The 123,871-nt window shown below is 44.3% G+C and overlaps 2 protein-coding genes across 9 annotated transcripts; one reads left to right on the top strand and one right to left on the bottom strand.

The window, feature by feature from the left end:
• The first annotated feature begins 14,107 nt into the window (after positions 1–14,107).
• Positions 14,108–47,665, top strand: LOC308395154 (uncharacterized protein). 8 transcript variants are annotated; one of them, XM_080879860.1, is made up of 5 exons: positions 15,994–19,299; positions 21,050–21,141; positions 21,233–21,298; positions 21,580–21,685; positions 46,291–47,665. In XM_080879860.1, exons 4-5 carry the CDS (start codon positions 21,668–21,670, stop codon positions 47,266–47,268), a joined length of 996 nt encoding a protein of 331 aa, XP_080735986.1. In that variant the 5' UTR covers positions 15,994–19,299; positions 21,050–21,141; positions 21,233–21,298; positions 21,580–21,667; the 3' UTR covers positions 47,269–47,665. The 8 variants fall into 8 exon arrangements, with proteins under 8 accessions (XP_080735988.1, XP_080735989.1, XP_080735985.1 ...); XM_080879858.1 differs by having other exon boundaries at positions 21,233–21,685; XM_080879862.1 differs by lacking the exons at positions 15,994–19,299; positions 21,050–21,141; positions 21,233–21,298 and adding an exon at positions 14,108–14,196.
• A 55,770-nt stretch (positions 47,666–103,435) lies between these two features.
• Positions 103,436–123,417, bottom strand: LOC308402639 (stonustoxin subunit beta-like; the record flags this gene model as incomplete). The annotated part of the gene is made up of 6 exons (XM_080891628.1): positions 103,436–104,727; positions 104,876–104,922; positions 113,974–114,147; positions 121,616–121,789; positions 122,283–122,329; positions 123,412–123,417. The coding sequence occupies 6 exons, from the start codon at positions 123,415–123,417 to the stop codon at positions 104,189–104,191; spliced, it is 987 nt and encodes a 328-aa protein (XP_080747754.1). The 3' UTR covers positions 103,436–104,188.
• Positions 123,418–123,871: the final 454 nt, after the last annotated feature.

Raw genomic sequence — 123,871 nt, 5'->3', positions numbered from 1 at the left:
GCAGGGGCCCTTGACTCCAGCAGGGGCCCTTGACTCCAGGGATTTTTCACTGGAGGCGCAGGGGCCCTTGACTCCAGCAGGGGCCCTTGACTCCAGCAGGGGCCCTTGACTCCAGGGATTTTTCACTGGAGGCGCAGGGGCCCTTGACTCCAGCAGGGGCCCTTGACTCCAGCAGGCTCCCTTGACTCCAGCAGGGGCCCTTGACTAAAGCAGGGGCCCTTGACTCCAGCAGGGGCCCTTGACTCCAGGGATGCGTCACTCGAGGCGCAGGGGCCCTTGACTCCAGCAGGGGCCCTTGACTCCAGCAGGGGCCACATGACTCCAGGGATGCGTCACTGGAGGCGCAGGGGCCCTTGACTCCAGCAGGGGCCCTTGACTAAAGAAGGGGCCCTTGACTCAAGCAGGGTCCCTTGAATCCAGCAGGGGCCCATGACTCCAGGGATGCGTCACTGGAGGCGCAGGGGCCCTTGACTCCAGCAGGGGCCCTTGACTCCAGGGACACGTCACTGGAGGCGCAGGGGCCCTTGACTCCAGCAGGGGCCCTTGACTCCAGCAGGGGAGCTTGACTGCAGGGACGCGTCACTGGAGGCGCAGGGGCCTTTGACTCCAGCAGGGGCCCTTGACTCCAGCAGGGTCCCTTGAATCCAGCAGGGGCCCATGACTCCAGGGATGCGTCACTGGAGGCGCAGGGGCCCTTGACTCCAGCAGGGGCCCTTGACTCCAGGGACACGTCACTGGAGGCGCAGGGGCCCTTGACTCCAGCAGGGGCCCTTGACTCCAGCAGGGGCCCTTGACTCAAGCAGGGGCCCTAGTCTCCAGGGACGCGTCACTGGAGGCACAGGGGCCCTTGAGTTCAGCAGGGGCCCTTGACTCCAGCAGGGGCCCTTGACTAAAGAAGGGGCCCTTGACTAAAGAAGGGGCCCTTGACTCAAGCAGGGTCCCTTGAATCCAGCAGGGGCCCTTGACTCCAGGGATGCGTCACTGGAGGCGCAGGGGCCCTTGACTCCAGCAGGGGCCCTTGACTCCAGCAGGGGCCCTTGACTCGGGAAGGGGCCCTTGACTAAAGCAGGGGCCCTTGACTCCAGCGGGGGCCCATGACTCCAGCAGCGGCCCTTGACTCCAGCAGGGGCCCTTGACTCCAGCAGGGGCCCTTGACTCCAGGGACGCGTCATTGGAGGCGTCTCTATCAGTCTGTCATGAATCGCTGTGCGGCAGGCGGGAGTTGGACCCAAAATGCAGGACTCATAGACTCGAGGGAATGAACTCAAAACACAGCTTTATTTGCTGGTAAAACAAACATACAAACTAAACTAAACTGGGAAGCCACAAACTAAGAACTACAGCGAGACACAGGGAGATCCACACACAGCATGAGGGATGACGTCACACCGACTCAGAGAAACACAGGGTTTAAATACACTGGGGAGTAACGAGGGGAATGAGACACAGAAGGAGGGCACAGCTGGAAGAAATCAGGACTGACGAGACAAGCAAAGCAGGACACATTCACATAAGAAACGGACCTTCAAAGTAAAACAGGAAGTATCACACAGAGACGCGAACTTGACACAGTGGAGACAGCAACTAAGAAATACAGAGACATAAACCATAAGGCAGAGGTCTAAGAACCAAAATACACAGGGAAATACTCAGCTGGGAACACAAGAGACTAGACTAGAGAGAGTAACAAAAAACCAACCATGAGAACATAATGCACAATGCCGAGTGACAGAAAACAAGAAACTCAAACATGCAAAGACACAATTACACAGAACAGAGGGGACACAGAGAGACATGAAGGGCAAGGGATCAAAACTAGAAGCCATAGAATAAATCACACACAAGTACAATAATACGAAAATCACAAAGAACTAAAAACGCTGGGTCAGGAGACCCAGGACCGTGACACAGTCTTAGTTTCACTGGATCTCAGTGCAGCATTTGACACAGTTGACCACAACATATTACTCAAACGACTGGAGAACTGGGCAGGTTTTTCAGGAACTGTACTATACTCGTTAAAAAACATACTTGAAGACTCACCTGTTCTCAGCTGCATTTGAATAAAGCACCAAATCCACACTTTTAAGCTTAAATTTCAAAACTAACATTTTAACTACTGATTTTATCTATTTATGATTTTATTTGTTTTGATTTTATATACTGTTTTTGTTTGTTTGTTTGTTTGCTTGTTAATTAGTTAGTTACTTTGTTTGTTTGTTTAAATCAATTTTAAATCATGCCTTTTATTTGTTTTTATTTCTAATGTCTCTGTAAAGCACTTTGAATCACCTTGTTGTTGAATTGTCAGTGAAGGTTCTCAGTCATTCAGGTCATCGTAGTCAATGGAGCTTGCAAAGAAAAGCGTCTGGACTTCTTTAAGTTGCTTGAAGACGTTTCACTTCACAGCAGGGGCCCTTGACCCCAGGGACGCGTCATTTGAGGCGCAGGGGCCCTTGACTCCAGCAGGGGCCCTTGACTAAAGCAGGGGCCCTTGACTCAAGCGGGGGCCCTTGACTCCAGCAGGGGCCCTTGACCCCAGGGACGCGTCATTTGAGGCGCAGGGGCCCTTGACTCCAGCAGGGGCCCTTGACTCCAGCAGGGGCCCTTGACTCCAGGGATTTTTCACTGGAGGCGCAGGGGCCCTTGACTCCAGCAGGGGCCCTTGACTCCAGCAGGGGCCCTTGACTCCAGGGATTTTTCACTGGAGGCGCAGGGGCCCTTGACTCCAGCAGGGGCCCTTGACTCCAGCAGGCTCCCTTGACTCCAGCAGGGGCCCTTGACTCGGGAAGGGGCCCTTGACTAAAGCAGGGGCCCTTGACTCCAGCAGGGGCCCTTGAATCCAGGGATGCGTCACTCGAGGCGCAGGGGCCCTTGACTCCAGCAGGGGCCCTGCACCTCCAGCAGGGGCCACATGACTCCAGGGATGCGTCACTGGAGGCGCAGGGGCCCTTGACTCCAGCAGGGGCCCTTGACTAAAGAAGGGGCCCTTGACTCAAGCAGGGTCCCTTGAATCCAGCAGGGGCCCATGACTCCAGGGATGCGTCACTGGAGGCACAGGGGCCCTTGACTCCAGCAGGGGCCCTTGACTCCAGGGACACGTCACTGGAGGCGCAGGGGCCCTTGACTCCAGCAGGGGCCCTTGACTCCAGCAGGGGAGTTTGACTGCAGGGACGCGTCACTGGAGGCGCAGGGGCCTTTGACTCCAGCAGGGGCCCTTGACTCCAGCAGGGGCCCTTGACTCAAGCAGGGGCCCTAGACTCCAGGGACGCGTCACTGGAGGCACAGGGGCCCTTGAGTTCAGCAGGGGCCCTTGACTCCAGCAGGGGCCCTTGACTAAAGAAGGGGCCCTTGACTCAAGCAGGGGCCCTTGACTCCAGCAGGGGCCACATGACTCCAGGGATGCGTCACTGGAGGCGCAGGGGCCCTTGACTCCAGCAGGGGCCCTAGACTCCAGGGACGCGTCACTGGAGGCACAGGGGCCCTTGAGTTCAGCAGGGGCCCTTGACTCCAGCAGGGGCCCTTGACTAAAGAAGGGGCCCTTGACTCAAGCAGGGGCCCTTGACTCCAGCAGGGGCCACATGACTCCAGGGATGCGTCACTGGAGGCGCAGGGGCCCTTGACTCCAGCAGGGGCCCTTGACTCCAGGGACACGTCACTGGAGGCGTAGGGGCCCTTGACTCCAGCAGGGGCCCTTGACTCCAGGGACACGTCACTGGAGGCGCAGGGGCCCTTGACTCCAGCGGGGGCCCATGACTGCAGCAGCGGCCCTTGACTCCAGCAGGGGCCCTTGACTCCAGCAGGGGCCCTTGACCCCAGGGACGCGTCATTTGAGGCGCAGGGGCCCTTGACTCCAGCAGGGGCCCTTGTCTAAAGCAGGGGCCCTTGACTCCAGCAGGGGCCCTTGACTCCAGCAGGGGCCCTTGACTACAGGGAAACGTCACTGGAGGCGCAGGGGCCCTTGACTCCAGCAGGGGCCCTTGACTAAAGCAGGGCCTCATGACTCCAGCAGGGGCCCTTGACTCCAGCAGGGGCCCTTTACTTAAGCAGGGGACCTGACTCCACGAATGTGTCACTGGAGGCACAGGGGCCCTTGAAACCAGCAGGGCCCTTGACTCCAGCAGGGGCCCTTGACTTAAGCAGGGGCCCTTGACTCCAGCAGGGGCCCATGACTCACGAGTTGCGTCACTGGAGGCGCAGGGGCCCTTGACTCCAGCAGGGGCCCTTGACTCCAGCAGGGGCCCTTGACTCCAGGGACGCGTCACTGTAGGCGCCGGGGACCTTGACTCCAGCAGGGGCCATTGACTCAAGCAGGGGCCCTTGACTCAAGCAGGGGCCCTTGACTCAAGCAGGGGCCCTTGACTCCAGCAGGGGCCCTTGATTCCAGCAGGGGCCCTTGACTCGAGGGATGCGTCACTGGAGGCGCAGGGGCCTTTGACTCAAGCAGGGGCCCTTGACTCAAGCAGGGGCCTTTGAGGCGCAGGGGCCCTTGACTCCAGCAGGGGCCCTTCACTCCAGCAGGGACCCCATGACTCCAGGGACGTGTCACTGGAGGTGCCGGGGCCCTTGACTCCAGCAGGGGCCCTTGACTAAAGCAGGGGCCCTTAACTCACGCAGGGGCCCATGACTCCAGGGATGCGTCACTGGAGGCGCAGGGGCCCTTGACTCCGTCAGGGGCCCTTGACTCAAGCAGGGGCCCTTGACTCCAGCAGGGGCCCATGACTCCAGGGATGCGTCACTAAAGGCGCAGGGGCCCTTGACTCCAGCAGGGGCCCTTGACTCCAGCAGGGACCCTTGACTCCAGGGACACGTCACTGGAGGTGCAGGGGCCCTTGACTCCAGCAGGGGCCCTTGACTCCAGGGACGCGTCACTGGAAGCGCAGGGGCCCTTGACTCCAGCAGGGGCCCTTGACTCAAGCAGGGGCCCTTGACTCCAGCAGGGGCCCTTGACTCCAGGGATGCGTCACTGGAGGCGCAGGGGCCCTTGAGTCCAGCAGGGGCCCTTGACTCAAGCAGGGGCCCTTGACTCCATCAGGGGCCCTTGACTCCAGGGACGCGTCACTGGAGGCGCCGGGGACCTTGACTCCAGCAGGGGCCATTGACTCAAGCAGGGGCCTTTGAGGCACAGGGGCCCTTGACTCCAGGTAACTCTAATTTGTATTTACTTCAGTTTGTTCATCTTGGAGCTGTGTGCAGCTGAGGACAGTCTTATTATTACCAGGTGAGGATATGTAACAGCCACAGTCTGTAGAGATGATGTCACCATGGAGTGGTGATGTCACTGGAGCTGCCAATATGTGCTCCAGCCAAAGCTACACCAGAGGGTTGTGCTGTGTAACAGGTTGGTGCAGGTGGTGTTATCTACATTTGAACATTAGGCAACAGTCTCATGAAGACACTTTATATTGTTCACTAAAGACCAACAATAACAGAGACAAAGGAAGAGCAGCAGAACTAGTGCTAACAATTAGCACTGCTAGCCTGCCCACCAACACCAGCTAATGTTCTAAAAACGATGATCAATGATTTTGCTGTAACGGCTCCAGCTGTCTGTGTCAGGGACACGTTGGAGATGAAGTGAGTGATCCAGTGACAAAGGTTTGGAAACCTGCAGTCAGCTGAGACTAAAGGAGTCACCTGACCGAGAGACCAAATGTTTCACTGAGAACGTCCAGATGAACAGAATCAACCTTTGGGATAATCTGTTCCACACATCCATGTTTCACTTACTGCATTATATTTCCTCATTGCTGTGCACACAGGCCTGTGGCTTATAACCAACTCCAAGTTCAGACTCAGAGGCTGCTGAAGCTGTTTTCTGGAACAGAGACGTGTTGGATATAAAACCAACTCTTCTTTATGTGTCAGCACTGAGGAAAGGAGCAGCTTCGTTTCTAAGTGTATGAAGGACTGTAGCAGTGTGTGTGTGAGCTTTATTTCACAGACAGAACCATGTCAAAAACACAACTTCAGGTAAAAACAATACAAAATCAAAGAGTCTGATCAGAAGGATTAAACAGAGGAGTGTGGGACTGTTTTTAACAGACAGCAGGTTAAGCCAGGCTGGAGGAGTAAACTGAGCCTCGGTGTGAGCAGCAGTGTGTTTGACAGGAAGCTGAGATAAACAGTCTGGAGCCCATTTAGTGCTTCATATGAAAGTGTGAGGATTTGAAAGCAAATCTAAAATCAAGCAGGAGTCAGTGTGAGAATGATTTGTGCTTTTCCTCAGTCAGATGCTGGGAGTTTCAGTTCATCCATGTTCAGCGTGCTGTGCTTTGTGTAACAGGAGAATATGACAGTATAAATCAAGTCTTCATGTCACTGAAAGCCTCCACAGTCTGCTATGGAGGTGCATCAGTTTGGATTTACAAGAAGAACATTTCTTAAACCTGCCACAAGATGGCGCTCCAACAGAAGGGATGTCCACAGTGTAACACAGACACACACATACTGTGTGAATGTGTGAGTGAATGGGCTTTCAACACAAGGCTTCTGCTGCTACCTTTAATTACATAATTAGCTAACAAGAACAAACTGTTAATTACCACCAAAGAACGGCTCCAGATTTTAGCTGCTGACCATTTTGTGAAACGTTGATTACATCAGCTTATTGTTGATTTTTCAACCTTAATATCAGCTGCTTTAAAGGAGCCTCGTTCTCTCGCAGTAACAGTTTTCTTCACTAGATGCAGTGCAGGCACAGTCTGTGTTTCTAAACTACACACTAATGTTCATTGTTGTGCAGCTAAATCCTCCCTCTGGATGGGAAGAATCCCTGTCAGGCTTCAAACACCTGGCTTGGTGTTCTGGAGCTAATGTGTCACCTGTGAGGACTCTGAGATGAACACACAGCAGACACTTCAGTTCTCCGTCTGTGTGTCCTCAGTTTCCCAGCATGCCTTGGCTGTGGTGGTGGAGGTGAATGAGGGGGAACATGCTGCTCTGTCAGCACTCAGGTTTCATACCTGGTGATCTCAGAGGACAAAGCGGCGTTACAGCAGCGCACGTTGATGAGACCTGATGCTCTGAACAGTTCAGACTTCAGCCTCACTCTGAGAAAACAAACGACTGACTGTCAGCAGCAACTACACCTGCTCCATCAGTGACGGAGAGAAGAACTGAGACTGAGAGACATACAGCTGCAGGTCAAAGGTCAGAAACGCCCGCTCTTTGTACGGGTCAGGAGTTAGTACTGCAGAGGTCAGAGGTCAGCTTGCTGACAAACCATTTGAAACAGTTTGGAGCTAAAAGCACAACAGCAGAGGAAAGAAGAGACACTGCAGAGATGATGCAAAATATTGTGTTTTGTTCTCAGCTGTCAAAAAGTGTAACACACGTGTTCCAGCACAGCCTTTGTGTACTTTCACTTCTCCATACTGTCCATTGGAAATCCTGTTTGTTACTTTTTGATTTCAGTCCATGTGTCCAAAGCAAACTTCTGTCCCACACTTTCTCTGCTGACTCTTCACCGATGCTCAGATGATCTCAGATGATTTCACCAGAACTCATCAAAATTCGGGCTCCACAGAAACCCAGACGTCACTAAACAAGCGTAACAAGCAAAGTGAAAACTGGTCGTTCAGCTTTATTGACCAAAGATAAGCTCACATGTCACCTCATGACACAGACACTTATTTCCACAGCATGCACGAGGACTGACAATAAGTGTCTATAAAGCCACTTCTATCTGCCACACCTGTGCTTCTGTCATGGTTGCTCTCCTCTCACTCTGTCATTTATCCACAGTCTGCCTCCCTCTGCTCCGTCAGCTGACGTCCTCTCTACACCACCTGCTGTGTTTTATCCTGCAAAAACACATTTAAGAAGCGTTGCACCGAGTAACGGGAGGAACTGCTATAAAATCCATTTAAAGGAGGTGGTGCTGAGTGCTGTGACTGGGGTCCCACCACTGACATCACGGGTGGAGGACATGTTGGAAAACTGCTACAAAGTGCTGTGCAGCCAGCAGAGCTTACAGTCTGTCCTGTGTGTCATACAGGCTCTCACACTTAGTGTTTCTGTGACACATTGAAGAGAAGTTTGTGTTGTTCACAGTTGTGCTTGTACTGAGTGACAGCTGACATGACCTAACAGGAATAATGTGTCTGTGCTGAATGAGAAGTAACACACAATGAAGTCTTGATGCATCTCAATCATCCAGGAAAGTGAGTCTGTTGCTTCTGTTCATCTGGACGCAGCGTTTTGTGGGAGAAACGTGTCGTCATCATCAGGTGACGTCTTCAGTCTCAGCTGCAGGTTTCAGTCTTACAAACAGGACATTTGCATAAAGACTGAAAGCAGCTGCAGGAACGATGGGCTGGGAGCTCCGTTCCTTCATCTTAATTATGCAGATTCTCAGGACCATTGATCAACAACCACTGATCCATGTCCATGAGTCCCATTCACAGAGATGTGGGAATGGCTGCAGTCACAGCATGTAAGATGGAAATAAATGAGAAGTATTTAGCTGAAGTGGATTTGATTTATGTTAGTTCTTTTTTAACTTGTAGTTCTACATTGGAAGATTATTGTGATATTGAAATATAAAAATACATTTATATTCTATTATTTTCTCAAAATAAGCGTCACACTCGTGGAAGCCGGTGTAGCCGCCGAAACGCCTGCATTTATGGAGACTTTCAGCCCCAGGTAGGCCAGTTATGGATCTTCGGATCCACATTATGTCAGCAGCTGTTCTCCACCGTGAACTGTGTTCAAACAAACACGCTCACGCCTCACAGACGACAGCTTACAGTCTGTAGAGATAAAGTGACTTCGTACAGCCCCGTCTTCAGTCTTGTGGAGATGATCTCGACGCTTTGGTGGATGTTACTAGCTCCTGTGCAGTATTTTGTAAAGACATGATTATACCCCGTAAGCGCGTTAAAATTTACGCTAACAATAAGCCATGGCTCACTAAAAGTGTCAAATCCTGTTTAAGGAAAAAGAGACAGGCCTTTAAAGAGGGGCTGTTACCGATTTTCAGACAGCTACCAAGGAAATGAAAATCGAGATCTTGAAAGCAAAACAGACAAAAACCTTCTTGAAAGCAAATTTGCTGCAAAAACTTTTGGGTCTGCCTGGACTTGTATGAAAACCATAGCAGGGTTTCAAAATCCCCAGAGCAGCAGTCAGGTCATTTTAGATGTTTTAATTCAGACAGAGATTTTCAAATGCTTTAAACATGTTTTATGCTCGTTTTAGTTCTTCTGATTTCAGCGAGGATATTTGGGAAGTGAAACAGAAACTGAGAGATACTCAGCACTTTATCATTGAACTCAGCGATGTTAAAAAGGCCTTTCATACAGTCAATGTGAACAAGAGCCAGGGTCCTGATAATATTAGTGGCCGCCTAATTAAATCTTGTGCTGATGAACTCAGTCCTATATTTCAGGTTATTTTTAACAAATCCTTGCAAACACAACATGTGCCCTCTCTTTGCAAAGAAGCAGTCGTGGTTCCTGTCCCTAAATCTAAACGACTTCAGGCCTGTTGCCTCACTTCAGTTGTCATGAAAGTCTTTGAAAAAATCCTCAGAAATGTGATTATGAAGAGACTGAAGGTCAGCTGGATCCAATGCAGTTTGCATACAGGCCCAACAGAGGAGTGGAGGACGCACTTTTGACTTTAATAAATCTGATTCTTAAACATGTAGAGAGTAAAGGGACTTTTGCAAGACTTCTTTTCATTGATTTTTCTTCGGCTTTTAATACAACACAGCCCCATATTTTAATTAAGAGACTTTTAGAACAGTTTGAAATCAGGAAAAACCTGGTGGGCTGGATTTTAGATTTTCTAACTGACAGGTCACAAAGAGTGAGAATAAATGGGGTTCTGTCTGACCCAGTGTTCTCCTCCACAGGTTCTCCTCAAGGCTGCGTCCTATCGCCCTTATTATTCACTCTCTATACAAACATGTGTCAGGGCAGACATGAAAACAGGGTCATTATTAAATATGCAGATGACTCTGTTATTGTCAGCTTACTGAAAGAGGGTGAAACTAACCACGGCCCAGTCATTGATGACTTTGTTCAGTGGTGGGAGGAGTCTTAACTCCAGCTGAACATATCTAAAACAAAAGACATGGTTGTTGATTTTAGGAAACAACAAAATGGGCACGGAGTCACTTTAATTAAAGGTCAGAAAATAGAGCAAGTACAATCATATAAATATCTTGGGACCATAATCAATGAAAAACTGAACTTTGATCAAAATTGCAAATCAGTTTGTAAAAAGGGTCACCAGCACCTTTATTGCCTTAGGAAACTTGTTCATTTCCACATTGACCAAAAAATTTTAACTTTGTTTATCGTTCTTTTATTGAGTCTGTTTTATCCTTTTGTTTGGTGGCATGGTTCGGTCAGACCTCTGTCACAGAGAAAAACTCTCTGAATCAGATAGTGAGATGGTCCAGTCGTCTGATAGGTGAGCCACAGTCTTGTTTAGCCTCCCTGTACTCTGAGCAGGTACAGAGGATGGCTTTATCAATCCTTAAAAATGGTTCCCATCCTCTAAGGGGTGAATTTCAGCTTCTTCCCTCAGGACGGAGGTTTCTATTTCCGAGATGCAGGACAAAGCGTTATAAAAATAGCTTTGTCCCCATTGCTGTCACTGAATTAAATAAGAACTGTTTTTGATTCGAAATATTAAAGTATGTGTCACAGTGAGTTTTATATATTTACTAGGTATGTGTGTAAAATACATACTTGGGCAGAATTTTGCAAATATCTATTTTTCATTTTGTAGCAGCATAGAGCTTTTTTCCAATTATTTTTTAAAAGTCAGGTCAAGGCTCCAAAAGCCCAAAGGCGATATAACAGTTTGTGTTTGCTACATGGATCATTGTAGTTCAGCTTTCCTTTGTTATATTTCTTTAAGAGCTCAAAATGTGTTCATTACATAAATCAAATGTAATTTTCTCTGTAGCACTTCATGGATTTCATAAGCAACACACTGTAGTTGTTCACACAAAGCATAAAGGTAAAAACAATATACACAGTGTTATCTTCATTTTAGATGTCACAAAGTATTTGCGGCTCCCAGTGTTTTCCCGAACCCTGACCCTTTGCGTGGAAACCGGGTCCAAAAGGCTCTTTGGGTGTTAAAGGTTGCTGACCCCTGCACTAGGCCCAACTGACACATATATTTGATTCCAAATACAAAAAATAATGTGTAACCTGCTGGAAGAATGTAGGAGGTTGAGACAGGATCTCAACACTTGGTGTCTGCAACAAAAGACAACAATATGTGGGCCAATCGTGGCTCAAGAGTTGGCAGCTCGTCTTGTAATCGGAAGGTTGCCGGTTCGAGCCCCGGCTTGGACATGTTGTGTCCTTGGGCAAAAAAGCACTTTGGGGTCCTTAGGGACGAGTAAAGCGCTCTACAAATACAGGCCATGTAATGGCAGAAACATTCTCTAGTGTAAATCCTGACTAGTTCATTAACTACAGATCAGTTTCAGTGAACATTATTCACAGAGGGATCTGAGTTCCTTATACCAGACTCTACAGAAACTGTAACACTGTACAGCTCTGCGACTCAACAATATGACAACAATGTAACACACACTAGAATCATCAAATAAAGCCCCACTAACCACTAGAACTAGAACTAACTAACTAGCACTGGACACTTGCATATTAGAGATTTCTACCACCATAGGAGGCGAGATATCATCCTTGAACCAGAGCATCCAGCCCTCAATTTCGGACATAAAAAGCGACGTGGCCAGGCATGATAACACTTTGACTGAACTGCAGGACTGTGCCTCGAACCACTCTGACACCATCGCCACTCTCCAGGCCACTGTGGAGCGTTTGTCTGCGGAGGTAAAGAAGTTAGATGAGAGATGTGGAGCTCTTGAGGCACTCCAGGAGGAATAATTTAAGAACTGCAGGAATACCAGAAGGCACAGAGGGACCCAAGATGACTGAGTTGGTTCACACCTGTTGGCGGAGGCGCTATCTCTCGAGGAGAAGCCACTCATCGATCGAGCACATAGAGTGAATCGCCAGCGTCCCAAACAAAGTCATCTTCCTCATCATCTTGAGATTGCACTACTACCACATTGGTGAGGAAATTCTGCTGAAAGCTGCAGAGAACAAGAACCTGATGTATAAGGGTTTTTAAAATAAACATCCTCCCAGATTTCCCTCCCTCTGTTGGAAACGCAGAGCCGCATTTGCAAATATGAGAGGAAGACTACGTGGGATGACCGGCGTCAGGTACAGACTGCTATACCCTGCAAAGCTGTTAGTGACCCATGGTGATGTGAGGAAAAGCTTTACCGATCCCAAAGAGACCGTAGACTAAGCGGAGAAGCACCTCTCCCACCCACCTTCAAATGTATTAAAAGCAAGGATATATCTATATGTCTAACGCTGACACAGCACTGTGTTTCTTCTTTTCCCTTTATATTCCATGTAAAGGTGAATATGGAGCGTTTATGGAGCTCGTTTATTGACCAGCTGTCAGTTAGAAGGTAAGAGTTACTAGGTTAACAGAGGTTAGCAGTAACAGTACGGGGAAGTATATTGTGTTGTTCTTTTGTTGGTTTTTATTTTATCGTACTTTACTTTGTTATTTTGATTTTACCTGTTGTGAGTGCTTCCCGTAATTCTCCTTTTTCTTGCGCCGCTGCGGCCAGAGTTCACAACATTACATATTTTTGTATCTATAAACAGGAAGCTGACACTCTCCAGACTTTATCAAAGGTGTGAGCGTCACAGCAGAGGCCTTTGTGTCAACGTAGCTGAAGACAAAACACAGAAACACATGAAGGAGATTTTCCTGGCCTGGATTTTATACAAATATTCTGCAGTACATCAAAAATGAAAGAAAACCATTAGTCAACATATGAACATCACCTCTGAAGTTACAGAGCTTTGACTGGAGACACAGCTGAGCGTTTTGCATTTTGCATAATTAATTACACAATTAATTATGTAACCATAATTAAATGGTTACATCATCTTTAAAGTCCCCAGAGATCAGGAAAAGGGCCTGAGGGTGCTGTGTTTGGAGTCTGCTGTTTACAGTGTGCAGGACCTCACAGGCTGCTGCAGCGTTAGCAGAGGGCGGGACATACACAGCTATCATAATCACGTGTGTAAACTCTCGTGGTAGATAGTACGGTCTCATGCTAACCGCTAGCAGCTCAATGTCCTTACAGCATAGCGTCTCTTTGATAGAGAAATGCCCAGAGTTACACCATCTATCGTTCACAAACACAGCCAGACCCCCTCCTCCCTTCTTACCACTCTCCGCTGTTCTGTCATAAGAGGCTCAGCAGCTAAAGCAGCACACCTGGGTCTCCCAGCCTATTAAAAGCAGCCCTTTGCTTCACCTGCTTCACTAAACATTATTATTTTAAGCAGAGTGGTGTGATTTATGTAGGCATTGCTGTGTGACAGGATGACTTTTCTTGCACACCCACCAAATGAGGGCGCACATGCTTCCACGCCCACTGGTGACTGCACACATCCTTTCAAGGAAGCATTTCATTCATCCCTAACAAATGGAACAAAACACTGTGCAGCGTGTTCAGGTTTGAACGTGGCCCTGGCCTCTCTCTGCATCCACCTGGCACATGCAACAGACATCCACTCCCTGCTGAACTGCTTGTATTTGGTGTGTTGAAGTTTTGGTAAAGTTTGAATAAATTCCACTTTATTTATAGGAACATTTCATCTGTGGACTCCTGCTTCCCCTCTCCTTGAGCCAGTTTGTGACGGGAACATGACATAAGAAAACTAATTTATCCCTTTTTGATTCTGTGTATCTGGCGCTCATCCAGTGAGTTCACACTTGGCAGAAACAGACTGAATTTGTCTGGAGAACTTTGGCTTCAGCCAAGTTAGATAAACACACTGTGTCTCTGTCAAAACAGCAGTGTAGTTGTGGCACCCCTGTGAGGGAATGACCACATTAATATTATTTTGTGTAAAACACTCATGTAACGGGACATTTTTCATTGCTATATGTATTTATTTTCAGTTTCTTTAAGAGGATAGAAAATCCATGTAACAGGGATTCATTTTATGTTAGAAAGCAGTGAGGGCGGAACTTTGGTGCTTGCTCCGGGGTTTCGGGGAGCAGTAAGTGGAGCCCACCTTCCGCTGCTTCCTCAGACACGTTCTGGAGGAAAGCAGAGACGCATCGTGTCTTCCTTACTCTGCTCTTCACCTGCTTTTACAGGTCGGTACACGGTGCTCGCACCGAAAATGTTGTTTATTGTCACCATGGTTACCCACGTTAATGTGAATGGGAGAGTTAAGGCGGTCCGCCAAAGTTATTTATATGTAAACACGGGAGAAAACCAGAGGAGTGTCCCGCGCGACCGCACCGCGAGCCCGCTCGTTAGGTGGAGCGCTCGTGAAGCAGAGTCAGTGCGCTCCTATGCTCTGTGCAAACGTGTTGTAATGCTCCAATCAAATCAGTTCTGTGAGATGTGAATGTTAATAGTTCTGTTAAAGTGACTGAGTAGATTAGCTAGTGTAACACAAGCACTCTGAGCAACTCTGTGTAGCTAACAGAGGCATTCATGGGTTGATTAAACAAGCTGTGTTTCATGATGCACTAAATAGTGATTTTGCCAGTAAATTACTGGAGGGAACAAATGTAATGTATTTACCAATGCTGTTATTGAATAGAACTGTTTAGCCAGTAAGACACTGCAGAAGACAATGTGATGTGTTTATTGATATGATAAAAGGATGTAGCTGTTATGGAAAGAAGTGTGAACTTGAGAAACTGAACCAGTTAAAAAGAGTATATTTCACTGATGTTGTGAAATAAGTAAATGTAATTGATGTGAATGAGGAACCAGCTGAACAGTATATTGAAAGCTCATGTTTAGTGTTTTATAGCATTTATTTGTGTGAAATAAATCAGACTCAGACACGTTCTGGAGGAAAGCAGAGACGCATCGTGTCTTCCTTACTCTGCTCTTCACCTGCTTTTACAGGTAACATATTTGTCATCGAGGTCTTCATCCTTGGGACCCGTAACATAGTAACTTCTTCATTGTTATACTTCTATAGTTTTCCCATTTTGTGAGCTGTGGATGTGGAAAGTGTCTCAGTGACACATCCACATGAAAACGGCGTTACCTTCGTTCATTTGCACGTCAAATGAACGAGCTGTTTGGACTTTAACGTCACAGCTGATGCTTCGATACTCGAACTCAAGAGTTCAGCTTCCACTCAGAGGTACAAGTACACACAGCAAAGATAAACGTGTACACAAGGTGGAACCCACAAGTGCACAGCTCCAACCAGAGATGGGAAGTAATCCGATTACTTTTTTCAAGAAACGAGTAAAGTGAGGGATTACTATTGCAAAAAAGGTAATTAGATTACTGTTACTTTCCCGTAAGCACGCTGCGTTACTGCGTTACTAAAACCGCAGCTGTGTGCAGATGAACAATGGATAATCTATCGAGTGTGGAGAGAGTGTGAGCGTGCAGCGTTTAAAGCGTGGAAGCACTGACCTTACTTTGAGTTTGACTCTGTAAAAAGTGACAAAAACATTAGCGTCCGCTGTTCACTGCGTGGGAAGACAACATGCTCACTCACTATGTATTAATGGGCATGCTTATTTATAACTTTGATAAAATGTCATAAAAATAATTCCATGCCAGCTCACCATTGGTGATCAGGTAGTTTCTGTTCCAGTTCCAGTCCCATAAATCATGAAGCTTGCTGCCAGAAAAGCTTCAAATCTCCTTTGAAAGCTGTTTGTGGTCTTGATTGTGGGAGCTTCAGTTGTCTGACTCCAGCTGCCACACAGTGCTCACTGATATCATTTGCAAAAACCCCAGTGTGACAATATTTATCAGTGAAGCAGAAATCAGGAAGTGACGACTTTTCTTTGAACATTTGCTCAGGCTAAGCTGTGCTTTCTACCACAGTTGGGAATTTCCTGGTTTACAACAAATTATTGTGTCAACACCGCATAAGATTTCAAACTACAGGAAAATCACTGGAGTTATAAGAGGCAGACAACGACACACACACCACATGCATGCTGTTGCTATTTATTGTGGATTAACCTGTCAAGGGCAAGAACAAAATAATTCTGCCTCAAATACAGGAAATCATAGCTTTCCTGTATTTCCTCCATTGTTGGCATGCTGGTTAGTGCTGTTGCTCCACAGTAAGAAGGTCCTGGGCTAAATTATCCATGAATGTAAACGGCTGTGTGTTTCTATCTGATAGACTGGTGAGCTGTCCAGGGTGTACCCTGCCTGGTAACCTATCACTTCAGGGTTATTTCCCAGCCCTGCTGCAACCAGGATAGAGATAGGAGGATGGTAGTTGTTGTAGACCCATTCAATTTCAATTGAAGGATTAAAATGTTCCAGGAGCTCAACTTACTCCATCTGAACATGTTTCAATCGTGTTTTATGAACACAACATGCAGCTTTACTGAATATGAAAAGGTTGTGTTGATTTAACTCAGTTGTTTAAGTTTCTGCCAAAGCAAAACCTTTGTGTGCAACCAGTGTCCACTATTGAATCAAGTCAATCCAACATGTTTTTGTCAGTGCAAAAAGGAGTTACGGTGCCTGTATTCCTGCACAATATTGTCCCGGGAGGGAGAAAAACTTTCTGGTGAAGTTTTGGTTGATTTTTGGGTTTTGCTTGACACTAGGTTGATTTTATCAGTGAGGTTTGGATTGTTTTCTTTCTCTAAGAGAGAGAAAGATGGTTTTATCCTTGGACATGTTTGCAATGGGCCCCAGTATTTGTTACTTTATTAGTATTTTATTGGTTGCGTTTGTTTGTGCTTTTGTTACAGTGCACTGAGATAAGAACATCTGAGAGGTGTGATCCACCGGTGGTGATATTTTGGTATTTTGTGAGTTCCCGATTTAACAAATCAGCTCTTTAATCCAGACCTGAGAGATTGAACTTTAAAGCGCTATAAAATATTCTTACTGGAAACAGTGGCAAAGTGTTTTTCTCCATGATTATAATAGGCTTGGGAGAAATTCACTTATATGTGACATTGATCACATGAGAAGTCCTGAGCCTAAAAGGATTGCAGCGAGTCAATCCAGTCCAAAAACAAGGAGCTGTTTTCCTTTAAAATGATGACGTCATCTTGCTGGTGATGGAGGCTCGAATAGGCTGCGCGTGAGACTCCATTATCAGCAATATCTGGTATGAATGTGTGTGGATGTATGCATGTGACTGGACTGTGATGGACTGACGACTAAAAGTTTAACTGACTTGATACTGAGACAAAAACGGTGCCGACTTTAGGATTAGTGAATGTCCACAACAATTCACCCAGCCTGTAGAAGAAGGGTGGAGGTTTTGTCTTGCTTTGTTTGTGCAGGAGCAGAAGGATGACAGAGACTAAAGGGGGAGGCTGTAGCTTCACATGAGTGTGAGCTGCAGACTGAACCCTTTGGTTGCTAATGTTGAGTCACTGATGTTTGCATTAAGAAAATTGTGTTTTAATTAAGGTATCACATTATATTGTTGGGAATGTTAAATGCTAAAGTGAAGAAAAGCTTTGATTTCACTCATGACTGAACATGTTATTATTAACCATAGCAGGCCACTGTAAAGAGTCAATTAACTGTTATAGATGGAAAAAAAGGCCAAAAACTCTGTTAATACCTATGAATAACAGGGAATGATAGACTTGTCACATTCAAAATAGAGATATGTAATAACAAACACGGGTCCGTGTCATTTAGGTTCTCCATTGAAATAGTCAATCATTTAGAAAAGTAGAATATATATATATATATGTCTCAACGCTGTTTTTCAATAATATTAAAAACCTAAAAACTATTGTTGTGGAAGATAGAAGTCACTGTGACAGCCCTCTGACTGTGGAGGACGTTTGTAATCCTATTTCTGCACTTAAGGCCAACAAATCTCCCGGCACAGATGGTTTAACTGCAGAGTTTTATGAATCATTTTCTAATCTCCTGGCTCCGTTCTTACTGCAGCTTTTCATAGGAAGTGTAGAGAATAACATCCTCCCTCCTACTCTTACTCAGGGTCTCATAACACTTATTCCAAAGCCAAACAAAGACTTACTTCTTATTGATAATTGGAGACCCATCTGTCTGCTCAATGATGACTATGAGATTATGGCTTTAGTACTTGCTAACAGAATGAAAGAGTTCTTGGACACAATTATCGATGAGACACAATCAGGCTTTATGAGAAACAGACACCTTTCTAAGAACATGAGACTGGTTTTAGATCTACTTGATTACTCTGATTTGGTATCTGACTATAGCTTCATTCTCCTCCTGGATTTTTTAAAGGCTTTTGATACAATTGAACATCAATTTATTTTCCACTCTTTGGAAAAATTTGGCATTTTTCTGTAAAGCTATCAAAACCTTGTACACAAATGGCAATAGCTCAATTAAAATGATTAAGACTCCACCCCGAGATTTGACCTGTTATACAAGGAATCAGCACAGCTGATAAGGAGCTCATCATCAGCCAGCTAGCTGATGACACCACACTCTTCTTGAAGAATGCAAATCAAATCCGTCCAGCCCTTAGTGTTATTAGTGATTTCTCTGAGGCATGTTAATACTTTTAGCTATTTTATATCCATAAATGTAAGTTTATTAATAAAACACCATATTTCTGCCTTTTTATAAGGATATGAATTGTACATACAATCAATTTCAGACTCAACCAACAAAAAGCCTCTCAGAACAATATTTATATTGTAACAGTTGCTATTGTAATGCAGTGTATCACCACATGGCGGCGCCTCCTGTCTCACGACTGGTGTCACCCCCTTTGTGTTCTTCTTCGCACTCCTCCTGTAATGGATGCTCCCGTGTGTACGCGGACTAGTGTGCTCTTTAGTAATGTGTGGTAGAGGTAGCACTTTTATTTTTGATATTGTAAATAAATGAGTACTTTTTGGAAAGTCAGAAGCTGTTGCTCATTCGCTATCCACCTGCACACCTCCGCGGCTGGCTTCATCTCCACTGCACGTTACAATATGTTGATTTTTTTCGCCTACTCATATCATAATTTTTTTACTCCTGGTTCTGTATGTTCATGTTCTGTTCTTTTGTAAACTTCATCTGTTTGTATGTTGTATACTCATTGTGTTTCAATAAAGTTCGATTTAAAAAGAGGTACGTTCTAAACGAAGCTTCAGACGTCACTGATCACGTGACTCTGGCCAAACGAATCAAGCCTCGACACGGTGCTTCTGAAGCAGCGCGTTGATCTTTCTGACACACGCACCGGAGCGTCAGCTTCAAGCGGACCATCACTACGTCTCACATCTAAAGGTGTCAAGGTAACTTTGAACTGAGTTCAGTCAATCTGGAGTTTTCCCAAGTTTTCTGTTGCTCTCTGTGAGAGAAGAGCGTTAAAGGCGGGGCTCTCCAGAGTCCAGCAAAACCGAAAACCACAGCTGGGTGTGTGTAAGTGTGCAAACCAATAGAATGCATCGTGGTGGGGGGGCATCACGGGCATTGGCAAGAAAAAAAGAAAATAATCGGTCGTACCCATGCTTCCCCGACGTCATGCCAGCGCATATTGGGAAATTCGTAGGCACCGATCGGTTTTCTATCAGCCATTTGCTGGGAGTAAGGGCGCCCTCCGTTTGCGAGGTGCGCCTGCTGCTGGCGGCACAGGGAGGAGAGGGCGGGGCGGCGGGGAGTCTCTGGCTGGCTGGAGCGGCATCTAATAACCAACTCGCAAAAGAAAATAAAAACAACACAACAAACAGATATTATGATACAGACTTATAATCTGCACCGATGTTTTTTCTAAATTCTATAAAGTGAGCGTGAGAGCCCTCGGTGCGCCTGCGCGCTGCTGAAGTCAAAGTAAACTTTATTGTCATCTCCGCTACAGACAGTCCAGCATATAGAGAGACGAGACGACGAGGCTGCAGTTACAGTGGTGCAAGTAAACAAACAATAAATATAAGAAGAGTAAGAAAATAAATCTACACTTTAGGACTCGGGGTAAAGGATCAATAACAATTTAATTTATAATTTACAGTTTGATGATTTAAAGTCTCACACAACCCGTCAAAAGGGGCGGGGCCGGCTGCTTCCAAGTAGAGCACATTTCATTTATAATGATGTAAATCCAAGCCCATCATGGATTCACGATCTGAATCCTGGGTTGTGTGAAATCCCAGAAATCAACCTTAGACAAAGTGAATCTGTGAACTAAGGTGTAGGTCTGTTAGGTTAATTGTGCTGATCCTCGGGTTGGGGGATTTGTGTTTGTACTGGAGCGCAAAATTCAAACCAATGGAAGATGGACAACAAAAGTTCAAAGCCATCAGGTGCTCAGGTTAGAAAAAAGAGAAAAGATGCAGGTAAGCAGACGTGTGATTGGATAATGGCAGGTCATCCTGAACCAATCAGACTAAACTCCAAACAATACATTATGTTACAGATTTTAATATTAATTAGTCATTGTTACTTGTTGATTTGTCCTTTTCTCATTGTGTGACGAATTATGACGACTGTTTGGTAGCTGTTATTGTCTCTCTCTCTCTCTTCATGTGTGTTTCTCTGGTGAAACAATAGTTTTGTGTTAATGTTAGGGCTGCACGATTTTGCATAAAATGAGAATCACGATTTTTTGGCTTAGAATTGAGATCATGATTCTCTCATAACAATAAATAAACATAAAACAACAAATGTCTCACGTTTTGTTGTTGCAGCAAAATGTTGTCCTGCTTGAAATTCCGTCTCCACCGTTGCTCGACGCTGCGTGTACAGAGCAGGTAGTGCAACAATAGAAAAATAGTTGAGGGACGGCACTGTGTAGCGTTTGTCTAGGGTGTTGATCGTTTTCCTAAATCCCTCGTTTTGCACAGTGTTGATGGAGCCATATCTTTGGTCAGGTGATAAGTGATAGCCTCCGTGATGTCTTTGTGCCTGCGGGAGTTCGACGTGTATAGGGAAGCGCTGTATAAGGTTCCCGTTATTAATGTTTGGGTGGTTGACCGGGACGGATTTTCTCCTGTCACTTTCTCGTCATCCCTGACGTGCTCTCCGTTGTTGTTTCCCTGCTAATTTTAGCATCACACGGCACAGCTTCTGTATCACGTGGTATAAGGCTCCGCCCTTGTCATTTGTTGAGCAGGAAGAGTGAGCGCTTGGTTTCATGCAGAGTACGTCCCGGATCAAAATGTGAAGTTTTACAAATCACCACTTCTTTAGTTAATATCATTTCAGTCTCAGACAATCTCGTTTCTCTTACAGAGGTTGAATGCACCTTCTGCGGATGGCGGTACCACACAGTGTGCGTGGACTTCCCCTGCACAGAAGGCAACTACAAATGCTGTGAATGCTAAATAAACAGAAACAAATGATCCCTGTTGTCTTTGCTTGATGATTGGTTTGAGTCTTGACAATCCACATTGCTGGCGTTGCATCTTTCAATGCCAGCAATGGCAGGTATCAGTGCTCAAACCTTTTGTGTTTGTTTCCAACAAGTTGCCCACCTCGGGAAACAAAAATGTGTTCTTTTACTTGTCAGATGAACATATGAGACACTTTGACTCTTCAGTGCAGTGTGGAGCCTAACAAAGATCTGTTTTGTGTCCCAGCTGATCAGCAGGAGGAGGAGAGTCTGACGGAGCAGCAGAGGAACATTTTCAGCTACTTGGACTCAGCTCAGCCACTACAGAGGAAACAATGAGCTCAACACAGAAGGTGACAGACAGAGCAGGACCATATGACCAAAGATATTTATCACCATATACATTTGAACATTTGCCATAACGATGTAGCTGACGATAGAATTGACACCAGACAAAATACTTTACAGCTGCACAACTTTATTAAAAAGCCATCAATGTATTTTCACTGAAACAAGCAGCTGTTGTTTATGTGCATTAAAGTTATATAAAAATGTAACAGTGCAAATGCAAATTCCTCGCTGACAGTTTAACCAAAAGGCGTTTCCAGTGGAAACTGGCCGACACATCCTGAGCATAACCATGTATAATATCCACTAAACTTCAGAAGAGGTTATACAGTCGTGGCCAAAAGGTTTGAGAATTGCATAAATATTGGAACCTGGAGAAGTTGCTGCTTAAGTTTTTATAATAGCATTTTGCCTGCACTCCAGAATGTTATGAGGAGTGATCAGATGAACTGCATCGTCCTTCTTTGCCATGAAAACGAACTTAATCCCCAAAAAGCCTTACCACTGCATTTCATTGCTGTCATCAAAGGACCTGCTGAGACCATTTCAGTGATCATCTTTGATAGGTTTTAGAGTATAAACCTATTCGCTGGAACGTTGAAGACAATATAATTACACTGCAAAAGCAAGACACTTGTAGGCAAGCTTCTTCATGTTACTCGTGCACGGGAGAGAACTGGACAACCGCTTGACTCCAGTTGGTCTCGTCCGTCCTCCCATACCACTGTCCTTTTATTGAGGTTACATGAATATGCATAGGTTCATTAACATATGACGTCCACATACACACAAAGAGTACCTTGCCTGTGTGTGTGTGTGTGTGTGTGTGTGTGAGGTACTGCTGATCAAAGGGTCATAAAAGCACACAAGCAAACATCCTTGGTCAGGAAGAGGGTAGACTAGACCCCCCCCCCCCCCCCCCCCCCCCCGGTAAGGAAGTCCAGCAGTTCATCTAAACAGAAAAGCACTCAGACTAGAACAGATATAGCTACGTTAATCCCACCATAAATCAGCAAGGGAAGATACGATCTCTCCTCTCTTCATGCTACTGTAACACTGGTGGTGCAATACTAGACCTGTTAGTGCTACTTCTTGCCTTCTTTGCATGTAGTACGGCAGTATAGTTACCTTTAACCACAGTACAAGGACAGAAGGGAAATATGGACCAGATCAGACAGGTTCTAGATTCGTAGGAGCCAAGGGTGTATGACAACAGAGGACTTGTACACAGTAGGTGCAGAAAACACAATTGCATTTATTAACAATTATTAAAGTTGTGCACATTTAACAAAAGTAGAGCGCTCTTCTTGAAAACAAAATAAAATAAACCCCACAAATGGTCGACCTAAGGATATATTGTCTTTTGTGTCTTTTTTAAAGTCAATTTCAGTCTTTCAACGTTCAATAGTCACTCAGTGTGTGTGTAACCAGTCGGGTTACAATCTACCAGTTCATCCGGCTCTTTGGGCTGGGCTCGCCATCCAGTACTGGAAAAGGGATCCTCGATTCTTCTCAGGTCCTCAAAACCAATCCAATCCAAATAAGCAAAGGGAAAAACCTGACCTGGGGACCAGGCCAGAACACAGTAGTTCAACATTTAAGCTATCATGCCTGTAACTTATTATTACTACTGGTTGCTTGTAGTGTTTCTAAATTTCTTTCAAAATATTCTATGTTGTACAACAAATTATTCTCATTTCAAAGGGAAAAAGTACATAGGAAACACACATTTAAAACAATACAAAATAGCTCAGTAGTGCATTAGAAATACACATTGGCTTGAGACTTATCAAGTTTCAGCTAAGTAAAGTGCAGGTGAAGGCACTTAATTTCACATTGCTAATACTTAGTGTGCAGAACTATAATTAGCACCATGAGAGAAGGGAACATGTGCTAACATAACAACATCGCACAAAACCATACATTATACATCAATACCACAGTAATGTGACATAAACCTTTAAAGAACATCTCGTATAAAGTGCAGCAGACTCAGTGCTAATTGCTTTAGCCTCGGAAAAGGCACTTTCATTGCAAAATGGCTAACGGAAGTTAGCATCGGAGCTAGCGGCAAGTAGCATGCTATGCTAGCGCACGTGTGCTGCCTGGGACTTACCATGCGAAGCAACAAATGCTACACGGGGCTTCACAGTGCTCACGTTGGCTCACGGCCTCTGGAATACAGTATCACTCTTATTATTCTTGCCGAAAAAAGGACTTTCACTATCCAGCTAGCTTCTTCGCCACACGGGTAAACTGATCTTTCACCGTCTGTGTCTCTGGCGTATCTGACTGGCACACGAAGGCACACAGGTGTCTGAGCAGCGCACAGACTGGGGGAGGGTCAGACCAGCCAATGATTGGTCGCTGAGTGGATCTGACAAACACACTCTAAAGGACTAAGTCCTGCCCCCACACCATTTATACATTACATATACATATGTACATATTAATTAAACTTATGTTTACATGCTTTTTATCAGTATTTATTATAATTAACTTTGTTTTTATCAATATTTATTCCCATCGTGAGAGTATGAATATTTATACTTTTAATCCTGTTTTTAACACTGGGTTACACTATCCCCCCTTAGAATCATGCAAGTCCCTTTGCATGGGATAGCTAAACGGTAATGACAGGGGAACCAGCCTTCATGGGGATGACCACAGAATCTGGTTCTGTCAAGGCACTGGTAAAAGCCAGGCTTAGACCTTGAAACAGGGACTGGGCAATGGAAACGAGAGGATTTCCCAACTGACTATATTGCAGTCGTTCTGGTTGGGTTCTTGTTCTCTCTGAGCGCCTTATGGTCGCTGTGGCTTCACTCTCAGTATTTGACTGACTTGAGTTTGCTTGATTATCGTTTGAGTTGTCTTCTTCCACTGGCCCATCACAGGTAGATCCATCGGGTAAGTTGGCATCACTCTCGCTTTCATTGTCAGTGTTTGAGTGTTCCACCATGGTTTTACTCTCCTCTAGGCTTCCACATCCAAGTGGATTTCCACATTCAGGTAAGTTGTCACATCCGGTTAAATTGTCAGCTCCAAGCAAGTTGTCACATCCGGTTAAATTGTCAGCTCCAAGCAAGTTGTCATATCCGGTTAAATTGTCAGCTCCAAGCAAGTTGTCATGTTCATGTAAGTTGTCTCCTCCAGGCAAATGAGTTTCAGCATGATCGTGATCATTAGGGTGTGTCTTTGGCTGGGGAATCTCATAGACTCGAGTGACCTTTATGGGCTCTTGAAGAGGTTCCTCTCTGAACCAACAGACATCCTCATCTTCCAGTTCTGAATGATCACATTCCTCATGTTGTTTAGGTGATTGCCTTGTTTTTGGTTTGCGTACATGAGTTGGTTGGACAGGTTTCTCCTCAACAGGGGCAAGAAAACCACAAGGGAGCAAGAGATCGCGGTGGACTGTGCGGACTGGGCCCTCTTTTGTTAGGGGTTTTATACTGTAGACGGGCAAGTCACCTGCTTGGTTCACCACAACGTGAATATCAGTCTCCCACTTGTCAGCTAGCTTGTGCTTGCCTCTGAGACGGACTGCACGCACCAAAACTCTGTCACCTGGCTCTAGTTTTGAGGGTTTCACTCGCATATCAAATCTTGTTTTGTTTCTTTCTGCCATTTTGTTAGCATGGTCTGTTGCTAGTTTGTAGGTCTCTTGTAGAGTTGCCTTTAGTTTTGTTATGTACTGAGAATGAGACTTGAAACTTTTGTTGTTAAAGGGCAGCCCAAATGCTAGATCGACTGGCAATCTTGGCTGACGGCCAAACATTAACTCATATGGGGCAAAACCAGTTGTATCGTTTTTCGTACAATTGTACGCATGAACGAGCGGTTTGACATAGTTGTGCCACTGAGTTTTGTCCTTTTCCTCAAGAGTACCTAGCATACTTAGTAACGTTCTATTGAAACGTTCTACCGGGTTCCCTCTGGGGTGATAGGGTGTTGTCCGGATTTTACGAATGCCCATGATCTTGCAAAGCTCTTGGATAATGTGGGACTCGAAGTCGGGACCTTGATCGCTATGCAATCGTTCGGGTATCCCGTAGTGGACTATGAAGTTGTCCCAAAGGGCTTTTGCAACGGTCTGAGCTTTCTGATTGCTGGTAGGGATGGCTAATGAATATTTCGTGAAATGATCGGTTAATACAAGCACATCCTTTACATTACTTCGATCAGGCTCAATGGACAGGAAGTCCATGCAGACTAGTTCAAGGGGTCTGGTGGATTTGATATTCACTAGTGGAGCTGCTTTTTCTGGAGGAGTTTTACGTCTTACACAGCGGTTGCATGTTTTGATCTTATGTTCTATATATGCTGCCATGCGAGGCCAATAGAACCTTGTTCGGGCAAGATCTAAGGTACGTTCAGTGCCTAAGTGGCCCATGTCACAGTGGAGGCTTTGGAAGACTGAGTCACGGAGCTGTTCAGGTAAGACAAGCTGGTAAGTAACATCTCCTCCATCTTGGCGAGTTCGGTACAGGATGTTATTGTGCATCTCCAATCGATTGAGCTCTCGGAGTAGAAGGTTGATGTCAGGAAGTTCAGCTCGCACAGTTGGTGGGACCTTTTCTCCAGTTTCAATTTGTGCAATAACTTCCCTCAGACAAGGGTCTGTTCTTTGTTCGTTTGTGATCTGTTCAGAGGACATATGGGGCATAACAGGAAGACCACCACAGTCATTTTCATTGACAAAGTCACCTGGAATGGCAGCTGCAGAAATGGCTAGCGAGTGAACCAAAGGGATGGTGTCATTTTGAGAGCTGCATACAAGGTGTTTCTCATAAATAGCAGACACTACTTCAGGACTTAAACTGCTGTCAGGTAGGGACAGGTGAGTCTGTGTGAACTGCTGTATGCGGTCGAGCTCTTTTTGGGACACTGCGTCGTTAAGCAACTCGCCATGTGGCCGTCTAGAAAGGCCATCTGCATCTGAGTTAAGCTTGCCTGCTCTGTACTGGAGCTTAAAGCTAAACGTTGACAGGGCAGCTAGCCATCTGTAACTCATGGCATCCATCTTAGCAGTAGTTAATATGTACGTCAGAGGATTATTGTCTGTTACGACAGTAAACTGATTTCCATATAAGTAATCTGCAAACTTTTCCGTTACTGCCCACTTCAAGGCTAAGAACTCTAACTTATGGGCGGGATAACGAGATTCACTCCTAGACAACCCACGGCTTGCATAAGCTATCACCCTGGTCTGGCCATTCTGCTCTTGATAGAGCGCGGCGCCAAGCCCTGTAGTGCTGGCGTCGGTATGGAGCGTATATGGCAGTTTAGGGTCGGCAAAACCCAATACAGGCGCAGTACTGAGCTTTTCAATGATGGTTTTGAAAGCAAGATCACAAGAGGGAGTCCATCGCTCGCCGAAAGGTGTCTTGGGGTCATGGTACTGGTCAGACTTAGCTTTAGGCTTTGTGCTTTTGCGCAAAGGAGGGTAGCCTGATGTTAAGTCAGTGAGGGGCTTAACGATACTCGAATAGTTCTTAATGAACCGCCTGTAGTACCCTGAAAAGCCTAAGAATGAGCGGAGCTGTTTAAGATCACGGGGCACAGGCCAGGTACTTAAGGCTTCCACCTTTTCAGGGTCAGTCTCCACTCCCTTGCTGGACACAATATGCCCAAGATATCTGACAGAAGTTTGGAAAAATTTGCATTTTTCGGGTGAGAGTTTGAGCCCATATTCTTTCAGGCGATCAAGAACTTTCATCAAGCGAGCCTCATGTTCTTCAAGTGTCTTGGAGAATACAATGATGTCATCGAGAAACACGATCACTTCGCGCAGGTTCATGTCGCCCATACATTTCTCCATGAGCCGCTGGAATGTGCTGGGGGCGTTTGTAATGCCTTGGGGCATTCTATTAAATTCCCAAAAGCCGACGGGACATACGAACGCCGTCTTTGGTTTGTCCAGCTCCTCCATCTCAATTTGGTAGTACCCAGATTTTAAATCCAGGACAGAGAACCATTGTGACCCGATCAAGGTGGAAAACGTTTCCTCCAAATTGGGGAGAGCGTAAGCATCTTTTATAGTCTGCGCGTTAAGCTTTCTGTAGTCGATACAGAGGCGGACTTCACCATTTTTCTTCCGCACGACTACAATGGGTGAAGAGAAAGGGGAGGTAGATTCCCTGATCACGCCAGCTTCTTGCAGTTCTTTGAGGTGCTTACGGACTGCTTCCAGGTCGTTCGGATGTATGGGACGCGCTCTATGCTTGAACGGTGTTTCATCTGACAATCTGATTGTGTGTTTCACTTGATCCGTCTTTCCAAAGTCAAGATCATTCTGTGCAAACACTTCGGGCATTTGGCTTAGCTTTTCAGTTATGCGCTCCTTCCATTCAGCGCTAATAGGGGAAGAGTCAAAGTTATATGTTACATTTGACTTCTGTTCAGTTTGGAATCTTGGAGTTCTCACTGAGTGTTCGTGAGATAGAACTCTTTGATATGCACTGACTTCTCCGATGACACAATTTAGAGGGATTGTCACATCATGTTCGGATTCATTGGTAAGTATAACTGGAACAAGGTAAGGTGCTCGTTCAGGTAGGTCTATGAGACAAGGTTTCACAAGGATGTCACCAGGTAAGGCTGACATTCGTGGATACTCTAACAAGACAGACTTTTCACCGTTACCGGCTGACACAGCTACAGCACCATCTAGAACAACAGTTTGGCCTGCTGGAATCAACTGTGGCTCTTTGTTGTGCATCGTCACTAAACCAAGACTACTGTCTTTGGACTGTTTGTGTCGTGACTCAAGAACTTTTAGAACTGCCCTATAGCCATATGGCAGGTTCAGCTGCAGTTCATGGCATGTGTTAGAGTACAGCTCATAAAGTACATCTAATGTGTTTGTCCCAATTAGCACTAAGGACTGAGAAGCTGTGCGCACATCGGGGACAACTAAGGCAAGTGTCGGGACTTCAGCTTCAATGCCAAGGAAGTCCTTTGGGAAAGTGACATGCAGTTCAATGTAGCCTAAGTAAGGCACAGACTGACCGTTGGCACCCTCAACTTCTAAAAGTTCAAACAATGGCTTAATCTCATGAGAGGACAAATGCTGACGATAGTAGGACTCGGGGACTGTAGTCACCTGGGAACCAGTATCTAGCAAACAACTCACTGTGTGACCATTAACTTTCACTTGTGCAGTACTCTTTGTACCAATTAGACCTTTAGGAAAGTCGAAGGAATCTGATCTTGTGTGTGACTTTAGGCTGGCACGCTTTTTAGGTGAAGCTTTTTGTTTAACCTGGGTGGGACGGGTTAATAAAGCATCAGCCTCCATTTGTCCCGCAACGGAGGCAGAATTTAGTTTAAAGAAAGCTCGTCATTCTGCCTGTCCCATATCTGCCTTCTCACTCTTAATTCCCTTCGTTTTGCAACTACAAGGGCAGGATTGGGCTCTGACTCACAAGTGGCTACTATATGTCCATCTTCCCCACAGCGGAAGCAATACCAGGGCTTGGGCCTAGTACTGGGGCGGCTGGGTGGAGGTGAGTTTTCAGGTTTGGCATGGTCAGGTTTTTTATTTTCAGGTTTCCTTGTTCGAACTGTCTTCAGTGTTGCTTGTTTCTTTGGCTTCACAACGGCAGCTAATTGGCTTTTTAGATCGGCAACTTGTTTTTTCAGCTCTTCTAGACTATCTGACTGTGCTTGACAAACATCTGCATTTGTTTCAGTGACCGTCTGTTCATGAGACACTGCTTTCGGTTTCGTGGCGCTAAAGTGTTTCTTCATTCGCGTGTTTTTAACTTCTTGTCGGTTTTCTGCAGTACGCAGGAGAAGCAATAGCTCTGCATAAGTGGGTGGCTCCTTATGCTTTAGCTCCAATTGCAACTCCGTTAGCAAGTTATCATCCCAGCAGCCTCTGTAAAACTGTTTAAGAAGCTGCTTATTTACTTCATGTGGTTCAAGCCCACCTCTGCGCACGGTGTGATTGACTGCCACCTGCAAACGAAGCAGATAAGCAGAGGGCTTTTCACCATGATCTTGGAGGGTGTTCATGAAGCGTACAAACAGTTCCTCACCATCTTCGACGGTGCCAAAAGCTGAATCCAGAAGGTTAAGATAGTCTGCAGGAGTGGCTTCTGGCCCAAGAGGGTGGATGACATCAGAAGCGGGAGCAAGGAGACTTTCAAGAATCTTGCGAGTTTTTTCCAACTCGGACAAAGAAGCATCTTCCATCAACAAGTCAACATGAGAACGCCATGTTTCATAGTCAGCTTCGCTGTAAGGTCTGGGCATCTTACCAGAGAAAGCTCTGAGTCTTAATGTAGAGTGAGCATGTGATGTCTTTTCAACACTCTTGACAACATGCTCGACTACTACTTTCTGAACCTCTGGTGGGTTGAGGTCAGTTGGACTCAACATTTGAGGTGTCAAGTTTGGTCTCATGGGGCGTTGGAATGCGCCCTGAATGGGTTCAGGAGGGTGAGGCAGTTCAGTTAAGACTGAAGGTGAGGCTCCAAGTTGTGTGGATCCTACCACAGGGCAAGTCTGATCAGCAGCATCATTTTCAGGGTTTATCTCAGCTGTCTCAGCAGCTTCGATGGTCTTCCCTATTGTGGATAGGGCCTCCCGCAACACTTCTTCGAAATCCTTCCCACTTAACTTGGCTAAACCCTTCAGGTTGCTAATGTAAGCCTCAGTAACACTGCCCCCTACGGTCTTAGTATAGACGTCAGTTAAGGCTCGAATGCGGTAACTGACATCTGGATTGTCAGTGGACTGTAAGAGGTAAGGCAGCTTAGGTGCTAATATTTCCACGGCTGCACCGGACTCGAACTCTACAATCTGACTTTTGTGGAATGCAGAAGAGTCATCATCGACAGCGAGTACTCTACGAATAGTACCATGTTGCTCCAGAAACTCAAATACCTCTTTGTCTTTATCTCTATCTGTAACACCGCTAACAATAATGGCATTTGGTACTTTAACGGCATACTTCTCGACAAAATCCATTTTCATAGTATGTGAGCGTCTGATCAAGGGTCAAAGAGGATTCCAATGTTGTCACACAACACTCTAGGCTCCTGGCTGGCTCGCCACTTTTTTACTTATGTAACACTGGTGGTGCAATACTAGACCTGTTAGTGCTACTTCTTGCCTTCTTTGCATGTAGTACGGCAGTATAGTTACCTTTAACCACAGTACAAGGACAGAAGGGAAATATGGACCAGATCAGACAGGTTCTAGATTCGTAGGAGCCAAGGGTGTATGACAACAGAGGACTTGTACACAGTAGGTGCAGAAAACACAATTGCATTTATTAACAATTATTAAAGTTGTGCACATTTAACAAAAGTAGAGCGCTCTTCTTGAAAACAAAATAAAATAAACCCCACAAATGGTCGACCTAAGGATATATTGTCTTTTGTGTCTTTTTTAAAGTCAATTTCAGTCTTTCAATGTTCAATAGTCACTCAGTGTGTGTGTAACCAGTCGGGTTACAATCTACCAGTTCATCCGGCTCTTTGGGCTGGGCTCGCCATCCAGTACTGGAAAAGGGATCCTCGATTCTTCTCAGGTCCTCAAAACCAATCCAATCCAAATAAGCAAAGGGAAAAACCTGACCTGGGGACCAGGCCAGAACACAGTAGTTCAACATTTAAGCTATCATGCCTGTAACTTATTATTACTACTGGTTGCTTGTAGTGTTTCTAAATTTCTTTCAAAATATTCTATGTTGTACAACAAATTATTCTCATTTCAAAGGGAAAAAGTACATAGGAAACACACATTTAAAACAATACAAAATAGCTCAGTAGTGCATTAGAAATACACATTGGCTTGAGACTTATCAAGTTTCAGCTAAGTAAAGTGCAGGTGAAGGCACTTAATTTCACATTGCTAATACTTAGTGTGCAGAACTATAATTAGCACCATGAGAGAAGGGAACATGTGCTAACATAACAACATCGCACAAAACCATACATTATACATCAATACCACAGTAATGTGACATAAACCTTTAAAGAACATCTCGTATAAAGTGCAGCAGACTCAGTGCTAATTGCTTTAGCCTCGGAAAAGGCACTTTCATTGCAAAATGGCTAACGGAAGTTAGCATCGGAGCTAGCGGCAAGTAGCATGCTATGCTAGCGCACGTGTGCTGCCTGGGACTTACCATGCGAAGCAACAAATGCTACACGGGGCTTCACAGTGCTCACGTTGGCTCACGGCCTCTGGAATACAGTATCACTCTTATTATTCTTGCCGAAAAAAGGACTTTCACTATCCAGCTAGCTTCTTCGCCACACGGGTAAACTGATCTTTCACCGTCTGTGTCTCTGGCGTATCTGACTGGCACACGAAGGCACACAGGTGTCTGAGCAGCGCACAGACTGGGGGAGGGTCAGACCAGCCAATGATTGGTCGCTGAGTGGATCTGACAAACACACTCTAAAGGACTAAGTCCTGCCCCCACACCATTTATACATTACATATACATATGTACATATTAATTAAACTTATGTTTACATGCTTTTTATCAGTATTTATTATAATTAACTTTGTTTTTATCAATATTTATTCCCATCGTGAGAGTATGAATATTTATACTTTTAATCCTGTTTTTAACACTGGGTTACACTACACAGAGTTGTTACAGACCTCTTAGGATGACACATTCTTTAAATCTACAAATGATTATATACTTCTAAGCATATATGAGTAAATGTTTCTAAGCATAAATGACAATCAACAATACAAACTCTAACATTCCCCCGTTTTTTGGCCTTTATGCTAGAAAAGTTCCCAGTCATGTCTGACAGTTTCAATGCAAACATTTTCATACTCAGCATATGTCAAATCACCCTAAAGTACTGTAAAGATACACAGGTTAACAAATGTATTAGCAGTTATCCTATTCATTGAGCTCATCTCATGGCAAACTGCATCCTACAAGCAAACAAAGAAATTGTTGATTTAATAGTGAAAACAAGAAAGTAACATTTTCAAACACATCTCAGCTTCGTGATGCTTCCTCCAGGTGTGCAAATCACATGTCTCTCTGCAGAGTGGTTTGAGTTCTGCAGGGCGTCATAAATGTCTCTTCCAGTTGTTTCCATCATTGTCCATAGGACCAGAGTCCAAATGTATGTAGAATAAACGTTCAAACATACCAGTTGGTTTTGTTGTTTGTCAACATGGGTCTCAGCTATTTCCAAAGCTGCAGACCTCTCAGCACTCTAGTTTTATGGCCTCCACCAACCCCCATCACCTCGTTCAAGCCTTCGTCCTGTGAGGGGGATATTTATGACTCCTTCATTGTCCACGCTCTGCAGAAAACACCTCCGTGGAAAGGGTGCAGGGTTGTCTTACTGCTGTTATGATCCCAGCAGTTCATAGGAAACTGCTATCATCACCACCATAGCTTCTGGTTCCTGTGCTTTCACAGAATCACGATGTCATCCTCGAACTCCTTCTGTGCTGTCGATGGAGCTTGGCACGCTCCCCTCATTCATCGAGTTTTCATATTCCAACGCTGCTGAAGGTTTAAGGCAGAGCACGTCGTACACCTTAGTTGTCTTCCTCAGCGTCAATATTGAATCTTTCATTTTATTTAAAATCTCCTGGAAGCTCAGTAGCACAGCTCTCTGTGTCATATCTGCTGTGCTGAAGATGATCTCTGATCCTCCTGAAGTCTCTCTCCTGGTCTCAGCTCCCATCCTGTGGATCCTCTCCTCTATTTTGAAGGCAGTTTCATGGTCCTTGCTGTGACTCCAAGGTCTGATTTCATGATGGGCCCCAACCAGCTTGATCTTTGACGTCAACCACTGCCTGGGCTATACCTGGAATGTTTCTGCTTCTCACTGCTGCACCTATATTTCAGAAAGACTTCTATTTGGAGAGCATGTCAACAACCATCAAACCACATTCTTTAGTTCAGTGAACTTCACTTATAGGCCATCAAAGCCTCATCTGAACATGGGTGCACCACTTGCATAGATTTAATACTTGTAAATAAACGGCTAATCACACAAATCACTGCAACACTAATAGTAAACATTGTTTAATGTTACTTCTGGACCCCACCTCTTGACGCATGGACTCTCTCATGCGTCAACTCACCAACCCTGGATCCCTGTCTTAAAAACTGGCTCCACCAGGAGCCTGCATACACACCATCATGGCCTGGAAAACAAGATCTGGAAAAAAAAGCAAACTTCACATGTACAAACAATTATATCAAAAGAGTAATAAGCATTCAGCACGGGCAAGACAAGTGTCATGTGCAGGTTTCCTCAAATCAGGAAACTACAATTATTTCCCTAATTTGCCTCAGACATGGATCATCCCATGTGCTCAGTTAACATTAATGTAATCGGTGACTTCTCTTAAGCAAAGTCACTCCACTCATATATTATTATTATTATTATTATTATTATGGGTTCAAAGTGGCCAGCTAAGAGCCCATATTCAACTTGTCCATAAACACCGTAATCTCTTATTTGTTTCACTCATGTCACTTGTCCGTTTCAGCTGAATCCTCCACATGCAGTCCCAGAAAAAACAAACATAAGCAATACGCATTGACTGTGGTCAGACGGAGGTCAGACACAGGTCAACAGGTTCCAGAGGTGCCATAAAACACCATAAAAATCCATTGCTGTGGAAAATATATTCATATCATCAAAGTAACCGTCACATTTTCCCAAAACACAATGTAACAGCATCACCACTCATAACCTGTAAACACAGTTTTCCTCACACATAAACCCAAAAATCCTGTAGTAGGAAAAACATCAACCAGTTGTCCTGGTATAAATCATGTGATCAAACCACATGAAGAACTGTAATGCTGTAGAAAAGAAAATGCAAATGTTAGCGCTGCGCAGGTGTGTACACCTTTTCACAGTAATTTCTGTGAGCAACACAAGCCCATGAATAACACACCTCTGATAGATTCACAAACATAAAAATGGCATTTAAAAGGTTAAACCATCACGCAACCCCAGATGTTGCTGTCATCTTTCTGCTCCTGTAACAGAGACACACACAGAGATACATCCACCCCTTTGTCAGGTGGGGGTTGACTTCACACAATGGTGTTAAGTCAGTCAGTCTTGTCAGCTTTTACCAGTCAGTCAGTCAGTTTTTATTTCCATTCATTCATTCTTTCTTTCTTTCTTTGCTGATAGTGGAACCTGTCGTCGCATTTAGTTTCCACTCTCAGCAAAATGACGTCATTTCAAAAAGAAAAAGAACTTTAGATAGGATTACATCGCCGAATCCTTTTTTTAGGCCGGGACACTTATAATAAGCAGCCTTCTCCAAAGCCCATTTTAATGTGGAGAAAACTCACTTGACACAATTTTCTCGACGACGTGTAGCACTTTCAATTCCCGACGTGCAGATCTGCTTAAAGAAAAGAAATAGACAAACAAAATCAGTGCCTGTTCAAAAGATAAAAATGAAAAATATCAAACCAAACTCTCAGTGCACTGTGAAAGTATCAAAATAAAAAGGCCTTGTTAAGTCATGACACAAACTCCTCATCTCAGGAGGGTAAATCATACCATTAGCATGGTTCATCATACCATCATACTAATCGGCAGGCTCGACTTCACAACAGAAGAAAAATCATCAGCTAGATTCACTCCAAATCAACCATCAGCTGCACAACACACACATAAGCCTAATGTGTCTTATTAGCTATGAGTTTAATCACCAGGTCTGTGCTCTTCACTCATCTAAATCACAGATCTACTTTATTCAATTTTCCTTTTTCCCTTCATCATAAAACATGTGACATGCTGTCATGCACTTCACAAAAGACGTTTGTTCTGGCGTATTCAGAGTTGTGTATCTAGATACAGAATTCACTCGCACATCAAAGCAGGAAACTCAGTGTTTTAGAGTTTCCACTCAACACACAACACACTCCAACACATCTCATTCACTCGTACTAGAATTCAGTCACCTTTCATTAATCTAAAACCGATCAACTAATTTGCATATCAGCTATTAACCCACTAAGTTGACAGGACGACAGAAAAGCATGTTCAAAATAGTATCACAAAAGACAATTCCCCTCATACAGTAAATCACTTATGCTGCATTAATCAAGCAGGAAGCTTCTCCCAATTTACTATATTAACAACTAAATTTATTGTCTGATCACTGATTGGTCAAACCAGGATTTTTTTTTTTTTTTTCAAAAGTTAAATTGCTGTCCTGCAACCTAGAGAGTCAATTTTTTGCATTGTATAAATTCAGTATTTGATAACAAGTGTCTGCTAAATTGACACTATTTTAACACTGATGAAAGATAACAAGCTAATTTTCATTGCATGTCTGTGGAGCTGCATATCCAGCAGAGCATGTAATGTGCTATGAGTTTCACTGGTCTTTGCATCACACGAGGTGACTTGGACAAGATGATAAACAGACTCATACACTTAAAATGTTGTCTAATCTTCATGAGCTCTCTTGTGTTTGGAGTGTTAGTATGGTTAATGCATGTTCTGCTTTTGTGTGTGATTTTGTATATGCTTCTATTTTCGCAGTGTTTAAAACTCCGTCTCAATTTCCCACTTAAGCAGTCAGTTTTCTTTTCCCCAGGTTTGCTAACCCAAATTTTGATTTCCCACATTTAATAACAGCATTCCTCTGTGTTTCCACTTACTCTCACTCTGTTGTCATCTCACTCTGTTGTCCTCTCCCACTTTCAACAGTCCACAGCCGGCAGTTCTCCTTCAGCTTTGTCCTGTGTTCAACTGTCTCTTCTTGCCATCTTACTCCACAGGTGGCAAATGTCAAACTCCAACAGTCTCCTCAGTTCTCCTCAAAAGTTTTCTTCACATGCACAGTGAAGTTGCAGCTTGTTGTAAACACAGTGCCATTCATCCGATCAGTCAGGATGATGGGTTTGCTCTTCTTCTTCTCTGATGCTGTTTGTCCACATTGCTGCCGCTCGCTGAGACGAGACTTTTTGCTCAGGACTTGCTGCTGTCTCTTTATCTGCCATGTTATTGCTTTGGAGCTGCATTCTTCAGGGAGGAGTGAGCTTGCTTGTGAGTTTGAGAGACACATACACATTGCGCTGTAAATAAGTCAGCCAGAACTTGGCCTGCATGTTTCCAATGATGTTTAACTATAAATTTCTTCCGTCCGACCGCTGCATGTGGAAAATTGATACAGGTCTGCTTTTCACCTGAAAGTGACAAACTAAGACATGTTCATTATCATCATCACTGCTTAATCAACACACATCTCTCTCCCTCTCTCTCTCTGTTTTTGTGAACAATCCTTTCTTAAAAGCAGAAAACGACATTGTAGTTGTTTTTCGGCTGATCAACACAAAACCTTTTTCCTATGATTATTTTTCTTCGTCTACAATGTAACTTGTCTCTTTTTCACTCTTTTTTTAAATTTTATTTTATTTCTTTACAATAGCTTGTGAGCCGCAAAATCACCGCTCTCACTCACAATCAAAGGCAATTACTTTTGCACAGTGCACAAAAACACTGTGATGTCAGACACATTCACACTCACTTTTTCATCTGCATAAATAAACCATATGGCTGGAGATATGTGCCATGGTGATCCATAGGCATGATCACACGTTTATTTAAGTATTTTCAACCCAACAAAACAAATAAACAAAAACATGATGTTGATGCTACACACACGAGTCAAGGTGCAGAAAAACTGCTCATGGAGACGCTGAACACTCCAGTTATCACAGTTATCATAACTCTGTTTCCCTCTCTTTGAGCAGCTCTCAGACAGCTCTCGATCTGATAATGTGTAGCCTGCTCATCAGCTCAGAAAAAAACTGCAACGCAACATCACACAGTAGTTGCATGCTCTGCCCACAGCGGCAAAGTCTTACACTTTCATATTCAATACAGCTTCTCCATCATGTACTTCAGCATATTAGTTGTTTTCACAGATGTGCTGCATATCTCAACAATGGCTCATAATAAGACGACAGTCTTTCACACAGGTCAAGTGCCTCTATGCACTTCATTAGTTTAAATATTTACCTATATCACGTCACCTCACATGTCATTGTACTGAATTTAAGCAACCACAAGCTTAATGTAGATTACTTTTAACAACTATCCACCTCAATTACGTCCATGGTCTGGCACACAAGCTAAAGAGTTAACACTTTGTGTCAGCAAAGGGGGTGGGGGAAAACCCACCCACCAGAGCACAGCTGCTGATGTGGGCTGGCCTTCTCCACACACTCCTGGCTGCTTAGGAAACCCATGATAACAACAACAGCTGCTGACGTCACACACCACGCGGTCTGCTCCGCACACACAACAACAACGAGGACGAAAATAACAATAACACAAAATAGGCCTACTGTCCAGCATAATCTGGACCCCGCGGAACTTCTCAACGCCTCACAAAGTGGCGGAGAACTCACCTCTCTCTCCACAAAGCAGCGAGGAACCTCTTACCCCACAAAGCGGTAAGGAACCTCTTGCTGCACACAGCAGCAAGGAACCCGGGTTTCGCTCCACAAAGCAGCGAACTTCTCAACGCCTCACAAAATGGCGGGGACTGCACAACGACACGGTTATAGAGTCGGCCTCTTCAAACTTACTTGGCGTTGCTTAGCGTGTAATATCACCCTCGAATCCCGCCGATCGACATTCATCGAGGAGAAAGATGGACCGCGAATCCACAGGAACTTCCTGGCTGACGTCAGTCTTTCGGCGTGTCCCTCCCCCCCTCGGTGAATGCGATCCCAGGGAACCGGCATAGAAGGACCAATTAATGATAGGTTTTAGAGTATAAACCTATTCGCTGGAACGTTGAAGACAATATAATTACACTGCAAAAGCAAGACACTTGTAGGCAAGCTTCTTCATGTTACTCGTGCACGGGAGAGAACTGGACAACCGCTTGACTCCAGTTGGTCTCGTCCGTCCTCCCATACCACTGTCCTTTTATTGAGGTTACATGAATATGCATAGGTTCATTAACATATGACGTCCACATACACACAAAGAGTACCTTGCCTGTGTATGTGGGTGTGTGTGTGTGTGTGTGTGTGAGGTACTGCTGATCAAAGGGTCATAAAAGCACACAAGCAAACATCCTTGGTCAGGAAGAGGGTAGACTAGACCCCCCCCCCCCCCCCGGTAAGGAAGTCCAGCAGTTCATCTAAACAGAAAAGCACTCAGACTAGAACAGACATAGCTACGTTAATCCCACCATAAATCAGCAAGGGAAGATACGATCTCTCCTCTCTTCATGCTACACAGAGTTGTTACAGACCTCTTAGGATGAGACATTCTTTAAATCTACAAATGATTATATACTTCTAAGCATATGTGAGTAAATGTTTCTAAGCATAAATGACAATCAACAATACAACTCTAACAGTCTTCTTAACTCAGGTGAGAATGTTGGCGAGCACGAGGCTGGAGATCATCATGGCTGTATCCCGATTCAGGTTCTGCAGCTTTAAAGTCCTCAAGGGCCGTGTACTCAAAGACCGCTAAGGCCGAAGTGCGAGGCTCGTAGGCTCGTGAAATGGGACGTCTAGCCTCCGTCGCGCTGCCCAGGTTGCCTAGCAACCATGATACTAACAGCTGGAAACGTTTCATACAGCTTTGTTTGACAGAAATGAAGGAGAACATATTTAGTTCATTTGTTTCTACATGAGCTCTGTGTGATTTGATGAGTATCTGAGGCTGAGACCACAGGACTGTGAAACATGATTGTTGGGCTTCATTTCTGTGCTGAACAGTCGTTTAAGATTAGCTGTAAATAACAATTAGCTGATGTTGTTCATGAGACTAAAGTCATCTCACTGTGGTAATGTAAATATAATATGACCAATATTATAGTTATTATATTAATCACTTCACTCACAGACAAGTATCTGTGACAGCGTGTATATAGATGTATCATATATAAGAGACAAATATTGTTCATTTAATATGTTGGTACTAAATTTGGCTCAGTGCTTACATATATGTGTAAAAAGCAAATGTAGGAGCTGTGATAACTGTGTCTGATAGAATGAAGAGTAGACTGATATATGAAATATTCCTTTATTGGGTGAGAAAATCAGACCATGTCATAACTGCTTTAAGTCACACAGAATAGATATCAGAGCCTTAAACAGGCTGACTTCTGCTAAATGGGTCAAACTGGGCAGAAAGTCTACAAACACATAACATCCTTGTAGAATACGATGTAACACTATAGATCAACTTAGCTCAGAATATATAAAGCATATAAACAGTTACAGCAATACGTTGGCGATTCTGTTCTCAGACATGTGAAGCTAGAGACACCGGCAACCATAGTCAATTGTCTTCCAGGGGCCAGAGCAGGCGACATTGAAGGAAATTTAAAACTGCTGGCTAAGGGTAAACGTAAATTCAGTAAAATCATAATTCACGTCGGCAGTAATGACACCCGGTTACGCCAATCGGAGGTCACTAAAATCAATATTGAATCGGTGTGCAACTTTGCCAAAACAATGTCGGACTCTGTAGTTTTCTCTGGTCCCCTCCCCAATCAGACCAGGAGTGACATGTTTAGCCGCATGTTCTCCTTAAATTGCTGGCTGTCTGAGTGGTGTCCCAGAAACGATGTGGGCTTCATAGATAATTGGCAAACCTTCTGGAGGAAACCTGGTCTTGTTACGAGAGACGGCATCCATCCCACTTTGGATGGAGCAGCTCTCATTTCTAGAAATATGGACAAATTTATTAAACCCCCCAAAATATGACTATCCAGAGTTGGGACCAGGAAGCAGAGTTGCAGTCTTACACGCCTCTCTGCAGCTTCTCTCCTCCTGCTACCCCCCCCCCCCCCCAAAAAAACCCATCTCCATAGAGACTGTGTCAGCTTCCAAAAAGACAAAAAACAAACTAAAAACCAGCAACAAACAACTTAAACATAAACAATTACAAAGAAAGAACAATACAGTATCCACATCTGAACCAAAGAGTAAAACAGTGAAATGTGGATTATTAAATATTAGGTTTCTCTCCTCCAAGTCTCTGTTAGTACATGACTTAATAATTGATCAACAAATTGATTTACTCTGCCTTACAGAAACCTGGTTGCAGCAGGATGATTATGTTAGTTTAAATGAATCAACACCCCCGAGTCATTCTAACTACCAGAAATCTCGAAGCACAGGCCGAGGGGGCGGTGTGGCAGCAATTTTTCACACCAGCCTATTAATTAATGAAAGACCAAAACTAGGGATAGGTATTGATAAGATTTTAACGATTCCGATTAGAGCAGGGCGATATGGCCAAAAATATTTATCACGATATATATTTGAAAATTTGCGATAACGATATAACTGACGATATAATTGATGCGAGACAAAATACAACTCCACAACATTACTAGCGCAAAAAGACAACCTTCCATTTATTTTCACTTAAACAAGAAGCTGGTTTTTATGTACATTAAGCTTTATAAAAATGTAACAGTGCAAATGCAAATTCCTTGCTGAAAGTTTAACCAAAAGGCATTTCCAGTAGAAATGGGCTGACATATCCTGAGCATAACCATGTATAATATCGACTGAAGTTAAAAAGAGGTGCTTTGCAACATTAAACTGCAGTGTGCAGTACGTATTTTTCGGACCATAAGGTGCACGTGATTATAAGGCACATTAAGCGAAACAAAGCAGTCAGATAAATCAAACTTTATTAAACTCATTCTTCTTGCTTCCTCCACTTCTGTACCATTGATTCATTAATGTTGAATTCTCTGGCAGCTGTTCTATTCCCATGTTGTTGCAGTATATTAATGACTAACCTTGTATTGTGGATGGATTATCTCAGTTGTTCTCCTGACTGCAGTTTGGTCCGTTTACAGCATCCTGCCATGCGATTGCATTTGTCTCTAACTATCAGGCACGTTAACTTTTCTAAGTGGAAAAGTGTTGGTGTTCGTCCTCCAGCTTCACTGTTTATGTTATGCTAACATAGCTGTGTTGCTAGCGATCACGTAGCATATCGTTATATACCAGTTAGCCCACCTTCAGTAACCCTACAAACGTCACTGCTGTTTAGTTTCCTGTCTTCATTTATGTTGGAAGTGATAGCAGAGCTGTACGTTTGAATTTTTCCAGAAATCTCTGTCAGAACATGGTATATCATGCTTGGGTAACTAGCGAAACTAGCGAGCTAACTTCCGCTAGCTTCCTGCTAACTTCTAACTCCGTTAAATGTAATAACTTTTGTTTTCATGGATGCCTGGAAGCTAAACTTCATAGTTACACCTGGTAAAGCAGCAATGCTGATCGTTTTATTAAAGATGAAAGAATTTAGACAGTTTTTAAGTCTAGGTGATGCTGCAGTGTTCGTTTGACCTATAGCATACGGAGTTTAGGACCCAGATTACTCCCAGATTTAAGAGCATCTTAGTCCGACAAATACGACAATAACGATGGCCGCTTGCATGTTCTGCAAAAAATGTGCTTTGTGTATCTGACGGACAAACACCAAACCAGTTCCACATCACTGAAGTTGCACCATTTTTACAAACCAATTCTGGTTCATTTGTTTCACTCAACAATCGGCCATGTGCGTATGAAAACAAAGGCACTGCGCATGCGCGTTTTACTCATATTCTATCGCGATATTTCATCTTCCTATCGTTGCCTAACTTTATACCGGTATTACCGTGAACGGTATAATATGGCCCAGCCCTAATTCCGATTCCATTTTCGATTCTTTATCGATTCTCTTATCGATTCTTATTTTTTAAAAAGGAGAACACTGAGGTCGATTAGCTTAGAACTTTATTTTTTATCTTCTCTTTGAACAAGATAGAAATTTAGGAGTAACATGGCCTTACAAACCCAACAGTGAGATCTTAAGAGATCCAGCCTGCGGCTCTTCAATGGGGTGTCACAGGGTCCCCAGGAAAAAAATGTAAATGTAAAATAATAAAATAAATATTCTCCTGTAGCAATAACAAAGTGTAACATAAATTATTCTGTAGCAATTACACAAGAATATCCAGTAATGTCCCTGCCTACAATTAAACACATTCACTTACCAAAGTGAAATCGGGGGCATCTGCTGTGGCAAACGGGTGCAAGCCTTTGACCACAAACTCAGTCACTGCTCGGTGACATTCGTCTATCCTGGCCTGAAAGGAGACGCTACCGGTAGACTGCAGTGAGAACTGCCAGCATCTGAGCCAGCCAGACTCTGTCTGTCTCATCACGGTCCCCTAAATGCACAGTAATGGCAGGTTTGTAATAAGGCAGATCGCGCTAACATAATATGCACTGTTAGTTGATTATTTACCTGCCGCATTAACGGGAGAGGACGTGCAAACGTTACTGCTGCTGCTGGGTTGAGATTCACGAGTCCGGAGCGGAATTAAAAACACGACATTCATTTAAGGTTATCACGTGTTTTGTGAGCAAATGCTTTTGCATATTCGTAGTGTTTCCTCCCTTAAATGAAATATCTACTTTGCAAGTATTGCAAGTTGCCCTGTTGTCATCCGTTCTCGTAAAGTATAACCAAGCTTTTGAGCATTTGAGCCGCTGGCGCCGTGTTTCCTGCCAGGTAAATGACGCTCCGCAACGTGGTGACGTCATTCGGGGCGACTGGAATCGATAAGGGAATCGTTTGCAAAAATGGCAAACGATTCCAAGGAATTGAAACAGTGGGAACCGGTTCTCAACAAGAACCGGGTTTCGATACCCATCCCTAACCAAGACAGACTTTTAATTCATTTGAAAGCCTGATGCTTAACATTGTCCACCCCAGCTGTGAAACTCAGAAACCAGTCTTACTTGTTATCATCTATCGTCCACCTGGGCCTTACACAGAGTTTCTGTCTGATTTCTCAGACTGTATATCTAATTTAGTTCTGAGCTCAGATAAAATAATTATTGTGGGTGATTTTAACATCCATGTAGATGCGAAGAATGACAGCCTCAACATGGCATTTAATCTGTTATTAGACTCAATTGGTTTCTCTCAAAATGTAAAAGAACCCACCCACCACTTTAATCACACTCTAGATCTTGTTTTAACATATGGCATCGAACCTGAACATTTAACAGTGTTTCCTGAAAACCCTCTCCTGTCTGATCATTTCCTGATAACATTTACTTTTACAATAATTGATTACACAGCGGTGGAGAGTAGACTTTATCAAAGTAGATGTCTTTCTGAAAGCACTGTAACTAAGTTTAAGAATATAATCCACCCACTGTTATCATCTCCAATGCCCTGTACCAACACAGAGCAGAGCAGCTATCTGAACGCTACCCCAACAGAGGTCGATTATCTTGTTAATAATTTCACCTCCTCACTACGTATGACTCTGGATACTGTAGCTCCTGTGAAAACTAAGGCCTCAAATCAGAAGTACCTGACTCCGTGGTATAATTCTCAAACACGTACCCTAAAGCAGATGACTCGTAATCTGGAGAGGAAATGGCGTGTCACAAATCTAGAGGATCATCATTTAGCCTGGAGAAATAGTTTGCTGCTTTATAAGAAAGCCCTCCGCAAAGCCAGAACATCTTACTATTCATCACTGATTGAAGAAAATAAGAACAACCCTAGGTTTCTCTTCAGCACTGTAGCCAGGCTGACAAAAAGTCAGAGCTCTTTTGAGCCAACCATCCCTTTAACGTTAACTAGTAATGACTTCATGAACTTCTTCACAAATAAAATTTTTATCATTAGAGAAAAAATTACCAATAATCATCCCACAGATGTAATATTATCTACAGTTACTCTTAGTACCATTGATGTTAAGTTAGACTCTTTTTCTCCAATTGATCTTTCTGAGTTAACTTCAATAATTACTTCCTCCAAACCATCAACGTGTCTTTTAGACCCCATTCCTACAAAACTGCTCAAAGAAGTCCTGCCATTAATTAATTCTTCGATCTTAAATATGATCAACCTATCTCTAATAATCGGCTATGTACCACAGGCCTTCAAGCTGGCTGTAGTTAAACCTTTACTCAAAAAGCCATCTCTAGACCCAGCAGTCTTAGCTAATTATAGGCCAATCTCCAACCTTCCTTTCATATCAAAAATCCTTGAAAGAGTAGTTGTCAAACAGCTAACAGATCATCTGCAGAGGAATGGTTTATTTGAAGAGTTTCAGTCAGGTTTCAGAGCTCAGCACAGCACAGAAACAGCCTTAGTGAAGGTTACAAATGATCTTCTTATGGCCTCTGACAGTGGACTCATCTCTGTGCTTGTCCTGCTAGACCTCAGTGCAGCTTTCGATACTGTTGACCATAATATCCTATTAGAGCGATTAGAACATGCTGTAGGTATTACAGGTACTGCACTGCAGTGGTTTGTATCATATCTATCTAATAGACTCCAATTCGTGCATGTAAATGGAGAGTCCTCTTCACACACTGAGGTTAATTATGGAGTTCCACAGGGTTCAGTGCTAGGACCAATTCTGTTTACATTATACATGCTTCCCTTAGGCAGTATCATTAGAAGACATAGCATACATTTTCACTGCTATGCAGATGACACCCAGCTCTATCTGTCCATGAAGCCAGATAACACACACCAATTAGTTAAACTGCAGGAATGTCTTAAAGACATAAAGACCTGGATGGCCGCTAACTTTCTGCTTCTTAATTCAGATAAAACTGAGGTTATTGTACTCGGCCCTGAAAATCTTAGAAATATGGTATCTAACCAGATTCTTACTCTGGATGGCATTACCTTGGCCTCCAGTAACGCGGTGAGGAACCTTGGAGTCATTTTTGACCAGGACATGTCCTTCAACGCACATATTAAACAAATATGTAAGACTGCTTTCTTCCATTTGCGCAACATCTCTAAAATTAGAAATATCCTGTCTCAGAGTGACGCTGAAAAACTAGTTCATGCATTTATTACTTCCAGGCTGGACTACTGTAATTCATTATTATCAGGATGTCCAAAAAACTCACTGAAAAGCCTTCAGCTAATCCAAAATGCTGCAGCAAGAGTCCTGACAGGGACTAGAAAGAGAGAGCATATTTCTCCTGTTTTGGCTTCCCTTCATTGGCTTCCTGTTAAATCCAGAATTGAATTCAAAATCCTGCTCCTCACATACAAGGTCTTAAATAATCAGGCCCCATCTTATCTTAATGACCTTATAGTACCATATCACCCTATTAGAGCGCTCCGCTCTCGCTCTGCAGGCCTACTTGTTGTTCCTAGAGTATTTAAAAGTAGAATGGGAGGGAGAGCCTTCAGTTTTCAGGCCCCTCTTCTGTGGAACCAGCTTCCAGTTTGGATTCGGGAGACAGACACTATCTCTACTTTTAAGATTAGGCTTAAAACTTTCCTTTTTGCTAAAGCATATAGTTAGGGCTGGACCAGGTGACCCTGGATCCTCCCTTAGTTATGCTGCAATAGATGTAGGCTGCCGGGGGATTCCCATGATAGTGTTTGAACAGTCATGAATTATCTTTAACAGCAGGTTGGATGTAATGTGTTAGAACTACCAGCAGGTGGGGATAAGAGACCTTTAAGGTGTTTGGTGCCACGCTCCACCTTCAGGTTTAAAACTAGTGTTAATGGAGTTTGAAGGTTGAGTTTGTTCCACGACTGCATTTCACTCACTGCCTCTGTTTGTATCTCTGTCACTGCAGGACCAACATGGAGCCAGAAGTCAGCGCTCTCAGGAGGCCGACAAACCTCACAGAAGAAAGGGAGAGAAAAAACACACCTGTGACGAGTGTGGGAAGGGTTTTACTGTGAGGGCTTCACTAAAACGGCATCAGGTCATCCACACTGGAGAGAGACCGTTCAGCTGTGACTTGTGTGGAAAGTCTTTTTCCTTGAAGGGTTCCCTAAAACAACACCAACTCATCCACAGTGGAGTTAAAGCGTACAGCTGTGATCAGTGTGGCAGAGCTTTTACTCGCAGTAGCCACTTACAGAGTCATCTAGTTACCCACTCTGGAATTAAGGCATACAGCTGTGATCAGTGTGGCAGAGCTTTTACTCACAGTAGCCACTTACAGAGGCATCTAGTTACCCACTCTGGAATTAAGGCATACAGCTGTGACGAGTGTGGGATGGAGTTTACTCTGAAGGCTTCACTAAAACAGCATCAGGTCATCCACACTGGAGAGAGACCGTTCAGCTGTGACTTGTGTGGAAAGTCTTTTTCCTTCAAGGTTTCCCTAAAACAACACCAACTCATCCACAGTGGAGTTAAAGCGTACAGCTGTGATCAGTGTGGCAGAGCTTTTACTCGCAGTAGCAACTTACAGAGTCATCTAGTTACCCACTCTGGAATTAAGGCATACAGCTGTGACATCTGTGGAAAAACTTTCAGCCAGAGAGGGCACCGAAATACACACCTACGTACACACATGGAAAGAAACTACAGCTGTGACCAGTGTGACAAGAGCTTCAGGAATCTCATATCATACTCTGCACACAAACGATACCACGTTACTAATAAACTGTTTCACTGTTACCAATGTGCCCAAACATTCACCTCATTGTCTGCTCTGTGCAAACATCAGCGCGATCACTCAGGGCTGAAATCACTCCCATCACTGGATCACAGTGAATCTGAAGACACAGAAAGATCCTCTGGTCAGACTCAAAAAGCTTGAGATCAGGCTCCACAGAGTTCAGATAGAATCATTTAAACTTGTGTTGAACTGAACTGGTTGCTGGGCTGAACTTCTACATAATACAGATCTACATGGGATCTTCTTTTCTGTTGTTTTACTGAGTCAGTTTTGTCCTTTTTTCTCTGTCCTGGTTTTGCTCGTCTGTAAATGATTGAAACTCAGTCCAATAGTTCATTGTTCTCCAGCAAAACGTTTTGGAAACTCATGTTTAACCTTTAAAACTCTGACATGTTTTAGCACACAAGGCTTCATCGGGGAGTTCACTCATGATTGGACCATGAGAACAAAGGTTTGTAGTTCTTTCAAAGAGAGTCTTGGAGATGTTTGATGTTTCTGTTTTTTCTACATAAAGGAATAAACTATTTTTCTTGCTTCATGTAGTGTGGAAGTTTTTAATGTTTCTTCATCTGTTATGTTCTTGAATGTGTTCACGTGAAGATGGTACAAATAAACTGTTGTCAGAGATTTACAGTTATCAAACAGTTAGGTGAATAAACAACACTGAGACACTTGGAGACGGTTAACGTGCTGCACGGGTGAGGGCTCAGAGAGGACTCACACTGAGCTGCAGTAGTCGTTTATTATTTATAGCAGGGTGAAACAAGCATAGCAGTTTCCTCTAATTTTGCATATGTGTGTGTGTGTGTGTGTGTCTAAGTTCGTGTAAATGTCATAGGGTGAACTTCCTCTTTCTATAAACAGAGCGAGTAGTACATTTTGTTCTTTTCCTATTAAGAGTAAAATATGAACATATACTTTAATGCAACATAAAACTCATAAAAGCGTTTCTTCTTTAACATCCCCTCCTGATGTTAATATTTTTCACTTAATCATACTTTATTATCAGCCAACAATCACTTGCTTATAACATTTTCAATTGTAGCATCATTCAGTATGTGTGTGTGTGTTTCTATACTAAATCTTCTTCATCCGGTTCATCTTCTAGTGGCAGTCCAACATAGGTAATTACTGTGGCCTGTACCATTTTGTCAATCATGGATCTTATGCATGGTAGGATACATGTAGAAAACAAGCACAATAATAGAAGCAGAACTCCTATCAGTACGAGTCCTTTTATCACGAGGGTCTTCCAGCTGCCACTCAGCAGCCAGGTCAGCCAGTCCTCATTGTTCATGACATAGTCTTGTTGCTGCGCATTACTCAGTTGTCGCAACTTGTCTAGGGCGGTGGTCATGGTCAAGGATTGCACGTTGTCCGGGATATAGGTGCAACAAGTAGTGTTGAATAAGACACAGAGGCCCCCTCTCTCAGCGAGAATCATGTCCAGGGCGACCCTGTGTTGCATGACCACTATTCTGATCGCGTCGATTTCCTCATTCTGAGCCTTACCAAGAGCCTGCACAAGGCCCTGTGCAGGCTCTTGGTAAATGCATTGAGGAAATCAATGACTGGTTGTGCCACAATTTTCTCCAGCTAAACAAAAACAAAACTGAGGTAATAGTCTTTGGCGCCAAACAAAAAACGATTACAGGTCACCAGAGAACTTCAATCTATACATCTAAAAACCACAAACCAGGCGAGAAATTTGGGTGTAGTGATGGATGCAGACCTAAACTTAGAAAAACACATTAAGACAATAACAAAGTCAGCTTACTATCACCTCAAGAATATTTCAAGGATAAAAGATCTGATGTCTCAACAGGAACTGGAAAAACTAGTCCATGCATTCATCTTTAGTAGGCTTGATTACTGTAACATTATCTTTACAGGTCTACCTAAAAAATCTGTCAGACAACTACAGCTCATTCAGAACTCTGCTGCTCGAGTCCTCACTAAGACCAAAAAAGTGGACCACATCAGTCCAGCTCTGAGGTCTTTACACTGGCTGCCTGTCCGTCAGAGGATAGACTTTAAAGTTCTAATGCTGGTCTATAAAGCTCTGAATGGTTTAGGACCAAAATACATCAATGACCTCCTGACCCAGTATGAACCTTCCAGATCCCTCAGGTCATCTGGATCCGGTCTTTTATCAGTTCCCAGAGTCAGAACCAGACACGGAGAAGCTGCATTCAGCTTTTATGCTCCTTATATCTGGAACAAACTCCCAGAAAGCCTCAGATCAGCTGAAACACTCAGTTTATTTAAATCCAGGTTGAAGACTCACCTGTTCTCAGCTGCATTTGAATAAAGCACCAAATCCACACTTTTAAGCTTAAATTTCAAAACATACATTTAACTACTGATTTTATCTACTGTTCTGATTTTATCTGTTTTGATTTTATATACTGTTTTGTTTGTTTGTTTGTTAATTAGTTAGTTAGTTTATTTGCTTGTTTTAATCAATTTTAAATCATGCTTTTTATTTGTTTTTGTTTCTAATGTCTCTGTAAAGCACTTTGAATCACCTTGCTGTTGAATTGTGCTATACAAATAAACTTGCCTTGCCTTGCCTTGCCTTATTCATCTTTGTTGAGCTGTTCAGGAAAAGTCCAAATTGGTAGTCAAGAGTCTCAATTCTTAACGTGTTTTTTCCAGTTCCGACCCATGGGAACAGTGAGTGCAGGACCTTCTGTCCGGTGGTCCACAACTTGAACTCCGCTGGTACATCACTGCCCCAGATTGGGTCATGGGGTTGCACGTCATCAGTGTTCCTCTTGCGTCGTGGTTGGTTCTGATGGAATACTCTGAATGTGTGGTCTGACACTAAAATTGGGGCGCAGAGTCCGGTACTGTTGGGTGGGATGGTGAAGTATGTCCTTGAGCCACATGCCCATGCTGTACCCTGCACCCAATATGTGCCATTCAGGAAGCTTGTCTGTGCCTTTCTGTCCTGCGGCATTCGGAAAGTCTGGGAGCAGTTTCGGTTCCTTCCCAGCTTTCTGTTGCCGTGTGCAAAGTTGAAACACATTGGATGTTGTATTCCTGGTTCCGTTCTGACGTTGAATGTTCCATTGATGGCTTTGGAATATACATAGGGCTTCGGGAAGGCTGGGTGATTTTCCATATAGGGTGGCTTGCATTGCTGTTGTTGGGAGGTGAGAACAGACGTAGCAGCCTGTGTGGTTGTCTTCTGCATGTACTCGGTTGTAGACGTACCGGTACCAGGCATTGTTCAGCCAGGGGTGGTTGTGCTCTTTGTCCATATCCTTCAGGTGTGAGTTGTCATATGACCATTTCTTCTGCAGGTGGTGCTGTGGGACCTCGTCCTTCCAGGTGAGTATCAATAGGCTCACTAGGAGCGCGATGCCAGCCACTATGAGGACAAGTTTCTTCATGATTACCAGGCACACCTAGACTTCTGGTGAGTAGACTACCAGCGAAGTGGAGAGGCGGGATATACCCAATCAGCCCTTCCTCCACCGGTAGATCACCTGGAAGCTAGGGGAACCGGCGTCTAAGCGTCTGGATTGTCACTCACTTTTTTACAGTGGCGTTGGTGGATCCAAGATAGTCTTTCTGATATTTTGCAGGCGGTTGGCGTGGTGAGTAGGACCTGATATAGGCCCTCCCACCTAGGTGAACTCCAATTTTTCCTCTGGAGCACTTTGATCAGGATCCAATCTCCTGGTTGTAACCTGCAAGACACTGGAGAGATATCACTCGGCAGTTGGTTGTTTAGCACAATCTCTTTATTCTCAAGCAAGTGCTTAGGGAGGATATCTGATATTCCCCCCTTTCGACACACGTGTTAATCCGTGTGTCGCTAATGCTGCTGTCTTGTGTAGGGATTTTAGCAATACTGGTTTGCCATTACAGGTCATTAAGTCATTGTGTAGTTCTGCTCCACACTTTAGCCATTTCTTTTGCTCTGCGATAGGTGCGGCTTTCTGTTCATCTTTAAGTACATCAAGTGGTATCAGCTGTGAAGTTTCAGATACTAAAGTTTGTATTGGTTGCTGTGCGGCCTTCTTTGCGGCTCGGTCATTTTGCCATATTTTTGCAAAATGATGCACTGCTGCAAAAACATATTGACTGTCAGTGTGTATATTTATGCACTTCCCCTTGTGCAGCCTGCACGCTCGCACAACAGCCGTCAGTTCCGCACTTTGTGCAGAGTTTGAGGAAGTTAAAGGCTTTGCTTCTATAACTGTTTTTAGATGCTGAGCCATCTACGAAGACGTCTGTAAAGGTAGACTGTGGTATACTGTAAATATCACTTCTCGGTTTCGTTTCCTCTTCCAGTTTTTTTATACAGCAGTGTTTTTCACCATCTACTGATGCGGGGAGAAGTGTGCTAGGGTTCAACTGACCACAATTCTCGATTGTAATGTGTGACTGTGAAAGCAGAATGCCTACATATGAAAGTTGTCTAGCATGAGTTAAATAAGATAAGTTTTCTTGTAAAGTAAGTAAGTAAACTTTATTTATTAAGCGCTTTTCACAGACAGGCAATCACAAAGCGCTGTACACAAATATTAAAATATTAAAATAAACAATAAAATCAATAGACATTATATACAATGTAAAAGATCAAATGTAGATAATGTAAAAAAAATATAAAATATGTAGATCAACAAAAGGCTTGTTTGAACAGAAGAGTTTTTAACTGTTTTTTAAAAGAATCCACAGAGTCAAGCAAACGTAATTGTAGTGGTAAACTGTTCCACAGCCTTGGTGCAACAGACTGAAAGGCTCTGTCCCCTTGTAGCAAGATGGAGGTTACAGCGTGAGGAACTTCAGCTGATTTTTTAACTGCCTCTGCTGCAGCGGCACAAGCTTGTACACATGTTGATAAACTTTTTAACTGCCTCTGCTGCAGCGGCACAAGCTTGTACACATGTTGGTAAACCGGAGGCGACTGAGTCTAATTTGCAGGAATAGAATGCAAGTGGGCGTTGTTTTTCCCCGAAAGCTTGCGTTAGAACGGCTTTCATATAACTGGCCACGCCGTCAACATGCAAATAAAAAGTTTTTTCATAGTCTGGCAATGCTAAAACTATGCGCGTCTGCAATGCAAGTTTTAGATCATTAAATGCTTTTTCTGCTTCTGGTGTCCATTCTATTTTATCTTTCAGTGCTAGATTTTTTCCATAAATTAAGTTTTGCAATGGTTCAGCTAACAGAGCATATTCAGGTATCCAGCATCTGCAAAAATTGCAGAGACCTAAATAACTCATCATTTGTTTTTTTGTAAGTGGTTTTGGAGCATTCTGCACTGCTAGTTTTCTGCTGTCTAACAGTGTTCTGCCTTCTCCTGTAAGCTTATGTCCGAGGTACGTGACCTCTTTGCTCCACAACTGTAACTTGTGTTGTGAGACTTTGTGACCTTGCTCTGCTAGATGTTGCAACACTGTCAGTGTGTTGCGTGTCTCCTGTGTGTTTATCCTGGGCTCAGGATAAAGCCCAAGCTCGTCAGGCAGAGTTGGAACTTCGCAGGTTGGAAGCAGAGACAGAAAAGGTGTTAAAGCTGAAAAAGTTGGAGCTGGAGTTGCAGATTGAAAGGGAGGTCAGACTGCGTCAGTTGGAGTTACAGGCACAGACTTCAAGAAGTACTACTACTCAACCTAGTTCTGCAAATTCATCTGTTGGTGAAACAACCTCCTCCCCTGTAAACCCAGGTGGTTTCAATGTGAGTAAAAACATTGTGTTGGTACCTCCATTTCGTGAATCAGAAGTTGATACATATTTCAATGTGTTTGAACGTGTTGCTGCCTCATTGCACTGGCCGAGAGAAGTTTGGCCATTGCTTCTTCAGTGCAAATTGGTAGGCAAAGCACAAGAAGTCTGTTCTGCTTTGTCTTTGGAAGAAAGTTTGAAATATGATGTAGTGAAGTCTGCTATCCTTGCTGCTTATGAACTTGTTCCCGAAGCGTATAGGCAACGCTTTCGCAATCACAAAAGAACAGCAAATCAGACTTTTGTAGAGTTTACTCGTGAAAAAGCTACTCTTTTTGATAGATGGATAACAGCAAGTAAAGTTCCTGACTACAACTCCTTACGTGAACTGATACTGCTGGAAGAGTTCAAAAATGGCCTGCCAGAACGCATTGTTGTACACCTTAATGAACAGAAGGTTTCCACTTTGAAAGAAGCAGCTGTGATAGCTGATGAATTTGTGCTGACTCATAAAACTGTTTTTGTGCAGAAACGTGAAGTTACCACCAGAGAACCTCCCCCACGAAAGGATCCTTCAAGCCCACGACAGACTTTTGCTCCAAGGACTGAAAGGGAATGTTTCTATTGTCATAAACTTGGTAATGTTGTTGTTGAATGTCCCGCTTTGAAGCGCAAGAACCAGTCACCAAAAGGAGTAGGCTTAATTAAAACCATCCGTGCTGAGAGAAGGGACCAAAGTGAAGGAGTTGATCCCTGCTTCAAACCCTTCCTCTTAGATGGCACTGTGTCATTGACTGGGAAGCCTGAGGATGAAAAACCCATTCGAATACTCCGAGATACGGGAGGGTCAAGATCTGTGATTTTATCTGATGTATTACCCCTGAGTGACCATTCCTCTTGTCATGGTAGTATTCTGATTCAAGGAGTTGAAATGGGCTATGTCGAAGCTCCTTTGCATTATGTACACATCAAGTCAAAGTTGGTTAATGGCATCTTCTCTGTGGCAGTACGCCCCTCACTTCCCATAAAAGGGGTGCAGTTCATTTTGGGAAATGATATTGCTGGTGGAAAAGTGCAACCTGTTCCCGAAGTAACAAATGATCCAGAATCAAACTTGAAGAGCAACGACCTAGCAACATGTTTCCCATCTGTTTTTCCTGCTTGTGTTCTCACCAGGGCTCAAGCAAGACGTAAAGCTGCAGAAATTGATTTGTCAGACTCTTCGTTGGCTCAGGCTCTGGCTACAGATGATTTGCAAACCCTGATTGATCTTAAAAGTGGTTCAAAGGATACTACTGAGAAGTGGAAGGATCTACATCTCCCACAGTTAGACTTGCCAGTCACACGTGAAAGCCTTGTTGCTTCTCAGAAGTCTGATCCCTCATTGACTAAATGCTTTACTTCTCTTTCTGAAACAGGAAATAAAAAGGCTTCTTATTTCTTGGAAGATGGGGTCTTGATGCGCAAGTGGACTGCCCACCCAAGTCTAACAGCGGACGTAGAGGAAAGCTGTTCTGTGATGCCAGCTACCAGTATGCTTAATTCTGAGGTACTGTCCCAGTTGTCTATATATCTGTCTCACTTGACCCGTGAGCAACAGTTGGACATTGAAAGGCTCGTCACCATTCATTTAACACTCTTTGGGGACATGCCTTCCTGTACTACTGTAATAGAGCACGACATTGATGTTGGGAATGCGGTGCCTATTAAGCAGCATGCTGTCACAGGCTGGGTCTCCGACCCAGCACTCTGAGTTTTCTTTGTATTTTTTGATATGTTATTAGTTTGTGTTATTTCCTATTTGCCTTTAGTTTAGGCAGTTATTGTTCCTGGGTTTTCTATGTTTTGGGGTTTTCTATTTATTTCATCACGTATTAGGTCTGTTAAGTTGTGTTGTCATTTCCTGTTTTATTCTGACAATGTCATGTGTTCTTTGTTCATTATATTTAGCTTTCCTCTCCTGGTCCTGTCATTAGGTTTATGTCTGTCAGCTGTTTCCCCCATGTGTCCCTACTTCCCCTGATCACCTCATGTCTGTATTTAAGCCTTTTGTTTTCTTCATGCCATTGTCGGTTCGTCTGTTTACATCACCGCAGTCATAGTTCTAGTTTTCGTCTGTTTATTTCACCAGAGTTACAGTTACAGTTATAGTCTTAGTCTGTTTATTTTCCACCTCAGTTATAGTTTTTGGTCTTAGTACCTTTAGTGTTTTGTCTCTTAGTGTTTTGCCAGCTTAGTGTTTTGTTTCTTAGTGTTTTTCCTGTTTGTTTTGGTCTCTTGGTTCATTTCCTGCCGTCATCGCAATAAAGGTTCACTTTTCTGTTAATCATTACAATTCCTCGTCATCATCTGCTTTTGGGTCCTGTTTCCACATACATCGGCGCACCACGCCGTGACACATGCTTACCGTGTGAATATGGCAAAAAGGGAAATGATGAACACAGAAGTAGACTACCTTCTGAAGCATGGATTGGCTATCCCAAGCTATAGTCCATGGAGTTCTCCGTGCCTGGTTACGCCAAAATCAGATGGAACACCTCGCTTTTGCACAGATTTCCGCAAGGTAAATGCAGTAACAGTACCTGATTCCTTCCCACTACCCTGTGTTGAGGACTGTATTGACAGCGTCGGATCTGCTGCTTATATGAGTAAGCTTGACCTTCTTAAAGGTTATTGGCAAGTACCTCTGACAGAAAGAGCATCAGAAATCTCAGCTTTCGTAACACCTGATCACTTTTTTTACATGCCATGACTTTTTTACAGTCATGGCATTTGGAATGAAAAATGCTCCTGCTACCTTTCAGAGGTTAATGTCAACTGTATTATCTGGTGTGGCGAATTGTAATGTTTATCTTGATGATGTGGTCATCTATTCTTCCAACTGGTCAGAGCATGTCGACACTTTAACTACTGTGTTCAAGCGTTTAGCTGATGCTTCCTTGACCCTCAACTTGGCTAAATGCGAGTTTGGTAAGGCTACAGTGACCTACCTTGGAAAGGAAGTTGGACAGGGCAAGGTTCGCCCTATCAGTGCAAAGGTTAATGCCATCCTCAACTGTCCTGTGCCAACAACACGCCGTGAGCTGCGCAGATTTCTGGGGATGGTTGGTTACTACAGGTGTTTCTGTAGGAATTTTTCTGAAGTTGTAACACCACTGACAAACCTGTGCAGCCCGAAGGTACCATTCATTTGGAGTCCTGAGTGTCAACATGCTTTTGAATGTGCAAAAGGTCTTCTGTCGAGTTCACCTGTTCTTGTCACTCCAGACTTTTCTAAACCTTTCAAGCTTGAAGTGGATGCCAGTGGGGCGGGGGCTGGAGCTGTTCTTCTTCAGGATGATGGACAAGGAGTGAGTCATCCTGTCTGCTTCTTTGGCAAGAAGTTCGATACTCATCAAAGGCGGTACTCGACAATTGAAAAGGAGACTCTGGCCATGCTTCTGGCTCTTCAGCATTTTGACGTGTATGTGGGATCTACTTCCCAACCTGTAGAGGTCTTCACTGATCACAATCCTCTCATGTTCCTCTCTCGTATGTATAACAACAATCAGCGACTGATGAGGTGGGCTTTAATTTCACAAAACTACAACATTGAAACTAGAAAGTGAAAATTTCTGAAGAAATTTTAAGTGTGCCTATGCCGCCGCTAATCAGTATAGTTTGCCATTCAAACGGCTACAGAGAGCAAAACTCACCGGAGCAGCCATTCTCCACCATGAACTATGGTAAAACCAAACACCGCTCGCGCCTCACAGATGACAGCTTACAGTTTTGTGTAAAGATGAGGTGACTTCGTACAGCCCCAATTTGTAGACGCTGTGCGCAGAGGTTCATAAGCAGACCCGACAATGTTTGCATGAACACACTTTGAAGCATTACGTTATGGACCACTTTTCACACATAGTTGCTGTACCCACACAGCCGGCTGTAGCTTTTCATCTCATAGCCCGACACATACACAAAAAAAAAAAAAAAAAAAAAACAAAAGCAGAGAGAGCACAGACTTTACGCCTGAGAGGCGTGATTGCAGATGCCGCTGAGGTGGGTCCACCTCCCCTGCAGCGGCACTGCAGACCACGCCCTGCCACACACATCAAACACGTAAAATAAATATTTATGCACTTTTCATTCACTTTTTGTTTTTTGTTATTTTTACACAGTGTTCTGAATGATTAACAATGGTCTACAGCCAATCTTGTGTATTATTATACAAACTTTGGTTGTAAGATTCAGATAACTATTTAATAAAAGCTAAATATTTTATATGAGAGTAAGAAAGAAATTTTTTTTTCCACATCGACCAGCATCATCGGCCCATATAAACGAAAAATAAGTCCAGCTAAGACAAAGACTGTTTGCGGAGCGATCGGGGGTGAAAGGAGTTAGAGACGCCTCACTGAAAGCCAAGCCTGGGTGCTTTTGAGCAAAGCGGCGCTAGCTAGCCGAGCTAGCTAGCCGGCCGGCCAAACTAGCTAGCCGGCTAGCAGCAACATCGTGAGAAATCTGTTGCTAATATGGGATGTTTTGACAAAACGAACAGATATTTGACGTTTACACACCTACATTCTCACCTGAAAACCGGTCGATCGGCGGCCGCCTCACATGTTTCTTTCCCCACATATGAGGGGAAAGAGACACATACCGGTGGCTAGCTAGCTCCGCGTTAGCCACCACCAAACAACTCAGTTAGTTTTTCTTCATCGACCAGCATCATCGGCCCATATAAACGAAAAATAAGTCCAGTGTGAAACAGTCGCTTGGCGAGCGATCGGGTGGTTTAGCGAGTGTCAGCCTCTTAAGTTTAAGACAAGCCCGGCTGCTTTTTAAGCGACGCGGCGCTAGCTACCCAGCTAGCGTCAGTACACAGGAACTACTTCCGGTAGTTATATAAAATAAAAGCGTCCACAGGGACACAGTGGCCGCCTCGCATTACTCCCGACATACCACTAGAGTGAGCCAGCACACCACAAATGAAGTTTTCTTGTTCTCCATTCATTTCAATGGGAAAAAACTTGCATTAAAATATTCATATTTAAAAAACTATAGAAGTAATAAACACCAAAAGTCATAGCAACTCATTCCAGCTCCAGCCGCACACAATGATATATCATATGTGAACCTTGTCTCAAAACTGTGGGGCGAGTTAAGGTCCAAAATTTCAGGCGGAAAAAGAATAATAATAATAATAATAATAATAATAATAATAATAAATCCGAGCAATAGTAATAAGTGTGCCTTCGCATAGGCACACTTAATAAATAATAATAATAAATCCGAGCAATAGTAATAAGTGTGCCTTCGCATAGGCACACTTAATAAAGCATAAAAGAGGATGTGAAACTATTGTGGCCGATGCCCTCTCAAGAATGTGATGGTGTAAGGTTAACAAACTTATACGTTTGTTTTTCTGGGTGGGGGTGTTACATCCCCCAGGAGGATGTCTCTTCTCCCTATTAACCCTTTGTTTTGTCCAGGCTCCACCTCCTCTGTCCTGATCGAGGACGCTGAAGATATCTACCTATTCGGAACCATGATAACAGGGTTCATGCTGATCGGCGTTGGCTTAGCCCTGGTTTATCAGAGAAATAAGAAAGCGGAACCGGCTGTTCAAACCCCCCCAAGGCTGCCCGCTGGATTCGAAGCGACGGGACGAGGTGCGACCTCTCACAACGAACGTAATATGGTCAACACTTTGGAGACGCTTACAGCTGCCGTGAAGGCTCAAAACAACACCATTGAGCGTATGACGGGATACATCAGAGAGAGGCCTGCTCAAAATGAGACCCTTGAGCGACAGTTGGAAAACATCGTGGAACGGATCACTGCAGCTGTGAGGTCTCAGAATCAAAAGACTGACAACACCACGGAACAGAAGTTTGATACCATCATGGGGAGGCTCGCAGCTCTTCAACGGGAGATCGAGAGACCAGTCTCGGAGTGCTAGAATTCGAGCTGCTCACAAAGGAGAAATCAACAATATTCAACATTTGGACACCACGGCGCCAGCTGCAGGCCCAAGGCTGGAGCCGAACAATCACTCCCTGATAACGACTGTGTTACGGCTGTTCTTCCCGTCCCATGAAGGACACCTGGATTGGCTGGAGGACTGTTTACTTAGCCTGATAGGCCGAAGGACACTGTCTCAGCTAAACTATGGACACGCACACACACACACTTACACTGATAAGCACTCACTCATCCCCCCTCCCTTCCAAACGCCTTTGATGCTTGTGCCCTACCGGGGAAGATGGCAGTCAACTGGACCAGCACAGATGCTGCAGGACCGGATGCGCTGTCTACGCCGGCTCTCTCTCACCTTTACCCGCCCCTGTTGCTTGTCTCGTGTTTCTGTGGTGTGTTGATAGTCATGTGCTTTTGTGCTGAGGTGTTTTTTCTGTTATCAAACTGTTCTCCCACTAGGAGCTCAGTCTGAGTGGAGTTTTTTTTCTCCTCCTCTTACCTCATGTAGTGTATTTTCGTTGTTTTTTCCTATCAGCCTACCTTCTGACATGTCTGCCCAATGTGATGTTTGTATGAAGTTGGTCAGAAGGTTCCTTTGTAAGTGCGCATGCGCCATTAGCGTGCTGCCTGCTGTAACCCTAATTTCCCTCGGGATGAATAAAGTATTCTGATTCTGATTCTGATTGGATGTTGCGCAGAGTCTGGCTGATTGGTAATCAGCAGAGCACTATTTAAGGCCTGTGGAGCTGTACTTCTGGGCCCTCCGGCCATTTTGGTTGCCATACTTGTGCAGGCTTGCATGCCTTTGTATTTTGTGTGAGCATTATTGTTTCATGTTCAGACTGCTTGTAGGGGAGAGCTGCCTTTTGTTTTGACACCCTGTTTTCTCCTGTTTATGTGTTGTTAGGTAGGTTATGGTTATAGGTTGTATATTTTGTTTCTTTGGAGTTAGGTAAGTTTCTTTTATTTCTACGTCAGGGATGTTTTGTTTGTTATGTTGGCCTTGGCTCTCCCTGACGTTACACCTCGGTCTGAACCCACGTCCCATCACCAGTATTAAATAAACCTTTTAAATTTACCATCTTGGCTCCTCCTTCTCTATCCATATTTATGTTCGTCACTTCAACCCCCTAGACTAGCCAGGGGACGTAACACCTGTAACGAGAATATCATCAACGTATAGAAAAAAAAAACTGACCTGTGGCAGGGAGCGTGCATAATGACATAGATTTCTTTAATGCCTCTGCATTCAGGGTGGGGCTATTTTGAAAACCCTGCGGCAGTCTGGTGTAGGTGTACTTTTCATTGTCAAAAGTGAATCCGAACGGGTTTTGTAAATCTGGGTGTAATGGCACAGAGAAACGCATTTGAGAGATCTACAACTGAGAACCATTGTTCTTTTGGTGTCACTTGATTTAAAATTGTGTGTATTTGCTACCACAGGTGGGATTTGTTCTGTTACCTCGTTTATTGCTCTAAGATCATGAACTAGACGATATTTTTCTGTGTTTGCTTTTTTCACTCCCTGGTCACTTGCTGTTCCTATCGTCTTCTTCCTCACTGTCATTCCTTTTCCTTTGCCTACACTCGCGGGCAAAATGCCCTTGTTTTCCACAGTTGTAGCAAATTGTATTTTTTGTTCTACGATCTGTGTTCCTTCGACCTGCCTTTCCCTTCCCTTTGTAGGGGCCTGGCTTATGTCTCCTATGTTCACCAGAAAATGCTACAAATCCTGTTGCAGGATCTACGGTAAAAACTCCTCCTTTTTGTTTTTGTACTTTAACCGCATGTTCAGCGTATTGTAAGGCGTCTGGCAGACTTCCTGTATTTTGGGTCCTTACTTTTTGGAGGAGGCCATTTAAAAATGCATTTTTTTTATTGTTGTTGATTAGATGCCAATGCATTCTAATTAGCTCAACTGCTTCTCTCCACGACTCAAAACCTTCATTTAATGGCAGAACGTCTTTCAAAACATTTTCACTTGAGGCATTTTCAGATACCTCCTAGTTTTTCAAAGAATCCACACATCTTACATATGTCAAACTTTGAAGTTAGGGTTTTGTGTGTGTGTATGTGTGTATATGTGTGTGTGTGTGTGTGTGTGTGTGTGTGTGTGTGTGTGTGTGTGTGTGTGTACATATAAATAAATAATTAAACTTTACATAGCTCACAGCTCTAAAACTGGGCATTTGTAAATCTTATGCCTAATCACTATGTGTCACTGTGATCCACAAGTATTGGCACAAATTTGTTTCCAAAATAATCAAACAAAACAAAAACATACATGAGTCAGGACACAAAAAGACAAAGAAAAAATGCTGCCAGAAAGAAAGCAGAAGTGTGAGGGGAAACTGAGCTCACAGACAGCTGCATGTGTTGGCTTTTAATAGCATGCAGCCTCTGCTCTAAAAAACAAATAAAAAAGAAAATGTGTAACATGCTGTTATGGTTCAAAAATATTGGGGATGGAGACAAGAGAAAAACCACAATAACAACACTGGTCCGGTCGGGTTGAGTCAAACGATGATTTTAATGATCACACACGTGGGAGATGGAAACTGTATGCAGACAGCATCAGATCTCAAAATGGTGGAGCATTGCTCAAACTTTTATAGCCTCTGGTGTCTCCACCTTATCATACAAAGCCTAAACATTCACATGCTTTCTCTCACACAGCGCCTAAGCTACGACCTTGGCTCCCTGTTTATCTGCTCCTGCTGAGATGGGGCAGAAAACTCCAGCATATTCTGTTCTCTTCTAATCAGACAAATAAGGCGATGACTTTCTGCAAACAGTATTTCTTATAACTCAGCAGTATAATGCATCATAAAACAATATCATTCATTCACAATAAGTCAACAGTTTAATATAATGCACATCAGTTTAACTAATGCAATAGTTATCAGCTTCTTCTAATTCAGGAGAATAATGCAAACTAAAACTACATAATAATTCACAATCTTTAATTAGGGGTATAACATGGCATAAAATAATATTATAATCTAACAATTCCCCCTGATGAGCTCATTAGAATAATGACCTCACCAACACCCTTCAATTCAGTGTGGCCGGGTTCATCTCTTCTCACTCCTGAGGTCTTCTGTCCCCCTGAGGGGCGAACCATATGTGGGATGACCTCTGTGTTTGCGCAGTTCAGATGCAAGAAAAACTATTATTCCAACAATAGCGGGTACAGATGACACTCCCCAGGTCTCCCACAGCTTTTAGCCTTTATTTGTTAGGTTAGCTGGATTACACAGATGGATTACGTGGCAGAAACACACACGGACGCAGAATAGTTTGTGATGCAAGTTTTTATATACACGAGTAAGGGGGAATATTTACAAGGGAAAGGGCTATATACAGTGATAAATAAAAATGTGCCAGGAGAAAAACACCGAGGCGATGAGATGGAGCCGAAGCATACAGGTAGGTAGCAGACGCACCGGAGCTACCTGACAACAGGGAACAAAACAGGGTTTATGGCGTACCGTTGATAGCCGAACGTTAAACACAAGTGGACGGAGAGAGTTGGAGAGCTTACTTGACCACCCAAACCACAGCCGCTGCGGTGATCGCCGCCTGATGGTACGTAGCACTCCGTCGCGGATCCAGAATAGCCAACACAAAATCCTATGTAGGCGGGCAGGCGATGGAACAGGCTAAGACAAAGAAAAGTAGGCGAAACGTGGATCCTTTAAAACATACAGCTCCACAGTGTAAAATCAACAGATGCAGCCTGTGCTAACTCGTTACCACTTGTGACAGCGATAATACTCCGACACCAGACGTCCGTGACTCTGCTCCCTAAAAGCGCTCACTGATGACGTCCGATGCGTCGCAGGTGTGTTGGAATGCCATCAAGCCCCGCCTCGCCTACCTATAACCAAAAGGAAAACAAAACCCAAACAACAACAGTACACCTACCCACCACCTCCTAACAGTATCCCCCCTCAAGGAACACCACCCGGCGGTCCTCCAGGCTTGTCAGGATGCCTCCTGTAAAAATCCACAATAAGCGCTGGGTCCACAATGAAGGCCCTCGAGACCCAGGAGCGCTCCTCCGGGCCATACCCCTCCCAGTCCACCAGAAACTGGAAACATCGGCCACGACGGCGCACATCCAGCAGCCGCCGGACTGAATAGACAGGACCCCCGTCCACCACCCGGGCGGGCGGAGGAGGTTCCACGGGCGGGCACAGCGGGCTGCGAGAGACTGGCTGCAGTTGAGAAACATGGAACGTAGGATGAATCCTCATAGAAGCCGGTAGTTGCAGCCTCACAGAAACAGGATTGATGATGCGTTGGATGGTGAAAGGACCCAGGAAGCGAGGGGCAAGCTTCCTGGCCACGCACTTCAAAGGAACATTCGCAGAGGACAGCCAAACCTGTTGGCCCACGGTGTATTGAGGCGCAGGCGTTCTCCTCCGATCAGCAGCCCGGCGAGTCTGAGACACGGTCCGGAGCAGTGCCGCCTTGGTCCGGCGCCAAATCCTCCGACTGCGACGTAGATGATCCCGCACGGCCGGAACCGCAATCTCCGCCTCCTGAGAAGGAAACAACGGCGGCTGATATCCCAGACAGACCTCAAACGGAGAAAACCCCGTAGCTGCCGAGGTGAGAGAGTTATAAGCATACTCAATCCAAGCAAGATGACCACTCCAGGAAGCGGGGTCAGAGGAGGCCACACAGCGCAAGGCGGACTCCAGCTGCTGATTGGCCCTTTCAGTCTGTCCATTAGACTGTGGGTGATAGCCTGAGGAAAGGCTCACCCCCACTCCCAACGCGGTACAAAAAGCCTTCCACACCCGAGAAACAAACTGAGGCCCCCGGTCCGACACAATGTCCAAAGGAAGTCCATGTAACCGAAAAACATGATCCACGAGCACGCGAGCAGTTTCCAGGGCAGAAGGAAGTTTAGACAGAGGGACAAAATGCGCCGCCTTGGAGAACCTGTCCACAATGGTGAGGATCACCGAGTGACCAGCGGAACGCGGCAACCCGGTAACAAAGTCAACTGCAATATGCGACCAAGGTCGACCAGGGACAGGCAGGGGATGCAGCAACCCGGGAGGGGCCAGGTGACGGCTCTTATTGCGCGCACAAGTGTCACAGGCCAGCACATACTCGCGGGCATCCCTCGCCAAAGCGGGCCACCAAAAGGAGCGCTGTAGCAGGGAAACCGTACGACGCACGCCAGGATGACAAGCAAAACGAGACGCGTGCGCCCAGTGCAAGACACACGCGCGCACGGCCGCCGGAACAAACAGTTTACCCTGCGGGCCCGAACCCGGGTCCGGATCCTGCCGCTGTGCCTGGCGCACCAAGCTCTCGATCTCCCATGTCACGGCCCCCACCACGCAAGACGAGGGGATGATCGGAACCACCCCCGTAGACTCAGACGCGGGGGAAAACTGACGGGACAAAGCGTCCGGCTTAACATTGCGAGAACCCGGGCGAAACGAGATCGTAAAATGGAACCGGCTAAAAAACAGCTGCCACCTGGCCTGCCTGGAGTTAAGCCGCTTCGCACTCCGAATATAAGAGAGGTTCCTATGGTCCGTCCAAACCACAAACGGCTGTTCCGCCCCCTCCAACCAGTGACGCCACTCCTCCAAAGCCAGCTTAACCGCCAGCAGCTCACGATTACCCACGTCATAGTTCCGCTCAGCTGGAGAAAACCGCCGCGAAAAAAATGCGCACGGATGGAGACGGCCATCATCGGGCGAGCGCTGCGACAACACCGCCCCCGCACCCACATCAGAAGCATCCACCTCCACCACAAACTGTCTGGCACCATCCGGGTGGGCGAGAATGGGCACGGAACAAAACAACTCCTTCAACCGAGCAAACGCCTGCTCGGCCTCAGGAGACCAACAGAAAACTCGAGCCGAGGACGTAAGCCGGGTGAGCGGAAGGGTGATCTGACTGAAGTTCTTAATAAATCGGCGATAAAAATTAGCAAACCCCAAAAACCTCTGCAGGTGTTTGCGCGAGGAAGGAGTCAGCCAATCAGCAATCGCCCTGATTTTGCCAGGATCCGGCCCCACCCGCCCCTTAGCAAAGACATAGCCCAGGAACGACACAGAATGAGCATGAAACTCACACTTCTCCGCTTTCACAAAAAGTTTGTTTTCCAGGAGGCGCTGCAAAACGCTGCGCACCTGCTGAACATGGTCCTCAAACGACCGCGAAAAAACAAGGATGTCATCCAAATAAACGAACACACACCGATTCAAAAAGTCCCGAAGCACATCATTAATCAACGCCTGAAACACTGCCGGCGCATTCGTCAGACCAAAAGGCATTACCAAGTATTCGTAATGTCCACGGTGAGTGTTAAAGGCCGTCTTCCACTCATCTCCCTGGCGCATGCGCACCAGATTGTACGCATTGCGAAGGTCCAGCTTCGTAAAAATGACCGCGTCCTGTAAAGGTTCAAAAGCAGAAGAGATCAGGGGAAGAGGATATTTGTTTTTCACAGTAATGTCATTAAGACCCCGAAAATCAATGCAGGGTCGGAGAGATCCATCTTTCTTATCCACAAAGAAAAAACCCGCCGCCAACGGCGAAGACGATGGACGAATCAGGCCCGCCTCCAGTGACTCCGTAATATACCTCTCCATGGCTGCCTTCTCTGGACCAGAGAGGTTATACAGCCGGCTGGTGGGCAAAGGAGCTCCAGGTAACAGTTCAATGCCACAATCATAAGGGCGATGGGGGGGAAGCGAGAGCGCACAGCGTTTACTGAAAACCGCCCCCAGATCATGATATTGTTCAGGTACAGACGAAAGATCCACCTCCTCGGGCGCCAGCTTAGACGAGCAGACAGGCGAAGGCGGAAGAGCAGACTGTAAACAGTGAGACAAGCAGTGGCTACTCCAACTCTCAATGCGACGGGAGGACCAATTGATATGAGGATTATGACGCTCGAACCACGGATAACCTAAAACGATGGGAGACTCCGGGGAGGAAAAAACAAAAAAACGAAGAACCTCACGATGATTACCAGAAAGAATCAACGAAACCGGTTCAGTCTCATGAGTGACGGAGGGCAGTAACTGACCGGTGAGAGCCACAACAGAGACGGGAACCCGCAAGGGTATAGTCTTAATCCCGAGGCGCCTCGTGAGACCGCCGTCAATAAAATTCTGCTCAGCGCCAGAATCCAAAAGCGCGTTAGTAGAGAAAGCGCCAGACGTGGCATTCACGACAGCAGGAAGTTGCATGCGGGGAATTTGCGAAAGAGAGGAAGTGCCACCCACCAGTACCCCCACGGTTACTGGTGGGCACCGCCTTTTGACCGCAACGGGCAGGTGGACACAAAATGGCCCGACTGGCCACAATACAAACACAACCGTCCCTCAAACCGCCTCCGACGCTCCTCCAGCGTCAGCCGTGTACGACCCAACTGCATAGGCTCCTCAGCGGCGGACGCCGGAGGAGACCGTGCGCGGGCCGGACCGGGAGGAGGACGGAATACTGTGCGCACCGCGGCGCGCTCAGCACTTCCAGCACAGACCCGGCCACCCCTCTCCCTCTCACGCTCGCGAAGGCGATTATCGATACGAATAGCCAGATTAACTAGAGCCTCGAAACTCTCCGGTTCGTCACGAGTGGCGAGCTCATCCTTCATGCGATCGTCCAATCCAATGACGAAAGCCCCGCGCAACGCGTCCTCACCCCACCCCGTCTCCGCGGCTTTAACCCAGAAATCAATAGAAAACTCCGCCACCGACCGGCCCCCTTGGCGGAGCCCGTGCAGTTGCCGCGCGGCCTCATCCGAGCGCAGGGGGTGGTGAAAAACCGCCTTAAAATCCCGAACAAACTGCTCATACGTGACAGTCTCCACGGGATGCAGAGCGAGATAAGACTCGGCCCAGTCCAAAGCACGATCACGAAGGGCACCGATAACATGAGAAATCTTAACAGCATCAGTGGAAAACGCTTGGGGATAACGCTGAAAAAGCAGAGAAACCTGAATCAAAAAACCCCCGCAACGGCCCAACTCTCCCGTAAAAGGCACCAGAGCCGGGGGAGCGGGGTCACGAACAGAGCCCACACTCAGTGAGGCAGACGGTACGGGCGGGGGAGCAGGAACAGCGGGAGCAGTAGGAGGAACTAGCCGAGCCAAAGTCTCTTGAATGGCCGACAGGGTCTCATTAACTCGGCCTGCCCATTGCTCGGACGCCGCCAACTGCCGAGACAAGCTAGACAAAGACTCCTCGTGTTTCCAGTGATCTGAGACCGAGACACTAACCCAGGATCATGATATGATGTTGTGAGAGTTTCACTAAGAATTAGCTCTGATTACAAGATTTCAATCTATCGTAACTCTAATTTGTATTTACTTCAGTTTGTTCATCTTGGAGCTGTGTGCAGCTGAGGACAGTCTTATTATTACCAGGTGAGGATATGTAACAGCCACAGTCTGTAGAGATGATGTCACCATGGAGTGGTGATGTCACTGGAGCTGCCAATATGTGCTCCAGCCAAAGCTACACCAGAGGGTTGTGCTGTGTAACAGGTTGGTGCAGGTGGTGTTATCTACATTTGAACATTAGGCAACAGTCTCATGAAGACACTTTATATTGTTCACTAAAGACCAACAATAACAGAGACAAAGGGAGAGCAGCAGAACTAGTGCTAACAATTAGCACTGCTAGCCTGCCCACCAACACCAGCTAATGTTCTAAAAACGATGATCAATGATTTTGCTGTAACGGCTCCAGCTGTCTGTGTCAGGGACACGTTGGAGATGAAGTGAGTGATCCAGTGACAAAGGTTTGGAAACCTGCAGTCAGCTGAGACTAAAGGAGTCACCTGACCGAGAGACCAAATGTTTCACTGAGAACGTCCAGATGAACAGAATCAACCTTTGGGATAATCTGTTCCACACATCCATGTTTCACTTACTGCATTATATTTCCTCATTGCTGTGCACACAGGCCTGTGGCTTATAACCAACTCCAAGTTCAGACTCAGAGGCTGCTGAAGCTGTTTTCTGGAACAGAGACGTGTTGGATATAAAACCAACTCTTCTCTATGTGTCAGCACTGAGGAAAGGAGCAGCTTCGTTTCTAAGTGTATGAAGGACTGTAGCAGTGTGTGTGTGAGGTTTATTTCACAGACAGAACCATGTCAAAAACACAACTTCAGGTAAAAACAATACAAAATCAAAGAGTCTGATCAGAAGGATTAAACAGAGGAGTGTGGGACTGTTTTTAACAGACAGCAGGTTAAGCCAGGCTGGAGGAGTAAACTGAGCCTCGGTGTGAGCAGCAGTGTGTTTGACAGGAAGCTGAGATAAACAGTCTGGAGCCCATTTAGTGCTTCATATGAAAGTGTGAGGATTTGAAAGCAAATCTAAAATCAAGCAGGAGTCAGTGTGAGAATGATTTGTGCTTTTCCTCAGTCAGATGCTGGGAGTTTCAGTTCATCCATGTTCAGCGTGCTGTGCTTTGTGTAACAGGAGAATATGACAGTATAAATCAAGTCTTCATGTCACTGAAAGCCTCCACAGTCTGCTATGGAGGTGCATCAGTTTGGATTTACAAGAAGAACATTTCTTAAACCTGCCACAAGATGGCGCTCCAACAGAAGGGATGTCCACAGTGTAACACAGACACACACATACTGTGTGAATGTGTGAGTGAATGGGCTTTCAACACAAGGCTTCTGCTGCTACCTTTAATTACATAATTAGCTAACAAGAACAAACTGTTAATTACCACCAAAGAACGGCTCCAGATTTTAGCTGCTGACCATTTTGTGAAACGTTGATTACATCAGCTTATTGTTGATTTTTCAACCTTAATATCAGCTGCTTTAAAGGAGCCTCGTTCTCTCGCAGTAACAGTTTTCTTCACTAGATGCAGTGCAGGCACAGTCTGTGTTTCTAAACTACACACTAATGTTCATTGTTGTGCAGCTAAATCCTCCCTCTGGATGGGAAGAATCCCTGTCAGGCTTCAAACACCTGGCTTGGTGTTCTGGAGCTAATGTGTCACCTGTGAGGACTCTGAGATGAACACACAGCAGACACTTCAGTTCTCCGTCTGTGTGTCCTCAGTTTCCCAGCATGCCTTGGCTGTGGTGGTGGAGGTGAATGAGGGGGAACATGCTGCTCTGTCAGCACTCAGGTTTCATACCTGGTGATCTCAGAGGACAAAGCGGCGTTACAGCAGCGCACGTTGATGAGACCTGATGCTCTGAACAGTTCAGACTTCAGCCTCACTCTGAGAAAACAAACGACTGACTGTCAGCAGCAACTACACCTGCTCCATCAGTGACGGAGAGAAGAACTGAGACTGAGAGACATACAGCTGCAGGTCAAAGGTCAGAAACGCCCGCTCTTTGTACGGGTCAGGAGTTAGTACTGCAGAGGTCAGAGGTCAGCTTGCTGACAAACCATTTGAAACAGTTTGGAGCTAAAAGCACAACAGCAGAGGAAAGAAGAGACACTGCAGAGATGATGCAAAATATTGTGTTTTGTTCTCAGCTGTCAAAAAGTGTAACACACGTGTTCCAGCACAGCCTTTGTGTACTTTCACTTCTCCATACTGTCCATTGGAAATCCTGTTTGTTACTTTTTGATTTCAGTCCATGTGTCCAAAGCAAACTTCTGTCCCACACTTTCTCTGCTGACTCTTCACCGATGCTCAGATGATCTCAGATGATTTCACCAGAACTCATCAAAATTCGGGCTCCACAGAAACCCAGACGTCACTAAACAAGCGTAACAAGCAAAGTGAAAACTGGTCGTTCAGCTTTATTGACCAAAGATAAGCTCACATGTCACCTCATGACACAGACACTTATTTCCACAGCATGCACGAGGACTGACAATAAGTGTCTATAAAGCCACTTCTATCTGCCACACCTGTGCTTCTGTCATGGTTGCTCTCCTCTCACTCTGTCATTTATCCACAGTCTGCCTCCCTCTGCTCCGTCAGCTGACGTCCTCTCTACACCACCTGCTGTGTTTTATCCTGCAAAAACACATTTAAGAAGCGTTGCACCGAGTAACGGGAGGAACTGCTATAAAATCCATTTAAAGGAGGTGGTGCTGAGTGCTGTGACTGGGGTCCCACCACTGACATCACGGGTGGAGGACATGTTGGAAAACTGCTACAAAGTGCTGTGCAGCCAGCAGAGCTTACAGTCTGTCCTGTGTGTCATACAGGCTCTCACACTTAGTGTTTCTGTGACACATTGAAGAGAAGTTTGTGTTGTTCACAGTTGTGCTTGTACTGAGTGACAGCTGACATGACCTAACAGGAATAATGTGTCTGTGCTGAATGAGAAGTAACACACAATGAAGTCTTGATGCATCTCAATCATCCAGGAAAGTGAGTCTGTTGGTTCTGTTCATCTGGACGCAGCGTTTTGTGGGAGAAACGTGTCGTCATCATCAGGTGACGTCTTCAGTCTCAGCTGCAGGTTTCAGTCTTACAAACAGGACATTTGCATAAAGACTGAAAGCAGCTGCAGGAACGATGGGCTGGGAGCTCCGTTCCTTCATCTTAATTATGCAGATTCTCAGGACCATTGATCAACAACCACTGATCCATGTCCATGAGTCCCATTCACAGAGATGTGGGAATGGCTGCAGTCACAGCATGTAAGATGGAAATAAATGAGAAGTATTTAGCTGAAGTGGATTTGATTTATGTTAGTTCTTTTTTAACTTGTAGTTCTACATTGGAAGATTATTGTGATATTGAAATATAAAAATTAATTTATATTCTATTATTTTCTTTCTCAAAATAAGCGTCACACTCGTGGAAGCCGGTGTAGCCGCCGAAACGCCTGCATTTATGGAGACTTTCAGCCCCAGGTAGGCCAGTTATGGATCTTGGATCCACATTATGTCAGCATAAAATACATACTTAGGCAGAATTTTGCAAATATCTATTTTTCATTTTGTAGCAGCATAGAGCTTTTTTCCAATTATTTTTTAAAAGTCAGGTCAACGCTCCAAAAGCCCAAAGGCGATATAACAGTTTGTGTTTGCTACATGGATCATTGTAGTTCAGCTTTCCTTTGTTATATTTCTTTAAGAGCTCAAAATGTGTTCATTACATAAATCAAATGTAATTTTCTCTGTAGCACTTCATGGATTTCATAAGCAACACACTGTAGTTGTTCACACAAAGCATAAAGGTAAAAACAATATACACAGTGTTATCTTCATTTTAGATGTCACAAAGTATTTGCGGCTCCCAGTGTTTTCCCGAACCCTGACCCTTTGCGTGGAAACCGGGTCCAAAAGGCTCTTTGGGTGTTAAAGGCTGCTGACCCCTGCACTAGGCCCAACTGACACATATATTTGATTCCAAATACAAAAAATAATGTGTAACCTGCTGGAAGAATGTAGGAGGTTGAGACAGGATCTCAACACTTGGTGTCTGCAACAAAAGACAACAATATGTGAGCCGATCGTGGCTCAAGAGTTGGCAGCTCGTCTTGTAATCGGAAGGTTGCCGGTTCGAGCCCCGGCTTGGACAGTCTCGGTCGTTGTGTCCTTGGGCAAAAAAGCACTTTGGGGTCCTTAGGGACGAGTAAAGCGCTCTACAAATACAGGCCATGTAATGGCAGAAACATTCTCTAGTGTAAATCCTGACTAGTTCATTAACTACAGATCAGTTTCAGTGAACATTATTCACAGAGGGATCTGAGTTCCTTATACCAGACTCTACAGAAACTGTAACACTGTACAGCTCTGCGACTCAACAATATGACAACAATGTAACACACACTAGAATCATCAAATAAAGCCCCACTAACCACTAGAACTAGAACTAACTAACTAGCACTGGACACTTGCATATTAGAGATTTCTACCACCATAGGAGGCGAGATATCATCCTTGAACCAGAGCATCCAGCCCTCAATTTCGGACATAAAAAGCGACGTGGCCAGGCATGATAACACTTTGACTGAACTGCAGGACTGTGCCTCGAACCACTCTGACACCATCGCCACTCTCCAGGCCACTGTGGAGCGTTTGTCTGCGGAGGTAAAGAAGTTAGATGAGAGATGTGGAGCTCTTGAGGCACTCCAGGAGGAATAATTTAAGAACTGCAGGAATACCAGAAGGCACAGAGGGACCCAAGATGACTGAGTTGGTTCACACCTGTTGGCGGAGGCGCTATCTCTCGAGGAGAAGCCACTCATCGATCGAGCACATAGAGTGAATCGCCAGCGTCCCAAACAAAGTCATCTTCCTCATCATCTTGAGATTGCACTACTACCACATTGGTGAGGAAATTCTGCTGAAAGCTGCAGAGAACAAGAACCTGATGTATAAGGGTTTTTAAAATAAACATCCTCCCAGATTTCCCTCCCTCTGTTGGAAACGCAGAGCCGCATTTGCAAATATGAGAGGAAGACTACGTGGGATGACCGGCGTCAGGTACAGACTGCTATACCCTGCAAAGCTGTTAGTGACCCATGGTGATGTGAGGAAAAGCTTTACCGATCCCAAAGAGACCGTAGACTACGCGGAGAAGCACCTCTCCCACCCACCTTCAAATGTATTAAAAGCAAGGATATATCTATATGTCTAACGCTGACACAGCACTGTGTTTCTTCTTTTCCCTTTATATTCCATGTAAAGGTGAATATGGAGCGTTTATGGAGCTCGTTTATTGACCAGCTGTCAGTTAGAAGGTAAGAGTTACTAGGTTAACAGAGGTTAGCAGTAACAGTACGGGGAAGTATATTGTGTTGTTCTTTTGTTATTTTTTATTTTATCGTACTTTACTTTGTTATTTTGATTTTACCTGTTGTGAGTGCTTCCCGTAATTCTCCTTTTTCTTGCGCCGCTGCGGCCAGAGTTCACAACATTACATATTTTTGTATCTATAAAAAGGAAGCTGACACTCTCCAGACTTTATCAAAGGTGTGAGCGTCACAGCAGAGGCCTTTGTGTCAACGTAGCTGAAGACAAAACACAGAAACACATGAAGGAGATTTTCCTGGCCTGGATTTTATACAAATATTCTGCAGTACATCAAAAATGAAAGAAAACCATTAGTCAACATATGAACATCACCTCTGAAGTTACAGAGCTTTGATTGGAGACACAGCTGAGCGTTTTGCATTTTGCATAATTAATTACATAATTAATTATGTAACCATAATTAAATGGTTACATCATCTTTAAAGTCCCCAGAGATCAGGAAAAGGGCCTGAGGGTGCTGTGTTTGGAGTCTGCTGGTTACAGTGTGCAGGACCTCACAGGCTGCTGCAGCGTTAGCAGAGGGCGGGACATACACAGCTATCATAATCACGTGTGTAAACTCTCGTGGTAGATAGTACGGTCTCATGCTAACCGCTAGCAGCTCAATGTCCTTACAGCATAGCGTCTCTTTGATAGAGAAATGCCCAGAGTTACACCATCTATCGTTCACAAACACAGCCAGACCCCCTCCTCCCTTCTTACCACTCTCCGCTGTTCTGTCATAAGAGGCTCAGCAGCTAAAGCAGCACACCTGGGTCTCCCAGCCTATTAAAAGCAGCCCTTTGCTTCACCTGCTTCACTAAACATTATTATTTTAAGCAGAGTGGTGTGATTTATGTAGGCATTGCTGTGTGACAGGATGACTTTTCTTGCACACCCACCAAATGAGGGCGCACATGCTTCCACGCCCACTGGTGACTGCACACATCCTTTCAAGGAAGCATTTCATTCATCCCTAACAAATGGAAGAAAACACTGTGCAGCGTGTTCAGGTTTGAACGTGGCCCTGGCCTCTCTCTGCATCCACCTGGCACATGCAACACACATCCACTCCCTGCTGAACTGCTTGTATTTGATGTGTTGAAGTTTTGGTAAAGTTTGAATAAATTCCACTTTATTTATAGGAACATTTCATCTGTGGACTCCTGCTTCCCCTCTCCTTGAGCCAGTTTGTGACGGGAACATGACATAAGAAAACTAATTTATCCCTTTTTGATTCTGTGTATCTGGCGCTCATCCAGTGAGTTCACACTTGGCAGAAACAGACTGAATTTGTCTGGAGAACTTTGGCTTCAGCCAAGTTAGATAAACACACTGTGTCTCTGTCAAAACAGCAGTGTAGTTGTGGCACCCCTGTGAGGGAATGACCACATTAATATTATTTTGTGTAAAACACTCATGTAACGGGACATTTTTCATTGCTATATGTATTTATTTTCAGTTTCTTTAAGAGGATAGAAAATCCATGTAACAGGGATTCATTTTATGTTAGAAAGCAGTGAGGGCGGAACTTTGGTGCTTGCTCCGGGGTTTCGGGGTGCAGTAAGTGGAGCCCACCTTCCGCTGCTTCCTCAGACACGTTCTGGAGGAAAGCAGAGACGCATCGTGTCTTCCTTACTCTGCTCTTCACCTGCTTTTACAGGTCGGTACACGGTGCTCGCACCGAAAATGTTGTTTATTGTCACCATGGTTACCCACGTTAATGTGAACGGGAGAGTTAAGGCGGTCCGCCAAAGTTATTTATATGTAAACACGGGAGAAAACCAGAGGAGTGTCCCGCGCGACCGCACCGCGAGCCCGCTCGTTAGGTGGAGCGCTCGTGAAGCAGAGTCAGTGCGCTCCTATGCTCTGTGCAAACGTGTTGTAATGCTCCAATCAAATCAGTTCTGTGAGATGTGAATGTTAATAGTTCTGTTAAAGTGACTGAGTAGATTAGCTAGTGTAACACAAGCACTCTGAGCAACTCTGTGTAGCTAACAGAGGCATTCATGGGTTGATTAAACAAGCTGTGTTTCATGATGCACTAAATAGTGATTTTGCCAGTAAATTACTGGAGGGAACAAATGTAATGTATTTACCAATGCTGTTATTGAATAGAACTGTTTAGCCAGTAAGACACTGCAGAAGACAATGTGATGTGTTTATTGATATGATAAAAGGATGTAGCTGTTATGGAAAGAAGTGTGAACTTGAGAAAGTGAACCAGTTAAAAAGAGTATATTTCACTGATGTTGTGAAATAAGTAAATGTAATTGATGTGAATGAGGAACCAGCTGAACAGCATATTGAAAGCTCATGTTTAGTGTTTTATAGCATTTATTTGTGTGAAATAAATCAGACTCAGACACGTTCTGGAGGAAAGCAGAGACGCATCGTGTCTTCCTTACTCTGCTCTTCACCTGCTTTTACAGGTAACATATTTGTCATCGAGGTCTTCATCCTTGGGACCCGTAACATAGTAACTTCTTCATTGTTATACTTCTATAGTTTTCCCATTTTGTGAGCTGTGGATGTGGAAAGTGTCTCAGTGACACATCCACATGAAAACGGCGTTACCTTCGTTCATTTGCACGTCAAATGAACGAGCTGTTTGGACTTTAACGTCACAGCTGATGCTTCGATACTCGAACTCAAGAGTTCAGCTTCCACTCAGAGGTACAAGTACACACAGCAAAGATAAACGTGTACACAAGGTTGAACCCACAAGTGCACAGCTCCAACCAGAGATGGGCAGTAATCCGATTACTTTTTTCAAGAAACGAGTAAAGTGAGGGATTACTATTGCAAAAAAGGTAATTAGATTACTGTTACTTTCCCGTAAGCACGCTGCGTTACTGCGTTACTAAAACCGCAGCTGTGTGCAGATGAACAATGGATAATCTATCGAGTGTGGAGAGAGTGTGAGCGTGCAGCGTTTAAAGCGTGGAAGCACTGACCTTACTTTGAGTTTGACTCTGTAAAAAGTGACAAAAACATTAGCATCCGCTGTTCACTGCGTGGGAAGACAACATGCTCACTCACTATGTGTTAATGGGCATGCTTATTTATAACTTTGATAAAATGTCATAAAAATAATTCCATGCCAGCTCACCATTGGTGATCAGGTAGTTTCTGTTCCAGTTCCAGTCCCATAAATCATGAAGCTTGCTGCCAGAAAAGCTTCAAATCTCCTTTGAAAGCTGTTTGTGGTCTTGATTGTGGGAGCTTCAGTTGTCTGACTCCAGCTGCCACACAGTGCTCACTGATATCATTTGCAAAAACCCCAGTGTGACAATATTTATCAGTGAAACAGAAATCAGGAAGTGACGACTTTTCTTTGAACATTTGCTCAGGCTAAGCTGTGCTTTCTACCACAGTTGGGAATTTCCTGGTTTACAACAAATTATTGTGTCAACACCGCATAAGATTTCAAACTACAGGAAAATCACTGGAGTTATAAGAGGCAGACAACGACACACACACCACATGCATGCTGTTGCTATTTATTGTGGATTAACCTGTCAAGGGCAAGAACAAAATAATTCTGCCTCAAATACAGGAAATCATAGCTTTCCTGTATTTCCTCCATTGTTGGCATGCTGGTTAGTGCTGTTGCTCCACAGTAAGAAGGTCCTGGGCTAAATTATCCATGAATGTAAACGGCTGTGTGTTTCTATCTGATAGACTGGTGAGCTGTCCAGGGTGTACCCTGCCTGGTAACCTATCACTTCAGGGTTATTTCCCAGCCCTGCTGCAACCAGGATAGAGATAGGAGGATGGTAGTTGTTGTAGACCCATTCAATTTCAATTGAAGGATTAAAATGTTCCAGGAGCTCAACTTACTCCATCTGAACATGTTTCAATCGTGTTTTATGAACACAACATGCAGCTTTACTGAATATGAAAAGGTTGTGTTGATTTAACTCAGTTGTTTAAGTTTCTGCCAAAGCAAAACCTTTGTGTGCAACCAGTGTCCACTATTGAATCAAGTCAATCCAACATGTTTTTGTCAGTGCAAAAGGAGTTACAGTGCCTGTATTCCTGCACAATATTGTCCCGGGAGGGAGGAAAACTTTCTGGTGAAGTTTTGGTTGATTTTTGGGTTTTGCTTGACACTAGGTTGATTTTTTCAGTGAGGTTTGGATTGTTTTCTTTCTCTAAGATAGAGAAAGATGGTTTTATGCTTGGACATGTTTGCAATGGGCCCCAGTATTTGTTACTTTATTAGTATTTTATTGGTTGCGTTTGTTTGTGCTTTTGTTACAGTGCACTGAGATAAGAACATCTGAGAGGTGTGATCCACCAGTGGTGATATTTTGGTATTTTGTGAGTTCCCGATTTAACAAATCAGCTCTTTAATCCAGACCTGAGAGGTTGAACTTTAAAGCGCTATAAAATATTCTTACTGGAAACAGTGGCAAAGTGTTTTTCTCCATGATTATAATAGGCTTGGGAGAAATTCACTTATATGTGACATTGATCACATGAGAAGTCCTGAGCCTAAAAGGATTGCAGCGAGTCAATCCAGTCCAAAAACAAGGAGCTGTTTTCCTTTAAAATGATGACGTCATCTTGCTGGTGATGGAGGCTCGAATAGGCTGCGCGTGAGACTCCATTATCAGCAATATCTGGTATGAATGTGTGTGGATGTATGCATGTGACTGGACTGTGATGGACTGACGACTAAAAGTTTAACTGACTTGATACTGAGACAAAAACGGTGCCGACTTTAGGATTAGTGAATGTCCACAACAATTCACCCAGCCTGTAGAAGAAGGGTGGAGGTTTTGTCTTGCTTTGTTTGTGCAGGAGCAGAAGGATGACAGAGACTAAAGGGGGAGGCTGTAGCTTCACATGAGTGTGAGCTGCAGACTGAACCCTTTGGTTGCTAATATTGAGTCACTGATGTTTGCATTAAGAAAATTGTGTTTTATTAGCTGTGTTTTAATTAAGGTATCACATTATATTGTTGGGAATGTTAAATGCTAAAGTGAAGAAAAGCTTTGATTTCACTCATGACTGAACATGTTATTATTAACCATAGCAGGCCACTGTAAAGAGTCAATTAACTGTTATAGAGGAAAAAAAGGCCAAAAACTCTGTTAATACCTATGAATAACAGGCAATGATAGACTTGTCACATTCAAAATAGAGATATGTAATAACAAACACGGGTCCGTGTCATTTAGGTTCTCCATTGAAATAGTCAATCATTTAGAAAAGTAGAATATATATATATATGTCTCAACGCTGTTTCTCAATAATATTAAAAACCTAAAAACTATTGTTGTGGAAGATAGAAGTCACTGTGACAGCCCTCTGACTGTGGAGGACGTTTGTAATCCTATTTCTGCACTTAAGGCCAACAAATCTCCCGGCACAGATGGTTTAACTGCAGAGTTTTATGAATCATTTTCTAATCTCCTGGCTCCGTTCTTACTGCAGCTTTTCATAGGAAGTGTAGAGAATAACATCCTCCCTCCTACTCTTACTCAGGGTCTCATAACACTTATTCCAAAGCCAAACAAAGACTTACTTCTTATTGATAATTGGAGACCCATCTGTCTGCTCAATGATGACTATGAGATTATGGCTTTAGTACTTGCTAACAGAATGAAAGAGTTCTTGGACACAATTATCGATGAGACACAATCAGGCTTTATGAGAAACAGACACCTTTCTAAGAACATGAGACTGGTTTTAGATCTACTTGATTACTCTGATTTGGTATCTGACTATAGCTTCATTCTCTTCCTGGATTTTTAAAAGGCTTTTGATACAATTGAACATCAATTTATTTTCCAGTCTTTGGAAAAATTTGGCATTTTTCTGTAAAGCTATCAAAACATTGTACACGAATGGTAATAGCTCAATTAAAATGATTAAGACTCCACCCCGAGATTTGACCTGTTATACAAGGAATCAGCACAGCTGATAAGGAGCTCATCATCAGCCAGCTAGCTGATGACACCACACTCTTCTTGAAGAATGCAAATCAAATCCGTCCAGCCCTTAGTGTTATTAGTGATTTCTCTGAGGCATCTGCTTTATGTCGAAATCTAAAAAAATGTGAATTACTAGCAATTAAAGGCTGCACTGCAAATGCTCTCTGTAACATTTCTGTTAAACAAGAAGTCACATATCCAGGACTGTTGATATCCAAAGACCAAAAGTCAAGATGCTCGTCAAACTTGTCAAACAGTGTTGGGGAATTCTCAATGGTGCTTGGTGCCATACCCTCAGGGACTTTAATGTTATATAAAAACACTGACAGCTCAATATCTGCCTCAGTCACTCTCCCTGATCCAGCTGAGTCAGCAGTGGGAAAAATCTGCTTTTCACAGGAACTTGGTAACAGCAATAAGAGAATACGTAGTTTATTCCAAGAAGATATCATGTCTCTCCCATATATAGAATATCTTACTGGAACCGACATGTTCCAGATATCACCTGGAAGACAGTCTGGATGATCCCATAAATATCTAATTGTGAACAAGGTGAAGGAAATCTCATATAAAATTCTTCATAAATGTTACCCAGCCAGTCACTATATGGTAACATTTAAAAGAGACATAAATACTAATTGAACTTTCTGTGGGGATCATCCAGAAACTGTGGCACATGTCTTTTGGTTCCTCTACACAGAGATTCTGGAAGAATTTAGCAGTTTTGTTATTGTCCATATTTTAAGGGAGTTTTCTTTACGATGGGAAAATGTTTTATTCTTTTTCTTTAAGTTCCGCAGGAAGAATGATAAATGTTTTTTTTATAAAATATTTGTTAATACTTTTAGCTATTTTATATCCATAAATGTAAGTTTATTAATAAAACACCATATTTCTGCCTTTTTATAAGGATATGAATTGTACATACAATCAATTTCAGACTCAACCAACAAAAAGCCTCTCAGAACAATATTTATATTGTAACAGTTGCTATTGTAATGCAGTGTATCACCACATGGCGGCGCCTCCTGTCTCACGACTGGTGTCACCCCCTTTTTGTTCTTCTTCGCACTCCTCCTGTAATGGATGCTCCCGTGTGTACGCGGACTAGTGTGCTCTTTAGTAATGTGTGGTAGAGGTAGCACTTATTTTTGATATTGTAAATAAATGAGTACTTTTTGGAAAGTCAGAAGCTGTTGCTCATTCGCTATCCACCTGCACACCTCCGCGGCTGGCTTCATCTCCACTGCACGTTACAACTGGCGCCCGAACTTTTTCCCCTTGGACTTCAGACGATTTTTGCATCCCGCCGAGGATTCTTCTCTTCTAGCACGTGAACTGTCTCGGAAATCCCCCCAGTTTTGCGGACGCTCGGACGTTTTCTCCAGCCATGGCCGCAGCCTCAGCTCAGGTGGGACCCGAATAATTTCTGGATACCGTGGTGTGCCGCTGCTCCGCTTGGGAGAAAGAAAAAGAGAGAAGCTGACTCCGCGACGCGAATGGACTCCGTGGATTTGTTATTTGTTGTTGGTTTCGTCTTCTAAGGATTAATTCTTCTGTGGAGAGCCTGGACATGAACATTTCTGCTGGCTTTTCATTCCCCTTTCCCTCTGCTGAGACTGACTGTAGCACATGTAAGTGATAGCTTGGCCGACTACAACCGTTGGTGCTGGTCTTCGGCTCAGTATAACGAAACGACTTAAAACTAATCTTGCATTGAGCTCTAGTGTTGCAGACATGCTATTGTAATAACATGGTTCTGATCACTCCAGTCTAATTTCAGTTGTTGGGCGAAATTTTATATGTGGTTTTTCTAAATTTAATCTTGAACGTATTTTTGCAGTTTTGTCTTTCTAGTCTGACCTAACTGACTCTTTTACTGCTAAATCAATAACTGCGCTGTGCCCTGGAGCGGCTTAATTTTTTTGAAATCGCAATGGCACACTGCCCAGACGACTCTGACTCAGACATGGAACTTACCTCGTTACCTATGTGCTAGATAGTTGAAAATGTGACTCCTAGCCTTAGCCAACAAGTGGTGGAGTTAAGAACTGAGGTGAATAAGCTTAGTGATTGTTTACGTGACTCACTGAACATACAGCAGAGTTTACTAAGGCAGTGGGACCAACTCACAACGGGGAACTCTCCCCCTCCTGCAGTCCCACAGTCTCCTGTTTTCCCAATGGCCACATCGACACCTCATGTTCATGTGATGGACAAAACTGAACCCACCAACAGTACCAATCCGTTCCTGCCCAGCAACCCATTTCAACCTACAAATCCTTTCCTCCCATCTCACTCACTTGAACTCAGCAGCACTTCCAGAGTGATTGCGGCAGCTTTACATCACGCAAAGCTGGAGCCTCCTGTGTATGCTGGGGACGGAAAAGTGCAACCTGAGGACTGGTTAAATGCAGTTGGCACATACAAAGCCTCATTGAACCTAACTGATGGGCAATTGCTAAAGGAACTGCCACACTTTCTTGCAAAAGAGCCCGGGAAATGGTTCAAGGCACTGAGCTCCCACATCACATCATGGGCTAAATTCTGTCAACTGTTTAAGAAAGTTTTTCTGCCCTCCGACAACCAAGAACGCATCCTGAGAGGAATTTTGGATCGTGTTCAGGCTCAGGACGAGCCGCTCCCAACCTTTGTCGCCCACATGTTGAGTGAGTTTGACAAACTGAAGAGGCCCCCACCTGAAAAAGACAGAATTGACCTAATTAGTAAACATGCTCTCGAAAAATACAGAGTTGCCCTGTATGGCGCTAATGTCACTTCTGTAATGGACCTGCTGCTACGCGCTCATGAGCTTCACTCAGTGCTTGGACCACAAAGACCACAGCCTGCTTTATGTAGCAAAGACAACTATAAGCCTGAACCTTACTGCTTCAAATGCTCTCAGCCAGGGTTCACTACACGCACCTGCCCAAACTGTAACACCCAACCTCATTTGCCACAACGAGCCTCGAACACCGCTAGGCATGGCCCAGTCCAGCCATTGCCAGCACCTGGCACCTCTGACCCTGGCCATGAAAAGGTGGAATTAAGCAGCACCACATCCCAGCCACAATACAGGCAGTCGGGAAACTACAGGGGGGGAGGACATTTCACAGAGGCCAACCTTCCCCCAGTTACTAACGGAGCCTCACACGCCCGATTCACTACAGGGTGGACACAGTCTTGGACACTTGGAAGACAATTTTTCACAAGTCCACTGGAATACCCCACTAAGAACGAAAGTGAACTTCAATGCTTCATCTGTGGATGCTACCCTCGACACGGGTGCTTCCCTCTCGGCTGTACGAGCAGATCTCATTCAAGTAAATGACTCTTACCCTAGAAACACAAGTGAGTGGAATGGTCCTGCAGTTAACCTCGCCAATAATGCTCCCTGTATCCCTGTTGGTGTTATTTGGCTCAATATTGGATTCATGAACAAGAACTTTTACCAGCTTTTTGCCATAATACCAGATTTGTCCTCTCCTTTCATTCTGGGAATGGATTTTATGGCAAGAGCTTCTGTTTCTATTCACATTCCCACTAGAACAGTCTACATTGAGGACATCCCCTGCCCACTCGCAGACAATGAAGAGGACCTTCAAAATGATTACTCACATTCACCTGGAACACTGATGTCTTTGGACTTGGTTCGCTCAGACTTAACAGCCAAACTGTCTGAAGCAAGTCTCTCAGAGAACAACAAGGATGCTTTACTAAATCTGCTCAGCAAGTTTAGCTCCTTGTTTGATGGTCAACTTGGTCGAACGGCTCTCACTGAGCACGCCATAGAGACTGGCAATGCAACACCTGTCAAACTCCCACCCTATCGCACGTCACCTGCTAAGAAACGTGTGATTGAAGAACAAGTGCAACAAATGTTGAAGGACAACATCACTGAACCTTCCACAAGCCCTTGGGCAGCTCCTGTAGTCATTGTAAATAGAGCGGCCACAGAACCAAGGTTTTGTGTGGACTTTCGAGGGCTCAACCAAGTTACCCGAAAAGACTCTTATCCCCTGCCTCGTGTAGATGAGTCTTTGGACTTTCTGGCAAGAGGAAAGTTTGTCTCGACATTGGACTTAGCGCGAGGCTATTGGCAGGTTGCTGTAGCAGAGGACTCGAAGCCTAAAACTGCCTTCATCTCTCACTGCGGTCTCTTCCAGTTTCGGGTGCTGCCCTTTGGGCTCTGCAACGCACCTGCAACTTTTCAGAGACTCATGAACTCTGTGCTTGCTGGCCTCATTTGCAAAACGTGCGCAGTCTACCTGGATGACATTGTTATCTTTTTTTTTTTTTTTTTTTTTTTTTTTTTTTTTTGTTGGCCTGTCCCGTTTGGCTCTTTTGCCATCAGAATTGTTGTCTAAAGGCAAAGAAAGATGCCCAACGGATTTACTTTACCAAACTGACCATCCCAGCCTTGCCGTAATGGTCCATTTGATTCACCTTTTATTGTTTATTTTATTTTCACTTACTGAATACGGGACAGACTTGACTGGGGGAAAGAAGGGGAGAAAGAAAGAGGGAAAGAGAAACAGCTGAGAAGAGGGACGGGGGAGAAGGGCAAAAGACAAAAACCAACAGAACGGGCAGAGAAAAAAAATGCATATATCAATCACCTGGATCACCTGCTGAGAAAGAAAAAAGAAAGCAAGCAGAAGAGAACAAGAGTAATAGAATAAACAACATCACAATGATATATGGGAATATGACAGTAAATATTAAATGTTAAACATTATTGTGCAGCACATAAGATCAACAGAACACAGTGTGCTTTGAGGTAGGAGCCAAAAAGGGTGTAGTTTGTGGGTGTGATCACCCGTGTGTACACCTGTGAGCATGGACGCGCTTGTTTTTTGTTTTTTTAAAAGGTTCCTTCATGTAATAATCTGCTAGAGGGTGTGGGGGGGCCACAGCCCCGTCCTCCAGGGCGTGAAGCAGGTGTGGAGGAGATCAAAACTCCAGACATCCAGAGGCCCCCAGAACACAAGAGACCAAGGAAGACCAACAGAGGGGCAGCTGCGCCACTGTCCCGGAAAGAGCTCAGGAGAGTCCCAGATGAGGGCTCACTCAGCAGCCGCGGAGCAGAAGCCAGGGGGAGTTGCAGTGACGCGCCCGTGAGCTCCGCCGGCAGCCAGCTGCGCCTGAGTGACCGAGCCCCAGGCCGAGAGGCCGGGGGCACCCCACCTCCGAAGTGGCCCGAGCGAGCCCCAGGCTCCAGGCCCCGATAAGCGGCCGCCAAGGAGTGAGCCGGTGTGTACCTGGACGCCCATCCCCGGACACAAAGAACCACCAACGCACCGATGTCTGAGGGGGTCCGCCACTGGCAGGGGAAGTGGTGGTAGGGGGAGATAGGCCTCCAAACCTTGGAGGGCCTGAGATGTCCCCAGAGAGGTGGCGCCTGACACCCAACCTGACATATAGACACAGACATACAGGCACACACAGATACAAACATCCATTCCCACCCTCATGCTCTCATATGCACTTACTCCACACTCAACCAACGTGGAGACAGACATAAAGAGACGTTGTACACACGATCACACTCCCCAAGCGTACTCTACAAACCGGGTCTAGGTGCCCTCGCCCCTGGAGGGGGGAACTGCACCCAGACCCAGGTGATGACATTGTTATCGCCTCACCTACCTTTGAACAGCACTTAGTGGATCTTGAGGAGGTGCTGGGCAGACTCCAGGCTGCTGGCTTGTCATTGAAGCTCAAAAAGTGCCAATTCTGCCTCGATGAATTCACCTTTCTCGGGTACCGCATCACATCATCAGGTGTTAAGCCCGATCCGGACAAAGTAAAGGCGGTTAAGGAGTTTGATACCCCAACCTCAGTGAAACACGTCCGTCAGTTCCTTGGCTTGACTGGCTATTATCGACGCTTCATTCAGAATTATGTCCACCATGCCGAACCTCTTCACGCCATCACCAGAAAGGACAATGCTTTCCACTGGGACGACAGCTGTCGAAGGGCCATGGACACTTTGAAGGATCATGTCACATCAGCCCCGATCCTGTCATTTCCAGACTTCAACCGTCCCTTTTCCATTCACGCCGATGCATGTGACATTGGTCTTGGGGCAGTGTTGATGCAAAAGGATGACAAGGGTCGTGAGTACGTTGTGGCTTTTGCTAGTCGCTCCCTTCACAAAGCTGAACTCCCCTACTGCACTTCAGAGAAGGAGTGCCTCGCTGTGATATGGGCTCTGGAACACTTCCGCCCATATGTTGAAGGTGTTCATGTTACTATCTTCACTGACCAAAACAGTCTCAGGTGGCTTATGTCTCGTCAAAACCCAACGGGCCGACTCGCCCGCTGGTCACTTTGTTTGCAGGACTTTGATTTCACAATAGTGCACAAACCTGGTGCACAGAACAAAGTTCCCGACGCACTGTCACGCAACCCTTTGCCTCTGACCTGTGACAGGCCGACTGATCTTTTACCAGATCATGCTGTTATGGGCAGCCTGGACATTCGTACTCTGCCCCCCGTCATTCTGGCTGACCGTTCACAATTCAGACAGCTGCAGTTAGACGATCATGTCACAGGTCCACTGCTCAGAGACATTGAAGCAGACTCTCTGAACAGCTCGGACAATGCCACCTTGTTACAGTATGTTGTGTATGACTCTCTTTTCTATCACAGAGAACCCAAGTCCACATGTGCTTTGCACCCTTTGAAAGAGCTGAAACTGTTTGCCCCTACTGCCATGAGAGGCACCTTGCTGGACTATTACCATGACCACCCCACAGCAGGTCACTTGGGTGTTTCTAAGACATTGGCGAGACTGCGTTTTAGGTTTTTCTGGCCCAAAATGGCAGCTGATGTGAAACGCTATGTGATTTCATGCTCAGTGTGCCAACTCACCAAGCCAAGTCAGAAAAAAGCAGCCGGTCTTATGGTTCCCATTGTCCCCCAGAAACCCTGGGAGTATGTGGGTGTGGATTTTGTTGGGCCACTTCCCCGCACCCCCACTGGTAATGCTTATTTGATCCTTTTGTGAGTGAGCTTTTTGAACATGTTGTTTCTGCCTTAGGCTTGGTGCACAGACTCACTACGGCATATCACCCTCAGACAAATGCTACTGAACGCGTCAACCGGACTCTGAAAACTGCAATCCGTGCTTATGTAGGTGATAAGCACACATCATGGGACAAGTTTCTCCCTCAGATTTGCTTTGCTCTGCGCACCGCCCCCCCATGACAGTACAGGTATGACTCCTGCCATGATGCTTTATGGTCGTGAGTTAGACACCCCGCTTGACCTTATCACTCAGCCTTCTACAGCAGGTGTTGATGAACCGGGTGTGCCTTACCCCGAGACTCTGAGAGCCTCCCTGCAGGAAGCTCACGGCCACGCCAAAGCAGCTTTGGACTATAGCCATGACAGACAAAAACATTACTATGACTTGAGACATCGACATGCCACGTTTCGTGTTGGTGACCTTGTGAGAGTTAAGACGCACCCCAGGTCAGACGCTCAGTCTAACTTTACTGCTAAACTTGCACCACTGTTTCAGGGACCATTGTGTGTATCTCAGAGACTCAGTGATGTTAATTACAGGCTCACTTGGGTGGACTCCGGTGTGGATGCAGGTGTTTATCATGTTGTGAACATGCAACCGTTCCATACCTGGGACTCTCTCACTTCCAAAGAACATTCTGTTTCATTGCCTGCTGAGAGAGAGACCGCAGAGGGTCTGAACTCTGACTCTCAGGCCCACCCTGGCCCCCCTGCAGACACTGACATTGACTCTGAGCCATTCCCCTTTGATTTACCGGACATTGACTCTTCTTCTGGTGTGGGCGCTGTTCCAGAGAGTGTTTCACCCAGATCTGTCCAGCACCCAGCTGCTGGTGGACATTACAATCTCAGGCCCAGACGTTTCCCCAGAGTTACGTCTGGCTGGAGCAACAAAAGATGGACTAATGATTTTCACACAACCAGGCTTGATTTGAAGTGAAATGTTTTGGTTAAACCTGTTTGATGCTGTCTTGTTGCATTGCTACTTTGAGTCATGATATGTAGATGTTTCTGTTTGCTCTACCAGTTTTATGGCTCTTTCGTGCGTTAAGGTTCATTCTTGGCATTTACTTAGAAAAAAAAAGAACAAAAGAAAAAAGTGAAAAAAACTAAGAAAACTGATTTTCCACTGTACATATTCGTCTTATTTTCACCAATTTCATTTTTAAATTGTCTTTTGCCCTGTGTGTGTGCACCAATCTTAGCTGTAACCTCTATGTATAGGGTACTGTTAGGTGTGGTGTGTGCTTTTTCAGCTGTGTACGGCTGAGGACAGCCTTTTTCTCACCAGGGGGGGACTATGTAACAGTTGCTATTGTAATGCAGTGTATCACCACATGGCGGCGCCTCCTGTCTCACGACTGGTGTCACCCCCTTTTTGTTCTTCTTCGCACTCCTCCTGTAATGGATGCTCCCGTGTGTACGCGGACTAGTGTACTCTTTAGTAATGTGTGGTAGAGGTAGCACTTTTATTTTTGATATTGTAAATAAATGAGTACTTTTTGGAAAGTCAGAAGCTGTTGCTCATTCGCTATCCACCTGCACACCTCCGCGGCTGGCTTCATCTCCACTGCACGTTACAATATGTTGATTTTTTTCGCCTACTCATATCATAATTTTTTTACTCCTTGTTCTGTATGTTCATGTTCTGTTCTTTTGTAAACTTCATCTGTTTGTATGTTGTATACTCATTGTGTTTCAATAAAGTTCGATTTAAAAAAAGGTACGTTCTAAACGAAGCTTCAGACGTCACTGATCACGTGATTCTGGCCAAACGAATCAAGCCTCGACACGGTGCTTCTGAAGCAGCGCGTTGATCTTTCTGACACACGCACCGGAGCGTCAGCTTCAAGCGGACCATCACTACCTCTCACATCTAAAGGTCTCAAGGTAACTTTGAACTGAGTTCAGTCAATCTGGAGTTTTTCCAAGTTTTCTGTTGCTCTCTGTGAGAGAAGAGCGTTAAAGGCGGGGCTCTCCAGAGTCCAGCAAAACAGGAAACCACAGCTGGGTGTGTGTAAGTGTGCAAACCAATAGAATGCATCGTGGTGGGGGGGGGCATCACGGGCATTGGCAAGAAAAAAATAAAATAATCGGTCGTACCCATGCTTCCCCGACGTCATGCCAGCGCATATTGGGAAATTCGTAGGCACCGATCGGTTTTCTATCAGCCATTTGCTGGGAGTAAGGGCGCCCTCCGTTTGCGAGGTGCGCCTGCTGCTGGCGGCACAGGGAGGAGAGGGCGGGGCGGCGGGGAGTCTCTGGCTGGCTGGAGCGGCATCTAATAACCAACTCGCAAAACAAAATAAAAACAACACAACAAACAGATATTATGATACAGACTTATAATCTGCACCGATGTTTTTTCTAAATTCTATAAAGTGAGCGCGAGAGCCCTCGGTGCGCCTGTGCGCTGCTGAAGTCAAAGTAAACTTTATTGTTATCTCCGCTACAGACAGTCCAGCATATAGAGAGACGAGACGACGAGGCTGCAGTTACAGCGGTGCAAGTAAACAAACAATAAATATAAGAAGAGTAAGAAAATAAATCTACACTTTAGGACTCGGGGTAAAGGATCAATAACAATTTAAATTTATAATTTACAGTTTGATGATTTAAAGTCTCACACAACCCGTCAAAAGGGGCGGGGCCGGCTGCTTCCAAGTAGAGCACATTTCATTTATAATGATGTAAATCCAAGCCCATAATGGATTCACGATCTGAATCCTGGGTTGTGTGAAATCCCAGAAATCAACCTTAGACAAAGTGAATCTGTGAACTAAGGTGTAGGTCTGTTAGGTTAATTGTGCTGATCCTCGGGTTGGGGGATTTGTGTTTGTACTGGAGCGCAAAATTCAAACCAATGGAAGATGGACAACAAAAGTTCAAAGCCATCAGGTGCTCAGGTTAGAAAAAAGAGAAAAGATGCAGGTAAGCAGACGTGTGATTGGATAATGGCAGCTCATCCTGAACCAATCAGACTAAACTCCAAACAATACATTATGTTACAGATTTTAATATTAATTAGTCATTGTTACTTGTTGATTTGTCCTTTTCTCATTGTGTGACGAATTATGACGACTGTTTGGTAGCTGTTATTGTCTCTCTCTCTCTCTTCATGTGTGTTTCTCTGGTGAAACAATAGTTTTGTGTTAATGTTAGGGCTGCACGATTTTGCATAAAATGAGAATCACGATTTTTTTGCTTAGAATTGAGATCATGATTCTCTCATAACAATAAATAAACATAAAACAACAAATGTCTCACGTTTTGTTGTTGCAGCAAAATGTTGTCCTGCTTGAAATTCCGTCTCCACCGTTGCTCGACGCTGCGTGTACAGAGCAGGTAGTGCAACAATAGAAAAATAGTTGCTGGACGGCACTGTGTAGCGTTTGTCTAGGGTGGTATAAGGCTCCGCCCTTGTCATTTGTTGAGCAGGAAGAGTGAGCGCTTGTTTTCATGCAGAGTACGTCCCGGATCAAAATGTGAAGTTTTACAAATCACCACTTCTTTAGTGAATATCATTTCAGTCTCAGACAACCTCGTTTCTCTTACAGAGGTTGAATGCACCTTCTGCGGATGGCGGTACCACACAGTGTGCGTGGACTTCCCCTGCACAGAAGGCAACTACAAATGCTGTGAATGCTTAATAAACAGAAACAAATGATCCCTGTTGTCTTTGCTTGATGATTGGTTTGAGTCTTGACAATCCACATTGCTGGCGTTGCATCTTTCAATGGCAGCAATGGCAGGTATCAGTGCTCAAAGCTTTTGTGTTTGTTTCCAACAAGTTGCCCACCTCGGGAAACAAAAATGTGTTCTTTTACTTGTCAGATGAACATATGAGACACTTTGACTCTTCAGTGCAGTGTGGAGCCTAACAAAGATCTGTTTTGTGTCCCAGCTGATCAGCAGGAGGAGGAGAGTCTGACGGAGCAGCAGAGGAACATTTTCAGCTACTTGGACTCAGCTCAGCCACTACAGAGGAAACAATGAGCTCAACACAGAAGGTGACAGACAGAGCAGGACCATATGACCAAAGATATTTATCACCATATACATTTGAACATTTGCCATAACGATGTAGCTGACGATAGAATTGACACCAGACAAAATACTTTACAGCTGCACAACTTTATTAAAAACCCATCAATGTATTTTCACTGAAACAAGCAGCTGTTGTTTATGTGCATTAAAGTTATATAAAAATGTAACAGTGCAAATGCAAATTCCTCGCTGACAGTTTAACCAAAAGGCGTTTCCAGTGGAAACTGGCCGACACATCCTGAGCATAACCATGTATAATATCCACTAAACTTCAGAAGAGGTTATACAGTCGTGGCCAAAAGGTTTGAGAATTGCATAAATATTGGAACCTGGAGAAGTTGCTGCTTAAGATTTTATAATACAGATTTGTACTTTATTTCAGATTGAACCTTTTAAAGGGGCATTTCTGGACTTTTAAAGACCAGTAATGTACTTTTAAGGGAACATTTTAAAAAAAATGTTCCTATAGGTACAAAAATGTTCTTCTCTCGTACCTCCATTTCTGAGAGTGTATCATGTAACACTATAGATCAACTTAGCTCAGAATATATAAAGCATATAAACAGTTACAGCAATATGATGCAACAAACACAGCAGCTACTGATCCAAAATACTCAAAGCTTCATAGAACTGAAACCAACATTTATTTTTAGCTCCATTCTGCTGCTGATACAGACTTTAGGTTTCTGAACATTAAACTTGTTGCTGCCTTTCATAGTGTGTAACTTGAAGGCCCTGAGTACTTTCTCCCACACTGAAAACACTGGGATGATCACATTATTTGAACATTACCTAATAAGACTGATTCAGCACAGACAGTTATGTTAAACTTTCCTAGCAGTCCTTCACAAACAGGGAACAGTCTGTCTATTCTCTCCATCTGTCAGCTGCTGCTGGCTCTTCCTCCTCCTCTTCCTCACACACTGCTGAGTTTGTCCTGGTGGATCATCAGGGCTGCAAAGCCTCACAGATGATGTGCAGCAGTGGCTCCCTCAGTCTGTCCTCACTCTGGACACTTGCAGTCGTCACACATGGAAATCAAATGTGTGATAAGCTGCAGGATTCAAACACAAGTGTAACTTATAAACACATGTTCATTCTTTTATTCCACAATCAGAGAGAAAGAAACAGAGAGAGAGTGCAGGACAGACAGACAGGTGACAGTCTCAGGTGTACACACTGCTACACAACAGCACCAGAGAAGCAGGATTTAGTGTTTGTGTTATTACGAGTGTAAACAAGAAGAGTTCCAGATGGTGCAGTGGACACATGTGTGACTGCTGTGATTAAAGCATCTTTCTTTCAGCTTAACGAGTGAACCGTCAGCTCGTTCAAACACACGTTAAAGTGCGTTTGGCTCGACACCACCGAACAGAGGCAGCAATATAACACAGCTAACATTAACAGTGCAGTGGATCCTGCTTGTGCCGTGATGTTCAGGACTGCAAACCGAGCAGCATCACTGACTTTCAGCTTGTTGTGTTTGTGGATATATGACTGACTTTAATTATCCACAAAATCATCACATTCTCTGTCAGATTAAGGTCGACTATTGAACGGCGTATATTTTAAAGGCTTTAAAACCAAGTTAACGCTGAAAGTACAAACATCACTAATGTCACATAACTCTGCCGACAAGGCATAGCTATGGCTATGAAATGCTCTTTGTGTATCACTTCTTCATTATGAAAGATGTCATTAATGCACTAGTAATGTCTCATCTGGAGTATTGTTCAATCATTTGGTCAGCAGCTAATAAGACAGATCTTAACAGACTTCAGTTAGTCCAGAATAAGGCGTCCAGATTAGTGTGAAGATGTTCATACTATACTAATATTGATCAAATGCATAATAACCTTTCTTGGCTTCCTGTACAGGCTAAAATATTCTATGGCTTACTTGTAGTTCTAAAGAAAGCAATTCTGTTAAACACACCACATTTATTCTGCTCAGCTGCAGTATCCAGATGAAATACATCATCATATTACACAGTTTTCAACAAGCTGTAATTTAGTAAATGCTCGAGTTAAAAGTAACGTTTTGTAAAACTGTTACATTTAGAGCAACTTTTAAGTGGAATAAGTTGCCTTAAAAAATTAGAGAATTATTCAAAACTTCAATGAACACTTAAAAGCCGATTTACAGAGCTTTTAGTTGTTGTAAATATTGTAAGACATGATTTGTTTTTGAAATTTGTGTAATGTGCCTCAATGTTATTGATATTATTATTATTATTATTGATTGCTTATATTTGAACAATTGTGAAACCTCACTGTGGATGTAAGAGTGAAATTATGTGGATATCTTGAATCCACTTTATTGTGTAATATTTTATGTGAGTATTTGACGGAAGACGAGCAACATCTGTTGTGGAAGCTAACGGGGTTCCTTTAGAATAAAAAACATAGGATTTATTATCACTGAATAATTCTGTATAAATCTATACAAATTATAGAAATATGTAATAGGAAACAACGAAATAATCTAAATTATAAAATAATGTGTGTGTGTGTGCGTGTGTGTGTGTGTGTGTGTGTGTGTGTGTGTGTGTGTGTGTGTGTGTGTACAATCAGGAAGGATGGGCATGATTTTAGTGTTTGAACAGTCATGAATTATCTTTAACAGCAGGTTGGATGTAATGTGTTAGAACTACCAGCAGGTGGGGATAAGAGACCTTTAAGGTGTTTGGTGCCACGGTCCACCTTCAGGTTTAAAACTAGTGTTAATGGAGTTTGAAGGTTGAGTTTGTTCCACGACTGCATTTCACTCACTGCCTCTGTTTGTATCTCTGTCACTGCAGGACCAACATGGAGCCAGAAGTCAGCGCTCTCAGGAGGCCGACAAACCTCACAGAAGAAAGGGAGAGAAAAAACACACCTGTGACGAGTGTGGGAAGGGTTTTACTGTGAGGGCTAAACTAAAACGGCATCAGGTCATCCACACTGGAGAGAGACCGTTCAGCTGTGACTTGTGTGGAAAGTCTTTTTCCTTCAAGGGTCACCTAAAAACACACCAACTCATCCACAGTGGAGTTAAAGCGTACAGCTGTGATCAGTGTGGGAAGGGTTTTACTCTGAAGGCTTCACTAAAACAGCATCAGGTCATCCACACTGGAGAGAGACCGTTCAGCTGTGACTTGTGTGGAAAGTCTTTTTCCTTGAAGGGTCACCTAAAAACACACCAACTCATCCACAGTGGAGTTAAAGCGTACAGCTGTGATCAGTGTGGCAGAGCTTTTACTCGCAGTAGCCACTTACAGAGTCATCTAGGTACCCACTCTGGAATTAAGCCATACAGCTGTGACGAGTGTGGGAAGGGTTTTACTGTGAGGGCTAAACTAAAACAGCATCAGGTCATCCACACTGGAGAGAGACCGTTCAGCTGTGACTTGTGTGGAAAGTCTTTTTCCTTGAAGCGTTCCCTAAAACAACACCAACTCATCCACAGTGGAGTTAAAGCGTACAGCTGGTATCAGTGTGGCAGAGCTTTTACTCAAAGTAGCCACTTACAGAGGCATCTAGTTACCCACTCTGGAATTAAGCCATACAGCTGTGACATCTGTGGAAAAACTTTCAGCCAGAGAGGGAGACGAAATGAACACCTACGCATTCACACCAGACATGATGTGTACTGCTGTGAACAGTGTGGCAAATACTTTACAACTCACACACACTTACAAGAACACATGTTTACCCACACTGAGGAGAGACCTTATCAATGTGACCTGTGTGACAAGACTTTTAAAACTCCACAGCACCTGAGACAACACCAACAGATCCACACCAGAAAGAGACTCTACAAGTGCAGCTACTGTGAGGTATGTATTTATATTGTTATCTTGTCATTTTAGCCTGACTGTTTGGAACAACTCTGCTCATTAAACTGTGTTAGCATGTTAGCAATTCTACTCCATGGAAAAGCAGCTCTGAGTGATTATTCAGATTTTCCTTTCAGTTATGATTTTAGTATTACTGTAGTATTATGGTGGTAGTATTGTAGTTATTGCAGCCCAGTAAACTGAGTGTGTTAACTGAAACAGTCAAATGTAGTTGGACGTCTGCAGAGATGCTCTTTATTTCAGGCGACGTTCAGGATACAAATGTTGAAGGACTGACTTACACTGTCTTTGTGTCTTTGTTTAGAAGCAGAGTGACACAGATGGATCCAGTTCTCAACCCTGTCATCACTGTGGTGGTGGGAAAGACTTTCATTGTGACCTCTGTGGAAAAACTTTCAGTTGGCAAAAGGCCCTAAAAAGACATCAACGTAGACACACTGGAGACAAACTGAAATACTGCAAAGAATGTGGGAGAAGCTTCACCACATCAAGTGAGTTAAAACAACATGAACTGATTCACAGTGGGGTTAAAAAGCACCTCTGTGATCAGTGTGGGTCATCCTTCACCACTGCAAGTCAGCTTAAAACACACAAAGGAGTCCACACAGGAGAGAAACCACACAAGTGCAGACACTGTGAGAGAAGCTTCTCACAGTCAGGTAATCGTAACATTCATGAACGTGGACACATGGAAGGAAACTACAGCTGTGACCAGTGTGACAAGAGCTTCAGGAATCTCAGTTCATACTCTGCACACAAACGATCCCACGTTACTAATAAACTGTTTCACTGTTACCAATGTGCCCAAACATTCACCTCATTGTCTGCTCTGTGCAAACATCAGCGCGATCACTCAGGGCTGAAATCACTCCCATCACTGGATCACAGTGAATCTGAAGACACAGAAAGATCCTCTGGTTTCTGTGTCAGACTCAAAAAGCTTGAGATCAGGCTCCACAGAGTTCAGATAGAATCATTTAAACTTGTGTTGAACTGAACTGGTTGCTGGGATGAACTTCTACATAATACAGATCTACATGGGATCTTCTTTTCTGTGTTTTACTGAGTCAGTTTTGTCCTTTTTTCTCTGTCCTGGTTTTGCTCGTCTGTAAATGATTGAAACTCAGTCAAATAGTTCATTGTTCTCCAGCAAAACGTTTTGGAAACTCATGTTTAACCTTTAAAACTCTGACATGTTTTAGCACACAAGGCTTCATCGGGGAGTTCACTCATGATTGGACCATGAGAACAAAGGTTTTTAGTTCTTTCAAAGAGAGTCTTGGAGATGTTTGATGTTTCTGTTTTTCTGAAACCACCTGAAAGAAAAACTATTTTTCTTGCTTTATGTAGTGTGGAAGTTTTTAATGTTTCTTCATCTGTGATGTTCTTGAATGTGTTCACGTGAAGATGGTACAAATAAACTGTCCTTTCAGCTTTAGCTCCTAATTTATTCATTATTTATGGATGTAGCACAGCAGCCGTCTCTTGATTAACACATGGAGGGCTCGGGATCTGATGGTGTCGTCTCCCTAATTTGCCCACTCAGTAAATCTCACTCATGGCCAAGAAATTGAAATAAACCTTGTTTCCCTGCTGGATAGTGATCCACTGTAACTCTGCTCCTCCTTCCTGTTTAGGATTTCTGTGGCTGAAGTAAAATTCCCTCCATCCATCACTTATCCCAGCTAACCCAAAGTGAAATAAAGTTTTGCTGGTCTTAAAAAAGCATTACAATAATGGGCATTACCAATGCAAACTGAATGATACAGAAGATGAAAGAAGAGACTTTGATCAGTTAATAAAGCTCATGATCTGGATTCATTGTGGCTGCTACACAGATACTTCTGGGTCACTTCTCTCAGTTAGGAACCTTCCTCACCAAACTGACTGTTGGACCACACCCCTGGTTTCATGAGAAATTGTTTCAGCCATGATTTCTCTTCCTGTATTTCAGAGTAAAGACTGAAGTGACAAATGGAAGCATGTTTAAAAAACACAATGTGAGAGAGACGTTGAGGTCCTTAGAAGTTACCCTGGGTTTTTCTGTCACCCTGCTAGATGTTACACACCTTGTTATTGGACTGATTTCTACTGCTGGACTACTCCTGCGGAGAGTAACAATACTCTTACTAATTAGCTCCCTTTCACACCTTTGGGGATATTTATTTTTGTGTTTGCAGCGCTGTGAGCCAGAACAGTGAGAGAAAAATCTGCAACAGTGACGAGCCGAATGCTTACGTGAATCGCAGCAGCTGCACATGTGCTACGCTGAATTAGAGGATATCTTTGCTCTGGATTTCTATTTCTACTTTTTCGTTTCTATATGATTCTTCTTGCATCTAAACAAAGATGATTCAATTTGCTAAATGTTCATGCTCAGGTGTAAATGAGACGTAATATTTGCTCTTGGTTTGGTTCTCCTGTACAGAACCTTGCAGTACAACAGAAACCTAAAAACATTATTTGTAGTTGTTATTCTTAGTTGTTCTGCTGCCTAAATACCACAGGGTCTGATTATGAAGTTATTGAGCTGCACATACGTTACGACCTGCTTAAGTTCGAGGTCACAGCGTCTGTAGAGCAGCTGGAACATAATGAAGTCTACAAGGTTAAAGTTTTCTCTTCAGTTATTGTTCTTTCTGCTGCTTGGTTTGATGGATCTGAGAGCTTTTGTTTTTATTATTGTTATTATAATTATCATTAATATTTTACTCTCTAGAAGCTTTAAAATAGTGTTTGTGTTTGAAAAAATTGATTTAAGAATTGAACAGAAACATCTGTCCTTCTGAAAATGGCCCAAAGGCACGGAGACAAAGTCAAAGGATGCAACCTGTAACTTTCTCTTCCTTCATGTCAGGACCATCATCCATGATTTATATAAAATGCATATAGCAACAGTAGCACTTTAGTTTGGACTTTATGATTTCTGTAACTGGAAAATATTATTTTGTTTAAAGACAGAAGTGACCGCATAGTTGCAACATCAAAGGGAAATATTAATTAATTAGCATCAAGTATATTTGTTGCTTAAGCGTTTGCACTATAACTTAAGTAGGATTATAACTTTTAAGGAAGGAGTGTTGTATGTTATGTTGTATCTGTCATGGTCCCTGTGCCTGCCCAGCCGGCCTCACAAGGCTACACTTGTGTTTTTTTTCTCTTTCTCCCCCTATCTCTCTGCCTGGGCGGAGCTCACAGCTGGCTCCCGCCCTTGGCTCTCACAGCTGTTGGCGATCAGCTGATTATCCGTCTTCTATTTGAGGCTGGGTCACAGATCCTCTCATCGCGGGATGATTGCGCTACTGACGTTAGTCTACCTTTCCAGCTCCCGTGGTCTTACACCTTTATGCCTTCGTGATTTGTGAGTGATGTCTCCCTTTCCCTGTTCCAGCTTATCTTCCCGGACCTGTGACCTCCCCGCGGTACGAACGTGTGTGAGGACGTGAGCGAGCGTGAGAGAGAGAGAGCCTTCCCCTAATCCCCTGGAACCCTGAATTTCCCGTCACTGTATATATTATTGCACGGGTGTGTAAATAAATCGTGTTCTGAGACATCAACCTGCTCTGCGCTTGAGTCCCTGCTTTCAGCTCGTGACAGTATCACTCCCTGCCCCACTCTATGGGTTCCAGGTTCATCTGGTAGATGCCCTCAACCCAGCCAGGGTTCGCAACCCTTGCCACTATCTTTACCAACAATCCTCTAACACAAGGAATGATACAACAACCAGCGATGACCAATATTCCCAAAAATACAGCCAATGAGCACATCACTGATATAGCCACACCTTTCCATGGATCACCGTGACGTCTGCCGTCTGATCCACCGATCCGGCCTCAACCTTCGCCGACAACAAACACCTGAACCTCGTTCTACTGGTCTTCAGTTGCCCGCATTCTCCACCAAATGTTGCAAGATCGATCAACTTTAGACCAGACAACAAACTACGGAGGCTCCGGAAAAGTGCAATCAAACGATGAGTTTTATTGTCACAGGAGAACAACCAACCGTCAGCATACAGAATGGGTTGCTCTGACAAGAATACATTGGGTTCTGGTTTTATAGGGTAAAATATCACACCTACGTCAATACAGTTCAAAAATACATGGTGACAGACGGGCAAAAGTTCAACCCGTGCAGACAAGGGTACATCACGTACATATAACCTTACACCGACATATAACTTCTCCTTTCTACATTACTTGCCTTTTAAGGTAATAACTTCAGGTCTTAGCATCTCTGAGAGCTAATAATGGACCCTCGTCATTAATCACTAAGTAGTAAGTACTTTTGCAGCCAGTCTCAAACTGAAGTAGAAGACGCTTAGGCCTTCACGCAGACCTACTACTAAATTAATATGTGTATTGTAAGCGTGCATGCAATTAACCTGCTATGTTCTCATCTCCCCTCAGCATGTATCATCTGGACACTCTCACCAGTGAAGCTTAAAACCTTCTGGAATGGAACATCAACTCTAACCAAGCACATTCATGCATTGTGTATAAAATGAACTCAATCTGTAAAAATAGAAAGGTCAATGTGACGACAGACATATTCAATGCAATATAAACCCCGTAGGAAATATTACTGATAAATGATACTGTGAAACATGTTATTAATACATTCTTCATAAGGCAAATTATATGGTATCAATAAAAGAATCCCTGAATCTCAACAGGAGCCTGATCCTTTATTATGAAAACATGACGAGTATTTTTCTTGTCAGTTGGGAAGAAGTTGGTCTTTTTTTCCTTCTTTTTGCTCAGTTTGTCTTTTCTTTGATAATTGAAACTCTGATCAAACCTACTCATGTTCACAGCATGTAAAAGCAGCTGACAGTCCGTGGCATTGTTGTTTGTAGAGGTGCAGTGTAGTGGGAGCATAAATCAAAAGAAAACAGTAACATTTATGTAATAAAACATCTGAATGAAAATGAACAGGCCCTTTATGAACTTCAAAGGGATCTGAAACAACACTTTTTAAAAGAGTATCTTGGGGTGTAGGTGGTCAAAATAGAAAACTGAGCTGAGACTCTAAGTTCAATCCATCCATTGGTTTTTACTTAGGAGGAAGAAATGTCAGGCTGGTGCAGGCTGGTTAGGTGCATGTGGTTATCTTTACCTAAATGAGTTCACTTTGTGGCTGCCAGGTTGGGCAGAAGTACCTGTCCCCTGTTAGGCTTAGCAAGGTTCTCCAGGAGTTTCTCCATGGGTAGAGCTTCTAGCTCCTCCAGCACATCTGTGGCCGTGCAGGCTGCCACTTTCTTGGTTGCTCTTTTTACCCCACTGGTGGATGAGCTGCAATGGTCTCCATTTGTCCCATATGTGTTTACTTCTTCTTCTTCTTTTGCATATTAAACACATTATTCTGTTTCTATGTATTTGCTATGATTTGCTATTTGTTAAGTAACATTGCTTCACTCACTATGCCGGGTTTGTGTGTGGAAGCATTCAGTTGCTGGCAAATCAAACATTCTGCAAATGAAGCTGAATACTCAGTTACATGTTTCTTTACATTTTATTATGTTACAGATTAAGTCATTTGTTCTTACTTTGTTTGTCTTTTCAGTCTTCATGAGGGTCAGGTGTGGGGAAACGCCCGCCCGGCATTTCCTCATTTTAAAGTCCTGCTGATGTCACACATGACATCAGCAGGTCAAACCAAGTGGAGGGGTTTGTTTGTCCATAGAGATGCTTCCTTTTGTTTGTTTTAAGGTTTAAATGGATTTGTTGAATGTGTTTCTTTTCATCAATACTGCCATTTAGTTGTGTAAATGTGCATGTTAGAAGTGTGAAGAGGTTTTGTGTTTAGAAATGTATAGAAACCAATCATTTACTGACAGCATGTCTGATGGAAATAAGTGCAGATTATGTATGAAGTCTAACTGCACACAGTAACTGTGTTACAATAAGGACTTAACAGCGCCCTCTGCTGGAGTGTTTCAGTACTGCGTTAACTAGAATACACCACCTCCTCCTCACACCACCTGCTACAGCTCTACTCTTCTATGACTACAGTCATCCACAGCACTGATGTGAGGTCACATGGTTCATATGTAAGGAGCACAGCTGACCTCAGGTCAGTTTAATGACTGTGAGCAGCAGCTGTGTTATTGTCACTGTGACAGGGAGACACTCTCAGACACAGCGCTCATGTCAGCTTGTTCTCATGCAGGAGGATCAGGAGCTCCATGTTTGTCTTTCTGTTTGAATCATGATGTGTTTGTGCCATCAGAGTCTGTCATGAGTACTCAGGGTTTCACAGCAGCTCTTCTGGATGCTGACGAGGACTCCAACCTCATGTTTCACCTCTCTGAGCTTCTGATGTCTGTGAACACTCGTGTTTCTTCTCTGGGCTCATCTGGACAAAAACACCTTTCTGTGTTTGGCTGCAGCCTCATTCTGACTGACAGGAAGTGTGTTATCCATGAGCTGCACTTCTGTGAGGAAGTTTCCTGCTGTGTTTCCTGTCTGTGGACAAACACGAGTGTTCCAGCTGAGGACTTGGTTCCTTCCACCTGTCCATACAGGACATCACGCTGTCTGCAGCTCTGTAAATGCAGCTCCAGGTCCTTCCACGTGCTGCTCTGTATTTGTGCAGTTTGTAGTGTGTCCTGGGAAACGTAGCACACATGGTGTTCTTCTGCTGTTTCCTCCTTTCACTGAGTGTGAAACACTGACGCTGTGCTGTTGTTCACAGAGGGGAGCTGATTCTAGCTGCAGCTGGACTCTGTCATCTAACTGAATGTGTTGGTGCTGATCACGGGGCTCTGAGGGGGGAGCAGCAGGAGGACTCTGGATGCTGACGTCAGTGTATCTGTGGAAGCTCCCACAGCGTGTCTGTCATTCAATATTGTGCTGTATATTGTATCTATGCAAAGATGAACAGACTGTGTGTTCACTGGTCTCTGTGCTGCAGCTCTGATGTCATCATCACTCCCTCCTCCACCCTCAGCAGTCCCAGCATGCTGCTGTGGTGCACCCCACCCTCACTGTACACCTGAGCCATAGACCACACCCTCCACCTCAATATACACCACAGTTTTCTCTGCTGTGGAAATGAGATCAGGAGGAAATCATCATTATTATTATTTAATAAACGCTCACATTAATGTGGGCTTATTTGTTTCATATTAGAAACATTAGTTGAGTGTTTTTAGTATAAAATGGTCAAAGTCCCTCTTTTTGCTCCTCCCCTCACCTGTGGATGGACGGTGCTGTTACCGTGGTGACAGCTTGGATGTGTTTCAGTCCTGCCTGGTTATCACTGCAGGAATCTTTCACATTTATTACAGGTAATAACTCTGATTTTTCTGTGTATTATGAACCAAATGTATCCTGATACACACAGAGATGGATGAGCAGAGGTCACATGATGAAAGAACAAACATGGAGTCTTTGATTTATTTAGATATTTATTGATGAATGCAAACAAACCCTGACACTGAACCATCGTCCAGCAGAACAAACCTGATCACATGACCTGCTGACCCAAACAGTGCAAAGCTCCATGGCAACAACAACAAACAGCCTCACATATGTTAACAGAGGCTGTTAGAAGCACAGAGTCTTTACAGTCTTTCTCCTGTTTGGACACAGATCTCTGCACATCTTCATCACAGTTACTCACAGACGTGCAGAGTGTGTGGATATCAAAGCTAAGTTTCCACCATGTTTGTAGTCTGTACTGGGACTCATGGAGCATCTCTCTATGAGCACTCAGTGCTTTAAACAGTGAGTCCCAGTTTAACCAGCAGCCTTCACACCACACATCACACAGACATGGAAACTTCAAACCTCAGACTGAAGACACCATCAGAAATAAACAGATTGTGATGAAGATGAAGAACTGGACCAGTTTGCTGTGGTTTCTTCTGTTCCTGTCAGAAATAAGAGTCTGGCAGCACTTTGCTCTCCTTCCACATGTTTAAGGAGGAAGTGAAGAAGAGCGAGTGAGTCGTCTTCCTCTGTGGGCCCAACATCAGGCAGCAGCCACGTATTTTTAAAAACCCAGCACACTGCTTCAGAAACACTGAGTCCAGGTGACCAGAGTCATGTGATCAGTGAGGTCTTCACTCAGGACGTCACTGCTTCAGGACCTGATTCAGAGGTTTATAAGGACGTGGATCATTGGTGATGATGTTGTGTGAGAGCTGGTGAACCATGGGGAACATAAATAACAACCAGGCCATCAGCAGTTCTACCCCCAGCTCTAACACCTACATAATACACTATACATATAGTTATATAGGTTATAGTATGTTATATATAAACGTAGCTGAAGCAGTTTCATTTGTAGCTTCACGCTGCACTTCACATGTTTGTCCACCAGATGGCAGCACAGAGGCCTGTGTTGGAAAGCTTTGAGTAATGAAGCGTTTTCAATCCAAGCTTCAGAAAGCTTCATGTGGTCATCAAGGAAGCAACCAGGAAATATCTGCTGTGTGTAAAAACAGTAACACAAGAATCCAGGATGAAGACAAGAAACTCAAAGCTCACAAAACAGGTGGAGCTAATTTTGTGACGTGTTTCTGTAAAAACACCACAGAAGTGAATCATCAAAGTTTCCATGTGAGCTGATGATGCTGCAGAGTTTCTGTGAACCTCCTGTGACCCCGCCTCCTCATACAGAGACATCTGATTGCTCTTCAAACTGCATCACGTGGACACATGTGATTGTGTGTTGTAGTATTGATCCCAATGCTGGTATCAGTCCTGGATCAATAACACTGGATGGATGCGTTCAGCATGGAGCCCCTGAGCTGTGTTACAGACAAACATGGAAACTGACAGGTCTGTGTCATTCACAGTCTGTAACACTTCTAAACAACAGAGGCTGACCCAAGTGCCTCAGAGCCAGGCACGCTCACATCACAGCTCTCTAAATAAGCCAGTTTCAAAATAAGAGCTGAAAGCTGTGTTTGCTTGTGTTAGCTTATTATTGTGGAGACTAACATTCAGTGATCATGTGTTCAGACTCATAATGATTACTCTCAGAAATCCTGATCTTTGTATTTACTGTGTGTTGGATCAATAACTGAGATTCATGGTATCACACAGCTGTGCTGCTGCTGCTGATGTCAGCACATCTGGAACAATACGAGGTATCTGCTACCAGACTGAGCAGGACGTGAGACCTGTGGACTGTTTAAAGCTGTCCCTCCACAGCTCACTCAGACCTGATCCACACCTCAGTGATATTCTCTGACTTCCTCAGTAGAGACAGAAACCATTCAGATCTGGGACCATCAGCTGACTGATGATGTCACACAGACTGTGTTTTTCAGGAACAGTGATTCTGATGTGAGCCTGCTAGCTGACAGCAGACCTGATGAAAGCACATGTTCACATCTGTGAGGACAGACTGGACTCTTTGACTGCACCTTGGTTCTCCTCAGAGGTCTGTACAGGAGCATGTCCACCCCCACTGAAGATCTCAGTCACTGTGAAACATAGAAAGCTGCTTGTGTGGCCTCTGCCTCACATGTAGATACAGCTACAGGTTTCTCTGTCAGTCAGACTGAAACAGTGTCCTGATGCTGCATCATTCAGCTCTGTGCCCCAGTCAGCATCACTGGGAGCTACCAGTGTTTCTGCCCTTTTCCTGTAACACTACACTCAGCACAGGCTCAGCTGGTATCCAGTGTTGGACTTTGGCTTCAGCTGCTGTGATAGATCCTCTAACATAGATCAGCTCTGCTACATGTTGTTAGATAAGTGCAGCTGCTGTCATGTCCTGATGTTTCTCTGGCTCAGCAGCTTCTCCATCAGAGGTTCACATGGAGCTGATCCAGTATCTCCAGTAACTGTGTTCTGTGCCTCACTGGTTCATCCTTCTGTCTGTGTGACGTCAGTCAGATGTTGAAGTTAAACTCTGTAATCTTCACTGTGTCACAGAGTTCAGTGAGTCCCGTTATTCACAGTATCAATCAGATCATCAGAGAACAGCTGATCAGCAATCAGTGGTGCCAACAGCGCCTCCTGTGGTGAGAGGATGCAATAATGCAATGTAGCATTTTTCCACTCAACACTTGCAGTCATGGAAACTGTCTGTTGGATCTGTGTGACGTTGCTTTCTTGGTTAGAGTTCCTCACAAATGTCCAGATGATTCTTCTAATGAGGCGTCGACCATGTTTGCAGTTCTTTGGAAGAAAACGTCGCCCTTTGCCATCCTTACTTTTCTTTGACTTCTTCAAATGCAGCTGAACTCCAGCTGGTATTTTCTTGGACTTTGCAGCTGTTTCTGGTCATCAGTTCATTCCTGCAAACCTCTGAAGCTGAACAACAATGATGCTGCATTGCTGGCTGATCCCAAAAGGTTGATTCTGTTCATCTGGACGTTTTCAGAAACGTTTGCTCACTGATCAGGTGACTTCTTCAGTCTCAGCTGACTGCAGCTTTACAAGCTTACAAACAGCACATTTGCACAATGACTGAAAGCAGCAGCACCTGATATATATGATACTAATATAATACATATACATATATAATCCATACTAATGATGAAGGAACTGAGCTCACAGTCCATTGTTCATTCAGTGAACTACTCAGTTTATTTTGGGCCTCAGAAATGCTCACTCTGTTTGTACATCACTGTCAGCAATAGACTCATTCTGCTGTGTGGACAGGAACACATGTGACATCACTTCCTGTTTGTTTGTGACTGAAGAGGAAGAAGTTTACAAGGAATCATTTAGAAGAGTTTCAAACATCAACTGATTGAATCCATGAATCTGAAAACGTGTTTGTGAGTGAAAGAGACAGACATGTACAGACTGAACTATCTGTTCAACAGTCAGAGTGTTTCTGTAACAGGAGACACTCTTTACACTCCACTCAGCACAGGGACACTGAGGAACCAGGAAACCAGACCATAAACCCAGGATAAAGAGTTTGAGTGAATGTGGTGTTGAAGGTGTGGAGGTAGATCAGAGTGTCAGAGGAGACTCTGTAGAAGGACAGAGTGCCAGCAGGACAGTCCACATACACTGCTGCTCTGTTAGAGACAGAGGAGGAGGAGGAGGAGGAGGAGATGGATGTTTTTATTTTATTGTGCCTGACAGACTGAGGACCACGATCAGAGCAGAACAGACTCCAGGACTGATCATTCCATCCAAACCAACAGTCATAACTGACTCCTTTCCTTCTGATGCTTCTGTAACTCACTGATATACAAACGTCTCCTCTCCACTCGACCTCCCAGTAACAGCGACCAGTCAGACCATTTCTACACAGCAGCTGATGAACATCATCAAATCTGTCTGGATGATCAGGATATGACTGAACCTCCTCCACATGTGTCACCTTCCTGTTGTTGTCAGACAGTTGGAGCTTTGTGTGCACTGTGTTTGTGTCGATTGTGAGTTGACAGGAATCTGATGGAGAGAACAAACACAATCCAGCTGCAGTTATTGATCCATCATCTGTTCATTGATTGACACTTTGATGATGACTCCTGACATGATGAAGATGGTTGAATGTGTGCTGCTTTGTTTTCATGAATCCCATTAAAAACACACTTACACTTCCTCAGACCTGGTCTCAACCATCGGACTCCAGCAGGCTCCACCCTGAAAGGAGGAGGGGGTCAGAGCAGCACAGTCAGCATGCGCACATGGACATTACATGGCTCTCACACACACACTGTTACACACTGAGCTCAAAGCTCGGCTCCACTGTTTTATTCAAAGAAATCTACATTTATTTATCAGCACATTTAAAAACAGGTTGAGCCAAAGTGCTGCACAGAGTAGAGAGAAAATAGGAAACATACACAGTAATGACTATAAAGACTGGTCAGGATTGAAAGCTACAGAGTACAAATGTGTTTCCAACCGGCTTTTAAAAATGTCCAGTGTTGGTGACGACCTGATGTGAAGGGCGACTCTTCCAGAGTTTGGCTGCAGCCATCGATAAAGCTCACCTCTGTTTTTACGTCTAGTTCTGGTCAGAAGCTGCTTATCTGCAGACCTGAGGGCTCCACTTGGATTATTTTGTTAAAGAGAGATAAGATGGAGCCAATCCATTCACAGATTTAAAGACAACCAGATCTGGAAGTGGATTCTACCACGTACTGGTAACCAGTGGAAAAAGCTGGTGATGGGTCGTCTAGCACAGAACCACCACTGGAACCAGACAATTGATGAGGGAGAGAACTGTGACAGCGCCGTTCCTTCACTTGACCTCAGTCGCTCTCGTCTGCTCCCTCGTAACACTGCTCTTTATTTGCTAAAGCAGGGAAGCCATTCACAGAAGGTGCATTTGTCTAAAAGTGCATATTGCAGGCTGCAAATATAGTCTGTCCGGGAAAGAAAGGTCAGTTTAGCAACATCAGCCTTTCTGCCAACACCGCAGCAGATTGCATTTCTGACCTGTCAAGTGACATATATGACCAACTGTGTGAGAAAGCCAAATGTTTCAGTGTATACTCAGTCGCTCTTGATGAGACCACAGACATCACCGACACTGCCCAGCTCCCAATGTATGTCCGTGGTGTTGATGACAGTTTTGAAGTGATGGAGGAGCTGCTCACAGTAATTCCAATGCATGGCCAGACCACCGCTCAGCAGATATTTACAAGCTGTGTGATGCCATTGAGAATGTTGGTTTGCCATGGAAGAGGTTTGTTGGAATAACAACAGATGGAGCGCCATCAATGACAGGGAGGGAAAATGGACTGGTGGCACAAAACAAACTGGAAGAGGAAGGCGTGGAGGAGGCCATTGCTCTGCACTGCATCATCCATCAGCAGGTCCTTTGCAGCAAATGCCTGAAGTTTGACAATGTGATGTCTATTGTTGTGAAATGCATCAACCAAATCAGATCCAGGGGCTTAAAACACCGAAGGTTCTGTGCTTTTTTAGAGGAAATGGAGTCAGAATATGGGGATGTGCTCGACTTCACTGAGGTACGTTGGCTCAGCAGGGGAAATGTATTAAAGAGACTTTTTGAGTTGAGAGCAGAAGTGAAGCCTTCATGGAGAAGGATGGAGTTAGTGTTCCTGTGCTAACTGATCCCAAATGGCTCATGGACTCAGCTTTTCTTGTTGATATGACACATGAGCTTAATGTACTGAACAAGACGTTACAAGGCCAGGGGCAACTTGTCAGTGCTGCCTATGACAACGTGAGAGCATTCTCCACAAAACTGGCGCTCTGGAAAGCTCAGCTCTCTCAGACAAACCTTTGCCATTTCCCAGGATGCAAGGCACTCGTGGATGCTGTCATGGTCGGCTGTGTGGCAGGCAGGATGAGGACCCAATCGCAAAACTCACGGACTCAAGGGATGAACTCAAAAGGCAGCTTTATTGCTGACAAGATGACAGGAAAATACAAAACTTAAACTGGGCACAATAAACTAATACTTGGAGAGAGACACAGGGAAATCCACGCAGCATGAGGGAGACTACGACACAGAACTGAGGGAGACGCAGACATAAATACACAGAGGGTTAACGAGGGAAGTGGGAGCACACGGGGAACACAGCTGACACAGATAATCATAACGAGACAGGGCAGGAGTGAACACAACATGACGCATACTGACGAGAGACTGTCAAAGTAAAACAGGAAGTACAGAGGTTCAGACAGGAGGAGAGAGCACGGGGAGAACACAGACATAACAGGCTGGGGAAAACATGGAATAAAACACGAAAGGGGACAAGGGCTCATGAATACATAGAGGGGCACACAGGGGGTGAGAGTCACAAAGGGAAAGCACACAGGGAACCACATAACAGGGCAACTCAGGAAACAGAACCTAAACAGGGAACTGAATACAAAAATACAAGAGAACTAAGAATACTGGGCCAACACGGCCCAGGACCATGACATCACCCCCCCCCTTAAGGGCTGGCTCCAGACAGCCCAAACACAGGAAAACAAAAAACCAAACAGAAAACGACCCAGGGCGGGCGGCGGGGGCCCAGGACGGAGGGCACGGAGCAGAAAACAAAGGAGCACAGCAAACACCGGAGCCCAAGAAAAACAACCCAAAACACAGTGCAGTTCAGGGGGCCGACCGCGCGGAAGGCAGCGGCGGCGGCGAAGGAGATGACGGAGCAGTTCAGGAGGCCGGCCGCGCGGAAGGCAGCGGCGGCGGCGAAGGAGACGACGGAGCAGTTCAGGAGGCCGGCTGCATGGAATGCAGCGGCGGCTCTCCAGTGTTAGGCATGCTGGCCATGGCCTGGTGGGCACAGGACCAGACGAGGCAGGACCAGACGAGGCAGGACCAGACGGTGGCGATGCGGGGGCCGGACCAGGCGTCGCTGCAGAGGCTGAGGCTGGACCAGGCGACGGCGAAGCAGGAGCTGAGGCTGAGGCCGGACTGGGCGAAGCACAGGCCGAAGCCGGACCGGGCGACGTCGAAAGCGATGCAGAGGCCGGACCGGGTGTGGGTGATGCGGGGGCCGGACCAGACGGAGATGGAGCTGCAGCAGGCGAAGCGGAGGCTGGGCCAGACGAGGACGAAGTCTTGGACGAGGCTGGGCCAGACGAGGACGAAGTCTCGGACGAGGCTGGGCCAGACGAAGCCGGGGCCAGACCAGGCGGAGCAGAAGCAGATGGCAGCTGGACGGGCCCTCCAACGGAGACAGGAGGCTGAACGGGCCCCTCGGACCCTCCAGCGGAGACGAGGAGAGGCTGGAGAGGTTCCCCTGAACCCCCAGCGGAGACGAGCAGCGGCTGGAGAGGTTCCCCTGAACCCCCAGCGGAGACGAGCAGCGGCTGGAGAGGTTCCCTTGAAGCCCCAGCGGAGACGAGGAGCGGCTGGAGAGGTTCCCTTGAAGCCCCAGCGGAGACGAGGAGGTGCTGGCCGGGCTGGGCAGAGCCGCCAGCGGAGACGAGGAGCAGCTGGAGAGGTTCCCTTGAAGCCCCAGCGGAGACGAGGAGGTGCTGGCCGGGCTGGGCAGAGCCGCCAGCGGAGACGAGGAGCAGCTGGAGAGGTTCCCTTGAAGCCCCAGCGGAGACGAGGAGGTGCTGGCCGGGCTGGGCAGAGCCGCCAGCGGAGACGAGGAGCTGCTGGAGGGGTCCTCCTGAACCCCCAGCGGAGACGGATGCAGAGCCAGCGGGTGCGGGGTCCTCTGGCACCGCGGGCGCTGACTGTAGCGGCACAGGGCACGCAGCCGGCTTAGGATGCGACGGCTGGGGCTGTGTAGGGCAAACAGTCAGTTTAAAGTGTGTCAGCACCGCGTAATCTTCAGCTGGTGAAGAAGGCTCACTAAGGCTTCCAGCTGAGGTGGGCAGTGACTGAACGGGTTGCTGGGCTAAGCACTGAGCTGGTGACAGAGACAATAACTGAGCTGACAAACTAACAGGCAATGAGGCAAAGGACTGAGGCGGTAACGGAGCGGATGACTGGGCAGACTGTGGAGCCGTTAACTGTGCTGAAGACTGAACTGGTGACAAAACAGGAAACTGTGCTAATAACTGAGCCACTGACTGAGTTATGGACAGCAATGCCAGTTGTAGTGGTAGTTGCGCTTGTGGTAGATTAGGTGTCTGGCTCTGGGTTGCTCTCCTTCTGGGAACAGGAACAGGTGCTAGGCCTGGCCGAACACCAGTCATCCCCACCCGAGGAACAGATACGGGTGCAGGGACGAGCTGGTCTCTGGCTGCCTTTACCCTGGGGGCTGGTGTAGGTGCAGGAGCTAGCTGGACCTCTGTCGCTCCCACCCGAGGAACTGAGACGGGTGCAGGAGTCGGCAGGGTCACGGCTGACCTCACCCGGGGAACCGGAACAGGCACAGGCGACGGCTGGGTGTCCATCAACCCCACCCGAGGAGCAGGTACGGGTGCCGGGATGAACGGAGCCTCTGCCAGGCTGGGGATAGAAGCAGGGACCGGCTGGACCTCAGCCACCCTCTCCCGAGGAACTGATACGGGAGCAAGGGAAAGCTGGGCCTGCGCTGCCCTGGTTACAGGAACTGGAGTTTGAGAGCAGAGTTCAGGAGCAGCAACAGACACTGGGAAAACCAAGTTATTGACGCCAAACTCAGTTTTAGGAGATCTAGGTTTAAAGCAAGCAGGTCCTAGGAAATCCACTGCTATAACACTCTCCAGGTTAGCGCTAGCAGTCCTGGAGGAGGTTAGCTCAGGGACAGTCACCGAAGCAGTTTCAAAACAGACAACATCAACAACTGTCTCTTGAGGAACGGTGTGCTGTCTAACACAGGTCAGAGAAGGAAGAACGCCAGAGACAGTTCTTTTCAGAATCGAGGCTGGAAGGACAAACACAGGTTGAGAAACAAAGTCAATTTTCATATAGTCCATAGGTGAACCAACTCGGCAGGCTGACTCAGATTGAACTGGATGGGGAGCCACACAGTCCAGGGACGAAGTAACACCCACAACCGTTTTCACAGCAACAGGTTCAGAGGAGTAGCGAACAGGATCAAGCATGCGTTGCCGTGGGTCACAAAACTTGACCTGATCAAGCAACTCTTTAACGCTTAACCCTAGTCTTTCAGTTAGCTTAGCAAAGGAAGCGACCATCTTGTTACCGCTCACTCGAGAAACTGAATGATTAAACACTGGTTGTGGACCTGACTGGGCACCACTGGACATGTCAAAAGACACAACGGGTTGGCACATGAAACAGTTACTAGAAGGAGCATCAGTTACAGAACACTCAGTCTCAGATGGTTTGGCTGATGATGGTGGTGGTGTGTGGCTGAGTTCAGACTGGAAAACCCCAGAGTGTACAGGCTGATTAAAACAGTTCTGTGGGGCTGCAATGCTGGTAGCAGTGTGTGGGTGAGTCTGGTGTAGGATAGCTGTCTTAGGTTCAGCTGTCTCTACATGTAACACATTCATATCGGTTAAATCAAAGGACATACTGCGAGCTTTACAAAAATCAGAGGGCTCAAAAACACAAAGGTTGCTAGCAACTGGTGAATGATCCGACACCGAGGTGCCTCGCTGTATAGTGTCTCCAGAGTCCAAACACACAGTGGTGGAGTTATCCGATTCAGGAAACACAATGGCGGGCAAAACAGAGTTACTCACAGTGGTGGAAAAGTCATGAAGTCCGGGTCCAGAAAACTTGGGCTGAGAGTGTGACGCACAGTCACTCTCACCCAGGGATGAAAACTGCTCCGCTGCTCGGGAACGCCGGCGACGTGAACGCCGTTTTCTCCGGGAAGGGGGAGGAGACGAGCCGGACCGCGAATCCTCCAGCGGACCGGGCTGAACGTCCTCCGACTCTTCACACTGGAGAGGCAGCTCTGGGCGGATGCCTACGGTGGAAACGAGGAAGTCCCGGATGTGGGGGTGCAGCGCGCCGAACAGCCACGGGAGTCCGGACACCATCCGCTGTAGACGGACGGCTACGACCTCCCGGTGTTCGTCTCCTGGCAGCACTTCCCACTCCTGACAGTGATATTCCACCGTGTAGATTAAATCCTCCCGGAGCTCAGCGGAGGGGTTGTGAGTTGCTGGGTCCATGTCGTGGTCGTAGTCTTCTGTCATGGTCGGCTGTGTGGCAGGCAGGATGAGGACCCAATCGCAAAACTCACGGACTCAAGGGATGAACTCAAAAGGCAGCTTTATTGCTGACAAGATGACAGGAAAATACAAAACTTAAACTGGGCACAATAAACTAATACTTGGAGAGAGACACAGGGAAATCCACGCAGCATGAGGAAGACTACGACACAGAACTGAGGGAGACGCAGACATAAATACAAATAACGAGGGAAGTGGGAGCACACGGGGAACACAGCTGACACAGATAATCATAACGAGACAGGGCAGGAGTGAACACAACATGACGCATACTGACGAGAGACTGTCAAAGTAAAACAGGAAGTACAGAGGTTCAGACAGGAGGAGAGAGCACGGGGAGAACACAGACATAACAGGCTGGGGAAAACATGGAATAAAACACGAAAGGGGACAAGGGCTCATGAATACATAGAGGGGCACACAGGGGGTGAGAGTCACAAAGGGAAAGCACACAGGGAACCACATAACAGGGCAACTCAGGAAACAGAACCTAAACAGGGAACTGAATACAAAAATACAAGAGAACTAAGAATACTGGGCCAACACGGCCCAGGACCATGACAGATGCAGGCACACCATTCAGTGCTGACGAGTATGTTGATGTCATTTTGAGGCTACAGGAGGAATTTGATCACAGGTTTGCTGACTTCAAGACACACAGAGCCACCTTTCACATTTTCTCCTTTGATGTGCAAGATGCCTCTTCTGTGCTTCAAATGGAGCTCATTGAGGTGCAGTGCAACTCTGAACTCAAAGCAAAGTTCAGGGAGGTGAGTGGAAAAGCAGACAAGGAGGGAGGAAGCAGTTCCTCCCTCAGGCCAAATCTGGCTCGGCTATGCGAGAGGAAACGCTGCCAGGTCTCTAGCAGCAAGGAGTAGGCAAGAGAAGCCATGTTCAGAAGAACTGTTCATTTTCTACAGTGTTCCATTCATGTTCAGAAGAAGGTTATAGGACTGTTAATACAGACATTTCAATCTAAACACAGCAGATATAGAAGACTGAAAAAAACACACAAGTTCACTGACTAAAAATATCTTATTATTATATTATTTATGTATTACAGATTGATTTATTTTCTTATTAATTCTTAATTTGTTTATTTATTTTTCATATTTTGTGTTAAAAAATAAAAATAAAGAGATTTGAGAAGATTGGAATTTTTTAACCATGCCTTTCTTGTAGAAAACCTAATGCGGCCCAGCCTCACCCAGACTCTGCCTGCAGCGGCCCCCGGCTAAATTGAGTTTGAGACCCCTGTCCTACACCATAAATCAGTAAGAGAGGGTACGACCTCTCTCATGGCCCCAAGTGGTGTGTGCATGCCAGAGCACTCTGGAAGGCACACAGAGTCTTTACAGACTACTAAGGATCAAACCTCTATCATCATGCAATCGATTATAAAACTAAGCATATATGAGTAAATATTTCTAAGCATAAATGACAATCAACAATATAAACCTTACAGCTGGTTTTAATAACAGAATTCATTTGTTTCTCAAATGAGAAAGAGCTATCGAGAAACACTCCTAAATCTTTAGTTCTGAACTTTTCCAGTGGGCCAAGGTCAACATTATTAGATAATGCTAATTCTTTTCCCTTACATTATAACAATGTGAGGGGTTAATGCTAAGTAGGCTGCCATTAGTGGCTAATGCTAATTTTAGATGAAAAAGCATTAGCAGCAAATGTTCATATTGTTTTCCTTTGCTTTGTAAGAATGACAGCAGCTAATGATACGAAGTCTACCATTATTAACTATTGTTAATTTGATGTAAATTAGCATTATCCGAGAATGGTAACCCTTTTCCCCTGCATTATAACGATGTCAGGAGTTAATGCTAACTAGGCTGCCATTAGGGGCTAACTCTAATTAGGTGAATAATTATTAGCAGCTAATGCTAATATTTTTTTCCCTTCCCCTTTAACAATGTGAGCAGCTAATGCTAATTTGATGTGAATTAGCATTATATTAGTGAGCAGTTAATGCTAAGTAGGCTGCCATTATTAACTAATGCTACTTTGACGTGAATTAGCATTATGTGCTAATACTAATACTGTTTTCCCTTACTTTTTAACAATGTGAGCGGCTAATTCTAAGTACGCTCTTGTAAATAGCTAATTCTAATTTAGTGTGAATTAGCATTATTTAATAATGCTAACACTGTTTTCTCTTACTTATTAAAAATGATAGTAGCTAATACTAATACTCTTTTCCGTTGGGTAACAACGATGTGAGGAGTTAATGCTAAGTAGGCTGCTTTTAGAGGCTTATTCTAATTAGGGCTGAATAATTATTAGTAGCTAATGCTAATACCGTTTTCTCTTTCCTTATAACAATATGAGCAGCTAATGCTAATTTGATGTGAATTAGCATTATATTAGTGAGGAGTTAATGCTAAGTAGGCTACCATTAGCAGCTAAAGCTAATTTGAGGTGAATAAGCATTAGTAGCTTATGCTAATACCCTTTTCTCTTGTGTTATAATGATGTGAGACGTTAATGCTAAATAGGCTTCCATGAGTGACTCCTTTCCCTTGCATTATAAAGATGTGAAGAGTTTATGCTACGTAAGCTGCAATTAGCAGCTAATGCTAATACTGTTTTCCCTTTCTTTATAAAATTGAGCAGCTATTGCTAAGTAGGCCACTTTTCTCTGCTAAGGATTTGTGTGACCATGATGGAAACTCTGATAAGCTAATGCTGCTAAGCTAATGCTGTTTATGGGCCCTGTTAGAATCAATATTTCATTCTCATTCGGTTGTTTGAGAACAATAACAGAAAAATGTGCACTTGAGAACAAATTTATTGTGAATTCAGCTGTGAATGTACAGTTTGTCATTATTTAAGCTTCCATTTCCAAATGTTAGCTGACACTTTATTAGGTACACTAGTATCTATATCAGGTACACCTGTGACCTAGATGTTCCTGCAAACAGACTCCTTGGAGACCCCTACATAAATATCCATGAACTATCCAGCTAGACTAGTGTGTCTGTCCCTGAAAATATTCCTGCATGTGTGATTGTTCATGTGTCATCTGCAGGAAACAAACAGGAAGTGAGTGAAAGACACGGGAAATGTTTCCAGCTCTTCCTCCTCTATCAGATTTTCTCTCCATACCTGAGAGTGTCCAGTCTCCAGCCTGGATCCTTCAGTCCAGCCGACAGCAGCTTCATTCCTGAAATACCTGGATGATTGTAGCTCAGGTCCAACTCTCTCAGATGGGAGGGGTTGGAGCTCAGAGCTGAGGCCAGAGAAGTACAGCCTTCCTCTGTGATCAGACAGCCTGACAGACTGCAGACACACAAAACAACAATCTACAGTGGGGCAAAAAAGTATTTAGTCAGCCACCGATTGTGCAAGTTCCCCCACTTAAAATGATGACAGAGGTCAGTAATTTGCACCAGAGGTACACTTCAACTGTGAGAGACAGAATGTGAAAAAAAAATCCATGAATCCACATGGTAGGATTTGTAAAGAATTTATTCGTAAATCAGGGTGGAAAATAAGTATTTGGTCACCTCAAACAAGGAAAATCTCTGGCTCTCACAGACCTGTAACGTCTTCTGTAAGAAGCTTTTCTGTCCCCCACTCGTTACCTGTATGAATGGCACCTGTTTGAACTCATCATCTGTATAAAAGACACCTGTCCACAGCCTCAAACAGTCAGACTCCAAACTCCGCCATGGCCAAGACCAAAGAGCTTTCGAAGGACACCAGGAAAAGTATTGTAGACCTGCACCAGACTGGGAAGAGTGAATCTACAATAGGCAAGCAGCTTGGTGTGAAAGAATCAACTGTGGGAGCAATCATCAGAAAATGGAAGACATACAAGACCACTGATAATCTCCCTCGATCTGGGGCTCCACGCAAGATCTCATCCCATGGGGTCAAAATGATCATGAGAACGGTGAGCAAAGATCCCAGAACCACACGGGGGGACCTGGTGAATGACCTGCAGAGAGCTGGGACCAAAGTAACAAAGGTCACCATCAGTAACACACTACAACGGCAGGGAATCAAATCCCGCAGTGCCAGACGTGTTCCGCTGCTGAAGCCAGTGCATGTCCAGGCCCGTCTGAAGTTTGCCAGAGAGCACATGGATGATACAGCAGAGGATTGGGAGAATGTCATGTGGTCAGATGAAACCAAAGTAGAACTTTTTGGTATAAACTCAACTCGTCGTGTTTGGAGGAAGAAGAATACTGAGTTGCATCCCAAGAACACCATACCTACTGTGAAGCATGGGGGTGGAAACATCATGCTATGGGGCTGTTTTTCTGCCAAGGGGACAGGACGACTGATCCGTGTTAAGGACAGAATGAATGGGGCCATGTATCGTGAGATTTTGAGCCAAAACCTCCTTCCATCAGTGAGAACTTTGAAGATGAAACGAGGCTGGGTCTTCCAACATGACAATGATCCAAAACACACCGCCCGGGCAACAAAGGAGTGGCTCCGTAAGAAGCATTTGAAAGTCCTGGAGTGGCCCAGCCAGTCTCCAGACCTCAACCCCATAGAAAATCTGTGGCGGGAGTTGAAAGTCCGTGTTGCTCGGCGACAGCCCCAAAACATCACTGCTCTCTAGAAGATCTGCATGGAGGAATGGGCCAAAATACCAGCTACTGTGTGTGCAAACCTGGTAAAGACCTATAGTAAACGTTTGACCTCTGTTATTGCCAACAAAGGTTATGTTACAAAGTATTGAGTTGTATTTTTGTTATTGACCAAATACTTATTTTCCACCCTGATTTACGAATAAATTCTTTACAAATCCTACCATGTGGATTCATGGATTTTTTTTTCACATTCTGTCTCTCACAGTTGAAGTGTACCTCTGGTGCAAATTACTGACCTCTGTCATCATTTTAGGTGGGGGAACTTGCACAATCGGTGGCTGACTAAATACTTTTTTGCCCCACTGTATCTGTCACCAGTTGAGGGTGGAGAGGGGAGAAGAAAGCAGAGCATCATGGGAAGTCCACCAACAGCCTGAGCCTATAGCAGCATAACTAAGGGATGGTTCAGGGTCACCTGATCCAGCTCGAAGCTTTATCAAAAAGGAAAGTTTGAAGCTGATCTTCAAAGTAGAGAGGGTGTCTGTCTCCTGAACTCAAACTGGGAGCTACTGCCACACCCAGTCCAACATAGCCAGGCTTTCTTTGCTGCTTTGACAAAACCTCAAATCCCAGTCAGAGATGATGAGCATCACCACATTGATGATCATTTCTCTGTAAACCAGGCTTTCTGCTTCAGGATCTGTGCACGCTCACAGAACAAGGAGACCTTTAACCCTTTACAGCCGATCGGAGCGGGCACGCTCTGTTTTGCGTAACTATTTTTAAATCCCAGTAGCACTGCAACCACGTAAGCTAGCGCAAAAATTTTTTTTGCATATGAAACCGGAGGAGTTGTACTTACGTCTTATGTCATCAGCTTGTCCTAGGTCACGGTTTCCTTCCACATAAAGCTTTGCAAAAACCGCATAAAAAGCGCTTGCAGGAACAAAAACATAATATTCCAGAAACACGCTGTTAAAAGATTTTATTATGTTTATGTATAGAAGTACATTTTCATTTGAGGTTCTCTAGATGTGTTTGCTCTTTGTACTAGAGAAGTTACACTGTGCAAGCTCAGCACGAAGTCTCTATCGTTGTATGTTATCTCTTCCTGCATGTGTCTGTGACGCAAACATGCTTGAGTATAACTAAAGGGTGGCAACTGCTGCGGTGTGTGAGTCTCCGTTTGAACTCTCACCCGTGTGCACGTTAAACCTGCAAACCTGTCTGAGTATCATTTATTCCAACCTGAGTTGCATTACAGGAAAACTCCTGACACACGCTTTACCGATCCGATCAGCTGTTCATAACACTTCCTACGTTGGAATAGACGTCAGCGCGAACTTTTGCATTTCCGCCATTACCTGCCCGAAACCGGAAGTGACGTCATTTTCGCGAAAATGTAGTCTTTTTTTACTATCAGGGCCTCAGGGCCTATACTCGTCTTTTTAAAAGTTGCCTTTGACTTTATGACTCTCTGTGTCGTTTCTGGGATGCTTAGGACTCATATTGCACTGCTGGAAATAGTTTATTTTGATGCATATGCTGCTTTTTTGCAAATTTGCAGTATAATATTTATTTTCGTTTTTCCTGCAGTGTATAAAAATTGGTGTATTTCAAAAATAAAACTATGAAGACACTCAAAATAAATTTCCTGTGGTGGGAAACTATTTTGTGCAACTTTTTTGTATTTACAGTTTTGAGGGATAAGCCTCTTAAATTTCTCTAACTACAAATATATGTTAAAAAAGCAAAAACGATTTTCAATTTTTTTGTAGTTTACTGCACTTTTTTGCAATTTATTGTAATTACTATGCACTTAATGAATACATCTTATTAAAATCTGGGCTATAATGGTTGTATTGATGTATAGCAACTTGAAATGCTCCCAAAAATGGCACCACAGCAGGTAAAAATATAATATAAGCTCTGGTGGACTTGGTTCTATGGTAGGTCTTAAAGGGTTAAACATCTTTTCACTAACTGGATGGACTGAGCTCAGCCTACAGATGAACTGGTGCCAGAGATCATAAAGAACATCAAACAGTCAAATTCAACACTTTTAATGGAAATATGAGATTAATGCTGCAGACAATCATGAAGCTGCTGAATTCATGAACATCAAGAATGCAGCGAGTGGTAAAATAAAGATTTGACCTCAGTGTGCTCAGTGTTCCTGTCTATTCCTAACATATTCCTAACATGATAGCTGCACTTTAGAGCTCTAAAACTGGAACTGACTCATGTTTAAACTCTACATGTTACTCAGTACATTCAGTTCTGAAACTCGCCCACAGTCCAACAAAGGAAACATGGAGATCACATCAGTTTGTCACCAAAGTATAATTATTAGGGCAACTTAACCTGTTATAATCTCGTTAACTCATTAAGTGATCAACGTCAGCAATTATTTTAATCACAGTTTTTAAAATCATGATTATTGTGAAAGTGCTCACTGGCTCTGAATATAAAAGCCATGGGTCACAGGAGGGATGTTGATCAGTGCTGGCTTGAAATGGGCGTCATTATGCGTCTCAGCCAATGCGAGCATTGAGGGTGGGCCTAATACTACTGCAGCGCTCACATGACCAAGGACAGAAAGAAAGGGGCGGGGACAGAAACATGGAGACAGGTACAGATCTTTGACATGTTCATTTTAAACTGTTCCAGGAGGCAGTGTTGATACAACTAAAGTTATCTGTTGTTGAAGAAGTCGGTCTGAGGAACGTTCTTAGGATCAACAAATGACGGCATGTATGAGCCTCAAGACGCAGCATCACAAGAAGAACACATGAGCTGTAGAAAAAGGAGAGACTACGAAAGCCACGGCGTTACAACGTGAACCAGCTGTTGGTCTCTCTGGAGACTACTGGGCGTGGCTGGGTAACCATGGTTACCTGGGAGTTACAGAAACGTGCAGAACATGTGATTCATGTTGCACAGCAGTGGGACATTTGAAATAAAGTCAGCACACTCAGTACAGATAGTTCATCAAATATGATGCTGCTGCCAGACGTCTGCCTTTGAACACGTCCCTGCATCGCCCACAACACCAAGGTTGCCATGGCAATCACAGCTGACAGGGACAAAGTGCACAGCTGGAAGCCTGCAGGTATATTTAACATGATGTATTTCTCAGTGTCCTGTCTGTGTGTGAGAGACAAACAGCCTCTGTATGTGTGTGTAAATACAGCATGAATATGTAGAGGACATGTTTGTGGATATAAGTAAATGAAAGCTCTGCGTCATTTGAATCTTTGACTCTTGTTTCTGTTGCAGGTCTGTGACTGAACTTCTGGGAGGAGAAACGTTGGTTTCATGCTCTGTGATTCTGTGTTTTGTCATCTCTCTCAGGTGATGGAGAGCTCAGATGATGACCCCGCCTACGTGGTCAAATTCAAGTCTACATTCAGAACAGACCTGGAGACACGCAAGCAAAATGCCAACATTGTATATGTGAAAACTGCTGCTGGAGCCAGATTCAAGGAGCTCAAGTGTTTACCCAGATCTTACTGATCTCACTGCAGGAACAGAGGGTTGTTGGAGGGAAACCTGTGGAAGCAACAACATCCGAGCCACCAGAGAAGAAGTTGGCCCTGTTGGTGCTTCATCAGAGTGTGAACAGGAGGAAGACTCGGCTGAGAACAGTGTGGTGGATACAGAGCAGAGCCCACCATCAGTACAGAGGCCTGTCCATTAGAGTGCTGCTCCAAACATGCAGCACATGTACTTGGCCACAGCTGCAACATCTGTACCTGTGAAAGCTTCTTCTCTGTTGCTGCTCATATTGTGCAGAAGAAGAGAGTTTCTTTATCATCAGAAAATGTCAATGAGCTTGTGAGTCTTAGCAGCTGGCTCGGTGCAGAGGAGGAAGAACATGTCAAGTCAGAGGAAGATAAATGCAGTTCATGTTGTCAACTCAACCTGGACTGTTGAAAGAGTTTTTCTTTGTCTTGTTTCTGACTGAGATTCTCCAAAGGAAATCCAGCACACACACACTTCACACACTCAAAGTCCTGCACAGTAAATGAGCTGATGAGCGTTTGTGCTGCTGCCTGATAACAGAACAATAGTTCTGCTGCTTCCTGTTCTGCAAACACACATTTATAAATGTTCACTTGCTGTTGATCAAAGGTATGTTGGTGGCTCTGGACGCTGAGGGAACTTTGTAAAAAAACTAGATCAAATGTTAACGTCCTGGCAGAGGCAAAGAACTTTGATTTGATATTTGATTAGATTCATGTTTCAGCTCAGACTGACAGAAATATTTGAACTGCTGCTGTGTTAAAGGGAACACTGCTGTTAGAAAGCACCTGATCTGTTTCTGCACACTGAATGTTGCACTTCTCATACTGCAGTACTATTAAAATAAGTACACAATACACTACTTTTGAACTCATGATTGCATGTTGCTGTAACAAAGCCATTAATGTGATTCAAAGTGTTCATGGTTTCCCAGCACAACAAATGATTGCACAAGTGTGACTGATCCACTTTCTAATGTGTGTGTAGCCCACACTGTGTGTCACTGTGTCACAGGTGAGTCTGTGTATCCAGGTTCTATGAGGACAACAGGATATAGTGACTGAGTCCAGCAGCTTAAAGTCTGACTCCATCCTCCATTTAAATAACTCACAGCAACAACTGAATAGCTTTGCCTTTGTGTAGCTGACACTTCATTTTAATGTCCTTCTATTCTGGTTCATCTGGTCTCAGTTTCTATAAGCACACAGGTTTCATCAGGACTCTATGACCTCAGTAATCTTTGCTGGGCCTTAATGCTCTGAACAAAGCTGCACATCACAAGACTAAATAGAAATGAATCAGTCTTTCATTTCTCACTGCTGTTTGACTTCAGCTCTCAATGTCCCACCATAACCCATGGAAAGAATTACTGTCCATCCAGGCTCCTGAACATGAAGCTGATGAAGGTGGAGTATTGTGAGGGCTGATGGAGATGATGATGAGGAATCCAGGAGCAGTGGGTGGATGGCAGCATCAGCATGAAGGATCAGTGTGAGAACACATCATCATCCACAAAGGAAACCAGTCTGAGTGTCTGACGCTCTTGTTAGAAAGACGCAGTCCCAGCAGTTAGCTTGTCTGCTGGTTAGCTGAGAGCTAACTCACTTGTACATTGAATACCAAACTGTGTAAACCAGGGGTGTCAAACATATGGCCCGTGGGCCAAATCCAGCCCTTGAGATAATTTCATATGTCAAATATTGATGAATTTCCAGGCTTGCTGATAATCAATGTGAGCACATTGTGGAGGACAAAAGGTTTCAAACTGGTCCAGGTCTTAAACCTCACGTGTTCTTCCTAATAGCAGTAAATGGATAGAAATAAGGCTTTTATGAAAACACTGAATAACACTTGCTGCATTTAAAAAGACTAAATGTACAGTTCAGTATTGAATACTACATAAAATAAACTATATATAAAGTGTGTCTGAATGGCAGAGATGCAGAAATATGTGCATGTAGCACAGAGCCACGGCTCAGTGTCTGAATGAGTCTCACAGACCTGAATGTGCTGTTGAAGCCATTTATAATTATAACGTAATTCTTTACTCGTTTGATCTGCTCCTTACCACAAGCCACCAGACGTAGAAGGTTTTGGACTTTTAACTATATTTTCTGAAGTTTTACAACTTTTCTTACTGTTAAAAACCTCGTTATGGCCATTCATGCTGTACAAAGTAATTAGACATGTGTGGTATCTACAGAAACGTCAGAATCTCAGCTAAAAGTTCACAAAACCATCTCAACAACCACCAAACAGCTGAAACAGCAGGTGAACAGATCACACAAAAAAGATGTAAACACAAATCCCCCTGATCATCTGTTTTTTAAACATGAAGCGTAGTTTTGGACGTTCATTTACTGCTGGTTCAGTGAATTTTGGTTGGACAGTGATGAAACCTGCAGCCTCAGAATCTGTGAGAAGTCTGCTTTCAGCACGCAACAGCATTGTTGTGTTGTGTGCTGTGGATCCACCTCTGCAAACTCATCACTGTTTCACCATCAGGTTTCTACTTAGACAATAACAAAGGAAGCAGTTCCCAGGAACTACTTCCTGTCTTGTTAACATAAGAGTATGTTGCCCTTCAAAACACCTCCACTTCTCCTCTTATTAGAGGACTGCCTTATTATTAATCTGCTAATTCTGTCAGTTGATGAAAGAAAAATGCTTGATCTCACCTGAGAGTTTCCAGTGTACAGTGTGGACTCTTCAGTCCTTCAGACAGAAGCTTCACGCCTGAATCCTTCAGGTTACTGTTACTCAGGTCCAGCTGTCTCAGATTAGAGGTCTGAGAGCTGAGACCTGAGGCCAGAGCTTCACAGCTTCTCTCTGACAGGTCACAGTGACTCAGTCTGAAAAATAACAGATAAACAATTACAAAAATAAAACACTTCTGTTGAAGTGTAATGAGATACTATTATATTTAGCAATATTTCATCTTGTTTTGTCAGGAAACTGAGCACTGATGCAGAGCAACATGTGGAGAGAATCAGAGGAGAAGAAGTGAAGAGAGAACAGCAGTAAAACAACACTGAATTGTTCAGTGTGCTTTTGATATCAACAGAATGTGTCAAATTTCTTTATTTTGTATTTGTTTTAGTAGAATTGATGATTATCACTTAGATAACAACCACAGGCCAGGTCTAAATTGCACTTTGGTGACAGTTACACCCAGAAATATTTCAGAAACGTGGACAATTTGTGCTCCATTGTATTCAGTATTGAACAAACTGAGTACCGATGACCACTTAATATTTTTGATATTTTATTTGAGTTGTTCCACCTGATCTGTGTTAACTAGAATAAACATTTAAAAGCTAAAGCTATGATCACATATGTACTTACAGAGCTTTGTTGGAGGCTTTGACCACTGGCAGCAGCCTCAGAAGAGCCTTTTTAAAGGCTCATGTTCTCACTTAGATCATTTATTTCTACTTACATTTCATTCTGGGAAAAATGGGGATTACTTTGAAAACAGGAACTATTTTCCCCAAAAATCAGCCCTGGATTAGTAAATCACTCCAACATGTTCTCAGGCAGAAGAAGCTGTCTTGTTATGAGGGAGAGAAGAAAAGCAGCTAAAATCAGGTGTAAAAGTAAAGCAGAGGATGAGCTGAATAAAGGACACTCAAGGCTGGCTTGGAAAGGAATGAAGTCCATGGTGGGGATGCAGAACAAGGAGCAAAGATGAATGTGATGCTGAATCAGCAGAAGACTTGGACTCATTTGATTCCAGCTTTTTTTTTTTATTGACATTTTAGAATCACTATACAATACCATCAACTTCAGCTATCTTTCAGTACATATATTTTTTTATTTTTTTCTATATTTAAACAACTAAAATACCCATACAATAAGAATGAAAGAAGAAGAAGAAAAGAAAAAGAAGCAAAACAGGAAACAACAAACAACATAAATAAAAAATACATAAAGAAAAAGAAAAAGGAAAGAAAAATAAATAAATAAATAAATATAGGGAGTGTGTTTTTGTTTCCATTAATGTAACTAATTTTTCCTCTAGTCTTCTAGTAGTTAACAAAGTCAAAATCTAACGCAAAAGCAAAAACTGGCCTGCGTTTTCTAATGTAGTCCATCCATTTCTTCCATCGTGATACAAACAGGTCCCTCTTGTAGTTCACATCTGCTGTCATTTTCTCCATTCTGTAAATGTCCAGTGTGATGTTCATCCACGTGTTCATAGCTGGGCTCTCTGAAGAAAGCCATTTTTTTGTGATGGCTTTTTTGCCTGCTGCCAGTAAAATATTAAACAAGTATTTATCGTTCTTTGTCCATCCTTCTGGCATAAGTCCAAAACGTAGAGTTTTACTTTCCAAAGGTAAATATCTTCCAAATGTCTCTTGTATTGCTGCATGTATTCCCTTCCAATAAGTTTTAATAACATGACAGTCCCAGAAAATATGATAGTGATTTGCATTTGTATTTCCACAATTTCTCCAGCAAGCGGGAGGGTTACCTTCATAGTGAGATTTTTGGTGAGGTGTAATAAAATATCTTATCAGGCATTTCCACCCAAATTCCCGCCAGCTCTGTGAGCTGCTACATTTCCATTGATATGCCCATATTGTTGTCCATTCTTCCTCCTTTATCTCTATTCCTCCCTCCATTTCCCATTTTGTTTTGATATACAAGGTTGAGTGTAATTTCATATTTGTTAATCCTTTATAGAGGTCACCTATAATACCTCTATTTTTATTTGAACTGCCCTTTTAAATACGTCTAGCAGCTGTTTACTCAATTCAGCCTTAGCTTTTATCATTTTATTGACAAAATGCCTCATCTGTAGACATCTATAAAAATCCTGTGTTTCTAATGAATATTTATCTTTCATTTTATCAAAACTAATTAGTCTGCCTTCCTCCATTATCATACATAAAGCTGTTAATCCTTTATATGTCCAATCTTTGAATCTGGTG

This window comes from Rhamphochromis sp. 'chilingali' (genome assembly GCF_963969265.1).
Source record: "Rhamphochromis sp. 'chilingali' genome assembly, chromosome: 1".
Lineage (NCBI taxonomy): Eukaryota > Metazoa > Chordata > Actinopteri > Cichliformes > Cichlidae > Rhamphochromis > Rhamphochromis sp. 'chilingali'.
The sequence above is the reverse complement of the archived record's forward strand: the minus strand, read 5'-3'. Positions and strand labels throughout refer to the sequence as shown.

What these genes read in the sequence shown, in the direction of transcription:
- LOC308395154 (XM_080879856.1), top strand. Translation starts at nt 36,668, where the DNA reads ATGTTATTGCTTTGGAGCTGCATTCTTCAGGGAGGAGTGAGCTTGCTT. An exon ending in AGGGAGGAGTGAGCTTGCTT is followed by an intron (nt 36,716 to 46,290) that starts GTGAGTTTGAGA and finishes CTGTCACTGCAG; the next exon opens with GACCAACATGGAGCCAGAAG.